Source organism: Sarcophilus harrisii, chromosome 1 (assembly GCF_902635505.1).
Source record: "Sarcophilus harrisii chromosome 1, mSarHar1.11, whole genome shotgun sequence".
NCBI classification, from domain to species: domain Eukaryota; kingdom Metazoa; phylum Chordata; class Mammalia; order Dasyuromorphia; family Dasyuridae; genus Sarcophilus; species Sarcophilus harrisii.
Genome location: NC_045426.1, coordinates 638278273 through 638422451, shown reverse-complemented (window position 1 = coordinate 638422451; position 144179 = coordinate 638278273). Strand labels below are relative to the sequence as shown.

Sequence of the window (144179 nt, the reverse complement as noted above, 5' to 3'; positions counted from 1 at the left end):
ATAATTTATATCAAATTGCTTATTATTTCAGAGAGGGTAGAAAGAGACTGAATTTTGAACTCTGTATGAAATTGGACAAATCACTTGATTATTCTAAGCTTCTGGAAGTAGGTTCAACAATGTCTAGACTACCTGACTCAGAGTTATAAAGAAAGCATCAGTGAAAAAGATCCAACCATTCTGTAGAGCAATTTGGAACTATAAAACTATAGCTATAAAACTATGTACCTCCTTTTGTCCAGCAACATCTCTACTAAGTCCGTATCCCAAAGAGATTTTTTTAAAAGGAAAAGGACCATTATGTACAGAAATATTTATAGCAGCCCTTTTTGTGGTGGCAAAGAATTGGAAATCGAGGACACTGCCATCACTTGGGAAATGGCTGAACAAGTTGTGGTTATATAAAAAAGACCTTGGATTGGGACTAGATTTATCTGAGGGTAGATTGTGTCTCCTCCATCAAACTGAGGGATCCTTGAGGACAAAGACTGCATCTTCTGTCTGGAAATAGGACAATGGGCTTTTTTTTTTTTCCAGAGAAGGAGGGAGGGAATAAGCTTTTATATAGAATTTATGTGCCAAGCACTTACAAGTATTTTTTTCATTTGCTCTTCATAACAATTCTGAGAGGAAAGTGCTATTATTAACCCTAGTATGGTTGGGGAAACTGAGGCAGGCAGAAGTTAAGTGATTTGCCCAAAAAGCGAGCTTTGAATTCTTACTCTTCCTGACCCCAGCTCCAGCACTCTATATCATGTTTCATTTAAGTGTCTCCAGCGAACAGTTCTATTCTACTCTGAGACTGAAGCCTGGTGTCTGGTGACCTGTCTCCCCAAACTCTCTGGAGAGGTGTCCAGGTGTTGGGGAGGAGGGGTAGGGAAGGGAGGAGATATCATGGCTGGGGTCCAAGTTCTACCCAGACAAAAATGTTTCTCTGCCAGTCCCTGTGGCCAAGCACACTGTAAGTGTTTACCTGTTGGCGGTTGCTAGAGAACTGATTAGGTCCCTAGAGCAACCCCTTCTGCCTCTGCAAGAGCTTGGCTGTCTCCTGGGTGGCTAGCCTCGCCTTCCTGCCCCATTACAGCATCTGAGGCCCTTTGGAACACAGCCCCTATTCAGCCACTGTATATATGATGTTGGGGGAAACCCATCACCTCTTCAGATTTTTCATTTCCTCTCCTGTAAAAAAAGAGGGCATTGGACTAGATGATTTTTAAAAACCTTTATTAATTCTGATGTTTTGTGAATTAAAGAACACAGAAACCTTTCGGGGGACCTCTGTGTAAGGAGAATAAGCATTAGAGAGTCAGGAGGTCTGCCTTATTAGCTGGATTTCTTCCAGTCCCCCAAGAAATCCACTGCTTACTAGTGACCAAACTGACCACATTGATCCCCCCTCTGTGGATCTCATGCACCTATGGTGTTGGATCTCTGGGCTCCCTTTGGTGCCCTTTTGCTGGCTGACCCTGTCCTGCACTGCCCTCCCTTATCTCCACCTCCTTACTTTCTTGGTCTCAGCTCAAATCCCACCCCCCAACACATTCCCAATCTGCATGCTATTCCCTTTTTCTCTGAGACTATCTCCACTTTATAATCTTGTTAATATACAGTTGTTTGCATGGTGGCTCCTCATTAGACTGCAAACTCCTTAGACAGTGACCATTTTTTTGCTTTTTTCATATTCCCAGCACTTAGCATAATATCTGGCACACAGTTAAGTACCTAATAAAGGCTTGTTGGGTTGATTTTTAGTTTTAAATCTTAGGATCCCATAATTTCTCAAACTACAGAGGAAGCTGAGACATGAAGTACCCAATAGATTAACAATCAAATGATATGAACAGTTATCAAAACAATAAGCCAAAACATTTCAAAACATGCTTCAAATCAATGAGATAGAGAAATGAGTATTTTATATTAGTGGGAATATATCCCTTCATTTCTTGTACATCAGCAAAATAACAAAAGCAGGAAGTCAGTGTTAGTGGGAACACATACTAATAATTCATTGATGGACCTGTGAACTGGGCCAACAATTCTAGATAGCAATTAGAATGATGCAAGAAAGGAGACAGAAACTGTATAGTTTTCCACCCTGAAATCCCATTATTGAAGATAGACTCCAAGGAAGACAGAGAGAAACCAAAATAGAACAAATTCCAAAATATCCATAGCAGCAATTTATGTGGTATCATAGAACTGAAATCTAAATGGTACCCATCCATTGAGGAATGGCTATGTAAACTTATATGTGAATGTTATAGAATGTTACTATGCAATAGAAATGACTGATATGAGAAATTCAGAGAAACACGGGGAATTTTGTATGAACTAACACAGAAGAAAAAAAGCAGAACCCAAAGAAATATATACACAATGACCAAAGCAGTAAATAAAAAGATGGTAATTTTAAACTCTGGAAAAACCAATACATGTGCTAGAGAAGAAAGAATGAAATGTGCCTCTTTGGGGCTTGAGAAGTCAGGGGGATTATGAGGGCTGAATAATGAAATTTGTTTTTGGCTTTGACTAATGTCTTGGGCAAGTTTTCCTTTGTTACAGAGAGGGTTCAGTGTGAAAAAGGGGACAATGAGGGAGATATTTCCAGAAATGAAGCAGCTAAATGCTACAGTAGATAGAATACTGGCCTTGAAGTCGGGAGGATCCAAAATAAAATCTGTTCTTAAGACACTTAAGTTACTCACACACACACACACACACACACAAAAAAAAACCAAACACAACCCCCCCCCAAAAAAAAAAAAACTCCCACAAAACCCTCCAAAACCCTCTGCCTTAGTTTACTCATTTGTATAATGAAAGTAATGATAGCACCTATCTCCCAGGATAGTTGTGAGAATAAAATGAAATATTATTTGTAAATTGTTTCACAAACCTTAAAGCAATATATAAATGCTAATTATTTCTATTGCTACTACCAAAGAAAAACAAAGGTCATCAATAAATCTTATTGAGGAAAAAAAATACTGCCAATTTTGAAATCAGTTTAAATCACAGCTCTGAAAATGACTTCCTATAGTAATAAATAATACTTATTTAACATTTATAACAATAGCTAACATTTACATTGCATTTACAATGATACAATATTTATTTAGCACTTACTCTTTGCCAGGAACTATGTTAAGCACTTTGCAATTATTATTTCTTTTAATCCTCATAGTAATCCTGGGGAATAAATGCTATTATTCACCCTATTTGACAGATGAAGAAACTGAAATAGAGATTAAATTACTTGCCCAGGGTCATACAACTATAAAAGTGTCTGAGGCTAGAGTTGAACTCAAGTTTTCCTAGCCTGTCTACTATGTCACTCTGGAGCCTTAGTTTCTTTCTTCATAAAACAGGAATAATGTTAGTGGGTAAGAGAGTCACACAGCAATTGCCCCATGTTCTGGGATGCCTGGCATGGGGCATCGTGCCCACCAGGTGGCACAGACTCTGGTTAGAGAGGGGTATCTTTGTGATGTCCCCAGAGAGAAGAGCTAGATGGAGTTTTTGGAAGAGAGACAAGACTTGGGAAAGTTTAGAGTATCTGGGGGAGAGCCAGAAGAGAAGAGAGACAGTGAGGAAGGAAAAAATTGATCCTTGGGTGGGACATGGGGAGACATTCCTTCGGCTGTGTCTATTTCTCTTCTGCTAGGCTCATCATCCCTTGGCTTCCCCCCAATCACATGATACACTTTTTGGCTTCTTCCATGGAAGAAGCTGCAACTCCAAGATGCACAGTCTTGACCAAAAGGGACCGACCGCCAGGAGTTTCTGCCCTTTCCTGATGGGGAGTGATGATTCTAAGTTCCATGCTGAAAGTCATGGCCATGCCAGGAATCCATAATGCAAGGCAGATCATGAACACCCTTCCTGGCTCTTACCTTTTAGTGCTGTGCCCATGCAAAGAGCCAGAACCCAAGACTTGGGATCTCCCCTTAGTTCCCAAACCTCCCAGATTCTCCAAAACCCAACTGAAGCACGGAATCTGTTAGCTTTTTCTGAGACCAGCAACCCCCATTCTCTAATTACTTTTCCCCTCTCTTGTCCCCAGTATCCAGAAGGATTTTACCAGCATCCCCTTTCTCTTTCTCTTATCACATTGTCGACCTGTTGGATCTAAGCCATGGTACTTACTGTGCCTACAGAGAAAAAGAGTCTATGTGAATTCTGATATAAGAAATTAGAGAAAGAGCATTAGAACTTTACAAAATAATTTATCCAGGGCAGACTTGGCCAGTCTGGAATTAATCTAATTTAGCAGGAGCAAGTTTCCTCAGCTTACATTGATCCCTATACATTTCTTATGTTACTTTGATTCTATGGGTACTATCTTATGGCCCCACCATAAATAATGTTATTTGCCCCATAATGTCCTTGCCTTCTCCATCCCTAACTCCAACATGGTAACAAATCTGACTTATCCATCTCCTCCTATACAAGACCCTTCAATCCTCTTGCATTAAAGATAAAATACAGACTCAGGGCTCCAGCCTATCTCCCCAAACTCATTTATATTATTTTCTTTCAGGCACCCTATAAGAAAGCCAAGCTTTCAGGCTGTCCCATGTTTCATGAATTCATCACTCTATCTCTCTTCCCCCACCTCAGCCTTTCTCTCACTCCCTCCTTTTTGTGTCTCAATCCCTGGCTTCCTTCAGTGCAAACTCATGCTCCATCTCCTATGGAGATCCTTTACAGCTACCCTAATGGTTAGTGTTCTCTCCCCTCCCTATCAAATTTTTGAGTATACACTTATTTGTTAACAAGATATCTCCTTCTAGAAGGACATAAGCTCTTTGAAGGTCTTTGAAGTTTCCTGTTTGTAGACTTAGTAAGATACCTTGCCCCTAGTAGACATTTAATAGATGCTTGTTGGATTGGATTGGGATTCCCTCAAACCATAACCTTGAAAGAGGGTTATTCATTAGATTATAATCTTCAACTTCTTCTTGACCATTAGGAAGTCAGGTCTGGTTGATGGCAGATTTTTTGTGTCCCACATAGATTTCTACATGTGATTGCTCATCTAACTAGCCACTTCCCTTTCCTCTGTCCAGAGTGGAGGTGGGGACAGGAAGGGAGATACTATCAAAAGATAAAGGGACATTTGAAGATTCAATACAATGCCTGTATGTTACAGTGAGGAAACTACAGCATAAAAAAAGGAGAATGATTTGCCTAATGTCACACAGAAGAACAGAAGGGATTTAAATCCAGTTTCTTTGATTGTAAATCTAATTTTACCATTATACAACACTGTCAATATTAAGAACAAAACAAAACATTTTTCTAGTCTTCATGTTAGTGAGAAAACTAATTTAACTGGAACCTATCCTCTCTACCCTTCCAAACTCCCACCTGCAAAATTGACTAGAAAAGATAATTTACATAATGATAACCTGATAATGATATAGGTCACTCCTTTTTTCTGAACTTCAATTTATGGAAACTCTCTATCCAGAGAATAAATAGTAAGTAGGTAGAGGTGGGGAGAATTCATAGCTGTCCAAGAGAGAAAGGCCCAAGCCTTGGGAGGGAAGACAAATATATGAAGGCCATCAGTTGGGCATCTTGTTACAAAGACTTAAGTCACTATATCCTATAGCATGAGGGAAAGGTATCAATTACTGTCTGTGGGTTTAGTGGAAAGGGCATTTGATGTAGATTCAAAAGACCCGAGTTAAAATAAAATTCCAGCTTTGCAACAAAGCAGCTGTGTTACCTAGGGCCTTGATTTCCTTCTTTAACAATAAAGGGATTGCTTTCCCATTGCCAGTCATATATTCCAAAAAATCAAAAGCAAAGGACTTATATGCACAAAACATTTATGGTGACATTCTTTGCTGTAAATAAAAAAATAGAAGCAAAGGAGGTACCCATCAATTTAGGAAAGGTTGAATAAATTGTGATACACTAATGTAATGGAATATTATTGTGAAATTAAAAATGACAAATAAGGATTCAGAGAAATTGGGGGAGTTTTTTTTTTACATGAACTGATGCAAAAGAAAACTGATATAACCAGGAGGAAGATCTTACAAGAAGATCATAATGACAAAGAAAACAACTTTCAAAAATTTAGATCACTGGTAAACTTAGTAACTAATGTAGCATTAGAAAAAATGCACAAAGTATGCTTCCGGACTGTTAAGGATCACAGATTGAAAGATAGGTCAGTCTTTTAAGTTATCTAATCATATTACAGATAATCAAAACAGCTAAGTGATTTGATAAAGTTAATGCTGGTAGTAAGTGGGAGAGAAGAAGAATTTTAAAAAATTCTTTTCAGGCATGGTAAATGCATTGTTGAGTTTTGGTTGACTAGACTTATTTGTTACTGGAAAGAACTTATATTTATGGGTGGGAAATGAATTACTAAATAGTGATCGAGGGTGGGAGAAAAAAGCATCAATGGAGCAATACCCAATTCTTTTTGACCCAGTGATACCACTATTAGCCCCATGTCCACAAAGATATCAAAGGATGGAAAAGATTTATGTGTACAAATTATAGTAGTTGTTTTTTATTCTTTTAGCAAAAAGCTAGAAATAAAGAGGGCATCCATTTAGAAATGGATGAATAAATCATGCTATTGAATGTAATTATTTCATCATAAGAAATGAGAGAAGGAATGAAGTCAGAGAAAAGTGAGACTTGGATCAGAACAATTTTTACAATAATACTATAAAGACAAGCAACTTTGAAAGATTTAAGAGCTCTGATTAATGTAATAATCAATCTTGATACCAGAGGACAAATAATGAAGCAGATATATTGCCCATCTCCTTACAGACAAGAAAGACTTGGTACAGAATGAGACATGCTTTTGTTACATGGCAAATCTATTTGTTTATCTTCTGCAAGAATTTTTCTTCTTTATTTGAAGGGAAAGAAGAGGGGAACTAACAGTTATGATGTTCAAAAAAATAGGAAGAAAAGAAAGAAAAGGTCATTGCAACATTTTTTTTTAAACATAAAAGAGAGCTAAAGGTTCAAAGTTAGACAAGACAGCAGGCAGGACAGCTTTGAAAGTGACACGATGGATCTGTTATATACTTAAAAAAAAAGCAAGTCATACACAGTGGAGACCTATGATTTCACCTAGAATATCCTTTTCCTCTTCTGCTTTGCATATGGAAATGCCCTTTTGAAGGTTTATTAAATTCAGAAAAAAGTAAACTATTTTTTTAAAAGAATAGTAATAAAACATTTATTACACATAGAAGAAAACCAACATGTTCAGAAATGGACAAACAGGGTGATTTTGTTATCTTGTTGCATTTAATATACATTTATAAAGCAATATGTTCCTATATTATGGAATTTTTCAAAACGAATTTCAAAAATGAAAATGTTTGTTGATGCTTAAATTCATAATTTAAAAAGAAAAAACAGGTTGGAATGAATTATTCTAAAGATCTCTTTTACTTCTAACAGCAACAACATTACAATAAGGCCTGGGAAACTTTAGAAAGGAGAGCTTTAAAAGCTTAGGGTGACCAAGAACACACAGGCAGCTTAGGGGCCGTTGGGAAATTTTAAGTTGTCATTTCTCTTGAGAAAAACACTCTTGAGGCCTGTAGCTCACAGGTAAAAGTTGCTGCAAGAGCAGCATTTTGTTTTATTTTATTTTTATTTTTATTTTTGCTGAGGTAATTGGGGTTAAGTGACTTGCTCAGGGTCACACAGAAGAGCAGCATTTTAGACTGGGGTACTCAGTTATGAATGGCAGCTGGGAAAGGGGATGGAGATAACAAGGATTGGAAAGGTGACTCATGTAGGCTCAAGGAATTTAGTCTACAAATCTTGGGTTTCAAGGATCTTGGAATTTTAGGTAGACCCTGATAAAAAGTGAAGGTCCTAGGAAGAAAGAAGAAAAGATCTCCTGGATTAATTAGCTCCTAGAAAAGGTTGGTATGCTGGTTGCAGATCACTAAAGTAAAAGGGACTTTCACAAATGTTGAACCTTTGAAGGATCTTTTTTTAACTGTAACTTCTCAAAATATTAATTCTTAGAACCTCAAGGAAGGAGTCCAGCCCTGAGGCTCTACAATCCTGGAAATCAAAGGCAAACTTTCCCAGAGTATAGATGAAATTAGGATCTCCAAACTGGAAGGGAGGTCCAATCCTGCTTGCAAGAGAGAACTTCCTTTGAAAACCCCTTGGGTGGCCATCCTGCCTAATCGGGAGCACCTGCCTCGCCAAGTCCTGAGGCAGTCCAGGGCTCACTTGAAGTAACTGAGCAATTAGGAAACTTGGCTTCCTGCACCTGCCCCCTGGAGTGTCCCAGTTCTTCCTTATTGGATCTGCCCTCAGGGACTAAGCAGAACACTTTAACTTCAGGTTCCCAGAATACTTTAAAAATACATCTATATTTGAAGAGTACAAACAAATGCCTAGCCTTCTGTCCTCCCGGCTAAATCCCTTCATTGTGTATTCCTAGGACTTGGCCTAGAATGGAGAAATAAAACACACAAAAGTCCCGGGCCCAGGGAATCTTAAGAAAACCAGATTTGGAAGAGACCTTATCTCACTGAGCCCTGACTCCAGGTCACTAGCCCAGTTTGTGACAGCAACTACACATGAAAATGGGGTTTCCAATTCCCAACCTAGGGTTCTTTCCTTAAATTGGGCTACAGTGCAACAAAACTATACCTAATGGTGTTTGGGGTAGGGTTCTGAGCTTTGGGCTCAGCCGATGGAGTGCTGGTTCTGGAATCAGTTCAAACCTGCCCCCCCCTCAGACACCTACTAGTTGTGTGACCCTGGTCAAGTCACTTAATTCTGCCTCCGTTTCCTCATCTGTAAAATGAGCTGGAGAAGGAAACAGCAAACCCCTCTAGTGTCTTTGCCAAGAAAACCCAATGGGGTCGCGATGGAGCAGACACACAACAGGAACTGAGCTTTAGAGGGTGCTATCAGCTTGTGGGCTGATGGGTAAGTGATGTCTGAGGGATCTCTTCCAGGCTGTCTTCTGGCCCACAGTGCTCACAGTAAGGTTACCCCCAAGGCCACCAGCTCTAATTATCCTGGAGTTTTTGCTGGAGCCTAGTGTTGCCTGTGTCCTTACAGAGGGGTTTGGAGGTCTAAAATCAGAGTCGAATATCCACCTGCCTGTCTCTGATTGTCACATCAAGAATACTGTGCCTTGGTTCTAAGTTGTGTTGATCATTTAAATTGTCTTAGATAAGCTCCCCAGCATCCCCCTTCTCGAGGAAGAAGTCGAGTCACTGTTGTAGCCTCAAGGCAGAACAAGAATTGCTTATAAGCCTGTCTCTTTTTGGGTCCAGGATGATATTCTACTGAGAGTCCCTGGCGGCTGGCAAATAAACAATAAATGATTTCTAAATTACAAACACCTTGGCTGTCCTGAATTTTATTGCCTGGGCTATTTCAAAGCCATTGAAATAAGTATTCTAAAACTAATGAATAACAGCAATAAACTAAGACAAATATATTTTTTGATTCCAAGATTTCAGCTTTAGGATTACTGTATTTTACCTTTAGGTTATTTTAGTTTATAACCAAACGGACTACAAAAGAATGCTGGTTTTATAGACTCAGTTTGTGATCCAGAGGGAGACTCGGGAAGGAAGGCGCCTAAGCCTAACTCCAATTTACCTCTAAGCCATAAAATTAGTATTAATAGTAGGCACCCAGGAATCTAATCGCATTATAGTAACTTCCACAAAATTTACATATCAAAGGTTTTCTTGAAACTTATGAGTTTAAGCTGAAATGGACAAGACTGGCCCCCTCATCCCTGGATCAAGGGGCCTCAGGCTTATAGGAAAATATCGCTTAAACTAAATTAAGGGAAGTGTTATGTTCAGACAGAATGCTTGCCTACAATCCCCCTTTTCCAGCGAAAAGTCGAGTCACTGTTGTAACCGCAAGGCAGAACAAGAATTGCTTATAACCCTGTCTCTATATGATATTCTACTGAGAGTCCCTGGCGGCTGGTAAATAAACAATAATTGATTTCTAAATTGCAAACACCTTGGCTGTCCTGAATTTTGTTGCCTGGGCTATTTCAAAGCCATTGAAATAAGTATTATAAAACTAATGAATAACAGCAATAAACAAAACATCCCACACTAGGAAAACCCCAAAACAAACTTTTACCTCTATAAATACACTGTTTCCCACTTCTTCATTAACTTCTCTGGGAATTTAGCCCATAAAAATAAAATCTTTTTCTTGGAGATGGTTTAAACCTACAAGTTTTGAGATACCCTGCGACACCAGCCAGGAATCCCAATATATTTTAGGGCTCAGTTTCTAAACCCCAGTACATGCAGGGTATGTAGCTTAGTCAGGCTCACAGATACACGTATGGTACAATGAAGATGCACCAAGGTGAGCTGCCAAGGCCTTCTGGCACTGCCAGGAACCAGGGGTGCTTGGTGAGGAGCCAAGGTAGCTGATCCCAGCTGGAATCATTGGGGCAAAAGGACAAGGGTGGGGGGGGTTGTCCAAGTGAAACTTCTGCCAAAGCTTCAGACCAATCCCATCTTAAGAACTTGCTTTAAAAACTGCAAAGAGTTTAAAAGAAACGTATTGGGTTTTTTGTTTTTTTCCCCAAAAGATCCTACTCTCATTTCAAGTTTACAATGTCCAGATTGGCCCTGATGGTCCCTCCTAGATCTAAAGATATGATGAGCCTAGGGTTTCCATTTGACAGATGTGATAATTGAGGGCCAAAGGTTAGAAGGAAACAAATCCCTCCCTGGGTTCCAAGGCTATAAGTAAGCAGCATAGTAAGGAGTCTGAGGTCCTCGACTTTCCAGCTGTCACAATCCCCAGAACCATGTGGCATTAAGGATCTCCACACCCCCATAGGATGAAGGTTAAGTAAAGCTTCCACTTTAGAGACTTTCTAGAGTCACACAGCCAATCAGTTCCAAAGCTGTGACCCAGGAAGGGAGATTGGTTGGGGAGGGGGAGGTCAGGAAGCTGGGGCCCCTCAATCAGGGTAATGCATGTCTCATCTGGGGTCAGGTCTGGGCCATGACACGAGGCCCATTTCTGTCTCCAGCACTCCTCAGACACAGCCTGCCCTTTCATGCCTCGGCACTTTTTATCAGACCATGCCTAGAATGACTTTGTCTTACCTCCTTTGTGCCCAGTTCCTTGATTCTGGTGGAGATATGTCATTGTCTGTTTGGGAAATGCCATGAGAAACCTCCTCTATAATGGAACTCATTTGTAACCTGCTGGAATAAGCTGGGGCTGTGACTTGATTTGCCCACCGGAGGCAGAATTTGAATCCTGCTCTCACAATCTGCCAAGTGGCTCACTATCCACACTGCCCGTTACTGCATTCCCTCACTCAAGTGTCGCCCCTTTCAGGAAGCCTCTCTGACCTCTGCCATTAATGACTCACTCAGCTGTCACACAGCACTTTGTCCCTCTGATACATTTATGTAATCCGATGCATCAAAGCGACCTATGGGGGATCACCTTCCTGGGGTTCCCAAGAGCCAAGGACAACCTCTGCAAATTTTGCATTTCTCCAGCCTCAAAGGCAGCCCGGTGCAGCCTGCCGGTAGCATACACATAGGCCTCTAGCTGAGGGTTCTTCTGAACTGAAAAAACTTGCCCCATTTAGCCCTCATTCCAACCACTTGACTCAAAGCCAGCCTGCCCAAAGCAGGTGATGCATTTGCCCCAAGATAATTTCTGAGAGGGATTTGCCAGATTCCCGGCCTTTCTCCCGCACCTCGAAGTTCACCTTCTCGCCTGAGGAAGTTCTCCTTCTCGCCTGAGGAACATTTTTTGCTTTCCTAAGGTAGAAGCCTTTCGGCACTGGTCTCTAAATGCTTTCTACCTGTGCACACACCAGCAGTAGGAGCTGGATATTCTCTGAATTGCCTCACCCTCTGAATGACCTTCAGAAGTCACTTCATGAACTTGTTCTTTCACCTCTGAAGTGAAAATATTTGTTACTTTATCACATGAGGGGCTTTGAGGAAAGGGTTTTGCAAACCTTCAAGCACTCCTGAAATGGGAGGGCCAAGGCTTGTCTAACTCCATATATGTGTTTTTTTTTTTAAGACCAGAAACAAAGAGATTCCAATAATGAAGAGACCATCAGTTCTTAGGAGTATTTTGTTTTAAAATCTTTTAATATCTCTCTCTCTTAAATAAAACAAAAAGATTGCAGCTTTTCTGAGATGGGGGATGAGAATGGCTGGGGAAACGGAAGAGAAAGAGAGCTATGGGACTTGCAGTCCCTGGGGCACTTGTTGGGCAGCCACAGGAGAGAGCTGGGGACTTGCAGTCCCTGGGGCACCTGTCGGGGCAGCCACAAGGCAAGCAGAGGTTGCAGTGTTGGAGGGTAGGCCTGAATAGCAGAGGCCCAGACAGTTCCTCTTGGGCCCTGAGGTCCCCTCTTTCTGCTGGAAAATCAAGACCCTGGCCCTGCTGACTTTCTGGCTGCAGGGGCTTCCCTCACCTGAGCCTGTCCTCTCCCATTTTAGCTGACCACATGCCAGCATCAGCTCCTTGGAAGGAAGAGGGGATATGCGTGGGACAGAAATGAGTCTTGACACAGATCTAGTATGGTGGATTAAATACAGTCTCATCCATAAAGTGCTTATTGGAGGGGAACCTGTGTGGGAGAGAGACCTGGTCACTACATTCAGGTGTCTGAGGGATGGAGAAGGAGAAAGCTGGGCAGGGCAGGGTGAGGTGGCTGGCCACCAGTCTCACTTCTTTCCCTGCTCCTCACAGGGAAGCCCACAGAGTTCTGGATTCCTGCTTAGGCTAGAATATAAAAAGACTCTTGTCTTGTTGGAAAAGTCAACTCGATGGGTGTTTGAGGTGGGAACTGGCCTTGGAGGTCCTTCCAACTTGACCCTCTCAGCATAGTGTAAACTGAAGGGGCACCAAGTCTTGCTCCATTACTCACTCCCTGCACAACCTTTATAGGAGTCATTTCCCTTCTCCGGTCTCTGTTTCCCCCTCTGTAAGGCCGGTTGAACTGGACTATCTCCAACGTCTGTTCCTGCCCCAAATTCTCTGAATCCTATGAAAAAGGAGACAGAGGCCAGGCAGAAGAAAGAACTTTCTTAGATCATACAGGGAGATCATGAAAGAGCTGGGATTCGAACCTGAGGCTCTTCCATCACCCCAAGTCAGTGAGAGGACTTTCCAGATAAGTTGTCACTTCAAGAATTAAGAGCCCCACAGGAGGCATCAATAGTGAAATCAAGAAAAGAGGGCATAGACAAGAGTAACAGAAAGAGCCCAGGGCTGGGAATTGAGAGGTGCAGGGGCCAGTGGCTTTGCTAGTGACTTGCTACGAAATTGTTCAAGTTGCTTCTGAGCCTTAGTTTCCATTTCTGTAAAATGGGAATGATAGCCCCTACCTGATCCTTTCTTTCTCCTCAGTTCACCCAAATCTGGTCCTGCCCAGGTAGGGGGTCTGACAGAAGTCTCCCTGCCCTCCCCCCATCCCTTCCCTGAGAATCCCCAGCCCCAGTGGACAAGTGCAAACATGTAGAAAATAAATTAATAAGTGATAGGGACCCAGGTATTCCTTCCTCAAGGAAAGGGACCAGGGGAGAGCAGGGGCCAGCCTGCTACTGATCCTTGGTGCTACTGAGGCCAGATTCTGCCCGGAGTTTCTGGCTGCTGGCTTCGTTGTAGTTAATCCAGTGCTGGAGATCCTCCGGGAGCTCAGGTGACTCCACCTGTGGGAGAGGAGAAGCAGAAAGGTAAGGGACAAAAATGGGTCCTGGCAGCGGGGCCCCCCAGGCCTGACTTCCGATTCATGAAAGTCCCTCAACTTCTAGATCTTCCTCTAGAAGTCCCTTATGGACTACATTGGCCCATCATCCATCTCAGGAAAGAGTCAGTGTCTTATCCCTAACTTGTGAGCGATAATAATTGCCTGGGCCCAACAGAACTGAATCTGACTGGGAACCTGCTTTTGAGTCTCAGAATGACTCACCACTTATCACTGGGTACACACAAGCCATATTACCCTAACACTGGGCAAATGACTTCTTTTAGGGCCACTTCTGTAAAATAAAGGGGGGGTTAGACTAGATTGGGGTGAATGGATAGAATTTTTGGGTTCCATGGACTTTAAAAAATTGATAACTATTTCAATATAAATGGTTTCCTTTGTAATTGTATGTATTTTATTTTATGCATTTTAAAGCAATAATCTGGAAAGTCCATAGGCTTTACCAGATTGCCAAAGGAATCCAGGACATTAAAAATAGGTTTAAAAAACTGGGTCTAGATCAGGGGTGGGGAATGTCCAGTCCAAGGGACCATATAAAGCCTGCAAAATCATTTGCTAAGGCAACTGCAGGCAATGATGAGCTGGAAAGCTAGGTTTAACAACCTTCCACTATTTGAGTTCTCTAAGTTGATAATTTTGTATGGCCTGTGAATTATGTTATAAATATCCAAATGGTCCTTGGCAGGAAAAAAGGTTCCCCACCCCTGATCTATATAACCTCTAAAAATTGCTTTCAGTTCTACAATCAATGAGCCAGTGGAGCACCTCCCTGCCTCCACACACAATTAGGACTGTTCTCTGCCTCTACCCAGAAAGATCTCCTCAAATTCCACCTTCCCTATATCTTCAGGGAATTCTTCCCTCCTCAGTCCTGTCCATAACCTTCCCTCTGCTCCAAATCAAAAAACATCTAGCTGCATTCATCTTATCAAGCTGTAGAGGTTGACTCATTACAGCTGGACAGCCTGGTCTGGTCCAGCTGAGGCTGTCAGTTCTTAGAGGTCAGCTCATCTAACTTCTTCCTTCCACACACAAGTGACTTAAGTGAGTATGCAGGAGAGCCAGCATTCAGGTGCAAGTACTCTGATTTTTAAATTCAATGCTTGAGATGCTGAGTTGCATAGATATTAAGAGAAGATCAACTATTGTACCTCTCTGTCAGGTTAGTGCCCATGTCCTTCTCTCTGTAGCTCAGGGAGATCAAAAGGAAGAAATCATAGCATCAGAGGATTAAGCATAGAAAGGGTCCTCAGAAGCCACCCAATCTAGTAGCCTCATCTTTTAGATAAGGAACTGAGGCTCAGATGGCTCAAGGACCCAACCCAAGACTGGGATTCCCACAGACTTTCTTTTCTTTTGTTCTTGACTCCCCATGAAGAACAGAAATAGCATAGAATTAAGAAAAGATCAGTTTCTTGAGGGTGGAAGGGAAACAAGCATTTATTATACACCTCTTATGTGGCTAGAGAGAACAGAGGCCTACCAGCAGGCTCTCTGTATCTTGTATAAAATGCCAGCTTTTGCTGTCCAAATCAATTTCACTGAGCTCCTTCCCCACTCTAAAACCTGGATACCCCTATAGTTACTGTTCCCAATACCCCATAACACTGAATGCCTTCAAGCTCGTGTTCCAGGACCCACACTCATGCTTGTGGAGGCGTACTCCTGACCCCAGCCAAACTCATCAATACACACCCATCAGCTTCCTTTTGCTGTAAACCTGAACACTTTCTGGAAATGCTGCTCACCCTTCTAGGACCAGTTCAAATGTTCCCGGGAGTCTTCTCCCTTGTCAGAACGCCAGAACTCAGGTCCTCCTGTATCTCCTATTAGAATTCTCTCCTCCCTCACCCTTTCCTAAGGTCACTAAGGAGCCTCATTTAGGTACTAGAGTAGACAGGAGATAAATAATGATAAAGCACAAGTCATACACTTATGGTATTTGAAGGTTTAGACCGATGTCATGGTAGGAGGGCTCACAGGCTGGATAACCCAGCCAGGTCTGAAAGCTAGGATTCCTTCAATTAGAATGGGATTCAAGAGGGATAAATAAAAATAGCCATACTCAGGTCCAAAAAATCAGGCAAAGAAGAGAATGGGAGAAGCATCCACATTTATATGAAAAAGAATTGGGATTTGCTGCGTGCAAAGTTAATATGAACCAGAAATGTGGTGTGGGAGCCAAAAAGGTTAATTGGGCAGCAGGTTACAGTGAGAGGTGCAGAAAGGCCACGAGAAGGGAGGTCACAGCCAAACTGTTTTTGAAAATCAGACCCCAGGTGGAGAACAGGATCAGTCTGAAGATGAAGGATCTTGTGAGGTGACCAGGAGACTGCAATAACACAAGATGGTGTCTCAGGAGGAATGATTGAACTGAGGCTTTTTAGCTCAGGAAGAAGGTTTGGGGGGAACATGATGGCTATCTTCAAATGGCTGAAGGGGTATCACATAGAAAAGGAGCAAGACCACAGAGAGAATTGAATCAGTGAGAATAAGGGGAAGAGGCCAGATTTCAACTTAAGGAAACACTTCCCAACAGTGAGAAGGATTTGAGAGAACCAAGAGCCAAATCTGATAGTAGACAGCCAGGTGGAACAGTGGGACTGGAGTCAGGAAGGCCTGAAGTTATATGCAGTTCAGATACTCGCTAGCTATGTGACTCTGGGCCGGTCACTCCATCTCTGCTGCCTCGGTTTCCTCATCTGTAAAATGGGGATAAAAATAACACATACCTCCCAAGATAGCTATGAGGATCAAATGAAATAATATTTGTCAAATGTTTTGCAAAACTTAAAGAATGAGATAATAGAGTGCTATTATTATTTAATCTAGCTTGGGACATTATAGAGGGAGTTGATGCCCAATTCTGGATTGGACTAAATAACTTCTAAGATCCCTCCTAATTTTGGCATCTTTAACCTTAAGCTCAGTTGGGTTCCCCACTCTCAGACCCTGAAGGTTAAGCTTAGAACTTCTCAAAATTACATATCTGGCTCAAATATTCTGAAATACTGTCATTACTTAAACATCAAGGAAGAATCTGGTCATATCATACCCATGATCTACTACTTACTATCTGGACTCATTAAATCTCTACTTTGCTTCTGGAGGGCTCAGTTTTCTCATCCATAAAGTGGCCCCAATCACTAATACATCTACCTCACCAGAATATTCAGAAAAGCATCTGAAATAATATGAACCAACATAGGCTTATGTGAAAGGATCCCTAGGGCTTCTTCCAGCTCTCTCACATTCTGCAATTACACAATCCAACTCCCTCCCTTGACAGTCTGCCCCAGCACTTTATCTGCCCTAGGTCATACTAGGAGTCCTTAGAAGGTTGAGGAATAGTGAGAAGAACTCTGGACCCTTCGGGAGTCAAATTATACAACTGCTAAAGCTAGTTGGTGCTGTCATGAATATTCTTTGTGACCCTGAACCTCTGGTTTTATCTTCTAAAGCAACATCCAGGCCTCACATCCTGTGTTCTAAGTTCCCTTCTAGCTCTAACTTTCTATATTCTATAGTAATAGCTGATAATTAGATTGCCCTTTAAGGTCTGAGAAAGACTTTATATGTCATCCTAAAAACTATGTAAAATACAAGAATTATATAAATGTAAATATATGTGTAAATTATATAATGCAAATCATTATAGATATATCATTATATATAGTATGTATTATAAATCATTATATATTATATATGTTATAATTATATTTATATTATAATTACATATGAAACTCTACATAGAAATGGGGCACAGAAGGGTCTGATAACCTGCCAATAGTCACAGAAGACTATAAATCTCCTAAGTGAGATGTAATAAATCATCAACATTTGAACCCCAGTCTCCTTTGACATCAAGTCCATGGCATTTGCCACTGTAACATCCTTTCAGGATTTCCCCAATCCCTTCAGTAGTCAGAGTCCCCTCCCTCCTCAAATTAACTTCCAGTCTCTTAGCCAAGAACACGCTGTCATCTCCCGGCTGAATATCCGTTCTTTGCGGGCTGAATCCTTTGCAATGGTCCTTTCTCACTAACTTAGCCTTAAACGCAGCCGGTGATCAATTGCAAGGATTCTGTATTCCAAGGCCACTCTGGAATCCTGTGTTCCAAAGTCTAGACTTTATTGCATTGCACTTAACAGGCATGGGCGGGACTCTAGAAACCTCAGGAAAGACTGAGCAGGCCGAGTCAAAAAGCTGCCAGAATGAATACAAAGTTGCATGCACAAGCGTTGCTCCCTGCCCCGGCAAGTTGCCTTGCGGATTTGCCATTCTACATTCCCAGAGCCCTCTTAGCCCCACTAATGCCCAAAGCCCCCCCTCACGTTGACATCCTGTGTTCTAAAGTCCCTTCCAGCTCGGACGTTGCACGTCAGATTCTGCATTTATATTCCAAAGGCGCACCCGGCCCTAACATTTTGGGGCTGCGTGAGGCAGGTACATCAAGACGAAGAGGAAAAGTAGACGGGTGGAGATACTGGGGGAACGAAGGGGTGGGGAGAGAGAGCGGGGGAGCGGAGGGCTGGGCACGGGGAGTAGCAGACTCCCGCGGGGGCAGCGGGCGTACGGGAGGGGAGACAGGACATCAGCGCGGCACCGCACCACCAGGCCCCCACTGAGGGGCTTTCTATTAGAGGCGGCAGGGGCGCTGGGAGGGACGCGAACCAGACGGCTGGCGGAGGAGGGACAGGAGGCCCAGCTTGGGATGGGGAGGACGGGGGCGCGCGGGACAGGGCGCCGGCACGTGCCGGGAAGCTCTCGGGCGCCCTGCCGGGGAAGGAATGGCTCATGCTTGCGGGATGAGGAGGGCGCCGGCGCAGGGGAGACGCCAGCCGGGGGAAGTCCTGGAGGGCGGGGGGAGGCGCCGGCACATGCAGAAGCAAGCGCTGCGCGGGAGAGGCCGCTCGGGGGAGCTCTCCCGGGAAGGGGGCACCCGGCGCGCCGGGGAGGAGGGGCTCGCTCACCCGCCTCTTGCACAGGTACTGCACCACCTGGTCGGGCGTGGTGCCCAGCACGTGCTGGCGGAAGAGCAGCAGCGCGCACACGAAGCCGTCCCGGCCGCTGAGGAAGCGGGACTCCAGGTAGAAGGCCCGGCCGTCCCAGCCCAGCAGGCGGGTGCGCACCTCGAAGGGCTCCAGCAGGCGCAGCGAGCGGCGGTAGCGCGCGCAGGAGGCGGCCAGCACCGCGTGCGCGCCGAGCGCGCGCAGGGCCCCGAGCACGCCGCAGCGGGCCAGGTGCGCGGCGCGCGCCACGTCCGCCTCGCGCAGGTAGCGCGCATTGTTCATGTGCAGCAGCAGGTCCAGGTCGGAGGGGAGCACGCGGCCCGCGTAGCTCTGTTCCGCCAGCAGGTCGCGCACGGGCGGCTGCAGCAGGCGGGCGCGCAGCACAGCCAACGGCACGCGCACCAGGTACCAGCCGTCCAGCAGGGAGAAGTAGGCGGCCGCCAGCCCCAGCGCCACCAGCAGCCACAGCATCCCGGCGGCGGCAGGCGGGGACGGATCGGAAGCCGGGCGGGCAGCGAGAGGGCGGGCAGCGAGAGGGCGGGCGCGCGCCGGCTGCGAGGGCCCCCCCGCGGCCTGGGGACCGGCGGAGAAACCGGCCGAGAGAGACAGCCTGAGCGAATGCGGCGCACGGGAGAAACCACCCGCGGAAGCCGGGCGAGGGGGGAGGCGCGAGGCACGTGGCTCCGCCCTTCCTCCGCTCTCCCCCCGCCCCTCCCAACCTTGGTTCGTTCCGCCTCCGGGCCCAGTCCGGCCGGCTTTCGCTTTCTTCCCAAGCTCTGGGGACGCCAGCTCCAGCCCCGCCGCTGCCGTGGCCCTCACAGCGCCGCCTGCCGGCCGAACTCCACCCCTTCCTAGGCCGGTGGTTCTCAGGGAGGCCTTTCTTGCAAGGATGCGCAAGCTGGGGCCCGGGCGCGCTGGTCCAGGCGCCCCGCCGCGAGCTCGCCCCACCCCCACCCCAGGAGGGCGCAGCATCCCGGAAGCCGGGCGCCTCCTCCACAACCTATGCTACGTCTCGTGCGGGGGAGGGGAGGTACACGGCGTGGGGCCGAGAGTCACGCCGGCTTTGCCCCAGGGAGGGTGGCTCATAGGCCGCGGGTGAAGCAGGTGAATAGAGAGAAGGGATCAGAAAGGCCTGAATTCGAATCCCGCCCCAGATACTGTGTGACTCTGGAACAATCTCAACCTCGCTTATTTTCTCTGCAAAAAAGAGAGAAATTGGAGGGAGGAGCACAATCTCAACACCTCACGGGATTGGTGTGAGGATGATTGTGTAAAATCTAGCTATTCTTCATCATCCTTCCTGACAGAAGATTTGGAGCTCATCTACCTTTGCTAATTAACGCCAAAACTGGGACCAGGACTTGGGGACTTCCTGAAAGGCCGTTCCCTTTCTTGGACCTCAGTTTTTGTTTGTAAAGTAACGGGCTAGAGTATCTTCTCTGCAAAACTGGAGTAGAGCAAAGATTTTTAGCCTGGGGCTCACAGATAGCATCTAAGGGATCCAGGGATAGATTTCAAGGAATCTGACAACAACTAGGATAGGAAAAATTACATCTTAATTTTTTATTACTTTTGATTTGAAATTTAGCATCTCCTTCAAATACGAATGTAAGCAGAAACCCAAAGCACTCTACCCCAGACTGCCAAAGAGGTACTTGGCACAAAAAAAGGTTAAGAACTGGGCTGCAGAATATTTTGATCCCACAATGTAGCTTCAAATCCTTTAAACCTTCCTTTTTCTTTATGGCAAGGAAGGAGACTTGGAGTGAGAAAGACCTGAATTTAAAATCTGGCCATAAATGCTTTCTGACCTTGTGATCTTGAGTAAATAACTCATCTAGCCTCTCAAAACCTCATTTACCTTATTTTAAAAATGGTTATGAAAACAGTGCTTACTACCCAGATTCTTTGGGAAGGACAGCTAAGGAGATATATGCAAATTGCTTTGTAAGTTTTAAAATCTAAATCTAAGTGTCAGCAATTTTTATCCTCTACTTGGCTTCTGGCCCAGCCTGCCTTGGTGCCTTAGGGTTTTCCCAAAGGATAGAGCTCATGGGTTAGTGTGATTCTCTCTTTTAAAATAAAAAAGTTTTTTATTTTCAAAATATTTACATAATTCCAAAACTTTGTGTTTCAAATTTTTTCTCTTTCCCTTTCCTTCTCCTCCCTTAGACAACAAGTATTCCAATTTAAACATGTTAAGCATGTGCAATTCTTCTATACATATTTCCAGTTATCATGCTGTGAAAAATCAGATCAAAAAGAAAACAAAATATAAACTAACAACAGCAAAAAAAAAGTGAAAATGTGATGATGTGATCTGTATTCAGTCTACTCTCTGGATGAAGATGGCTCTTTCCATCAGGAGACCATTGGAACTGGCTTGAATCACCTCATTGTTGAAAAGAGCCATCAGAACTGACAATCTCATAATCTTGTTGCTGTGTGGTTCTACTCACTTCACTTAGCATTAGTTCATGTAAGTCTCTCCAGGCCTCTCTGAAATCATCCTGCTGATTGTTTCTTATAGAACAATAATATTCCATTGCATTCATATCCCATAACTTATTCAGTCATTCTTCAACTGATGGGCATCCACTCAGTTTCCAGATCCTTGCCACTACAAAACGGACTGTTACAAACATTTTTGCACCTTTCCCTCCTTTAAGATCTCTTTGGGATTCAGACCCACAAAAAACACTGCTGGATCAATGGGTATGCAGTTTGATACCCTTTTGAACATAGCTCCATATTGCTCTCCAAAATGGTTGGATCAGTTCACAACTTAGTGGGATTCTCTTTAGTCTGATGTTTAAACACAGGCGTGATGACAGAACTATGTATTAAGAAGCATCTAGGATGGAATCAAGATGTTGAGTTATGTCCAACTAATTGTGACCCCATTTGGGATTTTCTTGGCAAAGGTACTAGGATGATTAGCCATTTCCTTCTCCAGCTCATTTTACAGAGAGGAAACTGAGGCAAATAGGGTGAAATGGCTTACCCAGAGTGGCACAGCTTGTAAGTGTCTGAGGCCAGATTAAATACAGGAACATGAGTCTTCTTGACTATGGAAACATAGATAAGACGGGAATAGGAATTTCCACATTCTCATAGCTAGGAGCAGTTAAAACCTATTTGAAAATTCCATAGGTTAACCAGGTTTTAGTTCAAGGTCATATCCACAGAAAAAAAATCCCTTGGGGAGAAGTGGTCAGAGAACTGTGTTAGAAGTCTATCAGCCTCCCTATTTTCTTAGGATTCTTAGACTTCCTGATTCTTGTCCTCTAAATCCAGCCCTCTGGAGGCAGGATCAAACTTTTGGAATAATAGGCAGTTGGAGCTGATGACTGAGTAAAATTCACCATGACCAAGCTCCCCAACAACCCTTTTCCTACTTCCAGAGCAGGTGATACCCTTTTCACCAGATCCCTCACTCTTAAGATTCCATCCCCAAGTTATCAGAGAAGGAATGGGCCACAAACCCCTTATTAACTTGTCATGGGTCATTTCTTTCTCATGTTTTGGGTCTTCTATACCCAAACAGGCCCCTTGTTTGGAAATAAAGAAATGGTGTGTGACCCTAGACAAGTCACTTAAGCCCAATTACCTCAAAAACAAACAAAAAAGAAAATATACAAATGGAAAAAGCCACATACAACCTTGAATTGGGGATATAGTGATCTAAATTCTAGCCCTAGCTTGCCACTATTTTTTTTTTTTTTGGTAACCTTGTGCAAATTCCATGGATTCAATTCAACTGAATCATTTGACTTTGCATCTCCAGCAATTAGCACAAAATCCTAAATAAAAAGGTACTCGGTAAATGTTTGCTAGATCAAAATCCTTTTTTTGGTGGCAGGTACCAATGTAGGGAATGGGCATACAAGGGTAACAATAAAATATTTCCTGCCTTCAGGGGATTTATAATTTAGGGGAGGCATGGAGGAAAGAATGGACTGCAACATGAATACACATAAGTAGATAATTTGTAGAAAGACAGAGTTTTAATAGCTGATGGGATGTGGAAAACGTTTTCTTTTAAGTTGGCACCTGAACTGAACTTTTCAGGAAGCTGGGCGTTTTAAGGGCTGGAAGAAAGGAGGGACTGTATTATAGCCCTGGAGGATAACCTGTGCCAAAACATGAAAGTGAGATAGAGTGTCAAGTTCAGGGAATAAAGTAGATCAGTGTGAATGGAATAGAAAGAACACAGAGGGAGGACTAATATAAAATATGTCTGGAAAGGTGACAGCAAATTCATGAAGGATTTTAAATGCAAGGCTGAGAATTGTATTTTATCTTAGAGAAGGTCCCCATAACCTAGAGCTTATGAACTTTTAAAAAAAATTAATAACTATTTCACAATAATTGGTTTTCTTTGCAATCCTGTGTATTTTGATTTAATCATTTAAAAAATCCTTTTCTGAGAAGGGATCCAGAGATTTCACCAGACTGCCAATAACACAGGGTACCTCGACACAAAAGGTACCTTATTTTAGGATCAGTAAGAAATGACTGAAAATCATGGAGCAGGGGAATGTAGAGAACTCTGTGTCTTGGAATATTGATTTGACAGTTGAGTGAAGGATGGATTAGAAAGGGGAATAGACTCAAGATCAGAAAGCCATTTAAGAGACTGTTCCAGTTGTTCAGGTGAGAGGTAATGAACTTGGATGGAGGTTGTATGCCAGGTGAAAGGTAATTAACTTGGATAGAGATAGTATTCCAGGTGAGAGGTGATGAACTTGGATGGAGGTTTATGTGAGCAGAGAAAAGCGGACAGAGGAGAGAAACAGGGAAACACTGGAGAATTTAAAACATTCAAGCCCTCTAAGGAAGGAGTCCAAAGAAGAGATCACGGCCCTGTTTATGAGAAGTCCCTGATCTGAGTTCTTATTGCCTGATTGTTTCAATAGTGAGACTTACAGATAATCTAAATAGTGTATTTTACAAACCTTAAAATCCCATATAAACATCAACTACTAAAGAAGGTAGGGAACAGAGAAAAAGATACTCCAAGCTGGGGAGAAAGACATAGAGAAGAAAGAGAAGAAGAAAGGGACGGGATAGGAGATGAGGGGAGTTGGCAAGAGAAATGCAGAGATGAGATTCTAGTTCAGTCTTTAAAAAAATCCCTTTTTATAATTTCCTGAAAGTGATTGCAAAAAAAACTGGAAGTTGAGTATATGCTCATCAGTTGGGGAATGGTATATAAATGTAATGGAATATTATGGTCTGTAAGAAATGATGAATAGGCTGATTTCAGAAAAGCCTGGAAGGACTTATGTGAACTGATGCTAAGTGAAGTACATTGTACATAGTAACAATAAGATTATATAATAATCAACTGTGATGACCTTGGCTCTTTTCAACAATGCAATGATTCAAGGTAATTTCAATAGACTTGTGATGGAAAGTGCCATCCAGAGAGAAAACTTTGGATTCTGAATATAGATCAAAGCATAGTATTTTCACCTTTTTTGTTCCTGTTGTTCGTTTGCTTTTTTCTTTCTTGTGTTTTTTTCCTTTTTAATGTGATTTTTATTGCACAGCATGATAAATATGGAAATATAGTTAGGAGAATTACACATGTTTAATCTCTACCAAATTGCTTGGAGAGAGAGGGGGGGGGAAGGGAGAAAAATTTGGAACACAAAGTTTTGCAAAAGTGAATTTTGAAAACCATTTTTGCATGTATTTGGAAAAAGAAAATATTATTAGAAAAAAAACAAAATTTTCAGTTAGTTTATTTTTTTAATTGGTTGCATAGAGTTCCTTCCCTCCATCCCTAGGTGGCCTTTTCAATTGTGGTATATTTTTTTAGCAAGGATGCATCCCTCTGGGACCATTTACCACCACCACCCTCTCCAATCATTCCTGCCTGTGGTTCATTGGGTGATTCTATGATTTCTCCCTCAAACTCTCTTTCTAGACTCAGAGTCTTAGGGAAGTCCCAACAAGAATACTCCCTTCTATGAAGGGAGTCTATGAAGACTTGACGTCTTCATTGATGCTTATTGATTTCTTCTGATGATGTTTCCCCAGACATCTCAGATTAGAGGAGGAGGAGGAAGAGAATGAGTCTTGCTGAGCAAACAGGTGGGCCAGAGGAGAATCTTGTGGCAGGATTAAGGCCCCACCTGGTTGAGTGCCTTTGAGTAGCAGCAGGTCTGGAGCCAAAGCTATCAGGGGTTGAAGTTTGACAGCTATCTTCACAGGCCATGGTACAGGCCAGTGATGTTGCCTGTAAAAGGGTATTTTGTGGGGAAGATGAGGGAATAAGGAGGGGGGTCCAAAGTCAGGATTGAGTAAGAAGATTTTCCCGATTTGTGGCCCTCTTTCTCCAGCTCTATTTTATTGTGGATGGCCCTACTACCCTCTGCAGTGACCCAAACTACCCTCACTGTCCCTCATCCCACATATCCAATATATTGCTACATTTTGTTGGTTTTCCCTTCACAACATTTCAGGTTCATGTCTTCTCTCCATTTACACAACCACCACCTTGACACCATGCCCTGATCACCTTTTGCCTGGACTATCTTAATAGCCTTCTGGTTGACCTCCTTGCGTCCAGGCTCTCCCCACTCCAGTCCATCCCACACTCAGCTACAAAAGGGATCTTCCTAAATCACAGCTCTGACTATGTCACCACCCTTTCCTTACTCAATTAACTTTAACAACTTTGTTATCTCCAGGATCAAATGTAAAACTCTTTGTTTGACATTTAAAGCTCTTCCTAACTGACCCTCTATATCTTTCCAGTCTTCTATAGTACTCCCTTCCACATATTCTATGATCCAGTCATATTGACTAATTCACTGTTCTTCATATACAGCTCTTTGTATCTTATGTCTGTACATTTGTACTCTCTGTCCCTCATGTCTGGAATGTGCTCCCTCCCTCTGCCTTGGAGAATCTTTGTCTTCCTTGGAGACTCATTAGTTGATCGCCTTTTACAGGAGGTCCCTTTCAGCTGCTAGAGTCTTCCCTTTTGAGGTTATATTCCTTCTATTCTATATGAAATTTTTACAACTTATTTCTTTACATTAGAATAAAGGCTTCTTGAGGGCAAGGACAATTTTTTTTTTTTTTGCTCTTTTTTGAATTACTAATACTTCTTGGCACAGAACACAAAGTAAATGCTTAATAAATGTTCATTTACTGACTGATTCTTCCAAGTTCTATGATTAGAAATGGCATGTGGTTTTTAAAGACCATCATACCCAAACTCATTATAATACAGAAGAGCTTAATGAGGGAAAATGACCTGCCAGATGTCACACAGCTAATAAGTGATGAGCCTGAGATTAGAACCAAGAGATTCTGACTTTTAAATCCATTTCTTTCTTCAATTGTTATCCTCCTTATCTTTCTTAAACCACATGATCTGTGGTTTTGGAGTCCTCCTGACTTTGCTATGCAATCCCCTTGCCTTGCTATCAGGGAGCATAGTCATATCCCAATCTATAGAGTGCTCTCTGGTGAGACAAGCTGTGTGTCCAGGAGGGCATGTGGTAATGCTCCTGTATTTGGCAATGTCCACAGGTAACTGCCAAGCATCTGAGCCAAACCTGGCATGGGGAGGAGGAGGAAGAAGTGAAGGATCACCTTAGAGATGGGGAGGGGGGGATCTGAGATAGCCTCTCCTTAGCCAGTCTTTGTGTCTCAGCAGCCTTTCCTTCTCACAGCTATTATCTTATTTAAACCCTTCTTTCTGGGTCTCTTCCTCAGAAAGTCTTCCTGGATAGACTCAGCATATCCTACTACCATGTCCTGTGTGTTCTCTTCCTGTACTCTGTGTGTATATGTATATGTATATGTATGTATGTACAGTATCTTAGTAGGTTTGATCATCACATATATACAAGTATATACAGTATCTTAGTATCTTTGATCCTCAGATATATACATGTATATACAGTATCTCAGTAGGTTTAATGCTCACGCATGCAGTTTCTCAGTAGGTTTGATCCCCACATATATACATGTATATACAGTATCTCAGTAGGTTTGATCCTCACATATACACATGTATATATATAGTATCTCAATTTGATCCTCACAACAAACCTGTGAGTTAATTCCCATTTACTATATTTAAATAAGGAAACTTGGGGCTCAGAGCGGTCAAGTAATTTACCTAGATTTATATATCTAGTAAGTATCTAGGAGGGGGGGGGGTTGAATCCAGATCTTTCTAACTCCAAATTCAGAACTTTATCTGCTATATTAGTGTCTACTCTTTGAAGATAGGAACAGTAAAATCTGGAGGCAGGAAGTTATCAAATGATCAGTTATCAAATATATTATAGAAGAGAGTCATGGTCCTTTGTTTAAGAAAACCTCTAAGGTTAATAAATCAAAGAGCATTTATTAAGTACCTAATATGTTTTTTTGTTTGTTTTTAAAATAAATACTATATATTATTAAGTATATACTGGAGATGCAAAGACAAGAGTAAAACAAAATAAAATAAAACCCCATCCCTTCCAAATCTGAGATTCTCTTGAGATCTATTCCAGATTACATAATCATAATTATCATTATGATTATCATAGCTAGTATTTATATATTATTACTATGTGCCAGGCACTAAGTGCTTTATAAATATTATCTCCTTTAGATCTTCACAACAGCCTTAGGAGGTAGATGTTATGATTATCCTCATTTGATAGATGAAGAAACTGAGGTAGACAAAGGTTAAATGGCTTGCCCAAGGTCCACAGATAGTAAATATCTGAGGCTGAATTTGAAGTGAGGTCTTCCTGATGCAGGCCCACCATTCTACCCACTGTACCACCAGCTTGCCTCTAGGATTCAGTGGGAGAGTCAGAGAGAAAACACAACTTACTTCCCTCCCAAGTCCAGAGCCTTTTGCATTGAACATAGATTTTTGGGGGTCTGCAGCTTCCTTGCTATGTGATCTTGGGCAAGTTAATGCCCATTTCTCCATATGCTTCATCTTCTGTTAAATAGGTATAACAATTCCTTACTTGCTTGCCTCCCAGTGTTTTCTCATGTAAAATTTCTTATGTAGAAGAGAAAGGAAAGATCATATGGAAATGTCATAGAGATATTGAAGGAGGTACTTGAAGAAGACATCTAGGTTGCATTGTAAATTAAATGCTGCAGAATCCACTTCAACAGAAACTTTAGTTTTTACCTACTGTGCACAAGTAGATATTTACCTACTTTGTGCAAGGCACTGGGGACAGGACCCAGTCCATTCTTCTTTCTTCCATGCATTTTGCAGCTGAGGAAACAGATTCAAAAAGATAAAATTATGTCCCTGACATTGCTTCTGCTTTCATTAGTACTGAGAGCTCTTTCTTTTGTGATTTAGAATCTGAGAAATGTGTCTATATGGCAAAGCTTCTTAAATTCTGGGTCATAACCCTACATGGTGTTTTGTAACTGAATGGGGAGGTTATGAAATTATGATTTATTATCAGTAAATATTTGATTTGTATACCTATTTTACATAACTACATACCCAGGTTTACAGTGAGGATGTATCAAAGGCAGAACTTGAACCTAGTTTGTTTGTGGCTTGGCTCAAGATAATTCTCCAACTGCTCTAACCTGCTGCCTTTCTATGAAAAGAAATACTGGCTCTATTTTCTTTCTACAATGCCTTATTGATATATTGTGTTCACATTATCTTCATTTCAAAATATATCTCTCCTCTTTCCCCTACTCAGAGAATTATCTATTGTGAGAACAAAAATAGAAAAAGGGGGAGACAAAATAGTTTAGGTTGGGAAGTTGATAGGTAACAAACATTTACTAACCTCTTATTGAACGCTAAGTGCTCTGGCACACAAAATTCCTTTCCTCAAGGAGTTACATTCTAATGGAAAATACACAAAAGGGAGCTGAAAAGCTTAAGCTAAGGGATGAAAGGTGGGAGATGAAGAGGAAAGAGAGAATGACACTATACCAAACTGTACAAGACTTTTGGGTCACTCTGTATGCATACTTAGCTCTCTTTTTTCCTGTAAATGACAATTCCATGAGAGTTGTCAAGAACGAGTGTCTGCCTGGCACATGATTTATAAAGTGATATTTGCTGATTGATGGAAGTCTTCCCAAGAGTTTTTCTGAATTCTTCACACTCATCTTTTCATAAAGTGCAGTAATATTCCATAATACTCATGTACCACAATTGGTTTAGCCATTCCCTAGTTGATGGAAATCTACCTTGCAGCTGGATCTTTGTACTTTAAAATATGCTGCTATAAATATTTTGGTGTAGGTGGGAACTTTTTTCTTTGGTTCTCATTTCTAAAGTGCTTTTTAGTTTGTTGTTGTTTAGTTGTTTCAATCACATCCAATACTTCATAACCTTCTTTGGAAGTCATGTTGGCAAACATGGTATCTTGGAGGTAACTTGGCAAAGATACTAAAATAGTTTGCCATTTTCTTCTCCAGCTCATTTTACAGATGAGGAAACTTGAGGCAACCTGGGTTAAGGGTCTTAGTGAACTCTACTTAGTGAACTAGTAATGTTCAAGGTCAGATTTAAACTCAGGAAGATGAGTCTTTCTGACTCCACGCTCAGCACTCTATTAATATCACCTAATTACTTGGTTATTGTTAGCCTAATTAGTATATTGATCATGCTCAGGGACTTTGACTTTTTGCGGATTCTAAACCTAGTGCTCTATCCATTGTACCACCTACATTCCTGCTTTATCATTTGCTTTCTTTTTATTTTTTTCTAGTTAAAAAGCATTTTCTCTTCACACTTTCTTCTCCTCCCCCACCCCATCACCCCAATGAGTAAAGGGGGGAAGAAAAAGAAAGCTCTTGTAAGAAATAGAAATATGCATAGCCAGGCAAACCAAATTCCCATAATAGCCACATACACAAAAATGGACAACTCATTCTCCATCTTGAGTTCATCATCTTTCTCTTTCTCAGGAGGTAGCAGCATGTTTCCTTATTAGTGCTGTGGAATTATGATCAGTTATTTCATGGATTGGTGTTCTAAAATCTTTCAAAGTTGTTTTTTCTATATAATGTTTCTGATATTATATATATTGCCCTACTATTTTTATTCTGCATCAGTTCCCATATGTATTCCTAATTTCTATTCTATTAAAATAAATCTGGTCTCCACTCCCTGATTACTCATTTTATTTATCTAGTAAAATATGGTATCTTTGAAGTCACACCCTATCTCAGTTTTGCATCTATATTCCCTCCACATAGTAAGTAACACAAGGCATAAAGCAGGAATTGGAATTAGAAATTCATCAGCATAAAAAAATCAGGTGAATAGTTAACCCTCACTTATCCTTTAAGAGATCTTTATGATCTTTTATAGATAACTGGCAATCATAGATGTCAATTCATTAACCCTAGGATGATAAAATCATCAAAGACAGTTATGATTTCTCGAAGAGTCATAGGATATTAGAGCTGGAAGAGACTTTAGATCATTGAACACAGGAGGTTAGAGCTAGAAGCCTTAGAACATAGGGGATTAGACCTGGAAGCCTTATAATATAAGACAGAATGTCAGAACTGGAACAGGTCTTAGAGCATAGCCCATGAATTGTAAATTAGTAGGATTCTTGGAACATAGATTATAAAATATCTGAACTGAATGGAAGCATGAAATATAGACCATAAGAATTTAAGATATCACCTAGTCCATAAGATGATAACATTTAGAATAGGGGTTCTTAACCTGGAGTCCATGTATCCCTTGATTTGGGGGTAGGAGGCCATCAGGATATATTGTCATGGAACGGGAAAAATTAAATCTTTATTTTCACTAACCTTTGATTTTCTTTGTAATTCTCTGGAATTTATTTTATGTATTTAAAAACATTCTAAGAAGGGATTTTATTTTATTTTTTTAAATTTGATAAGCATTTATTTATTTTTTTAAAATAATTATATATTGACAGAACCCATGCCTGGGTAATTTTTTTACAACATTATCCCTTGTACTCACTTCTGTTCCGACTTTTCCCCTCCTTCCCTCCATCTCCTCCCCCAGATGGCAAGCTGTCTTATACATGTTAAATAGGTTACAGTAGATCTTGGATACAATATATGTGTGCAGAACCGAACAGTTCTCTTGTTGTACAGGAAGAATTGGATTCAGAAGGTAAAAATAACCCGGGAAGAAAAACAAAAATACAAACAGTTTACACTCATTTCTTTGGGTGTACCTGCTTCTGTCCATCATTGGTCAATTGAAACTGTTAGATCTTTTCTTTGTCGAAGAAATCCACTTCCATCAGAATACATCCTCATGCAGTATCGTTGTTGAAGTATAAAATGATCTGGTTCTGCTCATTTCACTCAGCATCAGTTCATGTAAGTCTCTCCAAGCCTCTCTGTATCCATCCTGCTGGTCATTTCTTATAGAACAATAATATTCCATAACATTCATATATCACAATTTACCCAACCATTCTCCAATTGATGGGCATCCATTCATTTTCCAGTTTCTAGCCACTACAAACAGGGATGCCACAAACATTTTGGCATACACAGGTCCCTTTCCCTTAAAAAGGCATTTTAAAGACTGACCTATAAATTCATTTACCTGCCAAAAGGATACTTGATAAAAAAGGTTAAGAACCCCTGATTTAAAGTTACAAGTGACTTTAGAGATCATATGTTTCCCTTATTCTACAAAAAAGGAGAAACTGAGGCCCCAATAGGGGAGAAAATATTTCTGTTTACTTTCCATTCATTTTTTTAATCCCCCTTCAATCCCACCAGTCCACTAAAAATGCTCTCCTAAAGGTTGACAAGGATCTCTTTATTTCTAGTTCCAATGACCTTTTCTCAGTATTTATAGTTCTTGACTTTTCTCAAAAGGATGTTTTTCTCTTGAATGGTACTACTGAACATTACTTCCTTTTGGTTCCTATAGGTCTGACCCCTCCTCAGTCTTTATTGCTGTGTTACTCATATCTCCACCTCTTATATAGTAATATCCTCCTAAGGTTCTCCTCTTACTAAGCTGTCCCAGAGATCTAATCATCTTCAATGAATTCAGCTACCATCTTGATTCAAATGATATCCAATTCTACTATCTTGCCCCAAACTCTTTTCTAAGTTCTAATTCCCTATCACTACTAGAGATGCTGATTATCCCATGAACCTCTTAAAGTCAACACAGCCACAACAGAACTCATTGACTTTCCCTCTTCCTAACATTCTTATTTTTATTGAGAGCATCATTATTATTCTGGTCACCCAGGTTCATAATGTCAGTCATTCTTGACTATTCACCCTCTATCAATATTCATAGCCAATCATTTCTAAATTCTAACTCTGAATCATCTTTTACATCTGTATCTTTCTCACACAGTTTATTATGCTAATTCAGGTTGTTTTCATCTCCTATCTGGACTATTGTATAGTTTCCTAATTGAGCTCTCTACTTCTTATATCCCCATATACCAAATTGCTACCAAATTACTTTTCCTGAATAACAAGATTTGGCTATATTACTCCTCTGCTAAAGAAACTTCCATACCTCTCTATTTTCTTTGGGACAAAATCTCATCTCATCTTTTTGACATTTGAAGCGCTTTACAATTTGACTATAATTTGTCTTTCCAGATTTACCTAATTACTTTCCTTAAAACACAGAAATTTCTAGGTTTTCTTGCTATTCTTCATACATGATGATCCATTTCCCACCTACAATTAATTTTTTACCTTTTTAACTTGTTCCTCATGTCTGGAATATTTTCTACCTTGTGGAATCCTAAGCTTAATTCAGGCTTCTTCCTACACAAAAACTTTCCTGATCATCTCAGTTGTCTCCCATTGGTGTCTTTCATTTCTAATTATTTAGATTTAAGATCTAGAAAGAGACTTTAGAGATTATCTAATTCAACACTTTCATTTTAAAGATTAAGAAACTGAGGTCCAGAGTGTTGTGACATATCCAAATATTCATAGACTAGAAATGACAGAACCAGGATTTGAACATGGGCCCTCTAGCACCAAATTCAGAGCTCTTTCTGTGGCTCCATTTTGCAATTACTTAATTGTCTGCATATTATATTCTCCTTCCCCACCTTCTGATGGAAAGGGAGCTCCTTACATCCTTAACAGCAAAGGCTCACTCCTTCCTTCCTTCCTTTGTTCGTTCCTTCCTTTTTGTTCTGTTTTTTGATGTTATATCCCCAGTATCTAGCACAGTGTCAGGCACATAAGTCAGTAGGTGCTTCATTAATGCTTACTGATTGGTTCCTTTTTTCTGGTTCTAAGATTTCAAGGTTCTATGCATCATAGGATCATAGATCTAGATCTATAAGGGGGGCACCAGAAGTCATCTAGTCCAACCCTGCCATTTTACAGTTCGGGGAATTGAGGCTCAAGGAGGTTGTTTGATTGGCCCAAGCTCACAGATGTTCTAAGCATCAAAGGCAGGATTTGAACCCACACCCTGATTCTAAAACCAGTGCTATGTCCATTGTTCTGTTGTTCCAAGTTTGGTATTATGAATCTTCAGCTCTATGGTTTGGTTCTATGAACTTTCACTGGATGGTTCAGATTTGACTCTTGATTCAGGAGCCCCCTCCTTTATAGTATAGTGTAGTTTACTTCTCTGCAATAAACCAGTCCCTTCCAATCAGTTAGTTGGCATTATTAATTACTTATTATGTGCTGACACTGTGTTAAGGATGGGGGGCACAAAGAAAAGCAAAAAATAGTTGCTTGAAGGAGGCTTATGCGTGATTGTTATTTACATTCCTTATTGTTTGTTATACCACTACTTGCATGTACAATTCACATTTGTTGCACCACGTTGAGCCTGCACTGGCTGTGGGGAGAGTCATCAACTAATAGCCTATGCTTTATTGCTATGTGCTTGTGTAAATACCTCCCATGATGATGGGTTTGTGCATACCTGTTTCTAGTAAGACCCTTCAGCCCAGAAACCTGCTAACAATATCTGGCTTGACTCCCTACTTCCCTTTAGTGTTTTTCATCTCCCTTCCTGAGAAGTCAGGGAGGGCGTGATCACCTCCTATTTGTTGTTTTCACCTCCCTTCCTGAGAAGTTTGTGTGTGTGTGTGTGTGTGTGTGTGTGTGTGTGTTGTGATCATCTCCTTTTTGGTGTTTTCATCTCCTTTCCTGAGAAGTCAGGGGAGGGTGCGATCACCTCCTTTTGGGGGTTCTCACCTGCCTGAGAAGTCAGGGATGGTGTGACCACCTGTGTTCTAAAACAAAAGAAAGTGGGAGATGTAGAGGGCTGAAACTCTGAATAGGTGTATTTGAATCAGATAACCAAGTACTTAAGGTTAATTACCTATTTGATATGAGACAATGACTCTATTGGCATATGTTTGGATAAATGGCTCTTCTTACAATGTTTGCTGTTATGATAGTTGCAAACAAGGATTAGAGGGTGGGGTGAAAGAGGTGAGACCTTACTTGATGGCAGGACAAGGAGGAGAGAAGTTGGTGACTTTGGACTTGAGAATTGAAGATACATCTTTGGCAAACCTGTGGCAGTTTGTCTGCTTCTTTCACTTCTGCCCCTAAAGACCAAGGACTTTTACTTATCCTGACTCTGGCTGATCCTGAGGTATCCAGGGAGTTAGCCCAGACTTAACAGTCACTGTCCTCAAGGAGCTTATATTTTAATGGGACAAATAACATGCAAAAAAACTCTATGCAAACAGGAAAGGGAATTTCAGAGAAAAAAATATTAGTATGAAGGGGGACCAGGAAAGACTTTTTACAGAAAGAAGGATTTCATTTGGGACTTAAAGTAAGTCAGGAAAGCCAGGAGATAATGATAACGAAGAAGAGGGCATTTTAGGCATGGTAGACAACTATTGGGGATGCCCAATTTCTGGAAATGGAGTATTTAGTAAGGAGGCTTGTGTTCTTGGCTTCCAAAGTATATGGAAAGTAATCAAGTGTTTGAAGACTGGAAAAGTAGGAGGGGGCCAGGTTACAAAAGGCATTAAAAGCCAAACAGAGGGTTTTATATTTGATCGTGGAGGTAATAGGAAGCCACCAGAATTTATTGACTAGGAAGAGGATGACCCATGATGCGACCTGCACTTTGCAAAACCTCCCTCTCTTTTCCTGGGAACCTGGGGGGAGCCTCAGTACTCACCAGCCACCTTTAATTTACAGCTGACTTCCACCAAATTACATTTGTCATTGCTGAAGAACATATCACGTCTGCAGAAATTTTTGCTTTGTCTGTCAGTTGATGTTAGACTGAATATTCCTTAAGGTCTTTCTAACTCTGACATTTTATAATGTAAGACACTTCATCCTAAATTATGAAAGATTCTGGAATTAAGTGGATTGGGGGAGGGTGGGAGACAGGGAAAAGACACCTACATCCTGAATTAAACTCCCTTCCCTAATTCTTCCAATCTACTTTCCTCCTTCCCTTTGTCTCTCCCTCTGTCCCCATCTTTTCATCTTTTTCAGTGTCTGTGTTGATCTCTTTGTGTCTTTCCCTGTCTCTCTCCCTTTCTCTTTCCCTTTTCTTCAACCTATCTCTCTCCCTCTTTCTTCCTCCCTCCCTCCCTCTCTGTCTCTATCTTTGTCTCTTTTCTCTTTTTGTCTCTGTATAGATTTACCTGCTCTCTCTATTTCTATCTCTCCTTATCTTTCTGCTGAAATTGTCTGACTTCCAATTTCTCTTCTAGGCTCACAAAAAATCCGAACAAAAAAAGACTACAAGAGATCATTCTGTCCAATACTCTTATACAATAAGTGAAGAAGACAAGGCTTAGAATGAGAAGTGACCAATTTAAGGTTACAAAGCGTCTCTCTCCGAACTAGAATTCAGACCCTGATCTCTTGGTTCTCCTAATGATCCTCCTCACATTGTTCCAGTCTAATCTGTCCCATCCTCCCTATGCCCATCCCTATATTCTGATTTTTGTGACTTTGTCAATTTATTTTGCAGTTGAATTTCCCCTCCTTACCAGGCTAGCCACTAGCAGGATGAGGAGATGAATTGTCATGGCTTCAGGTAGGCAGCTTCAAGCTATGGGACTTTTAGACATCACCTATCCTTCTCAGGCTCAGTGCCAGTTCAAGGAAATCTCAGGGCCAGCTCTGATCTCTTATCAGAAGATTGTATAGGAGCAGCCCAAGGGGACTGAAGTCAACCTCTCACCCTGATTCTGTCTGGATTTTAGCAGAAACCCTCTCATGTGCTGCCCTCACATACTCCCTGAGCATGAGAACAGAATTTAAAGGGTCATAGATCCCAGTCTCCCTGTTTTGCAGGTGAGCAAACTGAGGCCTAGAGATATGAAATAATTTGTCTATTGTCGCAGAAAATAACACTTATTAGAACTAGGACTACCTTTCTACTCCACCAGTTGCAACAAGTAGTGAAAAAGGGATTGAATCTGCAATCAAAGAACCTGGATTCAAATCCCAACTGCATTATTTACTACTACTTACTAGCCTTTCATTGGCCAGTCTCTCCTAACCTTGTTCCACATACATATAAAATGAGGGAGTTGGTTGTACTGGATGGACTATAAGGTCCCAAGCAAATCTAGTATTCTTAGGGATCAGTAAATCTATTTCATCACCTATTTTTTAGGCAAACAGCTTTACCCTAAGGCTTTATTTAGTTTCTTTCTTTGTAAAATAAAGGGCTTGTGCTAAATCATCCCCAGGGGCCTTTCTAGTTCTAAATCCTGGCATCTTAGCATAGACATGGAACTGTCAAATTGGAAGGGACTTAAGATGGATGGTTCCTTGGGACTGGTGCTAAGTGAGGGTGGTGTGTGAGCAAAAACCGGTGAATAAAGGCAGTAGCTGGCTAAGGGAAAGGTTATCGTTTGTTTGCTGGCCTAAGAGAAAGAAGTCTTTTATATCAGCTCTGCCAATAAATTATGAGCCTGGGGAAGAGCCAAAAAGAGAACCAGCTTTAGAGTAGGAAAGAATCCTAGAATACAAGAGCATTAAAGATTCCTAGAACAAAGAATATCCAAACGGCCATCAATCCCAGACCAAGTCCCAAGGAATCCTGAGGTTCCCAAATGGCAAAACTGGGCTTCCATGAAACAATGTTGATAACAGTAGTATCTTCCCCTCTCAGATGTTAAATATAAACTGATGTAATTATGTATGCATCAACAATCTGATTACCTACAGAGAAAATATAATTGAAAATAAACTTCATTTCCTCCATTTTGTTTCAGAATTTCTCAGAACCCCTTTTATTCCAGGGATATTTCAGACTCCCAGACCTCCCCTGTTAGTAACCAGCCAAGAAGCATTCTGTGGTCCATTTATTCTGGAAAACATTAATTTAGAGCAAGGTTTGACAAATTATGACTCAAGGGCCAAATCTAGCCCTTCCCCCAGTTTTTGTAGAACTAAGAATGTTTTTTACATTTTTAAATACTAAAAAAACAAAAACAAATAAACTCTAACTTTTAAAATGTATGAGCCATTTTTAGCCCATTTGCCATGCAAAAATAAGTGGTGGGATGTTTTAACCCACACTGTAGTTTGCTGACTCCTAAGAATGTAAGATTTGCAGGGGACCTTGTAGCCCATTTTGTAGCCCTCCCTCCCCCACTCCCACCCCACTATTTTATATGTGTGTGGAATAGGGTGGGGTGAGGGGAGACTAGCCAGTGAGAAGCTAGTCTTTATGAATGCAGTGTCAGTGGACTTCTCTCCCATCCACCCATCCTGGAGTCTACATGATCTTGATGTTACTTTTGTCCCTTTTATATCTATTTTTTCTTGCTTTTACATGAAGCAGTATTGGAGACGGAATGATTTTATGAAACCTTATGAGGGTTATCAATAGAAATTAGCCTTCAAGGAAGACTTCTTGTAGTAGGCAGGATTAGGAGGTAGAGGGAACAGAGAAGTTAGGAGGAGCTGATATGGAAGAGGGCAAGCATTATGGAGGGCGCTGAATGCCAAACAGGCTTATTTCTGTCTCAAATCCTCTCCATCTCTCCCTTTGCTAGGGGGCTCCTCACCATTGCCAAGAGACCTCACTGGCTGTACCAGGCACTGGTAAATGGTAAAAGATTAAAAGCAAATGGTTTCTTTCCTATAGCTGACATTTTGGGTTGGTGAGAGCATCATAGGATTAAATCTCATCTCCTACACTCCTCTACTGGGAAAGACCTGAGTGCAGACTATGGGGTCTCTTCTTCCTCCTGTTTCTCTTCAGGTCTACTCCTCAAACCTGGGCTCTAACTCTGACCATAGTGCTGTTCTCTGGGTTCAAGGCAAGCCCTTAACTCAGTCCCAAACTATGGGCTTACTTTGGTCATAACCATAATTCAGATAGGGTCTTGACACCAATAGATATTTCACATCATATGATAAGCTGCCAGGATGAAAATGTGTTAATGGCCTTCTAGAACAGGTTGCTCTGGCTGGGGACAAAGCTCAGAGCTGAATAGAAGGGCTATGGCCCCTTCTGAAGGATGCTTTTTCCTTTTGTCCATTTTCTCTGCTCTCTCTATTCTCAGAGTCACCACCTATCTTCCTGGACATTGCATTTGTTTTGACCACAAAATATTTTAGTATCCCGTGGGCTGCGCCCAAATGAGTTTCCTCAGAAATCCTTCCCTCTTGTTTAGTCCAGTAAACAACTTTTCTTTTTCCTCAATAGTCATCCATCAAATAGGGATCAATCATTTTCTTTTTCCTCCCAGGACTGGATCAGGCTGGAACAGGGATCAGAAAACTAACAGGAGTGACCAGCTTTCCAAAATGAGAATTGGCTTTCATCCAGACCATCCCTATCCCACCACCTACGTCCCCATTCTCGATGCTCATCTGGATCTGGCTTTATTCTCAGCTGGCCTGATGAAGAGGCTAGCTGGTCAGTCAGCCTCTCATGCTCAGCTGCTCTGACAGGAGAGAAAAAAGAGCACATTGGTCCTTCCCTCAGCTCTGATGCTATCTCCATGAAGCCTTTGCTAATCGAATTTGTTAGAAGGGATTCCTCCACCCTCCTAGTTCCCATTGCTTTGTGATCCTACTTTTTTAAAGACCCTTGTTACCTTGTGCTTTATGCTAGAATTCTTTCCCTCCCTCCCTCTCTCTCCCTCTGTCTCTCTCTGTGTCTCTGTGTCTCTGTCTCTCTCTGTGTCTATGTCTCTGTGTCTGTGTCTGTGTGTGTCTCTCTCTCCCTCCCTCCCTTTGTCTCTTTTTCTTCCTCCTTCTTCCTTCCTTCCCTTTCTCCCTCCCTCCCTCCTTCCTTCCTTCCCTCTCTCCCTCTCCTCTCAACTCAACTTCCTCTTGATTGAACTCTGAACTCTGGAAATGAAGAAGCTAAGGCTTATTAATATTTTTGTCATCCTCACTACTGAACCCAGAGCCCTGCCAATAGTTACTGCTAAATAAGTTATTGAGTAGAATTGCTACTCTTAGGTCGGGCGCAACTCAAAGAAGCTATGATTTGATGATTATAAGATCCCATGGAGGATATTAGAAAGACAATTATTTCTATTTTGTACATAGGTCTTTATGTTCATAAATTATGTTCTAATTTTAAAAAATCCCATGACATTTAAGATTCCAATTTTTGTTTTTGAGGGTTTTAAAATATTTATTTCTCAAATTTAATTCTATTATTTTTTCAATTTACAAGCATTTATTTTCCCACTCTCCCACTTCTTCCTTCCTATTCAATTGAACAATAAAAAGAAAACAAAAACTCTCATAAAAATGCATAGTCAAACCTAACAAATTTGCATATTGGTCGTATCTCATTCTGCTTTTGGAGTCTATCACCTCTCTGGCAGGAGATGGGTAGAGTTCTCCATGTTCATAACTGGAATTATTGTTGGCCATAGTGTTAATCAGATTTAAATTTAATTTAAAGTTTTTTTTCTTTATCATGTTGTTACTATATAAATTGTTCTGTTTCTGCTCACTTAATTTCCATCAATTTATACAACTTTCTCCAGGTTTCTTTGAAATTATCACTTTTTTTTTCTTCTTAAAGGTACCTAGGTGTTGCAGTGGATGGAGCACTGGACCTAGAGTCAGAAACACTCTGACATCTCTTAACTAGCTATGTGACCCTATGCAAGTCACTTAATCTCCAGTATCAAATAGGGGAGATAACTCTCAGAGTTGTTGTGAGAATAGAATAAGATTTTTGCTAAGGGATTAGCACAATGCCAGACACTTAATAAATGCTAGTTCCTTTCTTCCTTATCATTTCCTATGGTGCAATAATATTTCATTACATCCACTCCCCAGCACACATGTACCTCTCTAGTTTCCAGGTTGGGTCTATAAATGGGTTCTATAAATTTTTTCTCTTTCTTTGATCTCTTTGGGTAATCGGTCTAGTAAAATTAGGGTCAGAGTTACACATAACTTAGTGGCTTTCTTTAAAAGCATAATTCCAAATGATTTTCCAGAATAGCAGGATCAAGTCATAGCTCCAACAAGAATGCATAGGAGTACCTGTTTTTCCACAAGGGGTAGCGAAATGGTGTAATGTTTCCTTCTTGACTTTGACCTTATGTGTATGTATTTTGTACATAGATAGATAGATGTAGATATATAGATTTCTCTCTTTCTCTCTGTATACATACATATGTATTTATTTATGTGTGTATATATCTGTGTATATATATGTACATATTAATTACATTATTAACAATTATATTATATTATATTAATATATTATATTATATAATATATATGTAAATAATGTTAATATGTACATATTAATATGTATGTTATATATTATATGCAAAAAAGTATGGACATCTTTCTCACTTTTAAAAGATAATTTGAAATCGTTTTCCAGAATCATTGAACCAATTCACAATCTTTTAAAGGATCCATACCTACTCCAATAATGGCTATTTCCATACTTTTCATCTTTGTCTACTTGCTGAGTATGGAATAAAAATCTCAGAGTTGTTTTAACTTGTATTTCTCTTGTTATTAGGAATTTGGAGAGTTATTTTCATATCATTGATGATTTGCTATTTTGAATACTACAATTATTCCTTTCACATTGAAGCTTTCTCCATCACAGTTTCAATATATTTTGAATTGACATAAGAAATTAATTGGGAATTTTGGGGGAGTTTTATGAAAGTCACAAATGACACGGGAGAGCTAGTAGATAACACAGTCTAGAACCAAAATCTTAACCCCAATTTTACAGTAAGAGATTGTAAACATTCCTTCCATAAAAGAAAAAGAAAAAAAAAATCAAACTTCTCTGATCCAGAAGGGGAGGGGCCAAAATTTTTTTCACAGATTTTCCAGATTGCAGGGTGGAGGACAAGGAAGGAGAGCATTGTGCCCTAAGCCCTGTGATGTGGAAGGGATAACTGTATTCTGTCATAACTTTTGAACATTCATTTATTGGGGAATGACCCTTAATCTTACATATACTTATATTAATTATTTATATATCTTTCTGACTCTTATTTTACAGGTGAAGATACTGAGACCCAGGGAGTTTATAATTTGCTCAATGATGAATAACTACCAAGTAAATGGCATATTTGAGCTCCAGTTCTCTGCCTCTGAATCCAGTAGACTTTCCACTGAACAATGCTGTTTTCCTCATGGAAGTTCCCTTCAGCCCAGTTCTCTCATTACCTTCTTCTGAATGAGCTCTGCCTTCTCAGTTCTCTTCCTAAAAGAACAGGAATTATAGCTCTCTCTCCCTTCTTCTACCCATTCAATGGGAGTTGCTCCTTCAAGGAGCAGGAGGAATTGGAGCAGATCGCTTTCTGGCCCCCTTTTGTAGATGTTTTCAGAAGCAACCCTTGAAAATTTTAATAGGCCAGCTACTGCAAAGATTTGTGGAGGTTGAAGGGTCATGCATTTAGTACTGAAAGGGATCACAAAGGCTACATCCAATTTGCTCATTTTTACAATTGAGGAGGTTCAATGACTTGCCTAGGGCTGCAGAAATAGAAAGTGTCTGATGAAAAAATTTGAAGGAAGGTCTGCCTCAGTTCAAGTTCAGTGCTCTATCCACAATGGCATGTACTAAAGTGAGTAGGCTACCATCTTTCTCCTAGGAGATATCTAGGTGCAGGAGGAGGGAAGATGCAAACAATACTGAGACATCATGAGCCTACAAATAATTGGGCAAAAGTGACTCATTTATAGGGTGCACTGGGAGCCCACATCTCTAGGGTCCGAGGAGACCTGTTGTATTTGAAGTCCATTGCTGTGGTATCCACAGTACAAAGTAATGACTCAAGGAAACAGAGGCACTCTAGTCCAGAGGAACATTTTTCCAACTAAAAGACACACTGACTAAAAGAAAAATTCCAGAGTTCTACAAGCTAATTAGCAAAATTGTTCTATGGGAAAGGGAATGAGTTCCATCTGCTGGGAGTTTAGGGGAACAGCAATTAAGAAAAAATGAATGACAAAAGGGAGCCAAAAGGGGGAATCCTATTGATTCGAATTGTGCTTGCAGGCGGTGAAAATCCCTAGATTATTTTTCACATGATCAGTTCATTATTGAATTCAAATCCCAATCTCAGACACATATTGGCGCTTGAGGAAGTCACGTACCTTTTATGCCTCCATTGTCTCAAGTTTTAAATGCGGATAATAATAGCCCTTATTTCTCAAGGATTTTTTCCCATATATCAAATGGGATCATATTTGCAAAGAACTCAGCACAGTGTTGTTGTTGAGTCATTTTAGTCATGTCTGACTCCTTGTGATCCCATATGAGGTTTTCTTGGCATAAATACTTAAATGATTTGCCATTTTCTTCTCCAGATCATTTTACAGATGAGGAAACTGAGGCAAGCAGGATGAAGTGACTTGTTCAGGGTTGAGCAGCTAGTAAGTGTCTGAGATTGGATTTGAACTCATAAAGATAAATCTTCCTGATTCTAATCCCAATGCTCTCAACAGTGTATTACCCAGCTACCCCAACTCAGCATACTGCCTAGCACATTATAAGCATTAAATAAGTGCCAGCTACGTTAGTTACTGGTCATCCAATATGGGATTTCTCCCACCTCAGCTATGTGTCATTTGAAAACCTGATCAGCAGTATATCTAAATTATTGATTAAAAAGTTATTGATAAATAGGATAACATAAGTCAGAAATGGATGGTCCCTACTACTACAGACCTCCCTCCAAGTTTGCATTAGGTGTGGGAAGGGAAGGTAATAAGCATTTATTAAGCACATACTATGCATCAAACAGTGCACTAAACACCTTATAAATTCAGTCTTATTTGATCCTTACAACAATTCTAGGAGATAGTATTATCCCCATTTTATAGTAAAAGAAATTGAGGCAGACGGCAATTAAATGTCTTGCCCAGGGTTATACAGCTAGTAAGTATCTGAGGTTGGATTTGAACTTAAGTGTTCCTAACTCCAGGCCCAGCATTATCCTATGTATCATCTTGTTCCTTCATTAATGATGAAAACTGCTTGAGTTTGTTTTTTGAGTTTAGAATATGCCTTGTTATATTATCACCTAGCATTCTCCTAATCAACTAGTTAATATCCCTGTTAAAAAAGGAAATGAAGTTAGTCTGCCATGATTTATTTTTTTAATGAAGTCATGCTCTTTTCAATCACCATATCCCTTTCTAAGTTCTCAAAAACCATTTCTTTTAAAATATGTTCTATGAACTGTTCTAGGAAGAGAAGTCAAGATAGCCAGCCTTTAGTTTAAGACTCTAATCCTTTGCTTTTTTATTAGTTGAAATATTTTTTCTTCTCCGGTTTTTTGGGGGGAACTCTCTCATGTTCCATGCTCTTTCAAGGATCATCAATGGTGGTTCAGCACTCAAACCTGATAAATGCTTCCAGTACCCTGAACTGAGACTTGGTTATTTGAATTCAGTGAGAGCATCTACCTGCTCATTCACTTTCTCATATATCTCAATTTCCAACTTCTTATGAACCATTTTCTGCCCTTCATAGTTCAGAAATCATTCTCCTTGGCAGAAAAAAAAAATAAAATCAAAAACAAGAGCTGAGTAATCCTTCCTTTTTTCTGTCATCTTTTATTATGCTACTTAGTCTGAGCCACAAGAATAAAATATCCCTATATAGTTCCCTTCTCTTTCTCTCAGGGCAGGAAGCAAACACAAAACACAATACTATTAAGTGGTTTCCAGTACTGAAAAAATTAGAATATTTTGAGCCAACACACATATAATTCTTAAGATTGACAGAAACCACCCTTTCTACAAAAAGCCAGCTATCTCTATAGAGGTATTATGTCTGTGAAAACACTGAAGTTAGGCTTTTGGGGACACCACAGGCTAGAAAGTGCTCTGGTCTAGGAATCAGAACACTTGGCTTCTAATTTAAACTTTGCCCCTTAATGTCATCATATGTAAAATGATAATTTTGAACCAAGTGATCTCCGAGCTCCTACATTTCTCCATCCTGTATATTAAATAAAGTCCCCTCAAACATCTTTTACTATATTTTGTGTTACCACAAGATGGCAGAAAAGTAACATGTCTATTTTTCAGAGTCCTGAAAGAAAATGGACAGAAAGCTAGGGGCAAGAGGAAAAATAGTAAAACCTGTAATGTCAACTTGCAAGAAACCACAGAATAGAGGATGTGAGAACTGGAAGTGATTTAAGAACTTGAGGTTTCAGAATTGGAAAAGACTTTGCAATACAGAGAATAAGGAAAAATAGGAAGAGGAGGAGGAAGAAGGGGAGGAGAGGAGAAGATGAAGAAGAAAAAGATTTATGTCGTGCTTATTATGTGCTAGGCACTGTGCTAAGCACTTTTCAATTATTATCTCATTTAATTCTCATAACAACCCTGGGGAGGCAGGTACCATTATTATCCCCATTTTACAGATGAGGAAACTGAGATTAAGTGAAGTTCTGAGCTAGTAAGAGCTGGGGCTGGATTCAAAATCATAGCACTCAATCCACTGTACCACCTCAGAACAGAATGTCAGTGACATAAAGGAATGTAGCATATAGAATATTGATTATTAGAATTGGAATGGATCTTGGGACATGGAAGAACTGGGAGTGCAATTCTGATAATATAATTTTTAAAATACTTCCTTTAATAAAATTTCTTCCCTTCATTTCTCTCAGTCCTACAAATTTGTGTGTGTGTGTGTGTGTGTGTGTGTGTGTGTAAATTCCTGCCTCTGGAGGATGAATAGTTTGACTATCTGCCCAATCTTCTGCTCTATCTAGCTCTTACTTTCCTGTTCTTTTTCTTATTCTTTCAAGACAAGGAAATAGCCTTGTCGAGTGGAAATTTTACCAGACTTAAAGTCAAGAGACCGTGTCTCTGCTTTTTCACTTAGTACCTATGTGGTCTTGGGCAAGCTAATCCACTTCTCTTATATCAGGGAACTGAGCAGGTTCAGGGAAGTTCATTGAGCTCAGTGCTTCAAGTTAAGGTCCCAGGATCAGAGAAAGTTTAGAAAGTGGTAAAAAGAATGATGAAAGAAAATGCATTGGATAAACGTGAGAAGCCTTGTATGACTTGATCAAAGTGAAGTAATCAGAATCAATAAAACAGTTTCTACAATAACATCAATATTGTAAAAATGAAAAATTTTGAAAGATAACTCATTGAAACTATGATCAACCATGATTCTAGAGGAGCAATGATGAAGAATGTTGCTCACTTGGAAGGATGGATTCAAACCTTCCTAACCCTATTTAATTGCCTGATTTAAAAAAATACTCATAATAACTTTCTTACTTTTTCCTTTTCAGATGCCTGAACCTTGCATTTGTATTCTTTTTAAAGTCTTCTCCTCTTCTCTACACCCTTCCCTTTCCCATAAGAATTCATTTTGTGGCATGGCTAATGGGAATTTCTTTCGCTTGGCTATGCTTATTTGTTGTAAAGATTCTTTTCTTTTCTTTTCTTTCCAGTGGGAGAAGGTAGCGGGGAAGATGATAAAAATAAATATTTGACAACTTAAAAGAGTTTAATTTTAAAAAGTGGTGAAAGGCATAGATGGCTTTTATATCAAAGCTGCAAATGACAATCACAAATCTTGGAGGGATAACAAATAGATTGGATGACAAAATCAGGATTCAGAGAGCTCTTGACAAGCTAGAATATTGGGGTAAATCTAATAAAATGGGATTTAAAAGGGGATGAATGTAAAGTCTTATACTTGGGTTCAGGATTTCCTCCTAATAAATATAAGACGAAGGTAGCATATGATTAGACAGCATTGTGTATGAAAAAAATTAGGTGTTTACAAGGTCAATATGCATCAATAGAATGATATATGGCATTCAAGAAAGTAATGTGGCAGTGGCCAATCTTGGGTGCCAGTTGGAAGAGACTGAGAGAACTATGACATAATTCTTGCCACTAGAAATAAGAACTCAAGGAGAGAAAAAAGAGTGAGAAAGGACATAGAGAAATGGAGGAGACAAGATGGCAAATGTCACAAAGAACAATTTTTGGATTCTGTGACCAGATTCATCTTTATGAGACATGGATGATCTTGAGCCAGAGCCAGTTTGGAGGGTAGACAGCAAGGTAGAAGAAGCTTGAGACACAGTCTAAACAGAGGAGCCAGCAAAGAAAAGTTGACCTCTAGCTTCTGTCTATTAAAGAGCCTATGGAATCCTTTTACCCTTGAGCACCAAAGAACTGCATTATAGATAGAGTTGCAAAGGTCATATTGTGTTCTGTCTTCTGAATGTTGAAATTCGAATGTCATTTGGGAATTAAGATGTATTCCCCTAAACTCATTTGCCTTCTTAGAGGAAAACTGACCCCTGAGTTAGCTAAATATAGTTACCTATATCTTCCTAAAGAACTTGAGCTTGGAATGTATTTATAATTGTTTGGAGGTGACTTGAGCATAAGAGAAGCTGAGGATGCAGAGTGTATGGTAGATGTTTTATTATGTACTGTCTTACTCCTTTTATTCATCTATTTAAAAACAAAAATACCAAATGCAGTTAAACATGTCTGCTTTTTACATGGGGGATATCAGAGTAGAAAAAATTGGGGAGGGAACAGGGAGAACAACTCTATTATGCCAGATCACAAAACTAAGGACCACTGAAATAATGATCAATCAACAGACACTTACTGAGCACCTACCACAAACCAAATAGTGAAATGGAATGTAGGTGTAATGGATAGAATTCTAGCCTCAGAACCAGGAAGTCCTGGGTTCAGATCCTACCTCTAAAACATCCTAGCTGTATCATCCTGGGCAAACCACTTAATCTCTCAATGCCCTCAGAAACTCTTAAAGGCTATAAGTTTCAGAAAAGACGCTGACCTATATTGGTAGAAGGAGTTTCTTCAAGTAGGATAGCAAGTCTTTATTCTTTTGGGGTCATGGACCCCTTTGGCAAGGTTGGGTGGTCTGTGGATCACTTCTCAGGACAATGTTTTTAAATGTATAAAACAAAAGATCTCGTGTTACAAAGAAAACAATTATATTGAAATAGAGTTTTATATGTATGTAAATAGAGAATATACATATATATATATATGTATATATATATATATGTATATATATATATATATATATAGAGAGAGAAAGAGAGAGAGAGAGAGAGAGAGAGAGAGATACCTAAATACACACACATATACATATCTGTATATAGATATCAGGTATGTACCACAGTATATAATCTGAGTTTGGAGTCAGAAAAGTTCAACTTCTTGAGTTCATATCTAACCTCAGACACTTATTAGCTTTGTGATCCTGGGCAAATCGATTAATCCTATTTAACCTCAGTTTCCTCATCTGTAAAATGAGCTGGAGAAAGGACAAAACAATCCAATATTTTCACCAAGAAAACCCTAAATGGGATCACAAAGAATTAAAAAGATTGAAATGACTGAATAACTATCGATTTATCTATGAGGATGGGTCTTAGCTTAAGAATTTTTGATCAAAATGTTGCTTATATTAATGAAATCATTGGTTTAGTCCTAATCCCTATGTACTAGGCACTGGGGGCACAAAGACAATAATGAAGCAAACAATCTCCATGATATCATGGGGCTTAAATTCTATTAGGGGAAACAGCATGCCTGTATCCAAAGAAGATACAAAGTGATGTTGTGAGTAGGACACTAGCCATTGGGGAAATTAAAAAGGCTCCATGTAGAAAATGACGCCTGAGAGTATTGAAGGAAATGTTGGATTGCAAGAGGAAAATTTGGGGAAAAAGTTGAATTTCTGGTGGGTAAGAGCTCATGAGCTAATTCTGATTAGTTATATCACATTAACCATCCTCTTAGACTAACAAAATGAGATCATTGAGGGTCCTCTGGGAGAATTTGAGGATAGATGTCATTCTCTTAGAGCAAAGTTTCTTAAACTGTGGGCCACGATCCCATATGGGATCATGTAATTGAATGGGGGTGGTCATGAAAAATTTGGCAACATTCAAAGGTTTCTAAACACTCTATGGCCTGTGATGTCAAATATTCCACCAAGATTTAATTCTTTATGTAAAAATAAACAAGCACATTCATCTTATTAGTATGCAAATTTGCTTTCATCATTAATAAATAGTAAAATATTTCTCCCAAAGAATTGTTTTAAAATAAATTTCTTTATGATTTATCATCAGTAAAAGTTTGATTTTTATACCTATTTTATATAACTATATACTTGAGGTTGCATAAAAATTTCTCAGGGGAAAAGGGGTCACTTGTGGAGGAAGTTTAAAAAGCCCTCTCTTAGAGAACCAGAAAGAGCTTGTCACTGATGTAAGAACTCTCAATATTTTTTTAGGATGAAGTGGAGAGTTTGGTCTTTTTGGTTAAAAGGATCAGGTTGACTTAGCCATCCCATATAGTAGTTCTTAGGCTGCTGTAGGAGAGGTATAATGCCCAGGAGAAGAAAATGCCCTATTTTATTATTAGTAGTAGTCAGACTCGAGGTGGAGTATTTTGTTCAGTTCTGAGCACCACATTGAAAGAAGGAATTTGATAAGTTGGAAGAACCTGAGTGAAGCAGCGAATAAAGTAAAGGTCTCAAATCTATGCTATATGCAGTCTGTTGAAGTAAATAAGGATGTGTAATGAGGAGGAGAGAGGACTTGGGGGCAGGGGAGAAGGGGAATAGTTGATAACTGTTTTTAAATATTTGAAGGAAAATCCCCTGGGGGAAAAAGGATTAATCTTATTCTGCTTGTTTCTGAAGGACAGAACTAGGCTAGTGGTTAGAAGTAGAAAAGTAGAAAAAGAAGTAGGGGAAAACTTGACTCAAACTGGAACTATCTAAAAGTAGAATAGGGACAGCTAAATGGCTCAGTGGATAGTGTCGCCTGGAGTCAGGAAGACTCTTCTTCCTGAGTTTAAATCCAGCCAGGGAAGACAGTAGGTAGAGTTGAGGTTGAATGTTCCAGGCATGGTGGATGGTCAGAGAAAATGCCCAGAACCAAGAAATATGAATATCTTGCATATGGAACAGCCAGAAGCTCAATGTTATTGGATCAAAGACTACATGAAGGGAGAGAAAGGTATAAGAAAACTGGAGGGGATGAAGCAACTAGGTTATGAAGGGCTTTGAATAATAAAGGATTTTTTTTTCCTTTTTGCAAAACAATTAGGATTAAGTGACTTTGACATAGCTAGTAAGTATCAAGGCCTAATTGGATTTGAACTCCTGACATTAGGGCTAGTACTCTGTCCACTGAACCACTTAGCTGTCCCTAACAGAGGATTTTGTATAAATAAAAGCAATAGAAAGCCTCTCGAATTTAATGACATAGTCCAAGGTTGGATCTGTGCTGTAGAAAAATCACTTTAGCTACTGAAAGATATCCAAAAGAAGAGGAAAGAACTCATTTATTCAAAAATATATATATAGCAGCTCCTTTTCTGGTGGCTAAGAACTGGAAATTAAAGTGTGCCCATCATTTGGGGAATGGTGAACAAATTATGATATATGATTGTAATGAAATATTGTATTATAAAAAATGGTAAGCCTGGAAAGACTTACACAAATTGATGTAATGGAGAACGGATTGGAGTGGGGAGAGATAAGGCAGGCAGATTTCCCATCAGCAGGAGGTGATGAAGATCTATTCCAGGGTGGTAGCAGTATCAGAGAAGAGGAAGAGACAGATTTAAGAGATATTGTAAAGGTAAAATCAATAGGTCTTGGCAACAGCTTGGATTTGGAGGTGGGAGAAGATAAGAAATTCAGAATGATTTTTCGGTTGGGAGCCTGAGACTGGGGAAAGGTGATGTCTTCTCTGGTAATAAGGAAAGTATTAGGGAGGAAGGATTAAGGGGAAAAGATAATGAGTTCCATTTTGGACCTATTGAGTTTAGGATGTCTACTGGGTATCCAGTCTGGAGGGCAGTTGGAGTAAGATTAGAAGTCAACAGAGAGGTTGGGGCAGGATCTTAGAATCATCAGCATAGAGGTGATAATTAAATCCATGGACGCTGATGAAGATAGACCAGGATAAAACCCTGAAGAACACTTATGGTTAGCAAGTGTGATCAGGAGGAGACAAAGGAGAAAAAGACCTAAATTTTGCTCTGAAGGAGTTCATAGCTTTTTGGGAAGAAGATAAAACTGACACATAAAGGAGAAGCAAGATCAGCATCAGGCAATCCACCCTGTGGTTCAGTGTGCTGGTAATAATAAATGTCCTAAATATTCAGAGGGGAAACAGACAGAGACACAGAGTGAGAGATAGAAACAGAGACACACAGAGACAAAGATAGAGGCAGAGAGAGACAGAGACAGAGAGAGACACAAAGAGAGACATAGAGACAGAGACAGAGAAAGAGTGTGAGAGAATCAGTGTGAGAGACAGAAAAAGACAGAGATAGAGGCAGAGAGACACACATGCCCACAGAATCACTGATTTTTTCCTTAAAAAGGAGTCCTACTACAACCACTACCGCTGAGTAAATTCTAGAAGCTTCCTGTTACTTCTAGAACCAAATACAAACTTCTTTGCTTGGCATTTACATCCTTTTCAACCTGGCTCATCCTATGTTTTTTTGAATTAAAGCTTTTTATTTTCAAAACCTATGCATAGATAATTTTCAGCATTTACCCTTGTAAAACCTTGTGTTCCAATTTTTTTCCTCTCTTCCCCCCCTCCCTCCCCCAGACAGCAAATAATCCAATATATGTTAAACATCATTCTGTACATATTTCCACAATTATCATGCTACACAAAAACAATCAGATCAAAAAGGGAAAAAAAATGAGAAAGAAAACAAAATGTGAGCAAACAACAACAAAAAAGTGAAAATACTATGTTGTGATCCATACTCAGCCCCCACAGTTCCTTCTCTGGGTGCACATGGCTCTCCCCATCCCAAGAGCACTCATCCTATCTTTTCAGCCCTATCACAAGCCTCTTCTTGCGCACTGTGGTCCAAGACAACTGCCCTCACTGCTGTTGCTCAAACACAACACTCTACCCATATGGTACTTCATTTGTATCCTCTTCACTGTGTCCCCCAAGTCTGTTCTTACCTCTTTCTCTTAAAGATAAGCTCCTTATACACAAAGTTTTGCTTGTTCCCCTGCTGCTGGTGCTCTCCCCCCAAATAAACTCCAGTATCTTCCCACCACCTTCAAAAGCATAAATACAGACTCCCCCTTTTGGCATTTAAAGTTCTTTTTTTTTTTTAACATTTCCCCCTTTTCCTATCGTCTAATAATCTTAAATTCTGTTCTCTTCTATGCTTTTTATGATCTATTCATATTGGCCTAATTGCTTTACCCCATCTCCTTTGTATTGATTGATCTCCTGCCTGAAATTCTATCCAATCCCCAACCTCTGAATCTTAGAATTCTTGGTTTCCTTTAAGACCCAAATAGAATGCGACTTTCTCCATGAGACCTTTCCTGATGCTACTAGTTCCCAGTGCTATCCCTCCGAAGGTTATTTTCCCATCATTCTATATCTTCTCTGTTCTGAGTTTTCCATCTCTCCCATTAAAATAAAAAATAAAAAAAATTTAAAAAAGCTCCTTGAGGACAAGGGCTATTCTCTAACCCTTAATGCAGTGTCTTGCACATAGTAAGCCTAAGTAAGTGCTTGTGGTTTGATTGATTTGTTACAAAAAAGGGGGTAGTATATTGGGAAATGCCTGTAATATAAAAACAAAAAAGGCATTAATAAAACATTTTCAAAAAAAGGAAAATAGACAAATGATACCCTTGATGATATCACAGTTTCACATCTGATGGTTTGGTAGCTAAATTGTCTGAGAACTGGGAACAATGATGTATGTAAAGTGTTTTTGTAAGCTTTTAATCACTCTATCAATGTCAAATACTATCATTATTGTTTTATTTATGTTTTCCTTTCCCTTGCTTGAAGAACTATTTCTGTAACTATTATTGTGGTGGAAGCTTTGGAGAGTCATGAAATGTTTGATAGATGCAGAGGATGGATTGCCCATTGACTGCTGCACAACATACTGAGGCTGCTAGATAATTGTACACTTGCTAATATTGACACAGGAAAGGGAACAGTTAACCAGCTGTATTAGGTTATTCAGATAGGTTGATATGTTCCACAATAAAAAAAAAAAGATGTCCAACAGAAGCTTTTGAGGCAGGATTAAAATACAGCAGAGACATTAGGGCTGGTTATGGATTTGAGAGTCATCAGTATAGAACACGTGGGAGTAGAAAGGATGAGTCAGAGAGTGTAGGAAGAGAGAAGGGGGTCCAGGACAGATTGGCTCCACAGCAGAACTATGCTTGGGATTCATACAAAACATCCCACCTGCTGACTCTGGGCATTTTCACTAGTTGTCCCCCAAGCCTGGAATGTTCTCCTTCTTCATCTCCAACTCTTGGATTTCTTGGCTTCTTTTAGCTAAAATTGTACTTTCTGCAAGAAACTTTTTCCAATTCTTTCTAATGCTTCTGCCTTCCCTCTGCTTATTATTTCCAATTAAACCTATAAATATCTCATTCGCACTTGGTTGCTGATACTCTCGTCTCCCTCAGTAGACTGAGAGTTCCTTGAAAATAAGGACTGGTTTTGCTTATCTCTTTTTTATTCCCAGGGCTTATCACAGTACGTGGCACATAACAGGTGCTTAAAAAAAAAAGGTCTGGATTTAGAGTGAGAGCATCTGAGTTAGCATCCTAACTACTCCTTATTAGATCTTGGACAAATTACATAAATTCTTATGGCCTATTTCTTTATCTATAAAAATGCTGATAATGCTGCCTATCTCAGAGAACTGTTGAAAATAAATTAATATTTTAAAAGTGTGTCATTATTCCTTGAAAAATGAAATCATAGATCTTATCCTGAGATCTTAGTTGATAAATAGTAGTTGGCTGACTGATTAGTATTATATGATAATAATATAAATAATCTAAGGCTGGGGGCTCCATATCTTAGGAAAAAAGCTAGATCATAGGGACTAAAAGAGGCATTGGGATTCCTGGGGTCTAATAAGGTCATTAGATAAGGGTAATAATAGATAGAAGGAAACAGAAGGTGAAAGGAATATTTTTTTTGTTTGTTTAACAGCTATCGTGCTAAATGTTTTACAAATATCATCTCATTTGCTTCTCACAACAATCCTTTGGAGTAAATTCTATTATTATTTCCAATTTTATAGTTGAGGAGACTGAGATAGAGATTAAATGACTTGCCCAGGATAACTAGTGTCATGGTTAGTGTTTAAGATCAGATTTGAACTTAGATCTTCTTGATTTGAGATCCAATATTCTATTTTGCCACCTAGGGCAACTGGTTTCTTCCAAAGAATCAGCAGTTGGAAAACCTCAGGTTATAGACTACAATAAATAGAGAGAAAAAGATGTCCATCAGATAACTGGTGATAACAGGAAAGATGATATTTCCAGTTATACAGATTATAACCTATCCATTTCTTCTTCTTCTCCATGACTCCTATTTATGTCCCCATATTTGCTGCAGGGATGACCAAACATGGTTTCTAATGGTTGAAGGATCCCAGTAGAATGAATTTCTTGTATGCCTTCTCTTCTCTCCACTAACTCAGCCATACATTCTAATTCAAGTTTTTATCATTTCACATTTAGACTACTGAAATAGACTGGTAATTGTTCTTCTTGCCTTAGGTTTCTCCCCACTCCAATCCACTCTCAACTCAGGTACCAAAGTATTTTTCTTTTCTTTTTTCTTGTTTTCTGATAATATATGTAAAGTTTTTAAATATACATTTATGAATCATGTTGGGGGAGAAAAATAAGAACAAAAGGGAAAAATCATAAAAGAAAAAAAGAGAAGAAAAAGGAAAAAAAAAGTGAACATCGTATGTGTTGATTTATATTCAGTCTCCATAGTTTTCTCTCTTGATGCAATTGGCATTTTCTAGATAAAGTTTATCGAGATTGCCTTGGGTCACTGAACTGCTGAGAAGAACCAAGTCTTTTCATGGTTGCACAATCTTGCTGTTACTGTGTACAGTATATTTCTGGTTCTGTTTGTTTTGCTCAGCATCACTTCATGTAAATCAAAGTGTTTTTCTTAAAGCTCAGATCTGAAAATGTTAGGAAAGGGTGGAAAAATGGATGGGTAGCAGAGAAGAGCCCAGCATTATCTACCTTGCTTAACTCCATGTTCTAAGTTTCTGGGGCCATAAGAAAACCACAGGCTGGCTAGTGGGAGATGTCTAGATCTTGTAGAATTTTAAGAGTAGAAAGCATCTCAGAGAATCTCTACCTGAATAGAAAGCATCTCAGAGAATCTCTATCTGAATAGAAAGCATCTCAGAGAATCTCTACCCTAATAGAAAGCATCTCAGAGAATCTCTACCTAAACTCTCACTGAAACATGAATCATTCTCCTTAGCAATTCATGCAATTGATTGTTAAGGCAAAAAAGAAGAAGCAATCACACTTATGAAATCACAGTTTCCCAGTCCTAGGAACTATGATTATATCTATTTTCTTTCAAAGAGTAGTGATATCAATATCAAGCTTTATGGTCATCAGTGGTAACAACGTATACATCAATCATTACAGGCATTTTGTATACCACTATACATACCTGATAACTTCCTACTAAAAGAATATTTTTGTGACCAATGAGGACACTTTATCTTTTCTTTCACCACCTCCTTTTGGTTTCCTTGAATTTCTTCAGGACTTTGTGCTAATCCCTACCTTCTTCAAGAGTACTTTTGTTCTCTCCCCACCTCTGCCAGATCAACTGTCATTTACATTATATGTATTTTGTATAGTCAATCAATAATCAGCAAACATTAAAGGCCAACTGTGTGTCAGACACTGTATTAAGGGGTAAGATGTATATAATTATTTCTATATTTTTTCCCCATTAGAATGTGAACTTCTTGAGGGCAGAGAACATATTTTTTCCCAGTGCTGGCCCACAGTAATTCCTTAATAAATACTTGTTGAAGGACTGAGTTCACTTTTTGACACCATGAACTACCTAAGTTTGAGCCCTCTATCCCCAAGGACCTTGTATTTACAGGATGTTGGCAGGGTGTAGGGGAAGCTAGGAAAAGGGGAAGATGTTTGTCTAACAACTGTTATTTTTATACCCACAGAATAAAGATCTGGTTTTCATAGTCAATTAACATTGGCTAATTGATAATCAATTGGGACTATACCAATTGATTCTCATAAGGAATAATACAAGAAAAGTTCCTTTTCTTCAGGTTGTGCCCAAAAACTACTCTTTGCATATCCACCCTGCCAAAAATAGTGGAAGCTGGGCAAATAGGCCTGGAAGTGGTGCTGTATTGCTTTGAATGATTTGAAAATACTCATATAAAGGCAGAGCCCTAATTGCTCGCCACTAGCACCTCAATGAAGGCAGATTCTAGTGAAGAACAAAAGATAGCCACCAGTAACAGGTGCATGGTCTGCATAATGATAAATGTATATAATCTGATCCATTCTATATAATGGTTAGGGGTCAGTCTGGAGATGAGGCTATGAATCAATCTGAGTCAGGGATGAGGATTCAATCTATGTACAGGTTTGCTCAATCTGGAGCAATGATTAGGACTTCACCTGTGACTAGGGTTTAAGTTGAATCTGGACCATGGGATAGGATTTAGAGTTTGGATTAGGATTCAACCAATGGTCAGGGCTAGGATCCACTCTATTATCAGAATTAGGGCTCAGTCAGTCTATGAACAGGATCTGGGTTTAATCTGAGATTTGAATTAGCATTCATTCTTTCACCAGATTCTGTTCTATCATCAGTGATAGGGCTCAGATCTAGATTAGAAATCTGGGGATAGAATTAGGGGTTAATATATCACCAGATTTAACACTCAGCTTGGGTCGAATAATAGGGCTTGGTTTTTGGTTAAGATTACAGTTATCCCTACCACATCCTGGGAGTTAAGAGTGTGGCACCCTTGCAATCTGGAAAATGACAACATTTTTTGGCCCTCTTTACAGAAGAGGTCTGATTTCCCCCCTATTTTGTAGTATTTACAATACCCTATTGTAAAATGTGGGGTATTTGGTCATAGACTATATTATACAAAATGATACATATAATTTATACATTTCTGACTTTCTAAACTTTTTCTAGATCATCTGCTGGACTTTGTTATCATCTGTAGCTTCTGCAAACTCCCCCCAAATTCCCATTTAGTTTCTTATGTCAACCTGTGATATATCAAAACTGATGGGGAAAATTGTGATGTGGAAGAGATAACTATAGTTCTTTTTTTGTTTTTACTTTTTTATTATAGCTTTTTATTTACAAAATATATGCATGGATAATTTTTCAGCACTGACCCTTGCAAAACCTTCTGTTCCAACTTTTCCCCTCCTTCCCTCCACTCCCTCCCTTAGATGGCAGGTTGACCAATACATGTTAAATATGTAAAAATACATGTTAAACACAATATATGTATACATATCCATACTTTTTCTTTCTTTCTTTCTTTTTTTGATAACTATAGTTCTTATAGCACTGCAGAATTTAAGAATTAGCAGGGTCCTTAGTGACTATTTAATCAAACCCACACATAAAGAATAATCCAGCCAACAAGTGGTCATCCAGCCTTTGAAGTCCTCTTCATTTGTCACCTGCCTATACTACTGTGAAACGGATTTCTCCATGAAGTCCCAAGAAGTTCAATACTGTGAAAATGTCTTCAAACTGTAATTCCCATCAACCTTGGTGATCCATCCTATCACCTCCTGACCCTCTTGAAACCATGAGTTCCAAAACCTCCATTTAATGCTGGAACTCAACTTGAACATCTTATTTCTCACCTGTCTGCATTTCTCTGATTTCTCCACCATGTCTGTGTCTATCTGTATCTGTCTCTCTCTCTGTCTCTCTGTCTCTCTCTCTCTCTCTCCTTCTTTTCAGTTTCCTTTTATGTTTTGTCTTCTCCCTTTAGACTCTTATTGCTGTTTTTGTTTTGTGATTGTATCTCCAGCACATAACACACTGCCAAGTACCTTTTATAGGCACTTAATAAAGGTTCTTTGACTATGACAATGATCACAATTAAGGGATCCCATTTCACTATAATTTTTCTAGGCCTAATTGTTAGGAAGTTTTTTTTTTCTTTCTTCTATCAAGCCTAATTTGATTTCTTTGTAACTTCCAGTTATTTTGCCTATTTTTGTCCTTTGTTCCTCTTCTTTGTGACCCTACACTTCAAATACTAGAAGAAAGTTATGTTCTTTCACGTTTTCTTCCCCAATCTAAACTTCCTTAGTTCTTCCAGCCAGACTCATATGACATAAACTAAAGACCTTGTTGCTTTTCTTTGAATATCCTTCCCACAATGGGGCTCCAGAACTGAACCGAGTACTCTAGTCATGGTGACATGGGCAGAGTAGATCGAACACGTTGGTCACCTCCTTATTCCTTGTACTTTGGGTTTTCTATACACTATCCAGGGATGGGCAGGATTCTGGGAAGATCAGGGAGTAGGATGATAAATTTCAAGCTTTCCAGATTTCTCCCACAAGTAGAACAAATCTGTGCATCAGGGCGAACATAGACAGGTGAAAAGTCAAAAAGACTTGGGCTAGAACTGGAGTCCTCCAGATACAATCTGAGAAGATCTGAAGAAAGACCCTGGGCTGGGGATTAGTTCAGATATCTCTGGCTAACTCCTCAGAATTAAGTGGGGACCCTTCAGATTAGCTGGGTGTGGCTGAAGCCTCAGTAGGAACCATAGAGACTTTCACCTCCCAGATTGTAGGAGTCGGGGTTTGAGTCCAGGAAGATCAAGTGAACCTGATTGGGAACACCAGGCCCAGCGGAGCTGCTGAGACAGGCCCTGGGCAGGAAGGAGCCATCACCTGATGAGTGCAGAAGCAGCAGGGCAGGGCCTGCTGTCTGTAGACACTTTCAGGAGAGGAAAGCTCTTGGTTTGGGGTTCCTGGTCAGAGTGGAGAGCTGAAGGAAGCTTAAGGAATCATCCCCCTATTCCATGATTAGAGGTGCTTACATTAATACCTCTTATTTAAAAAAAAATAAACTGGCAAAGAAGAAAGAACCCACCACTGAAACATTATGAGAACAGGGAACACTGGGATTCACCTTCAGAGGACAGTAAAGTAAAAAAAAAAAAAAAAAAAAAAAGCTTCTACCTCAAAGAGTAGCATGGAATGGCTCCCTGGCCAGAGATAATTTATAGAACTCAAAAAAGAATTTAAAAATCAAATGAGAGACATTGAGAAAAAACTAAAAATAAAAATAAAAACCATCCAAAACAAGAAGTTTATGAGAAAAAAAGTTAACTTGAAAAGGAAGTACAGAGTCTTAAATATGAAAATAATTCTTTGAAAATTAGAATTGGGCAAGGGGAAGTCAGTAAAGTTATGAGAAATAACAAAACAGATTATAAAGAATGAAAAAATAGAACAGAATTTGAAACATAAGAAAAACCACAGATTTGGAGAATAGATCAAAAAGAAAAAACAAGAATCATTGGATTGCCAAAAAGTTGTGACCAAAAAGAGAACTTTGATACGATAATGCAGGAAATAATCCAAAAAAATTGTCCTGGAATGATCAAACATGAGAGAAAACTAGAAATAGGAAAAAAAAATCACTAATCACCACCTCAAAGAGATCCTTTGTGGAAAACACACAGGAATATATTTTGTCAAATTTTGAAACCTCCATATATCAAAGAGAAAATTTTGCAAGAAACAAGAAAAAAAAAAAAACAATTCAAATATGCTGGAACTAGAATTAGAATTGTATAAGACTTACCAGTAGCTATAATAAAAGACTTCAGGTCCTGGAATCATATCTATTGAAAATCAAAAGAACTAGGCCTGTGGTAAAAGATATTTTATCCAGCAAAGTTATCTATAATTTTGAATGAGAAAAAATGGATATTCAATGAACTTGTAGCTCTTTAGGACTTTGTATCAACCAAACCCGAACTTAACAGAAAATTTAACATATAAGAATCATTATGAAAGGTCGTTTTAAGAACTTAACATGGACAAACTGTTTAAACATGGACAAATTATTTTTTTTTAACATGGGAAAATATATACTATATGTTTAAAATTCACATCAACAATAATGCAGCTCAAAATAAAGATTGGCAAAGTTAAAAGTAAAGAAAGTAATCATGTAATACAAATGAGGTACAGAGGAAGAATAGACACAGAAGCATTAGAGGGGGGAGGAGGGCTCCTAGTTCTGAAAGCCTACAGTCACATCGGGAATGAGTTCAATAAGCAACCATATATACCATGAAGGGTATAACACCTTCCAAATCTATAAAGAAATAAGGGGGGAGGGATGGGCAGATGATGAAGCAAAGGATGAAGGAAGAAGACAAGGGAATGATCCTTGGGTGCGGGAGGTTAAGTAATACAAGTCAAGTTATAAAGCAGAATTTAATTAAATTGAATGTAATAAAACAAAATTTAATTAAAGAGACAGGAGGAATAGGAAAGATATGTCTGTGTGTATGGGGTTATGTGAGTGTGAGTATGTATATATATGTATATGTCTACATAAATATATCTTTATATTTAACTGTAGCTTGCTTGGAGGTTGAGGAGGGAATGAAAGAGAGAAAAAAGAATAAAGTAAATAAGGTATGCAGCAGAGAACCAAAGAATAATTTACAAGGAAGTCAAGAAAGAAATAGACATATATGAATACATTTTTTTCTATAATATATATATTTTGATCTCGTAATTTGTTGTTATATATTTTGAATCCTCCCTGATGTTCTACTGGGCACATGACAATGTTCTCTTTTGTTTTGCATTTCTTTTCCGTTTTTCTTTTTTTTTTTTTTTTTTTTTCTTACTCTGTTTTTTCAAATAACAAATTTTAAAAGAAAAAAAAATACTGTTCAGGATCACATTAGTCTATAGACAGCTTCCTTTTCCCTTTTTATTTGAATCATGGTTAGAGTTTCATTCTTGAGTTTCCACTTCTTTCAAACTAACTTTTGTAGAATTTTATTGCACATTTCATCCTCAGAACTCTTTGAAATCTGCTCTTCAAAATCCCAAGGTGCATATCAGATTATTCATGGATTTTTTTTTATCATAAATAGTAAGATAGATTGGCCATTTCCCTCCAGAAGGTTCCTATCATTTCCTTTCTGACAATCAGTTCCTTCCTATTTCTAAGAATGAGATCCAGAATTAAATTTTCCATTATTGATTTGTCCAAATTTTGAAGAATGGAATTATTTTTAAGGCAAGCCAAAATATTATTATTTGATATACTTTTGTTAGACAGCTGCAGCAGACATTTGGATAATTGAAGTTGCTCATCACCAGTAGATAATAGACCAGTAATTTGGAATAGTTTTTGTGTTCTCTATCTAGTTTTGTCCAATGACTATCACTTGCATTTGGGCCTCCATTGATTTTTACTCAAATGCTCTTTCCCCTTCTACCTAGTTCCTGGATTTCTTCAAATTTTTTTATTTTTATTAATATTTATTTATTTATTAATTATTAAATATTAAATTATTAATAAATTATAAATTATATATAATATATAAATAAATTAAATTAATAAATAATTAATAAATTAAAATATTAATATTTATTAATAAACGAATACCATAATAACATGTTAATACAGACATTAGCAGTTGTTGAATTGGCCAACTTTACTCTATTTTTTCTTTTGTTTGTTTTTGCTGAGGCAATTGGGGTTAAGTGACCAGGGTCACACAACTAGGAAGCATTAAATGTCTGAGGTCAAATTTGAACTCAGAGTCTCCTAACTTCAGGGCTGGTGCTCCATCCACTGCACCAACTACCCCAGTTTTACTTTACTTTTTTATAGAAGGTATGGTGGAGAAGAATATTACTGTGATATAAAAAACAAAGATATTAAGGAAATAAAAATACACATTTAATGCTACCCTCCACACTTTCACCTACATTGTTCTCTTTTGGTAAGGAATATAGTTGAGGGAAGACAAGGGGATAATAGGCAAAATTTAGGTGATAATAAAAAAGGAAGCCACAAAAGATATCAATACCAAATTATTTTTTAAAAAATTAAAAGAAAAAAATGGTATATAGACTTTTATAGCCATACTCCAATCATGAGTTTCATCCCATCTAATCTTGGTTCTATTTAATGAAATTAAAATTGCCTTCTTGTGTAAAGATCTATAATAATAATGATAATAATGAGCATTTATGTAGTATCTACTATGTCCCAGGTATTAAGTGCTTTACAAATATTATCTCATTTGATCCTTACAACAATCCTGGGAATTAGATATTGCAATTATTATTTTACAGTTGAGGAAACAGAGGCAAATGGCAGTTAAGTGACTTTCTTAGGGTCACACAACTAGTAAATGTCTAAGGCTGGATTTGAATTCATGTCTTCCTGATTCTAAACCCAGAACTCTGTCCATTATGCCACCTAGTTGTCTCTATGGTTCTCTTTCTTTGTTAGTTATACCTTTTGCATTTATATATAGATAACTTGATACCATAACTTTTTTTATTGCTTTCTTGGATTTTGTCTCTTTTGAACTTTTGGGTATTTAAACTTCTACTTTTCTGCTTTTAATTGAAGCCCTTCATCGATGGTTTTTAGCTTGGTGGTATACATACATAGGTTTTGTTTTTAGTTTTTACTCATCTCCTATCCTTTTCAGTTTAAAGATCTTTCGAATCTTTCGAATTCGAAAAAAAATATTCTTACTAGTTCATGTTAGGTGCATCTCAGCCTTGACTAGGAGACTATCGTTCCCAATCTCATTCATTTACCAAAATGATTATAATGAGGGCCAAGTCTGTGAGCAAGAGGTAAAAAAATCACTCTGGAGATGAGTTTGGGATTCGGATTGTAATCTGGGTTAGGGACAAAGTTTAACTTTATTCCAAAATCAGTTTTTGAACAAGTTTTAGGTCTTAACCTTTGACAGGTATTATTGTAACCAAAATTAAGGTGAATGGCCTCAATTTTTCCCCCAATGTATGAGTAGCCATTTCATAAGAGTGGGAGAGGTTAGGAGGTTTGAAGAGAGGTTTGTTAATTAGACAATCAATTAGGGAGGCGTATAGGAATTGCCTTGCTTCAGTGAGTGCCCAATTGAAATGAAACAACTTGCATTTATAATAGACTCAGTCATCTCACTTATTATCATCTTCAAGATGTGTCCAACAACAAAGCTTGGGAGAAGGCCCTTCTTTATTGGGGAGCTGGATGGCACAGAAAGGATGAAAATCCTTATTGTTTCAACTATCTTTCTCTTTTTCCTTTTCCTCTTCCTTTCATCCCCCTTCATTCTCCTCTCCTATTCCATTTCCCCTTCTCTTTTTCCCCTCTCTCTTTTCCTTCCTCTCCTTCTTTCTTCTCCTTTTGCTTCCTTCCTCAAGACTGAACTTGTCTTTCTGAGTTCCCATATTTTCCAGAAATATTAAAGCCAGAGTATGTGAGAGACCTTAAACTTAAATTGAAGGACGAAGCTCACCACACCCTCCAGTTCCCCAGCTGACATAATTCGTGGCTAACATCCCAACTGGGTTTCCTGGGTATCCTTGGGCGTCAATCACTGGGGATTACTGTTTAGGCAGCTGGGATCCTTGTAGATAAACGGACCCTCCCATCTTCACAGCCTAGCAGTTCCAGAGGGGAAAGAATATTGCTTTAGTCAACTTAATTATTCATGAGTTCTCCTCCCCTTTAGGAGGAGATTTCTGTTTCCTCCTCCTTTCTTTGTTGTAATCTCATAAATATGCAAGTTTTTGTTTAGGTTGGGAACTCTGCCGTGGTTTAGACTCCCACATGCATGTTTATTTCTCTTGTAATAAAATAAATATCATTGTAATAAATTGCAATGCAATGTCTCATAGACTTGTGGTATTTTTTAATTAATTTAAATTAATTAAAATTTATTTATTTTTTAATTAATTTAAATTAATTAAAATTTATTTAAATTTAAATTAATTTAAAAATTAATTTAATTAATTTGTCTTCTTCTCCTTCGCATTCCCCCAGTTTCTCTTCTCCTATCTCTTTCCCCTTTTCCCTTTTTCCCTCCTCCACTTTTTCTCTCCTCCCTCTTTCCCCTCCTTCTGTCCCCACTCCCTCCTCTTTTCCCTCTCTTCTTCCTCCTCCTTTCCCTCCTCTTTCCTAATTTTTCCTCTTTGCCTTTTTTTCTTTCTCTTCTCCCTTTTCCTTCATCTTTCTCCCTTTCCCTTTGCCACCCTTCTCCTTTCTCCCTCCTCCCCAAGGCCGCGGAGAGCACCGAGATGCCCAGTCCTCCTGACTTCCTAGAGCGTTCCCGGAAGTAGCCCGGAGGGGGGCCCGGCTGCAGCAACTCCGCTAGGGAGGAGGGGCGGGGTCGAGCGGGTGTGGGGTCCACTTCCGGCCGGGGGCGCGGCTCAGGCTCGGGGCCTGAGGATACGGGGTCGGTGTGTGCGGGCCCGCGGGGTGCCCCGTCCCTGCCCCCCAGCACGTCCGGTTCCGCGCGTCGGAGCCCCCCCCCCCCCCCTCGGGCCAGCGCGTCCCGGGGCTTCTGCGCTCGGGCCTGTGTCCCAGGGGCCGCCGGGGCCGGGGCCGCCCGAGGAGCCTGCCCGGAGCCTCGCTAGTGAGCGGCCGGCGGTGAGTCGGACCGGGACTCGGGGCCCCTGCGCGGAGCCGGGACTGGGGGGGATGGAGATCAGGGAAGTGAGGTGGGGAGGGGTTGCCCTGCAGGGCCCGTCTACAGCCTTTCCCCTAACTAAGAACCTGTTCTCCGGGAGCCCACCCCGCCCACCCGAGGAAGCAGAACTCCCGTAAATGCAGATCTCATCATCGCCCCCTTTTCCGACTCCCCCCCCCCCAAAAAAAAAAAAAAAAAAAGAGCGGGCCGTCTCTGCTTCCCCTTCCGTCCCCGCTGCTCGCCCCAAACGTCCGATTCCCGGAGAAGAGCCGGGAGGCGGCGCTCCCAGAGCCGGCTCTCCCGCCGCGACTCCGAGCGGGGGGCCTCAGCCTCTCAAGTTCGGGGCTCCAGCCCTTGTGTGTCAGACGCCGATGGCTTTGGGGCCCGTCTCCGAATGAGGGTGTCACGTGCCCAGAACTAGACACCGGGGAGCCCGGAACAAACTGCGGTGCTTGAGCTTGTTAGAGAAGCAAGTTGGGGACCTGCTCTGGGCCGCTGTTTCACACACCGTTTCCTCCTCCTCCACCACCTGGCGGGATAACGGTCTCTTAGGCCAGGTGTCGGTGTTAATGAGGCTTCCAAAGAAAAGCCTAGATTCTGCCTTAATTATCGGGATGGGCTCCTCCACCGGGCGGAAATACAATAGAATACTGACTTTTTTTTTTTTTTTTTTTCTGACGGAAGTATCTATAGCAGTTAAATTTGAACTTTCTTTCTAGAGTCAATTCAAAGAGAAATGTGGTTAGAAAACCGCAAATTAGCATTATCTACGTTGTAGTCTTACGCATTTTGTTCAACATTTCCCCATGGCGTGTTTGATCCACAATCCAGGAGCCCTGAGTTTTACACCTCTGCCTTAAAGGACTTTTGCTTAATATCAGCTGCTTCCCCCAAGGCACAATATTTCTTTGATCTACATTAAAGTAAGATTTTTCTTTTTCCTACGCTACCTCCCTCAACCAAATAAAATAAAAACTTGTCGGCTGTTTTTGGGACATTTGGTGCTTTTGAAGAATATCTTTGCTATGGAAATGATTTTTCTCAATCCTGGTGTCTTATAGTTCACTTAATGTGCCATTCATACTTGTGTCAGTCTTAGCCAGAGCCAGAACCCCAAATCTGGAGATAAAAAGAATCTCTGAACATTTAGAAGAAAAGCCATTATAAAACCTAGAGACTTGGCTCTGTAGGAGAGATTTCTTATCATCATCTGCCAAACTGGGTAGTGACACTCAAAATCACATGCAAGGTAGAGCCAGAGGTCTTTGTATTACTTAATTCAATGCCCTCATTTTGCAGTTGCAGAGGCTGAGACCCAAAAACTTGCCCAGAGTCATATAGTTAATTGATGGTATATCTAGAATTAAAGTTCCCTTCTGATTTTCACAGATTGAATAGTGCTGTTCTTCCGATGAGGCATTTGAGATGCTGTGTCACAGCAGGAAGTGCATTGGGCATGGAGTCGGGTCTGCACTCAGACCTGGTTCTTCTTTCCTGTGTGATGTTGGACAGAATCTCTCAAAGTCTTAGTTTTCTTATTTGCAAAGCGGTCATAATAATTCTATTTGCTTTCTGTCGTAAGGGAAATATATTGAAAATTCTGTAACATAAAAATGAGCATTATAGTAGTTTAATGTGCTTCCTACAAACACAGTTGCATCTTGAGTCAAACTGCAGAATTACAAAGTTGAGGGCTGTGGTATCATAGAACAGAACAATAAATTTAACATGCTTACTAAGCATTACTGTGTACGGAGCATTGTGTTCAAGGCAAAAGGTTGAAATTAAAATTTATCCTATTTTCCTTCCAAGAACTTATAATAAAAAATAGGGTATAGCAAGCATCCACAAATAAATATAATAAATGGTAAAATGTGATTGGAATAAGAAAGAATTATAGGCAGAGAAAGTTTGATGAGAGAGACAGACAGAGAGAGACACAGAGACAGAGAGACAGAGACAGAGCCACAGCCACAGAGAGACACATCAGGGTAAATCGCATGGAAGAAGGCCTTGGAAGAAGAAAAGGATTTTTGTAGGTAGACATGAAGGAGGGTGTGATAATTCAGTTTTTTTTTTTTTCCTATTGCATCACAGCTTAATTAATTAGGTTGTGGAATCATGAAGTCTCAAAGGTCATCCATTTCCACTTGAATGTGTGCAGAAATCCATTTTATAACATGTTTTCTAGGTAGTCATCTAGCCTCTGCTTGAAGACATCTTGTGATGATGAATTCTTGTGGATTGTTGGATGGCCTGCCTGAAAACATGGAGGCATGAGAGGGCATGATGAGTTTGGGGCATATTGAATAGTACATTTTAGGTATGACCTAGTACATGTGAGGGAAGAGTATGAAATAAACTTGGGATGATGGAACAGAATTTTGGGTTAGGAAGTGCCTTAGAGGCCATCTAGTGCAGCCTTTGCCTAAAGGAGGAATCCCTTCAGAGGTATCCCTAGCAAATAATTGGTTGTCATGCAGCCTCTTCTTGAATTCAAGAGTTAGAACCCACCTTTAAATTTCTCCAATTATTAGATATTTCCTTCAGTTTAGCCTAAATCTACCTTTGTAACTTTTCCTCCTTTGGTCCCACTACTGGCTCCTGAGTTCAAGCAGGGAAAGTCCAATCTACATTCCTTATGACCTCTCTTTTGATATTTGAAGATGTGTCTCTGTCTCTATTAAGTTATCTTTTCTCCAGGGTAAATACCTTTATGTGGCCTTAGAGCCCCTTGATGTTCCCCATTTTACAGATAAGGAAACTGAGGACCAAAGTGTTTAAGTGACTTGTCCAGGCAATTGCGATTATGTTTGTAATTGGTAGATTTAGGGTTTGAACTGAATATGCTTCCTTATCTCCTTCTAAAACAGTGTTCCTAGACAGAACACAATAAATGTTCTCTGACCTCTCAATGTGTTCTCTGACCTAAAGCAAGATTCACACAGCTGGATATTCATGTCTATAATTTTTGAAAAGGGGACCTCCTTTCTTTATAGCCTAAGATTACATTAGCTATTTTTGGCTATCATATATCATATTGTTCACTTATATTGAATTTATAATCCACTAAAATCCTTGAATCATTTTCAGATAAATTGTTTAGTCAAACCTTTTTCTTTTATATTTGAGATGTTGACTTTTTGAACCCCAGAATAAGCGTTTATATTTATCTGTGTCAAGATTCCTCCCCTGGAGATGGGAATCAGGTAGTTTGGAGGGTCCTGAGCACTAGGCTCAGTTGTTTCTTTTCCATCCTATTTGAGCAGAGGAGTGACATAGTTCTGTATTTTGAAAATATTTGGTCATCTTTATAAAAGATTACTTAGAGAGGAAAGAGTCTGAATGTTATCATAATCGTTTAGGTGAAAACTGATAAAGGCTAAACAGGACAGACAATCGCCATTCAAAATGATAACTGGATCATTAAACAATTCTTGTCAATAAACATTAAATTCCAAACATTCAGTAAACATTTATCAAGTGCTTACTCTGTACCAAGCTCTGTGCTAAGTGGTAGGGATACAAAAAGAGGTGAAAGACAGTTCCTGCCCTCAAGGAGCTTATGTACTGTGCTTAGCAAGTTACTGTGTTAAGTTGGAGACAAAAATAATTGCAACTCCTGTAACCAAGGAATTTGCGTTCTACTAATGAGATATTATACACATTCAAAGTATTATAGAGAAATCAGTCATAAAACATAGGGTGTTAGGTCATTTCTGAATGCAGGAATAAGGAAAGAAATTCTAGAAGTAACCACCTCTGAATTGGGTTTTGAATAAAAAGGAGGATTTCAATAGACAGAATTGTGAGGAAGTTTTCTTCCTACTGTCACATTCCTCTATCATTAGCTGTCTACTTCCCTCAGATAATTTATTCCTTCCCTTTCACATGAGAATAGTACCTGCCCTTCTTTCCTCCCAGGGTTGTAATGAAAACGAAATATAATTGTAAATGTACTTAGTCACTATAAACGTGCTATATTCTTATTAGGAGTTATCCCATAGGCTGGTTAAATTGAGAATCCTCAGTGTGTGAAGCTGCTGCAGGGAGTGAGATGACTTTATGCTGTCAAATCCTTAGCTTCAGAACAGTTTGAAGAGGAAGGGTGGCTGAACTGTTTAGGATTGGCTTCTTAGGCCTTCATCAAGACCTTAAAGTGGGTATGATTTGTTCCTTAATGCTCCTTTAAAGTTGGCTTCATTCTTCATTGATACAATGAAGATGGTTTGTGTTTTTGAGGGAACACTAGGGTAAATGGGGAGCCCTGTAGATTCTTTGTCTGCCAGGACTGTTTCCGGAAGAGGAAGGCTCAGTGATGGAGCCCCTAGAATGGACCTGTGTCCCTAGGAAGGACTCTGAACAATTAGTAAATTGCATAAAATCCCTTTTCTACAAGGCCAAGTTGGACATGGGAAAGATTAGCATTAAAAACTAAACAACAGTTCAAAAAGGTGAGAACTTTGTGCTTAGATGAAAGCATAATAGTCCAGACCTCCTTTTCCCATTTACTTTATACTCTCACAGGTTTACCATGGAGGGGTTAATACCCAAATAAACATTTAGAACCTCTTGCCATTTAGAATTTGATTCACTGGGGAGGCAGCCTGGTGTGTGTATGGGGGGGAAAAAAACACAAAACACTGGACTCTGGGGAGTCAGGAATCCTGAGTTCTTGTCCTAGCTATGCCAATTACTGGGGGATCTTAGCAACCTCAACTGGGCCTCAGTTTCCTTCTCTGCAAAATATGAGCTGCATGAATGTCCAATTTCTATAGAGCTTGCTATAGACAACCTAGTTTTCTTTACCACGATATTCCTTAATTTGTCACATTTCTTGTAGACTGTATTAGTTCTCCATTAGAGCTGCAATCCTTTGTCTTTTAACCTGTTATTTTCAGGTAATCCATTCTAGTTTATAAAAATAGAGGGTGGATATGTATTTAAATAATAATGGTAATAGTTGATATTTCTAAATAATCACAGTTTTCTATTTCAATTTTCAAAGAATTTTACAAACTACCTCATTTGATCCTTGCAGTAGTCTGTTCAGTTGCTTTTGCAACAAATGTTATTATCTTTACAGATGAGGAAACTGAGGCTTAAGGAAAGTATGAATTGTCCTAGGTCTTATATGACCTCCATTTTATTTCCATGGCTAGCGAATGGCAAGCTCAGGATTAGAACCCAGGTCTACTGATTCTAATTCCAGTGCTCAAATATTCTGGACAAACTTTCCATAACATTATTTTTTTCTTTTTTTTCCCCCCCTCTGCTTTCTAGTTCATAACGTTCTGTGCTTGTAAAACAGCATTGTGGATACTGGAGAAAGCCACCCACAACTTAGACAGTAAAACCTTGATTAACCGGAACTCAGCTAACCGGTATTTTTGTGAGGGTGGAAGGAAGCTACAGGCGGAAGGCAGGGAGAGCTGCCCCCCCCCACCACCAAGAAGCCTTGAAGTTCAAAGCAAAGTTCTGTGATTGGTTCCTTCATCGCCCTGAGAAGATCTGCCTCCCCAAGTCAGAGAAGCTCTGAATGTGGTCTGGGAACTGAACAAGTTGCTAAAAAAGTGGATTTCTGTGAGCACCAGAGTGAAGAAGACGGGGAAGGCTGAGGCAAACGGGTTGGGGGCAGTGGGAGGAGAAGGAAGGAAGACGTGGTGGGGAATGAGAATGAGGAGAGGGCAAGAAGGGAAGACCAAATATTGATGAAGTAGCAAGGTGGCCAGGAACCTTGGGAGAAAGCTGTGAGAGGAAAATTAAAAGGAAACCTCAAGCAAATTGAAAGGGAAAGGGGAATAGTGAGGTGAAAGCAGAAAAGCCAGTAGTACTCTGAAAAAGTATAGCATACATCTGTATTCCTCTTTAAGTCACAGTGCACATAAGCCATCCAATCCCATGGCTTCCAAACAGCCCGTAGTGAAGAACAAAGGAGAGAAGCGTAAGAGAGTTGTGCTGACCTTAAAGGAGAAAATTGATATCTGTACCCGTCTTGAGAAAGGTGAAAACAGGAAAGCTTTGATGCAAGAGTACAATGTTGGCATGTCTACCTTATATGACATCAAGGCCCACAAGGGACAGCTACTTCGGTTTTTTGCTAATTCGGATTCCAACAAAGCCCTCGAACACCGGCGCACTTTGCACACCCCTAAGCTAGAGCATCTCGATCGGGTTTTGTATGAGTGGTTCTTGGTGAAGCGGTCAGAGGGAGTCCCTGTTTCTGGCCCGATGCTCATTGAGAAGGCTAAAGACTTTTATGAGCAGATGCAGTTGACTGAGCCATGTGTTTTTTCTGGAGGATGGCTTTGGAGATTTAAGGCCCGGCACGGCATCAAAAAGCTAGATGTTTCCAACGAAAGACAGTCAGCAGACCACCAGGCTGCAGAGCAGTTTTGTGGGTTTTTCCGAAGTTTAATTGCAGAGCATGGTTTGTCCCCTGAGCAGTTTTACAATGCTGATGAAACTGGTCTGTTCTGGCGTTGCCTGCCAAATTCAACTCCCGAAGGGGCCAGTGCCTCAGGTTTGAAACAGACTAAGGACAGATTGACGGTCCTCATGTGTGCTAATGCTGCAGGCTCCCACAAAATCAAACCTTTGGTGATTGGAAAGTGTAATGGCCCCAGGACTTTTAAAGGAATTCAGCATTTACCTGTTGCTTACAAGGCACAGGGTAATGCATGGATGGACAAAGAAATTTTTTCTGATTGGTTTCATCATATTTTTGTACCTTCAGTCAAAGATCATTTTAGAAATATAGGCTTACCTGATGACAGTAAAGCCATTCTTCTGCTAGACAATTCTCGAGCCCATCCTCAGGAAGCAGAGCTAGTTTCTGATAACATTTTTACCATCTTCCTGCCAGCTAGTGTTACCTCATTGATTCAGCCTATGGACCAGGGCATTAGAAGAGATTTTATGAGAAATTTCATCAATCCTCCAGTTACTGTACAAGATTTTCAAACTCGTTACAATATAAGTGATGCCATTTTTAATGTTGCTTGTGCCTGGAATTCTGTTTCTAGTGAAATACTAAGACGGGCATGGAGAAAATTATGGCCTAGTGTTATGTTTGCAGAAGTATCTTCTGATGAAGAAGAATTTGACCGATTTAGAGTAAGACCTCCAAATAACACTCTGGTGCAAATTCTTGAAATGGTGAAGGATGGTCCTTCACCCCCAGTCAACAGACTGAATAAAAGTGAGGGAGTTGAGTGGGCTGATGCCGACCAAGAAGGTGAAGTGTCACAGGGTGTTAGTGACACAGAAATAATAGAAACTGTTTGGAATCCTGACAGTGGAACTGATTCTGAAAAAGACAGTGATGGAGAATATTTTAGGGAAGGGGAGAAAACATCTTGGGAAAAAGCTGCTTCATCCTTTGATTCAATTATTAGTTTTGCAGAAAAACAGCCATGTTTTACAAACCAGGAGATTATGCAGTTGCATATGCTGCATGCAATTTTTATGCGACAAAGGCAGATGGCAAACAAACAAATTGAGATCAGAGATATAGTCAAGATAGAAAATCCCAGGGGATATCCTGGAGTTTGCACTGATTCAGCCCAATCTCCTATACCATCTACATCTACAGCATTCTATAGTAATAACTGATAGGCATTTTGGTTTCCCTGAGGCCCTGTGAGATCTTAGCTCATCAGAGTAGGAGACATGTATCCAGCAGGTTATATTTTTACTGAGGCAAAAAAGTGGATTGAAACTTTTAGAGAGATTTTCTGTAGGGGTTGGTTAATCTGGAAATCCATTTAATTAGGACAATTCAAACTCCATGTGCATTCCGGTTAATCGAGGTTTTACTCTGTCACTCTTTACGTAGTTTGAGGAATCCCTAAAGGAAGATTTTCCTTTGTAGCACAGAATTGAGTATAGTGCAAACCTATATTTTAACTTTCAGAAAGCACTCCCCGTGCAGAATCTTTCTAGTAGTAATAGGATCCAGAGACTTAGAGCTTAGTGTAGAGGAGGGGAAGTGTAAATTATTCAGATTACTACAACTCAGTGTCTACAGACCTTTTTCTTGCGGGGATTTAATGAGTCTTAGGGGCTTGTTGTTTCTCCGGGTTTTTAACTGGAGAAGGGTTTGGAATGTCTGATTTTGACAGGTTTATTAGGTAGCATAAATCCTTCAGATGAACTTAAGTGAGATTTTGAATGGGTCTCTGGAGGGCTTGGAGTTATCACATTCCCACTGGAAAAAAATGATAATCTTTCAGTTTTTGATATAATATTTCTAAGAACTCAGAACTAATAATATTCCCAATTTAGTATAATTACATTCTGGTAGTAAGAAGGAAATTGCTATGTGACCTGGGAAAGTCAGTCTCCACCCTCACTCCCAATACCTATTCTTCCTCTCATTAAAATTGGGAATTAGATTAGATGACTTCTAAAGCCCTTCTAGTTTTCCACAATTCTATGGAAATACATTTTTGACAATTTATATCTGAAACAAGGCGCTGGCAGCAAGGTATATAGCCACTCAATGTTAAAATGATTTCCTTCTCAAGGATATCAGAAATGCCATCCTAAATTGGACTGCTCCTCTGTTCAGCCCCATGTGGGGACCACAATGGGCATTTTGATGATATTTGCCTTCTTTTGAGTAACTTGGGTCAAGTTACTTCTCTGGAGTATTTCCTTGCCATTAAAAGAAGGGGTTTGGATGAGGCAGTCATGAAGTGCCCTTCTGTCTTTAACTTTCTGTAATTAATTATGTATGTAGATTATGTACTCCAAAGTCTTCTATATTACATTCCCAGAAATTTCAGTTGATCCCATATCTTTTATTTTTAAAATGTCCTTAAATCAAGACCAAGACTTAACAAGTTTCTTCAGTATCTGTTCTATGTGAATTGCTGAATTTCTATGCCAAGAGATATACAGTGGTTATTTGAACTTGACTTTGTAGCCTTGAACATTCTTATCTCATTGTTAAAAAGTCTGGCTGCTTTTTTCCCTTTTTTATTTAGGTCAATTTTGTCAAAAAAGTTAATTTTTTTCCCCATTTATACCATGGTAATCTTTCCATTCTTTTTTCATTCTTGGGGCTCTAACTTTCATTTAACTTTGGATTAATGTTGCAGCAATGGAATCAGCACATATTTTTCATTCCAGGGTTTCCTATCTCTTCCACCAAGAGGCATTTAAGACCTGGTGGATAGAATTTTGTCCACAGCTTGTTAAATAGCTATTTTTTCATGTTTCTTGTTTTAAATGAAATAACCCTACAAAATATAAATGCATTGTGTATTTCTTGCTTTATATGCATGTGTATAGATTATGCAATATTTCAAATAGCTTTTAAAAATCATTATTGCTACATAAAGTCAAATTGACTTTGTATCCTCATTACTGTTATGTCACTTGCTGTTGAGTCCCATTGTGTCTTTGAGATGTTGTTTGTATATCTGTGTATTTTTGTGCCGTTTCTGTGATCTTTTCACTGTTGATCCTTTTACAAAAGACTTAGATTCACCTCTGCTTAGGGGAATGACATGCAAGATGCTGGAGTGACTTAAAGACACTGCTCTCCTCTTTCCCTTTTATTGCTCGTAACTGAATAAAGGGCAGCTCATTCAAAAGACCATTTTCTGATGCGATTACCCTCTGTTCAAACCTCAAAGTCTTTAAAAAGGAAAAAAAAGTGAGCTTTGTAATTGTTTGTGAAAATTTTGGTAAGCAGAAGGACATAGGATGAGTGCTGCCTTAATTAGATACCGAATTCCTAACTCCAACTGGAGGTGTTCAAACTTGTAGTAAAGTGCTTTGCTATATTTATTGAGCTGAATGGAACGCAAGGCCCACTGTGGTCAGGGATATTGTAGGGGAGATTCATTTATAGATGCCCCTTCTGACTCAGACTCTATGATTCTGTAAGTTCTTGTTTTGGTCTTATATTGTTTCCTATATGTGTCCTGTCTCCAGCTAGATTGTAAGCTCTTGGTGAGCAGGAATTATGTCTTAATTTCAGCACTTTTCACAGTTTTCAAACACTGAGCATATAGTCAATGATCAATAAATACTAGATGGATTGAGGGGATGTATCTTTGAGATACTCTCATCTTAATAGTCCTATTCTATATTCCGAAAGAAAGATGGGGAGACTACATTTTGTAGTAACTTAATGAACATCATTACCTCTATTTTGGTTAAGTTACCCTCATGAGGTACCCTCATGATGAAATACCGGGATATTATGACAACTTGTTTCTCTTTTTCCATTGGTCTGTTATGGTACTCTGGCCCAAAAGGTTAGTCCTTTTTGGCCTGAACTTTTGAGCGCCAGCTTTGCCCTTTTCTTTATACCTTACTTTGACTGGAGGTTCCCAGCAGCTTTTTTCTTTGGCAAATTGATTCTAGTGCATGATATGTGTGCATTCTGTGAGGAGGATTAGGGTAAATTGATAAGCGGATTATAAATACAAAATAGAATAATACTTTTTTTGCCCAATTTAAGAGAGTCTTATGTTTGAATTGGTCTACTCAGTTCAACTCTTGGCCTTGGCTTTTATTTCCTTAGCTCCCTGAAAAGCCAAGTTTCGTTTTGTCTCAGAAAGCTTGCCTAGCTACCCAAAATGCTAGATCTTTATTCTCTGGTTGTTCAATCTAAACCCTCAATGGCCCCAAATTGATAATAACCCTCAATTCCTTTCAAGTCTTCTTTCTGGAGCAAATGCCTACTTTTTTTAGCTTTAATCAAATTTCCCTTCTTTTCCATTCACTGACACTTTTTATGACTAATCCAGTAGCTAGTTGTTGTCCAGGAATATGCCTACATAACTTATTTTTCATCCTTCTCTCCCCCCTCTCCCTGCCAGGAGGAAATGTGATGTGAGGGGGAAAAATACTGAGAACCTGATGACCTGGGTTCCAATCTCAGCTTGTGTCTATTTTTTTGTTTTGTAACTTTTTCAAGTCATTTCTCCATATGTAAAATGGGTTAGAGATAGAGGAAGAAAAGGGGTATTAGAAGATTATTAGGGACTTTTCCTGATGGTTCCTCATACCATTTCTCCCGATTTTCTTTAGCCTTAGATAATGAATTCTGGAAATTCCAGTGGAGGTCTTTACTTATTATTGAAGTGTGCTTTTTCCTTCACCTTTTATCCTTTTTATGCTTTCTTCAGTTATCAGACTCTCAAACAGTCAACTTCCAAGTACATTAAAAGGATAAGATGAATTTTGAAAGGTGATTACCAGGTTAATGACCCTCCTTTCCATTGTGAAGATGGATTGAGTGATGGGTTATGGATCACTTGTAGAGTCTTCATGTTGCTCAAAAAATGACCCAATCAAAACTTTACTGATCAAATATATTTGGGTTAATATATTCATCATTTTGTATGAATTTATTTACTCAGTGTTTTGCCCCTAATCTTTATTTAAAGGCAGTAACTGGCAATGAAAATCTGGATTAGGGTTGTGAGAGAAATGATGTCATGAGGAGGTCCACAGACCCATGTGGAATGAATGTAGGGTGATAGGTGATCCCTGCCAGGTCAAAAGGAGACTCTAGAAACCTGGTGGATTTATTGTAAGATAGTTTCTGGAAGTTGGGTTAAAGTTAGAAAGGATAATTTCCAAACCTTTCATTTTATAGTTTGTGAGTAGACAAAAATCTTGCCTTTATATAATTCACTGTTGTTTCTACTGCTCCAATGAATAATGCCTACTAGTTTTATCTGAGTTTTGGAATGGTATGGAAAACAAATGCTGTGGGGAAGGGGCCATTTAAACTTAGAGCCAATAGGAGGTTAGTAGATATTAATATATCAAAAGTATAAATTAGGGCTATGATATTGGCTTGGTAGTATAGGGGAAACCTGGGATCTGGTCTTAGCTTTGACCGTAAACAATCAAATCATTCCCTTGCATTTCTAAATTTTTTCCTCTGAAAGGTGAGAACTAGAAGAGGCTTTGGAGATCCTATTATCTGAAGCATTTTTTATAGTTGAGCAAATTTTTATAGGTATAGAGAGAAGACTTGCCTAAAGGCATACTGTTTAATGAGTTGATCTCAAGACTTCTAATTAATTCTCAAGTCTAGGTTCTTTTTCAATAATATAAGGCTCTCCAGGTTCCTTCCAGTCTGATGTATGATTCTATAATAAAGTAGATAATTGGGAAAAAAACAGAAATTAACAAAATCTTTTGAGAGAAGGCACTTCATGTGGAAATGAATGATCTTTAATAGCAACTTCAAAGCAAAACATCCTAGTTTTCCCTAGGAAAGATTTATGTTTCTGTTATCATGAATTGGTACCAAAAACATTTCTCTTACCTTTATCTAGTGAAATAGTTTCCCTAAGTTTTCTCCCTCTATGGGAGCTCACTATTTGAGAATTTCTGAGACTTCATGACTAATTACATACATTTTATTGAGTTTATAGGTTTTGATCAGATCCTAGGATTTCCAGACTAAAGAATTATAATTGATCCTTTTAATCTGTATTTAAAGAGCAGCCTTTTCCTTGATTTCTTTAATTCATTTAAGTTACCTTATTTGGATATTCAGCTCCATTTTAGGAGTCAGCCTGTGAATACTTGCAAGATGGCTTGGTTTCTGGGCCTTTACAAGAGAAAAAGAAAATATGATAGCCACTTTCATAGCTCTAACATGATTATAAGCATAGTTGAATGAAATAAGCATCATATTTGGAGTTAGGAGGCTTGGGTTCTAATGCTATCTTTGTTAGTGACTCGGTCACACCAGTTCATATTTCTGAATGAGGGTTTTTTTTTTTTTTTTGTTAAGTGAGGGGGCATGAAAATCTCTTAGGAGCCCTTCCAGTTTTAACATTCTATAATGAAATCATACTTAGAAACTCAGTTGCCCACTCATCATAGCATTTGGTGTTTCACTGAGCTTGCACATTAAAGAGCTTATTCTGCCTTCCAGATGATTTATAAAATGATTGAGGACTCTACCACTTAAACTTGGGAGTCTCTGTCTCCCTCCCCTCCCTCTCCCTCCACTCCCTTCTCTGTGTATATATATATTTCCTCCCAGAGAAATGGCCATTGAACTCTTCCTGACATTTAAAGTATAAAAGGCACCTGTGATTTAATGGGAAACAACACTGGATTTTGAGTGTTAAAAGACTTTGGCTTGAGATCTGACTGTCACTAGCTATGTGACTTTGGATAAACCATTTGTTTTTATTTGAACCTTAGTTTCCTCATTTATAAATTGGGAATAATAATGCACTAATCTCAGGACTGACTGTATGGATCAAATGCAATAATATGTGCAAAGGACTATATAAGTGCTATCTTATAAGCCAACTCCTATCCATGATAGAGCGTCCTTCCTTGCCTTCCCTTTTATGGTAACTCAATTTTTTTTAGTCTTTGGTGTGGAACAGTTCAAGTCATTTTGAAATATTTCACTGTTTTTACTATATCAGTTTGTTTACTTGCTCAGAAAAATCTGAAATTAATAAGACCAGATTTATCCTAGCAGAAAATGGATGGTCTTTCTTCCAGTAGGTTGGCCTTTTTTCACTATGGTGACCCAGCTCTTTATTATAAGCTTATTATAAGAAAAAAGTTTCACTAGTTTGTTGCTGAAGGGAATTCTTTTTAGGACCCTGTTTTAGATAGAACCTACACTTGCATTTCTCTAGCCCATCCAGTTCTCTGGCCTATAACCTCATGGTTTCCCTGTGGGTCACCATATTATAGAACCAAGTCCTTTGTGGACACCATTTCTAATATTGTATTCTCTTGACTCATGCATTCCAGTATAGCAGAACTCCTAGTTTTCCTTCCTCCCTTCCTCTTCCCCCACCCCTCTCCATTCCCCCTTCCATTTTATCCTTTGATTCATATCAAAGTTGATTTTGGACCCAAAGGCAGATCTTACCATATGTTCTTTCTAAATTTTGTCTTGTTAGGTTTGGTTCCTTTAAAACATCTAGGTGAAAGCCTTTTGAGCTTCAGAACATCTGCACACAGATTTTGCATACTGCTAATCAGTTTCTACAGAGAGGTGAGCAGGAAGTACTTGGATTCGATAGCAGAGAATTCATGCTAGGGTTGCTTATTTCATCCCCAACTTAAAAACTTGTGCTGTAATCATAAAGTCATTTCATGGATTCATTACTGACTTTATTATTCAAATGTATTTTACCAACCTCTTAATATTTTTTGGAGAAACTTGCAGAATGTTTGTTAAATACCATTTGGATTATTTAATTTCTAGTCTTCATGTAACTTATCACAGTTTCCTCTTCTCCTTGTCTAGATTATTTTTTTTTGAAAAATATATTTTTCATAGATAATAAAATCTCTCTGAACAGGAAGCTCATCACTAGAAGGGGAACAAGCATTTATTAAGAATCTACTATATGTCAGTCACTGTGCTAAGTGCTTTACAAGCATCTCCTTTGATAAAAGACTGGCTACTTGGTGATGCTTTAAAAAATTATTTTTTAAACCATATCAACTGAAATAGGATTTCTACTTGCTGTGATGCACATATTCTCTACAAGAGTGAAGTTACTGATTCTTGAAGCCAGTAGGAAAACCTCAAGTGGCAGGGCTTTTAATGATTATTCCAGCTCCCGCCTGAGCATGAATCTCTCTTGTTGCTCTGCCTGACAGGAAAGGAGCACACTACTTACTAAAGGAGTCAACCTATCTCTCTGTAGCTTAGCTCTGATTATTGAAACTTGCTTATGTTGAGTCCAAATCTGCTTCTTTTTAGCCTTCCATTGGTCCTAGTTCTATCTTCTGGGGTTATGTAGAACCAACCTGCTGCTGCTTGTCTTTGATATCTTTTATTCTAAAAGTAATCTAAAAAAGGCATAATACAACAGGACTGTCATCCTTCTACCTCTGGACCCTGATGAGCCCAATCAATGTAGCTTCAAATCAAATAAGTTCTTTTGGTGCTGACTCTTATTAACTCAGGGGCAGTTAGATGCTGCAGTGGATAGTGTGCCAGGCATGGAGTCAGAAAAATTCATCTTCCTGAGCTCATATCAAGCCTCATCACTAGCTGTGTGACCCTGGACAAGTCACTTTACCCTGCCTCAGTTTCCTCATCTGTAAATTAACTGGAGAAAGAAGTGATAAACCACTCCAGTACCTTTGCCAAGAAAATCCTGAGCGCGGAGTCATAAAAGGTCAATCTGACTGAAGAAGGATCGAAGAACCACCCATTGGTCCAGTACGTTCTTAACTAAGCTTCCTTTCTTCCCCATCCTGGTTGGTTTTCGTATGAAACTGTCCCATACCTCCTGCATCTCATAATTGTGCAGCTGACTTTTTGAACCCAAGAGCAACCTAACTTTACTATTAGGACTACAGTTTCTTATTAGATTTAGCCCAGCCAATAACAGTCTTATTGTATGATCTGAGATGCTTTTGATTCTTGATTCTGTCATTTAGATCAGTGGTGCCAAACTCAGAAAGAAAGAGAGGCTACTAAAATGTGCATAAGGATTTTCTTGCAGGCCATGTATTGGCCTTAGGAAACCACGTAGTAACACCTGTCTTCCATTATATTTTCATTTATTCTGTTTTTCACAATTACATTTTATCTGGTTTGGGCTGGGCTGTTGGAATACTTAGAATCCATTATGTCAGCTGTTCTTTCCAGCTTTTAAGGGATCTATGATGATAGATTGAAAACTAGAAGGGACTTGAAAACCAGCCACATATAACCTCAACTTACAGATGGAGGAAGCTAAGGCTAAGACATTTCCATGACCGTACAAACTACAAGTGCCCTTCATTTGGGCTTCCTGCCTTTTTTTCTCTTACTTGACAAAAATGTGTAGGTTTTATCCCTTTTTGTTGTTGTTGTTGTTGTTGTTGAAACTGAGATCAGAGAAGTCAAGTGACTCACATTCAAGAACTCACTAAGTGGAAGGGCCTGGGGCTGAAATCCTGGGCTTCTGATTCCAGCTTCTCTTCCCCAGCCTGTGACTGGATGAGGACTAGGGGAATCTGGTTGAGCAGAGGGTGCCTGCTACAAGTCCTTAAACTCAGAGAGCCAATAATTTTTGTATATTTTCCCATTTCCCTGTCTGCCCTTCCTCAGATTGGCCCCTGCTCTATCTTCATTAAAACTTTTTTTTAAATAGGACTCTGAATTTTCCTCTTTTTCATTGCAAGTATTCTACACTTTCAGTATCCCCTTTCACTTCCATCTGTTGAAATCCCTGGTTTCCTTCAAGGCCCAACTCGGATGCTACCTCCTTCATAGGCCTTCCCTGATATCTACTCTTAAGGAAAGATTACACTCCTGGAAGTTTTCATTTTAGTGTGTTTGCATCTCTTCTTTATGCTTGCTCACTTTGCTTCTTTCCTAATATATATTTTCCTTTCCTTATGGGATTATGAGCACCTTAGTCAGGATTGGTCTCGTGTCAATCTTTGACATAACTGTGTGTTCTCAGATAGCAAATACAATCACATGAACATGATAAGCACTTAAATGTTTACTTGAATTGAAGTAAATGGTGTTGGAAAAGTAAAGGCCTAAAAAATGGTCTCAATTGATCTTTCCAGCATTTTATTCTTTCTTGTTCCTCTATGTGGACACTGTCTCATCCAGACTGTTTTATTACTATTCCTTGCTGTATGTATGCCCATTTCATCTGCCATACATTTATTTGTACAGACTCCTCTTATCCTCTCTTTCCATCCTTCAAAGCCTTGTTTAGATCTTACTTCCTAAGAGATGTTTTCCTGAATCACTTTACAATAATTTGTCCTTTAGAACAATTATTGTCCATGACACATACCTGACATTTCTGCCTTACTTATGTCGTGAATTAACCTTTTTTTTTTCTCAATTAGATTGTAAGCTCTTTGAGGTTATGGATTGTGCTTATTGTATCCTCCACAGTGCCTGTCTCAGGGTCTTATGCATAGTGCCGGCTAATATGTAGTTGATTAATTTATGCAACTTTTTCCTTGAGAGGCAGTTTGGGTTGGCAAAAAACACTGGTCTTGTGTTCAGAAGACCTAAGTTCAGGTCTCACCAATACTTCTGTGTGTAAGTCTTTTTATTTTGCTTCAATTTTGTCATTTATAAAGTGAGAAAAAATATTTTATTATGTTTTAGAGGGTTGTCACAAAATAAATGCATTTAAAATTTTAAAGTACTATAGAAGTGAGGTTAAGTATCATTTCTTACTTGAAAGAATGAGTTCTCCATTCTATTCTGGGAAGCCAGTCACTCCCCCCAAACTACCATTTCTTGAGTGCTCTTAAATCTATTTCTGTCATCTTCCTTTCCCTCCCCACTGGCCCCTTTAGATTGCAGAAATCATTATGACTTAATCTAGCCCAAATTCCTCCTTTCAGCATTACTCTCAAATATATAATATTTTCATTTGCTCTCTACCAGTAGACGTAGACCTTCAGTAGTCTTTCCTTCCTCAGAAGCTGTTCTCTGAGTGTACAGTTAATGGCTTTTTTCTGGCCAAATTTGGCTGTTTTTTTTTTTTTTTTTTTTAATTCTCTACCCCTTCCAGTACTGAAGGCGTGATCTTGTTTTTGGGCAAAGGCCAATGGAATGCTTACAGAGCAGAGTGAGATCAATGAGATCAGTAAATGAGAAAGCTCTAAACAATCAAGTTAGTGTGAGTTGAACATAAGAGTGAGGTAAAATAAAAGTAATCATCACTGTATCAACCTATTCAATCCAGTAACTCCTTATTGAGTACCTTCTATATGTAGGCACTATAGAAGTGAGGTTTTAATAAGTATCATTTCTTACTTGAAAGAATTTTTGGTATAGCATTGTTTTGATTTTGGAAGCAGTTGGTATGAATAGATTCTAGTATTTATGTATGTTTTTGGTAAAGCAGTAAACAACTTACCTTTTACAGTATTGTTCTAGAGTGGTTACAGTTACTCCCATCACTGTCAAGGAGACAACCCAACTGAGCTGTGAATAGTAAGGTACTAGCTGCCTTCAGTAACATGGACAAGGGCACTAGTCTCCCCTATTCTAAGGTTAGCTATAGATAACAAAATCAGGGAGAGTTTGGACCTCTGGACCGATTCCCTTAAACTGTACGCTGAAGACAGGAGAAATAGAAAACAAATCAGAGGAGACTTCTTTTGGGCAAGGCATTGTGACTGTACCTGGGTGATTTTCCCTATGTGTCTACGCACCCCTATCTTGTGTATGTATGCCCCTGAGTAAAATTTCATTCATTGGGCTATACGCATTAGCTGCCTAGTCTTAGATTTAGTGTATGTGTCAACACTGAGTCGTAAAGGCCTTGGCAGTATCTTTTGGGTCCTTCCCTATTTGTTTGGAAGTGCCTATGTCACAGCTGAGACTGTGGTAAATAGTTATTGAAACCTGATCGATTTTTGCTGTAGTTCTACGTATATAGGGCAGATAAGGTATTCCTCTGACACTCAGCAGTCCCTTCTTGACATTTTTCCTAGGTTTATGTTAACAACAGTTATATCTGACATTAGGCAGAAATTTAAGCTCAGAAATAGATTCAATAAGGGGCAGTTGTTTGCATTGCATAACCATTCCTTGCTTGGCAAAATAATTTTTCTACTATAACGTTCCTTTATATAACAAAACCCTCTTCTTCCCTGAACAGTTTCAGAATATAACTTGGATTTATACAAATTAAATCTATACCTAGCTTTCCACAATTATGTATTACAGAAAACATTGTATTTTCTCATATTTTCTGTGCACAGGTATTATCTGTTTCAAGCTTTTCTGAAAAATTTGAACTAATCAGTATCATTACAGTGGATATTGAAATTAATTTTGGGGACAGTTTGATGGCTGAACCTGGCTTTTTGAAAAGAATTGGGGTTTCCATGATTCACCAGGAGCTTGAAATTGGTCAGCCTTGCTATATAATTGGAAGGAGTCACTCCCATCCCTAGCACTGGAACTGTGAGTGTTGACCAACATTCCAAAGAGGATTGGACTTTAATGATGGATGGATTATACTTGGATAGTCACCAATGGACTCTGATGGACTTTGTGATTTATTTCTCAGAGGGTCAGAGAGTAGTGTGGAGAATAGATGAAGTTATAGTGCATGTTTGAAGCCACCTGCTTGGATGTGGATGATCTTATCTCTCCAACTGATATAGAAGTTATCTCTGTATCTTATTCTTTTATTAGACTGTGAGCTCCATGAGGGCAGGAATTATTTTATGTAAACATAGCTGCTTCAGTGCCAAGTGCAGTAGATCCTTAATAAATGCTTTTTGAATGAATGTTTGTGATAGGAGAGATTTGTCATTTTAATTTGATTATGCTCTTTGTTTTTTGGATTCACTATAATTGGTTTTCCATCATTGCTTCCTAGTAAGTGTTCTTAGTGTTTGCTCAACACTTCCAGGATTAGTATTTATATAGCTAGATTAGTACTTTGAAGCAGGGGTGAAAAGCAGATATCAGTAAATGAAGGTACATTGTATGGGATATTAGCCCCCAAATTTCAGAAACCAGTTGCTTCCATTTTTCAAAATGTGAAATTTTGCTCATCTTTACCATACCAGATCATTTGGTTCCTGGTCCTCCTGGAACTTTGGAGCTCCCTTTTGTCCTGCTTTGTTTGGTAGACAGTCTCCAGTTGGGGCTCTCAAAAACTGGGCTGCTAATACCAGCCTATGAGAAGATCTAAGCCTTTAAAGGAAAGAAGAAAGGAATAGAAAGTGACCAAAAATTGCTTCTCACACAGGAAACAAAGGAGGGTCATTTGCCAGTTCTTCCCAAGCTCACTTCTTAATATATCATATACCATCTAAAAGGGTGAATATTACTATTCAAACTTCCAAAGGAGATGTTAAGGGGAGGATATATGCTAAGTAGAGTAAATAGACAATAGATAAAGTAATCAATGCTTGATTAGCAAAATTTATTGTTTAATATTGGGAGATGGGATGGAATGGGATCAGGTGGGTTATGTGCAAGGATTTAACACAAACCTGGAAATTAAAGTATGACTTGTATTTCTATGGCAACAATTAATCTGACATCCCTGAGGATTCCTGTCACCTCAGCCAAACCTTTCCCTACATCCTCTGATATTTCTTACACAAACTTAGGTCTTTTCTATCTTGAGAAATCTGCAAAGCTTAACAGTCTAGCATTCATTAATGTTTCTACACCCACACACCCCTTTTGAGAACTGAGATGGGGGCTGATATATTTTTTTAATAATTACCCCCCCTCCCCTTAGAGTTTTAAGACATGAGAAAAGTATGGGGGGGAAGGAAAGGGAGGGGGTTGTTTTTGTTATCTCCTAATCCTCTAAAGGGAATGGAGATGTTAGCATGAGTTAATGGAGGAATATCTGATTTTACTCATGGTAACTTTCTCCTCCTTCAGCTTCTGCTTTTCATGGGCCTATCCTTTTCCTAGTGGGAAGTTTAAGAGACCAGGTGATGGCAGCTGCTACAATCTTCCCTATAGCCAGGCCCCAGGTGAGACCTGTCCTCCAAGATCCGTGGCTGTTTGCTGAGTGTGGTCCTAGCCTTGTCAGCTTAGAGCTTCTCTGCTCGACAAGCTTAAATCATATTTTATGTAAATGCTAGCAGATAGATCTATATGGTACTGTTCTACTGTTGCTACCATTACCACCACCACCATCACTGCTACTGATGAGACTGGAACTGTCATGGTAGAGTTCCAGCTCTGCTACCTGTGTGTTCTATGACATTTTAGTTTTCTCCTTTGTGAAATAAGGCTAGATTAGAAGATCTCCTAAAGTCTTAGAAGATAAAAGGCCCCATCTAATACTAAAACTTTTGAATCCAGCAGGAACTTCATAGGGATTATTGCTTTGTGTCTTGGTGACTTCCTTACCTGCCCCATGATTCTATACTGAAATATCTTCCTCCAGGCTTCCTTTGCATAGTTATATACCTTATTATCTCATTTCAGAATGATAGCTGAGATTTTAATAACCTATCATTTGGGAGTAGGTTAAACACAAGTTAAGTATATTAGGGATAAATTGAGATCATTGGGTTGTACCAAGTCAAACTTAAAGCCATTTAACACATTTATATAGTACTTTCTAATCACAAAATATACATATGCATATATGTATTTATGTATATATTTATATACACACAATATGCTATAAATAAAATGTATCTAAAATATATTTAGTAACTATGTTGTCATTATATATTATATATAAACACAAATATATATACATATTTTATGTGTAAATATATGTAAAAGGTATAGGAGAAACATGGGGCTATATATATATATATATATATATATATATGAAATGTATGTATATGTATACATATCCACATATTGTGCATTTGTTATGTATACATGTACATGTGTGTTTCCCCCCCTTGGTTCTCCTATAGTTATTTTTTTTTTTTTAATAGATTAATGGTTTTGTCTGGTAAATGACTTCCCTTACCCAGAACAATGCTACTTGGTAGTTGATTTCTTTGAGTTGCTGCTGTAGAAAAAATTGAGATTCTGGTGGCTAGACTTCTCATGAAGAACTTTTTTAGATTTAGCTAAATTGGTCATTATATGGCAGACATGCAATGCAGACATTGTTAAGCCTATTCTGAACCCTTGTCATCTTGGTATGAGTTGCTATAATTTAACTCTACTGGAATATCCTCTGAGAACGCAGGGTCCCTTCCAACCTCTGATCAACTATCAGAGTGGACATTTGGTTTAGCTAAAGTGACATACGTAGTATAGTTATTGCCATTATGGGACTGAGGCCCATGTTAAATAACTTGCCCCAAATCATATGGCCAGTAAGTAGAAGCAAAACTCAAACCTGACTCCGCCTGGTGCTCTCTTTCCCTCGATAGCCTGTTGCCTCTTTAGTTCAACAGGAAACTAGAAGTAGTCATGGTTTTTCTACTGTACTGTTAACTGAATTTCAGATATTGGCTATTCCTTCCAAAGAATTGTGTACAGCAGATTCTATAATAATTCATTACAATTTTCAAACACATTAACTCATTCCTTCATAAAGAATATATTCCTGTCTTCAAATAGGCCACTTTTAAAGTGGTCAAGTTGATAAGGAGAGGAGGGATTGTCTACAGTAACACAGTGAATGGCATTTCCCCGTGTAGGAGCTTCAGTTCTCAGTGCTTTCTGGGATCTGGAGCATTGGGGGAAAGGGAAGTGGGATCTTTCTGCTGGGCTCTTCAGTGCTGCTTCTTCTTGGGCTCAGTAACTGGGAGGTGCTCAGAATGAGTTTCAATCTCATATCATCCATGCAGCTCTTTGCACCACACAGACAAACACACAGGGAAGCTTTTACACCCTCAGATTCCTCCTTTGTCCTTTCTCTCTGAGGCTGTCACTATGGTGTATGGAAGATTTCTGGATTTGGCGCCAAACTAGCTGAGTTCAGATCCTAGCTCTTCCACAGATTAGGGTTTCACCCTTTCTGGGCCAGAATGTCCTCTTCTGTGAAAGGAAGAAAACCAGATTAGAAGAACTCTGAGGTCCGTTCTGACTCAGTCGTGGGGTCCATTGAACTTTGTTCTGCCCTTTCCTTTCTCCCCCAGCCTTTCCTCATACAGTGTCCCAGCGGGAACATGTTGTTTCAGGGTTTGCTGAACTTCGAGGATGTGGCAGTGTCCTTCAGTCAGGAGGAATGGGGGCACCTGAGCCCTGCCCAGAGGAGCCTGTACAGGGATGTGATGCTGGAGAATTTTGGGAACATGCTCTTGTTGGGTAAGGATTCTCCCACCTTACTGACTCAGGTTCTGCTTGTGGTGGCCCACTCTACAACGATGGATGTGGAAACTTCACAAGCCTCCATTGAGTTTTGTCAAGAATGGAAAATCCTCACCTTTTTTTTTTTTTTAATCACAGACATAAGTGTGTTTCCAGGGGACAAATCTCTATTGAGTGGGAATTACTGATTGAGTTCCTTAATACTTGAAACTAGAGATCAAGGGTTCTTAACCTGAGGTCTGTGATTTTGTAATTTAAAATACATTGATAACTGTATTTCAAAAGAATGGGTCTCCTTTGTATTTTGTTTTATGTATTTATAAAATTCTGAGAAGGGATCCATAGACCACAGTGCCCAAAGGGTCCACAAGACATGAAAGGTTGAGAAACCCTTGCTCTAGAGGTAACATGTTATGTAGGTTATTGGACTTGGGACTAACTGAAGGTTTGGATTTGAATTTTGGCCCTCCTATTTACTTATTATTTGATCTGGAGCAAGTCATTTAACTTTAACAATGAACCTTCATTTCTTCATCTGTAAAACAGGAATAATAATTTTTGAACTATAAGTTGCTCAAGATTATTGTGAGGCTCCTATGAGGTAAAGCTCTGTAGGAATGGAATCCTGCTTTTTTGCCTTCACATCTAAAACCCTTTCTTCTAAATCATATGAACCAAGTGTTCCTGGCTCTTTTGAAAGAACATACCTCTGAGGGCTAAGGGTTTTGTTCACCCTTGTTATTACTAAATACATAGCATTAAAAGAAGAAAGAACCCAGGTTAGACATTTTATAATAATAATGATAATAATCTCCCATTTTTATAATGCATTAAGGTATAGAAAACATTCTCTCCTCCCTCCCCGCCAGCAATCCTTTGAAATAAGCAGAGTACAATTATTATCCTCATTTATAGATAGGGAACTTGAAATTCAAGAGAAGTGACTTGCTCCAGGTCCTGTAGCTGGGAAGTATCCTCTCTAGGCTTCAAACCCAGGCCCATGGGCTCTAGGTCCGGTGTTTGCTCCACTCCACTCTACATAAAAGTAGAACCCTCCAGGTGTGGCCAAGGGGGACTCTCAGCACTGGAAGTGGGGAGTTAAGAGCTCTCGGCTTTGGACTGGTAAGGGTCCTCAAAGACCCCTTAGTCCAGCCCTGCAGGCAGTGGCAGAGTCTGAAAGTCAGCGTGCTTTGTGCTGTGCTGCCTCTTGGTTACCTACTCTCAGGCCTCTGCTGGTCCACACATACAGAGTTGCCAGAACTCTCCACTTTGGTCCTTGGCGTGACTGGTTATCTTTTTCAGGATTCTCTTGCTCTGTTTATCTTTCCTTACAGACAGGGGGATGACTGGGGATTACAACGAGGGGAGGCCTGAGTTCCCCATACACACTTCCCCTTCCCATTTCCTTCCTATGACCAGGGCTCCCCATCTCCAAACCTGACCTGATCTGCATGCTGGAGCGAGGGGAAGAGCCCTGGGCCCCAGATCCTCGAGCAACTGAAGACGGAGACGTCCAGAGAGGTGAGAGAAGTTTCTGATCAGGGTGAAGGGACAACCCCGCTCTGGGGGTCGTGGGCTCCCATAGCCTGCTCTGGACAGCTGTCCGAGGCTGGTCTGATGAAGAACAGCAGTGGGCACTTGTCTGGCACTTAGGCTTGGCGGCATATGCATTGTTTCATTGGGCCTCATGGTCACGAGACAAAGTCATGTCTGTAGGAGGAGTTATCCCCATTTTATAGATAATAAAACTGAAGACAAGGGTAGTGATCTGACTGGGCCAGGGTTTCTGAGAAAGGATTTAGGACTCGGGGCTCAGGAATAAAGAAGGGGAAGCTCCTAGTAGAGGGAATGTCGTTTATTTTGTGCTTTGTTTGAAGACCTCCAGGGAGGGGAAACCCACTGCCTTCTGAATCCGTCTCCCAGTTTTAGAAAACTTTAATTGTTTGGAAGTTTTTCTTCGTTCAGCCTAACACTACAACTACTACAACTCCTACATATGGTTCCTTGGTCTGCCCTTGATGAACAGAACAGTTGTGATTCCTTTTCCACATCCTTCCTATCCCCTCCCTCCCCCAACACACATATTAAGTTCTCTCTTCTCTAGACCAAACATCTCTAACATCTTCAGACGATCCTTATATGGCATGAACTCAAGACCCTTCACTACCCTGGTCTCTTCTAGAAACTGGGTAGCTCATCCATGGTCCAGCTGAACCTGATCTCACTGTTGTGCTGTGATTGGGACAGAAAATAACACAGGTGTTGTCTCCCTAGTCTTTGTTGCCATCCTTTTCTTACTGCTGCCTACAATCCTGTTAGCTTTTATCATCTTGTCCTTCTCTTTAGGTCCTGTTTGATGCTGCCTTCTGACATGGAGGTCATGAGCTAGGGGATGAATAGTCAGTCACTTATCTATAACACCTTAAGGTTTACAAAGTACTTTCCCCCCCACAACCATCCTATAAGGCTTCAAATGCATAATTAATGAGACCCCCATCTTATATAGATGGTGAATCTGAGTGTCAGAGATATTAAGTCAGCCAAGTTGGAGAGTTGGGATTCAGATTCAGGTCCTCTTGAATCCCTCACATCCAGAGCTATTTCTACTATCCAAATTTCCCTCTTTGATGCAGGATGATTTTTTTTGTCTTTAAAAAATGCAGAGTCCTTTCAAATAGCAGTACTTAAAATATAATTTTTTTTAAAGGTAGTATAGGCAGAGTGGTGCATTTCTGTAATTCCTAGCTTCAAGAACGCCATGATATATGCTTTAGAGTGTTGGAAAATCAACTACTTATTTTTCAATTACCTTTGGGGAGAAGATGAAAGACACAATGTAGGAGGTGGTATATAAGTTATACTTTAAAGACTGAGTAGCATTCATTCAACAAATAAGGAAGGTAAGTGAGGCTATCCTGAGCATAGGAAATAACTTGAGCAAAAACATCAAGGAAGGAGAATTTAGCATCTGTTCTAGAAGCAAAAGATAATCTAGTGGGATTGTAGGAATAGGAGTGTAGATTACATGGAGAGGAGTCCTCTAAAGATAAATGTGGAAAGATTGGATTATCTAAGAATGTAAATATCTTTAATATTAGATGAAGTTTGAATTTAATAGCAGTCCAGAACTAGTGAAGAATTTTAAATAGAGAATTTTCTGCATATGAAATATTATGGGTAAATTGTATGTATGTATGGATTGAAAAAGAGAAGAGAATAGAAGACTTGCTTGCTGGCTTTTCTAATAGCTTGAATATACAGTAATCAGGCCCTGAATTTGAATTGTGAAAATGGGTCTACAGAAGGGAGAGTATGTTTGCAAGAGAGATTGTGTAGGTAAAATGTTTAACTTATGGCTACTAACAGGTAAGGGAGGAAGAAACATTTAAAAAATCAAGTTTTGAATGTGAGGAGAAGGTGATGATTCAACAAACAGAAATAATTATGTTATAATGAATTTCATGTTTAGGGAAAATATATAATTAGTATAGATTGGACAATACTGATTTTGAATTGCATGGTGGAGATGGGCATGTATGGCTGGAGCTCTGGAGAGAGGACAGGTGAATATATATACAACAGTTCTCTGTTTACAAGTGGTATTTGTTTTGTTGGAATGAATAGGATGGCCAAGGAAGGGAGCATAAAAGAGGATGAAAGACAACAATGAGGAATATACATATTAAGGAGTAAGGAAGAAGAGGAAAAAATCACTTGAACTGAGAAGAGAAGTAATCTGTTAGAGAAGAAAAAGGAGAACTAGGAGCATCTGGTATTTTTGAGATTAGTGGAGGATAAAAGGTGATAGTTAACAGTATCAAAAACCTCAGAGAAATGAAGGAGGATGAGAATGGAAAACTGAATTTAACAGTGAAAAAGTCACTAGGAACCATTAAGAGCAGTTTCAGTTGATGGTTGGAGGGACATCACGTTGCAAGAGTTTGAGGAAGGAGATGATAAAGAAATTGAGACACTGTTGAGACAACTACTTCAAGATTAATAGTAAAGGATAGGAGAGAGAGAGGTTGGTAGCTTTATGGGACAGGAAAGTTAAAGGAAAACTTTGTTAGAACTTAAGGAAATCGAGACCAAAAATGGAAGCTAGAATAGGAAGGAGAACTCTCCCTGCTCAGTTCTTTCCCTCTTCACTTCCCTTCCACCATTTGGCTCCCTGATTAGCCCTTCTTTTCCTTAGTTTTCCATCCTCTTCTCAGATTGCAAAGTCTTTTTTGAGAACTATTGATATGCAAATTATTATTAACATGATATTTCCCTTGTGATGATCTTAGCCCTGCTTGAGCAGTTTCCTCACCCCAGAACAGGTCACAGCTGACATCTGTGTATTGTGTTTATATTTTCAGATTCTGAAGCCGGGACTGAGAATAAGAAGTTGATCTTAAAACAGGAAATTTCTGATGAAATTAACTCAAAGGGAGAAATATTAGAAATACTTTTAGGTGAGGTTCCTCAGGATCTGCTGCTTGAAGAATCCTGTGAACTTGAAGACCATTTAGAAAGGCAAATGGAAAATTTGCTAGGAGAGAGAGAGGGCCCTTTTCTGTCACAGCCGAGAATTTCAGAACAAATGACATTTACTTACCAGGAAACTCCAAGAGAAGACCGTGACTGTGTAGTGACATATCACAGCCCTCCTATAGGAGTGAGACCTTACAAATGTGGCACATGTGGCCAAGGCTTCAAACGCAGCTCTGATCTCATTAAACACGAGAAGATGCATAGTGGGGAAAAGCCTTATGAATGTAGTGAATGTGGGAAAGCCTTTAGTTGGAGCTCAGCCCTTATTCAGCATCAGAGAACTCACACTGGGGAGAAACCTTATGAGTGTAAGGAATGTGGGAAAGCCTTTGGGTGGAGCTCAGAGCTTATTCGACACCAGAGAATCCATACTGGAGAGCGGCCCTATGAGTGTCTTGAGTGTGGGAAAGCCTTTGTCAGGAGCTCCGCCCTCATTCAGCACCAGCGGATACACACTGGGGAGAAGCCCTACGTGTGTAACGTTTGTGGGAAAACCTTCCGTCACAGGCCCACACTCGTTTACCATCAGGGAATTCATACTGGGGAAAAGCCCTATGGGTGCAGTGTGTGTGGGAAAGCCTTTACCCAGAGCACTACTCTTATTGAGCATAGAAGAATTCACACTGGAGAGAAGCCATATGAATGTAATGAGTGTGGAAAAGCTTTCAGTCGGAACTCGGCTCTTATTCAGCACCAGCTAATTCATACTGGAGAAAAACCTCATAAGTGTAATGACTGTGGCAAAGCTTTCCGTCATAGGTCAGCTCTTATTTATCATCAGAATTCATACTGGCGGGGAACTCTTTGGATGTAATGGAAATTTGAAAGCCGTCAGCTTATTTCTTGTATATTATCACCACTTATCTCATATTTAACCGTGGAAAATTCACACTACAGGGAAATCCAATGGATGGCTGCATGTAGGAATGCTTTTCAACACAGGTCAATGGCTGTCATTGAAATTCAGCATTTAAATTAGATGTTTCCATCACAGTGAAGGGATTTGGGGATTAGAGTATGTGCTAAACATACTTTAGTTTTCCAATAAGCAGTGCCTCTTTTAGGTTAGCTACTAGGCTCACCAGTTCCTTTTTCATGTTTTTTTCTTGGTCTCAGCTGCTAAGTAGTTAAAGGGTTATGTTGTTAACAACCTCATTCACTCTTTTTAAAAATATTTGCTAAGAACAACTCTCTTAACCATTCACCAACTTTATCTGGCCTGATGCATTTCATATCCCTTCCAGAGTGATGAGATCTTGTGCAGAATTTAATTCTCTTCCTGTTTTTTTGTTTTTGTTTTTGTTTTTGTTTTTCAACAAAAACAAACACAGTTTAAACAAAATTAAACCATCAGATACCCTAAATATATTAGAAAAATAAAACAGATGTTGTCTTCTTATTAGTTAATAAGGGAGATCCTTACTAAAAGCACAGCTCTTGACCAACATCTGAAAAGTCACACCACACAAATATGTGAATAGAATTAATTTGTGAGCCTTGTAGATCTAAGAATTCATATTGAACAAGCACCATTAACATAGGAAGTAAGAGAAAATAAAACCTGCTATCACTGTTACTGTTTGATTTATTATTACCAATAAAATGTCTTGTGATATGTGTGATGTGATGTAGTGTGCATCAGTATTGTGATTTTGTTCTTAACTCTGAGGATGAACTGGTGAATCAATAGGGTAGATATCTAATAAAGCAGCAAACTCAATGGAGGAAAGAGTATTTGTTAATCACTCCAGAAATACAGCATGCTATGTTAGAGCTTGAATTGGGAACTAGGGAACCCAAAATCTTGTCCTTGTTCTGCCACTCATTATATGATCTTGAGCAAGTCACAACTTCCTGGCCTGCGTTTCCTGATTTGTAAAATGAGAATAGATTTGACTAGGTGATCTTTTTTTTTTTATTATAGTAACTTTTTATTGACAGAATCCATGCCAGGGTAATTTTTTTTTACAACATTATCCCTTGCACTCACTTCTGTTCCGATTTTTCCCTCCCACCCTCCACCCCCTCCCCTAGATGGCAAGCAGTCCTATATATGTTGAATATGTCCTAGTATATCCTAGATACAATGTATGTGTGCAGATCCAAACAGTTTTCTTGTTGCACAGGGAGAATTGGATTCAGAAGGTAAAAATAACCTGGGAAGAAAAACAAAAATGCAAACAGTTTACATTCATTTCCCAGTGTTTTTTCTTTGGGTGTAGCTGCTTCTGTCCATCATTGATCAATTGAAACTGAATTAGGTCTCTTTTTCAAAGAAATCCACTTCCATCAGAATACATCTTCATACAGTATTGTTGTTGACATATATAATGATCTCTTGGTTCTGCTCATTTCACTTAGCATCAGTTCATGTAATTCTCTCCAAGCCTCTCTGTATTCATCCTGCTGGTCATTTCTTACAGAACAATAATATTCCATAACCTTCATATACCACAATTTATCCAACCATTCTCTAATTGATGGTCATCCACTCAGTTTCCAGCTTCTAGCCACTACAAACAGGGCTGCCACAAACATTTTGGCACATATTGGTCCCTTTCCCTTCTTTAGTATCTCCTTGGGGTATAAGCCCAGTAGAAAGACTGCTGGATCAAAAGGTATGCACAGTTTATGATAACTTTTTGGGCATAATTCCAGATTGCTCTCCAGAATGGTTGGATTCGTTCACAGCTTCACCAAAAATGTATCAGTGACTAGGTGATCTTTAAGGCCTCTTAAAATATTAAAAACATTTATGATGGATTGCTTTTGCATCAGGCTTACTATGTGTGACTGAACTGAGTTCATGTTGGTTAGACTGGGAAAGAACATTTATTTTCCTCCTTTCCGCTTCCCACCTCCTTGATCAGCTTCATTGCTCTTGTAAAGAATGCAGAGATGCCTACAGGGGAATTTTGTTCCTTCCCTTTTTTATAACTGCAATGTCACCATCTTAGGGAAAATCACTTATTACTAGTACCTGTTTCCATGTTCCCATCGGGCCATGTTCCCATTGGGCCGAAGAGTTGGAAGAGATATGAGACTAGTCCCATTCATCCATGAACTAGTGCACCCTCTTAAAATATCCCTAATAAGTGATTTTTCCATTTCTGCCCAAGTCATCATTGAAGGCAACCAATTCTTTGAGTTAGTTTTTTCTTATATGGAGCCTAAGTATTTCTCTGGAAATGTAATCATATTCATAGTTCTGCCTTCTGGGACTTAGCCCATGATATCCTGGTACTTGATATATGGTACTTAAGGGGAATTCACTTCTCAAAGCTAATGATCTCCAATTCCTTCCACTGTACTCTTGAGCCATGATCTCCCATCCTCTCAATACCATGGTTACCCTCTCCAGACCGGCATCATTCCTAAAACATGGTGCTTATAGCCAAACAATATTTAAGATTTGATCTAAGGGTAAAGAACAATAGGTCTTTTATTTTGAATAAAACCAAGGTCCTCTGACTCTGAATCCAATGTGCTTTCTACATTTTCACCCTGTTTCTTCATCCAAACTAACATAGACCTGTTAATGATTATATTCTGTATCTGGTCATGGAATCATAGCATTGAACAGGACCGCAGAATTCAACTAGTCCAGCTCAGCATAAAGATGGTCATCTAGACTTTAAAAATTCCAATTAGGTAAGCTTGAGGTTAGCCAAATGTCTTTCAAAGCATTTTTTAATAGTTCTAATCACTAGGAGGGTTTCCCTTACATCAAGCTTCATCTGTCTCTGCAATTTCCCACTCGTTCTTCCTCATTCAATCCTCTGACATGAAGTAGAGTGAACAATCCTGATCCTTTTTCTAGATGATAATTCTTAAGAAATGATATAATGCTGGGAGGAGTAACTTATTCTAGTTACTATTTCCCTCTTGAATTTTCTCCATTCTAAATATCTGGTTTCTTCGCCAACTCTTGGATAGAAGGGTCTCATCCCAGTTGGTTTCACAACAGCCCTTCCTTTTCACTTTCCTTCCTATTATGTGCAGAATGGGACACAATATTCCAGATTTGGTTATACCAAAGCAAAACATAGCCGAACTATCACAACTCTCATAATGAAAACTATTTCTTAATGTAGTCCAAGCTCAGTTCAGTTTTTCTTTCTTTTTTTTGACTGCAAAATTCAAATTGTGCTTGAAATTCACTAGAAAATGCTTTCCCTTTCCCTACACTGAAATATGGCTGTCAGTCCACTCTTGGCGGCACATCTGGATCCATATTATCATTGTGTGGGGCAGAAGAATGAGCTGCAGCCTTGTGGGGTTAAACTCCATCTTTTATGAGAAGAGCCTCACACTTCTGATTTAGCTCTAGTTGTATGTTAATGGTATTAATTACTACTAATGTACTAATCTCATATTCTTCAAACCTCCTGAGATCTACTTCAATTTGGTAACCAAGTACAGGTTGCTTTGGTGGGGAAAGAGCCTGAATGTATGGAAACCATTTCTAAACTGGTAGGCAAGTAAATGGAGAGAAAGGGATAGATGTGGAAGTAAAATCAGCAAAATAAAAATTAGAAAAGAATAACAATGAAGAGGACTTTTGGGCTATGAACTGGGTGAGTAGAAATAGGAATGATGATAGCCTCCACAGAAATAGGAAGTTGGGAAGAGGGGATGATTTTAAGAGGAAAGAAAATGAATTATATTATGGACATGTGTTTAAGATACCTACAAAACGTCTAATTGGAAATGTCATTAGGCGGTTGATGTGGATTTGTATTCAAGAGAGATGAGCTGGCTTTATAGATCTAGGAGTCATCTTATTTTTTTTTAAAGCTTTTTGTTTTCAAAACATGCACAGATAATTTGTCAACACTGATCTTTGCATAGCCTTGTGTTTCAGATTTTCTCCTCTTTCCTCCCACCCCTCCCCTAGATGACAAGCAATCCAATATGTGTTATACATGTTAAAATATATGTTAAATACAATATGTGCAAACATTTATACAATTCTCTTGTTGGATAAGAAAAATCAGATCAAAAAGGAAAGAAAATGAGTAAACAAAATGCAAACAACAAAAAGAATGAGAATACTATGATCCACCCTCAGTTCCCACAGTCCTCTTTCTGCATATAGATGACTCTCTTCATCACGAGATCATTGTAAATGATCTCAATCATCCTATTGTTGAAAAGAGCCATGTCCATCAGAATTGATCGTCCTATAATATTGATGTTGCTGTGTACAATGATCTAGGAGTCATCTTTATATAGGTGAGCTTTGAACAAGTAGGAAATGATTAGAGAGAACACAGAGGGAGAAAGTCCAGGAAAGAAGGTCTATGCCATATCCCAACATACACTTAAGCATGGCAGAGAGGGAGAGTGGGACCTCAGTGACAGTTCAGAAAAGGAAACTAAGAGAAAGTTTTTTTAAAAAGAGCACTAGTGTGAAAGTCCAGAAAAGAGATTATTTAGAAGGAGGGGCATAGTCAACAGTGTTAAGTGCTTCAGAGAGATCAAGAAACATGAGAACTGGCTATTAAAAGACCACTGGTAATCTTGGAGGGGGCACTTTCACTTGAACAATGAGGTTGGAAGACAGAGGGAATAAAAATAACAAATACTAATTACTACTTTTTGTAGGAGTTTTGTTGTAAAAGGAAAGAGCATTATTTGATGATGCTTTTGAAGGGATAGTTATGTCAAGTAATTTTTTTAAGATTTGGGGAGATTTTAGCCTATTTGAAGGCAGTAGGGAAGGTGTCAGTAGAAAAGTAGAGGTTAAAGATCAGGGAGAGTGGGAACAATCTATTAGAGAAGACATGATCAAGGACACAAATAGAAGAGTTTTCCTTGGCAAGAAGGACCACCTCTTCATTCAGAGACTGAAGTGAAAGAGATGTTAGGGGACATGTCTGAGTGATGTGAGATAAGAAGATGGGGAGAAGGAAGGTCTCAGAGAAAATGGCCCGAGTTTGGGAGGAAGGGTCAAGTCAGAGACAGAGACCTCAGCTGAGAGGGAAGAGAGAATGAGTACAGTTGGAGGCCTTTGTAGCACTTGTTAATATGTCAGGGGGAATTCTTGGTCAGGTATGGGTTGGAATAGATGATTTATTGAGTTTCCTCCAACTCTGAGAATACATGCTTCTGTGTAATTTTTTTTGACATTATATAAAGTTCAGAAGCGTTCTCCTAGTCCTTTGGTAGTACACCCATCCTAGTTCATGTCCTCTATAACCTGCCTCTTTCACCATGCCCTTTAGTACCATCTTATGATATTAAATACTCCTTTATACTTTTTACTCAATTGATTAACATCCCCTTAGTTTCTAGGGGGGTTTGCCTCTACAGAAAGGGATGTATTAAGCACTTGGGGGGTACAAATGTGTCATTTTCTTCTTTCTTTGATTTTTTGAGGCATATAGGATTAGCAGTGCTATCACAGGGTCAAATGCAGTTTGGTACCTTTTGGGGTATTGTTATAAGTTGCTTTCCAGAATAATTGTACCAATTCATAACTACCCCCAAATAGTGAATTTTCCCACAACCCCTCCAACATTTGTCAGGTTCCTTTATCAATATTTCCAGTTGGAATGGGTGTGAAATAGAACCTGAGTTCTACTTTCTATATTACTGAGTTGAAACATTTTTTCGTACAGTGTTTTGATAGTTTGAATTTATTCCTTTGAAAACTATCTGTTCATATCATTTGACCATATGTCAATGGAGAAAATCCTTTCATTTTTAATCTCTTCTTAAATTTTTTGGTGCTAAGACCCCATTGTTAATACTGAGACACACACTTTCTCTCTCTCTCTCTCCCTCCCTCCCTCCCTCTTCTCTCTCTCTCTTTCTCCCTCCTTCCCTCCCTTCCTCCCTCCTTCTTTCTCTCTCTCCTATCATCACTGAATGACCTCTCCTCCTACTGTAGGTCATACTACCTCATATGAGTCTTTTCTAAATCCTAATGGTTGTTACCAACCAACCTCTATGTTATTTTCTCTTTTTTCTCAATGTACTTTAGCACTAGGTTCATGGTCTTTCTTTTTACACCTGTCTCCTACATAGTGACTTCTGACTTCAGTATTCATGATAATGACCATCTTAACACACTTCTCTTTTATCAGCCTTCCCAACCCTTGGGGCTTCTTTGTCCATTCTGCCCAGAGGGGCAGTCACAGGAACCTTAAAAGGATCTTAGAGGACATCTAGTCCAACATAGACCTGAGCAGGATCTCCTCTATAACACCCCCTTCAAGAGACCATCCTAAACCCTCTTTCCTTGAGCATAGAAAGTCTCTGGGGCCAGTGGGTTCAAACTTAAAACACAATAATAATAAGACATATGTGTAAAAGAAAGAGTCCAAAGCTGGCACTTCTCTCTATAACAAAGGGTCCTCATCTCTGAACTCATTCAGTGAGCATTTATTAAGAATTGATTATGTGTTTGTTAGTACTGAGCACTGAGAATATTCAGAAAGAATACAGGATACAGAAAGACTACACAGATGTGAGTGGGGGAGGAGACAATTGCAAACTAAATACTAACTGTATTCTCCCCACTATTCACTACTAGCAATTAGTGCCAATTTCATTTAACTAATTAATATCAATTAATTTTTTACAAAGGGATATCTACAATGAAAATAAAGAAAAAGCAGAAGGTAGAAGCATTTTCTCCAACACACTGGGTCACACTCTTCCCTATACTCCTTCAGACCCTGGGGACAGTGAGCTCAGACTTGACACAGTTTTACACAACATTTGTCACTTCCAAATTCAGCATGGCTCTATTCATGGATGGATCCAAATCCACTAACTTTGCAGGTCTCTTGACACCTTTGTCCCATTCCATTTAACTTTTGGAAAATCCTGCCATGGATTTCAGCAGCTGGAATTCTCTTGGCTTTCTCTCCTTACCTTTTGAAGCTTAGAAGGTCATCACTGTCTTAAGGCTCCTTTACTTAAAATCAAGAAAGAATACAGAAGCAATAGAAGGACCACAAGACTCTAATGGGGAGAGAAAGGCCTGAAGGCTCTCTTCCCACTGAGAGCTTAGTGCTCACCTCCTCACTTGAACAAGACCAGCCCGCTGTAGCCAGTAAATGTCTTATGAATGCATCCCAGTTCAGGATACCCAGAATCGAGAAGCTGACTCTTCATCTTGTGGTTGTGAATACTCCAGATCAAAGAGTAGGGCATGTGCCTTGTGCTTCTTCATCTTACCTGTGCATTGCCTCCAGTTGTACACAAAAGAAGGCACCATGGGCTCAGTTTTGCAAGAGTTCCCAGGTGGAAGCTAAAGCAGCCCCCCTTCCTTCACCGGCAGATCACAGGAGTATTTGCTCTACTCCTTTGCTGTGTATATTCAGTTCTGGCTCATCAGTTCCTCCACAACCAGTTCGACGAATTTTCCTCATCACATAACATCAACCCTGAGTCACAGTGACCAGAAACCAGCTCCCTAAAATTTTCCCATTGGCAGGAATGTCTTTCGTGCTTCAAGGACAAGGCCCTGATCTTGTATTATATTCTCCCTAATATGTGGACCCAGATCTGAACACAGTGCCCCAGATGTTTTCTAACCAGGGCAGACTAGTGGGACTAACATGTCCTTAGTCCTTGACCTGATGCTTTTTTTAAAGCAACCTCAGATTTTCTGGCTGTGTTACATCTTGAAGTATTGATTGATATTAAATTTATAGTTCAAGCAGTGTGGAATGATGTACAGAGAGCAGTTATAGAGTCAGATTGAGCTGGGTCTCTTCACCCCTTAGTGTCCAGGCAACTCTTTAAGACTATATATATTGAAAAGCACTTACTGATCTACAGTGATGGAGGGAATTTCCTCTCCGGGAGCTCCCTGAATCACAGGACTGGACCACTACTGAGCTGCACAAAGGCTAGAGACATGAGTTCAAATCCAACTATTTAAGGTTTTCTAGACAAAGATATTAGAATTAGTTGTAATTTCCTTCTCCAGTTCATTTTATAGAACAGGAAACTGAGGCAAACAGGGCTAAGTGACTTTCCTGGGATCATACAGCTAGTGTCCATATAAATATTAATTACTGTTATTATTTAAATTGAAGTTATTACTACCATCAAGCTACTACTGTCATTACTGTTGTTGCAACTGCTGCTGCTGCTACTACTACTACTGCTACTGCTACTGTTGCTGCTTCTACCACTGTTACTACTACTATATCCTATTAAATTAATAGCATTTAGTAGATTCAGTCCAATGTTTTTACTTAAGAGCTTTTTGACTCTTTAACTCTGTCATCCAACATGCTAGTTATCTCTTCCTATAATTTACCCTCGTGTCTTCCAAATTTCAGACCTCCATTCTCAACCTTCTGAACCTTCTCTTGGTCCTTTCTGTGGCCTCCCTATTCTCTTGGCCATAGTTCCTTTCTTTCACAGGCTTGATCCTGTAGTTAGCTCTTTCAAAGAGGCCCTGTCAATGTCTAATTTGTTTTTACTTGCTAGTTCATTTGCTGATCTTTTACTATTAATCCTCAATCTTGGAGTGTCCCCACCATCTGCCCCTTCTGCTTCTATGCCTGCAACACCAAATGGTACTGGAAGAACTCAGATTCATGCTATATCATCACCGCTGGATTCTCACTGACGCACAGTTATTTTTAATTAACTTCCTTTGTGACAATGGCTGTTCCAGACTTCTCTTTCCTCAAGCCTCTAAATCTACCCTATAATTTCCCAAGAAGATTAAGCTTCTTTCCTTATTTTTCATTCTCCAAATCAAAACCTGTGGCTGTCTATATTATGAGGCAACAAAGAGATGGAAAAATGGGATTGAGTAAGCCAGAGGAAGTTATAGTAAAGAGATAATAGGATTCACATAAACAGTCTCTCTCTACTCTCCACTGTTTCATCCTCTCTCCTTTTCTTTCCCCTATCCTTTTTCCCTTCCAACCTGCCCTCTTCATTCCCTTTCTTTTCCCCCCTCCTCCTTTTCTCTCTTGTCTCCTATCTGTTTTCCCCACCCCCAATGTGAGCAATTATTCCTGCTTTGATTAGAGCTTCATCTTCTCCTCGATTGCTGGAAGAGAAAAAAACAAGCATTTATTAAGTGCCTACTATGTCTTAAGTCCTCTACACATATTATATTTTTTGATCCCCCAGCAACTCTGTACAGTAGGTGCTATTATTATTTCCATTTAGTTGAGTTTCCAAGGCAGGCAGAGGTGAAATGACATGCCTGGGGTAACACAACTAATATCTGTCAAGACAAATTTGACTCCATTGACTCCAAATCCACCAGGAAAGGTATAACAGGCTGAAGGAATTATGATTTGACTGATCCACAGAGTAATAGGGATGCATCATGGACTTGGAGAGTCACCTGGTGGCTTGAGCAGGTATTGCATTTTGAGTAGCAACTTCAAGCAGAAAGGAGGTCCAGGTCTCCTTGTGTGTGGACATGTATGCTTTACATTTGGATTGGCTCCCTTCTTATCTTGGCTTATTTAAATCCTTCTTTTCCTTTAAGATTTAGAAAAAAAATTCTACTTCTATAGAGCCTTCCCCAAGTGAGAGGGGGAGCCTTCCCCAAGGTGAAGATGTTTCCCTTAAATTTTTCAAGAATATACCATAGCTCCTTTGGCTTTACAAAATTCTGCCTTATATTCATTTGGATGTCGAATGTATATTCATGTATATAATATAATATAATATAATATAATATAATATAATATAATATAATATAATATAATGTAATATAATATAATGTAATATAATATACATAATATATATAATGAGGGGGAACAGCCAATGAGACCTCAGTTATCGCCAGAAGGTCCCTGGAGATGCATATGGAGGGGTCCAGCCAGCAGGCATTCTGTTTCCTAACTGCCTGCTACATAGTAAATAAACGAAAGGCCATTTGTTTGCTGGTGTGCATCCAGAAATAAGCACTGTTCTCCCTCCCAGCCTCCAAGCAGAGGCAGAGGAATCAGCCTTTATTTTCCCTCCCAGGCCACTGGCCCACGAGTACACAGGCTATGCTCTTGCTTTTTCTCTCTGCCATGTCCCTTCTTTCCTGCCCAAAATGTAAAGTATTGGAGAAGGAACCATCTTGTGAGATTCAGAAGGACTCTAGAGGTCCAGGGCTAGGAGTTCTAGGGCAGAGGTTTCCATAGCAACCACGACCAATCTGACTGAGGCAGCCGGTGGAGCTACCTGTGAGATCCAGAAGATCAGGGAATCAGCCAGGTGGCCAAGATGTGTCATGCCCAAAAGGAACCGAGTGACTCTATCAGCAAGGATGAATGCAGTGGTAGGCACAGGAAGTGGACATGTTTAGCTGCTGTTTTAAGTTTGAGGCTACTCTCCCCAGGGACCAGGGCAGTAGAAAAGAGAATAAATCTCCTAGTTTGGGGAAATGTTTTTATATTTCTCTAAATACAGCTCCAGGCTTTCTTTTCAACTCCACTCATGCGTCACCAATTGCTACTTTTATATCTTGAATCGGATGTTCCAGTGGTATTTCAAACCCATCACGTCCAAAACAGGATTCCTGTCTTTCTCCCAAAAAACCTTCCCTTCTTCTCACTTTTACTGTGACTGTAGAGGACACCATCTTCCTTCCAGTAACGCAGGGCCACAACCTTGACTCCTCACCTTCCCTCACACCCACAGTTCCCAACTATTGCCGCGTCTTGTTGTTTCTACCCTTGTGAAATCTCTTGTTCCTTTCTCTCTCTCTATATTGCTACAAGCTTAGTTCATCACCTCATGCCTTGTATACTGAAATAGCCTCCTAAGTTGTCTCCCCTTTGTCCAATATCTTCCCATTTCCATTTCCATCCATCATGCACTCAATTGCCAAGATGATCTTCCTTAATGATGGACCATGCTGTCTGCTAAAGGAGCTCTAGTGGCTTCCTTTCACATCCAGAATCAAATGCTCTCTCTCCCTATGTTGTCTTAATGTATCCAACAATAGCACAATGCCCATATGTGGCACAATGGCTAGCTTTTTAGTTACCTCCATCAAATATCTTATTGGGAAGCAAGATAGAATAGTTGATAGAGGCAGAAATAAGAACAGCTAATATCTAAATAGCACTTTAAATTTTGTGTAACTTTGTCATGTATATCATCTCATACAAAGTATGATATTCCAGCCCATCTGGGTGGCAGGCAGGAGGACTACTTCCCCCTCACCCAGGCTGCCCCAGATCTATCCAGGTGCTTGAGAGTCTGAGGAAATAAGTGCCATGGGATGACCTCCTTCCTCCTTCCTGGCTGACCACTTAGCCTCTCCATCCCCACCTCTATAGGAGGGCTATTTCGCTCAGATTCCCAGTCCTAGTTACCCTTCCTAATAGCGACTGGTAAAGTTTCTCTATATTTCTCCACCCTAGAGAATGGATGTAACTGCTTATGCCATTTACCCAAGCAGAGTATCATCAATTTTAATCCTTCTAATAAGATAGACTAGACCTTGTTATCTTCCCACCCACTGCATTGCAAGGTCCTACAGGCTTTAACCATCTGTTCTATTGCTATATCCTTCAGACAACCTCTCCACCCTCACCCCAAAAGTATCTAATAACACAGACTAACAACCCCTGGATCTTGTTATCTACTTCACTGCTGGAGTATTGGGGTTTCCAGGTCTTTCTGTTCTCCATTGAGCTAAACTCTTATATATATGTTAATTCTTCAATTAGAATGTGAACTCCCAGACAGCAGGGGCTGTCTAAATTGTCTATTTTTATCCCCAAAATATAGGATAGTAGTTTGTATATTTGTGATGGTTGTTTGATTATTTAGTCATGTCCAACTCTTCATGGCCCAATTTGGGGTTTTCTCAGCAAAGATCCTAGAATGGTTTTGTCATCTCCTTCTCTAGCTCATTTTACAATAAAGAAACTGAGGCAGACAGGATTAAGTGACTTGCCCAGGGTCACACAACTAGTAAGTAACTGAAGCTGGATTTGAACTCAGGAAGATAAGTTTTTTTGTTCAGTGGTCCAGTGCTCTATCCCTTGTTCCACTTAGTTGCCCCCATTTTATACTTAATAAATACTTTTCCTCTCTGTTTTTTTGTGTTTTTCATATTCATTGAAGAAAGTCAATTTTCATTTAAGGCTCCTTCCATAGGTATCCCATCCTATAATTTCTATTTCATAAATAAAATCCTTCTCTTTGAAGAGAGATGAGGACAGTTTTTGGGGAGAAATCAGAATAAAAGACAATATCATTAAGTTCACTTTACCCTTATCACAGGACCTCCCTTCTAGAAGCAGCCCTCCAGCCTAAAAGTTGAAGGAAATGTAGCCCTGACCTCTAGAACCCCTGGAGTGAGGGGATTCTCAGCTCTTGCTCTCAGGGAGCCTCTGTTTTAAGGGAGTCTTTGTTTTTTGGGGAGCCTCCAGTTTAAGAAGAAGTCAGGAAAAGACATCAGGGTGAGGATTAGGGTCTAGCACAAATCAATAGAATATTAGCTTCTAAATTTGGAGGAGATACACATCAGAGATCCAATATGGTGCAGAGAAAAGAGTGGAATATTTTAGCTCTGCCACTCACTTCTTAAGGCTAATCCTGATTTAACCTCCGGGAGCCTTAGTTTTCTCATCTATAAAATGAGGGAGCCCCTTCTAGCTGAGATCGATGAGCCTGGAGAAGGGGAGAATGTATGATGCCAGAGCCATCATTGAGTCTAACTCCATCATTTTCCAGGAAGCTAGGTCCAAGACCACACGGTTTGGGGGAGTCAGTGATGGAGGCTGACCTCCTCCCTTCCCCTACAGGGCTTTTTTCTGAGATGCCCTTGGCTTCTGTCCCTGTCTCCCATCCAAACCCCAGGCCTCGGCAGCAAGGTTTTGATTTATCATCAGGAGATCAGTTTATTTATAATGCCTTCCCAACCTAGTTGCTAGCACAGCACCTCCCGACCCAGCAGTCCCTTGAGTTCTTTCTTCCCCCCTTTTGAATAAGTCATTTTCTCTTTTTTATGGGGCAATAAATTTTCATAAAGGATTTTCCCTGCAAGGCCCAAAGTGAAGGGCCTCCCTCCCCCTGCAGCATTTTGGGAATAATTCTTAACCCTGCCCACATCTCATTAAAACAACCACAAATCCACCTCTTTGTTTCATGTGCTTGAAAAAAGAAACTAGGCCATGATTTTATTTCATTATTTAATAAAGTAGCAAGTATTATTTAATTTTAATTTAAACCCCCAAGAAGAAAATGTCAGGGAACTTAATAATAACAGCTAGCGTTTATATAAGGCTTTGAGGATTGCAAAGAGCTTTACATTAATCATCCCATTTGATCTTCACAACAACCCTCTGAAGTGGGTGCTATTATTATTCTCATTCGATAAATAAAGAAACTGAGGCTGAGAGATTATATGATTGCCCAGGGGAGAGGTTAATCAGGGGTTTCAAATTCAAATAGAAATGGATTCCTGCTGCCTTCCTATTGACTTAGAAAATCATAAATTTACATTATGTTTTATTGTATTTTTATTTATTTTTAAAAACAATTTCCAGTTATCTGTTAATCCATTTTGGGACCACTAGGGAGTTTTATGGGGCCACAGCCAGTTTAGGCCTTGAGACTGACACCTCTGTATTAAATGACCCACCCAGAATCTGAGGTAAGATTTGAGGTTTTCTTCATTTCCAACTCCAGCATTCTATTCAGCTATCTTGATTAGAATGGATTAAGAAGACTGATGGTACAGTGGAAAGGATCTTGTACCTGGGAATTGAGAGGCTTGGGTTGGAATCCTGGCTGTGCTGCTGATGCGACGTGTGAGCTTAGAGAAGCCCCTGTATGTGCCTTAGTTTTCCCCTAAATATGATGGGGTTGGACAGGATCAGCATTTTCAAAACACATTTGGTCAAAGCACATCTTTGGGCTTGAAATAACTGACTAAAAGGGGTGTGTTGGAGATAGCTCGCTGATTCTTATATTTTTCAGTTTGAGCATTCACATCTCAGAAATGTACAAACTATAGATCGAGGCTTGCTTTGTTGTTTTATTGATGGTCTAGACTTAAGAAAGTGATGGAGAAAATGTGGATAATGCAGATTCAATTTTAATGTGCATTTATCCTATGTGACTGATTAATTTCCAACCTGCCCAAACTGGTTGTTAAACATTTTACAAGCACACCACTAGATATTTCAAAATGTATACATTTGATGGCCTCTTGAAGTCCTAATATTTTGTGTTCTGTGTTTTAAGGTCCTTTCTGTTGTATTCAAAGACCCTTGGAGCTCTGATGTTCTAGATTCTAGATGCCTTCTAGGTCTAATGTTATGTTCTATGTTCTAAGGCCTCTCTCAGTGCTCTCATTCCTTCCAGCTCTGAGAGTCTGTCTTGGAAGATTAATCATTCAATGTGAGAGAAGTACTTAGACAATTCTAAAGAAAGGTGAGCCAGAGCAAGATATACAAAAGGCTTTCAAAATTTCCTTAGTTTCTCATTTGATTCTTGGACTAATTCTATGAACAAGGACATAGCATGACTATGTTTATTTTCAGCTTAATGATAAAAAATTGAGTCATAAGGAGAATTAAGGGCAGAACAGGGGCTAGCATCCAGGTGTTTTGGTTCCAAATAGAGGGATTATTCTATTAACACCCCATTGTGCTAGGGCACATTTCAGATAATGGTCTATTCAGTCTTCCACAGGCAGGAAGATAGCCATGGGTTTAAGTGAACATATTGGCCTCTGGGACAGAAATTTACCATTAGCAAGCTACCAGAAATAGAGGAGTGTTTGACTCAAGAGCTTAAAACCCAATGATGTTAATAAAAAATAAAATTATTTAATTGCTGAAAAAGTGATTACGTTAATAAAACCATTCTCTCTAGTGAACTCAGTGAAAATGTCCAATTAATTTAACTGTTTTGTGTGTGTTTTAAATTGAGACTATTAACTTATGAAGGCTTGGGGGTCTTTAGTAAATTATTTTTCTTTCCCATTCTAATCATTTGTTTTTTTTTTTTCCCCCAAGAAGAATCATGGAAGTAGCTTACAGTTCACTGTGATGAATAGACCTGAGAGTCAAAAGACCCAAGTTTCTGGTCCCAGCTCAACTACTCTCATGCTGCATCTTCTTGGTTTAATTTATTCCTCTCTCTGGGGCTCTGTTTCTCTATCTGTAAAATGATCTCTGAGGTCCCTTCCAATTCTGATATTCTACTGCAGTTCTGTATTTAAGGCTGATGACTAGGTATTCCATGGTCCCCTGGGGCTTTTGTTTGCTTAGGCCTTTAGAGAGTGGCAGTCTGAGTGTCCTTGGTCCACTGTTCCCCGGACTAATCCAAAGCTACAGCCCAGGGAGGCTCCAGGCTTCTTCCTTCTTTTTCTCCCTCTTCTTTTGAACATGTGGATACCATGAATTGATCCCTTTCTTCAGGCCTTCCTCTTGGCGATCGCCTGGTATCATGAGCAGGGTCCGACAGTGAGAGTGCTGCTAGGGTACCACCTGGGACCCAGGTCTCTGACTGGGCAGTGGGAAAGAGGCAGCTCATCTTTCTCCCTCCTTGGTGGTCTCATGAATCAGCTTGAGAATAGTTTGAAGAGATCTTAGAACTTCAAAAGGCTGGACCTTAGAGGGACCTAGAATATAGAACACTGACTGCCAGAAACTGTACTAGAAGGAACCTCATAACTCAGAGTCAGACAGTACCTTAGTGGAAACAACACTAGGGTCAAATCTTGGTTTGGTTCCTTTTGGGGAAGTCACATCACTTCCCTAGTCTCAGTTTCCTCATCTATAAAATGGTAATTATAATAGCACTTTTCACAGGATCATTGTGAGGATTAAATAAGATAATGAATGTATATAACATAGCTTTATTATACACTGATTGGCATGTAGTAGGTGCTTAATAATAATATGCTTGTTCCCCCACCCTGCTTTCTTGCACTGTTCCCAGTTGCTATTGTCCTGCACCCATTGAAATTTCTTTTTATTTACTTATATGTCTGTTCTTTGTCCTGGGAAGAATGTGGTGAATGGGAAAGAGCTCTGTTCAAATCCTGCTTCAGATACTAACTAGATGACATTATCCAAATCATTTTATGTTCCTCAATCTGAATTTTTTCATCTGTAAAATGCTAATAATAACAGCACCCCCGACAACAGAGTGTTGTGATCAAATGAAGCGAGGTTCAAGGGGCTAATTATTATCATTATTATTATTGATTATCTTTCTTGTTTTTGTATTCCCCACACATAGTGTGGTGTCTTGCCCATAGTAGGCACTTAAAAATAGTTGGTGGATTGAATTAAAACCAGTCTTACCATTTTATTTTACTAAGAAGAAAACTAAAGCCCAGAAATGGTTTGGTCAGGGCTAAACAGAGAAGTCAGTGGCAGACGTCCCCTGATTGACACTTACCCTGGGACTCAATATTTGAGCTTTGGATCAAGCAGGGGCCAGCAGACAAGAGGCCGAATGATGGACATCTGGAGAGAGCCACAGCTCATACTCCAGAATTCACATCCAGGTCACGATGATGGGACTGGACCTTTCACAGCATCCCTCTGGCTCTGCTTTTCCTATTCCCTCAAAGAGGGGACATGGGGTACAAGTGAGGACAGGGAAGGCAGAAGGCTATGTGGGTCCCTTCCAAGAAAAACCTGACTCCTGAATCTGACACTATCACGATCGCAGGGGGTGGCTGAATCCCTCAAACCCCCTTCTTTCTAGATTCATGCCTTAGTCTCCCACATACCCTTGCAGCCCCCTTTCAGGGGGCTGCTGGAGAAAGCTGCTGGTTTAAATATAGAAGCCGAGACCAGCTGTAGTGTGGCTCACTCTCCCTCCCCTGACAAATGATGCTGCTCACTCCTCGCTGGTTATTTTAAGCCAAGAAGACCTCTTCCCATTTTGTCTAACCCTCTGTCTCTGGGCAGAGCCAAATTTAGAGCAACTCTAGACCAAGAAGACACACTTTTCTGAGGCAGAGATATGGACCCTGCCTCCAGAGATCTTCTGGTCTAAAGGGGAGACACAGACTTTGCCTTCAGGAGTCTCTGGTCTGAGAGGGAGACAACTTCTGCTAGGATATAAACCTAGTTTCTCTGATTTCAAATCCAAAATTTGTTCTTGGACCCCTTATTTTTGAGGTCATTATAAAAGGAAGAAGGAAAATCTTCCTATCTCCTTTCTCTCCATGCCTTATTTCTTTCTCAACAATAGGCACCTGTGGTTTGGCTCTTGCTGGCAGATTTACACAGATGGGAGTTTCTTAAAAAGCCCATTATAATCCCAGACTGTCAGATCTGGAAGAGATCTTAGAACATAGAATAAAAACTATCAGCCCCAGAAGGGACTCCACAAATCACCTTGTCCAATCCCTACATTTTAAAAATGGACCAACGGGATTTCTTCAAGGTCAGCCAGTGAGACATTGATTAGCAACAGGACACAAACCCAGGAGTTTCAAAGCTCCTATCCAGGCATTATACTATGATGCTGCTTGCCAGTATTGTTGAAGAAACAGGCTAATGGTAACTGGAGTCTGGAAGGATGGAGGAGGAGGTCTGTGAATAGGGCAAGGAGGAAGAGGATGCTGAGAAGTTTCCCTTCCTAGGCTGCCTTGTTGGTAAACTGACAGGGTCAAAGAGTTTTTAAAATTCCCTATGGGCTTGGCCCCTTTAAAAAGGTGCCTAGATCTGTGGTTTTCTGTCTACCCTCAAGAATGGCCGATTATACTTTCCTATAACAGCAATATTATGTTTTTAATTACAAAGGACAATTGGATTGGGGACTTCCTAATGAAGCTGAGCTCCCAGTTCTGGGACAGGGCAATCCTAGCTATTGTTCAAGGTTATGAGGGAACTTCCAAGCCCACAAGTTAATATGGTGAGGACAGATGACTCCTGAAGACAATTCCCAGCTGTGTGATCCTGGGCTTAACCCCACTCAGTCTCAGTTTTTTGAAGAGATAAGAATCCTTATACTTCTTCCCTCACTGGTTTGCTCCTGAGAAAAATGTTTTGTAAATCTTGAAATAGTGAAGAAATGGAACTGTTATTTTCCTTCAACACCTCAAAGATCTCTCCTTGCTACTGCCCAACACATGTTCGAATTAAATTGGGTAAGAGATATTGCTAAGTGGTTTGGAAGATACCTTGAGATTATTTAGGAGACCAGAAAACATGAGACAATTAGAGAAAAGCACAAAATGATTTATAATTTCTGGGTCATGTGCTACTTTATTTACTGTTAAAAGAGTTCAGAATAGTGAGAAATCATTGTAGGTGGGAGTATTTGAGGAAATCTTCAAGGAAGATAGAGGATGGAAGCTAAGTCTCAAAGAAGGGATAGAATTGGGACAAGTGGAAAAGAAAATGGAGGTCATTCCAGGTAGGTAAGCAGTATAAATAAGCCATGGAATTAAAAACTAGAAAGCTATGGTTATTTGCATGCAGAGGGGACTGTAACTAAAGAGAGTGGTTTGGCTATATGGATTTGAACAATAAAATGAGAAAGCTTCCCCTTCCACCCTAATATCTCTGGGTTGTCCTTAGAGGTTTGAGGAGGGCAGTAACACACAAACTCTAGGAATCCAACCTGCCATTGTTAGTGGACTTTGGGTAAGTCCATTTATTTATTAAACTTAAGTTTTATAATAATAATTATTATTATTAAATCATATTGTTAAAATTTATTAAAGTTACCATATGCCAGAAATTCTGCTAAGTACCAGGGATACAAAGAAAGATGAAAATGTGAGTCCCAACTCTCGAGGAAAGTTAAAATGTGAAAATAGTCTTACATCTAAGAAATATATGTTATAAAGAAAAAGTAATCTCAGAGAAGTGACTAGAGGGAGAAGAGAGGTGAGGTGGGGGTACTGGGAGAGGCTTCCTGAAGGTTCTGATTCTCGAGGGAGACCAAGGAAGCTAGGAAACTGAGGCGAGGAAGTATAACAATGCAAATATGGAGGGAAGAACGATTATAAATGCCCCCTTAGGAAGTAGAGAGTCATATTCAAGGAAAATAGCAAAAAGGCCAATATAGTTGTATCTCAGAGTATGTGAAGGGAAGCCAAGTGTAAGAAAATTGGAAAGGTAGGAAAGAAGCAGGTACATGTGCTAGGCTTTAAATGTCAAGCAGAGGATTTTATGTTTTTGTTGTTCACTCATTTCAGTCACGTCTGACTCCACTCCATTTAGGGTTTTTGGGAAAGATGCTAGAGTGGTTTGCCATTTGCTTCTCTAATCATTTTTACAGGTGAGAAAACAGAGGCAAATAGAGATAACTGATTAGCCCAACAATATTAGTAAGTTTTTCAGACTGGATTTGAACTCAGGTTCTCCTGACTCCAGGGCAGCATTGTGCTTATTGTTTCACTTAGCTTCCTGAAGAGAATTTTAATTTGATCTTAAAGGAAATAGGGAAGTGTTGGAGTGTGTGTGTGTGTGTGTGTGTGTGTGTGTGTGTGTAAGAGAAAGAGACACACACAGAGAGACAGAGACAGAGTCAGACAGAGAGAGACAATGAGAGAGAGTATCCTACCCTTTTGGAATGGATTGTAATGGAAAGAGAGAGGAGGCAGGTAGACTATCCAACAGGTGGTTGAATACTCTAGGTGTAAGGTGATAAGCTGTACAGAGGTGGTCCAGGACTCTGTGAGAAGAGAGAAGGGGATATATACAAGAGATGTTGTGAAGGTTAAATTGATGATATTTGACAACCTACTGGACAAGTGTAGTGAATGTGAGTGAAGAGCTGAGAATGATACAGTCTGAAAGACTGAGAGCCTAGTGTTGTCTTTGACAATAACCAAGATGGGAGGAGGAGGATGTTCAGAGGAACAAGTTCAATTTGGAACATGGTGAGTTAGAAGTGCCTGTGGAACAAATAATTGGAGATTAGATTAGAGCTCAGCCAAGAAACTGAAGACTGAATACATAGAGCTGTGAATCCACAAGGAGATGTTGAACCCATGGGAGATGATGAGCTTGCCAAGAAAGAAAGTATAGAGGCAAAAGGGAAGGGAGCTCAGGAATAAGATCTGGTTGGTTGATGAGTTAATGAGTATGATCTGGATCATGGTTCAATAAAGGAGACTGAGGAATATCCAGGCAGGTAGGAGGAGAACCAGGAGAGAGAAAGAATATCCGGGGTGAGAGAGTGATTGTTACTATCAAATGCTAGAGAATCAGCTGCTACTATATGTGGCCTCTGTTACTTATCGGTTTAGGAGTTTTCTAAGAAAATGACAAGGTTTTATTAATCATTTCTGCATATTTAAGGGATCAATAGATAGGGAATTGAACTTGATGGTTAAATCAATAAACTATCATTTGAAGTAAGTGTGGCTCATGCTGGCTTTGTCCACCCATCTCCTCCACCCTGGATGTAAGTTGAATAAGTTGTGATAGGAAACTGAATACTTTTGGAATGAGAGCGAGATAGAGAGAGAGAGGGAGGGAGACAGAGAGACAGAGAGACAAGAGAGACAGAGAGAGAGAGAGAGACACAGAGAGAGACACAGAGACAGAGACACAGATAAAGACAGACAGACAGCCATAGACACAGAGATACAGACATAGATAAAGAGATAGAGATAGAGAAACAGACAAAGAGAGATACACAAAAAAAATATTGTCTGTGTAGCAACTCAATTCTGAGGGTAGCAACAAAGAAATTTTGACCTTTTTATGCTTTTAAATGAATTTGGGGGGCAGTTAGATGGCACAATGGATAGAGTGCCAGCTCTGAAGTCAGGAGGATCTGAGTTCAAATCCAGCCTCAAACCCTGAGCAAGTTACTTAACCCCAATTGCCTCAACAAAAAAAAAATAAAATAAAAAATGAATTTGTATTTTGTCAGAGTATATACTTTGAAATATGTCATATATTATTTTTTAAGGCTACAGATCTTGTTTTCTTATTGATTATATTGAGTTACTTAGTGAGGATGGCCACTGTTTTTCTTCCACTTGAGACATTAACAGTCTGGTTGAAGTCATAAAAGTTCTTGAAATGAGAGGGAATGTACAAACAGTTCCTAAAAGAAAAGTCATAAATGATTCACCATTTGTCAAATCACTGGCAAATTGAAATAACCCTGAGGTTTCAAATCTCATCTAGCAAACTGGCAAATTTGACAAAAGATGGAAACGCTCAACACTGGCAACAGAAGGACAGGCACAGTGTTTTTATTTTGTTTTGTTTTGTTTTGTGAGGCAATTTAGATTGAGTGACTTGTACAGATTCATACAGGTAAGTATCCTAGGCTTTTCTTTGAACTCTGGTCTCTACTTCAGGGCTGTTATTCTATTCACTACATCACCTATTTGCCCCCATAGTGATATATTGTTGGTGGACTTGGGAATTGCTTCAACAATCTTAGAAAATAATTTGGAATTATGTTGGGAGAAAAGGGACTAAAATGTCCAGGGATTGCATTGCTAGGTCAAGCATAGTAGCTAACTGGACACTTATTCTAATGAGAACGTAGGGACTGGCAACCCAAGTCAATCCCAGAAAAAGCTTTATCTACAATGGAGTTGTAGAGTTGCTTGACTCCACAAGCATTCTCATATTCATAAATTTTTTTTCACTCCAGATTTAACTCCTTAGGGAAAACTGAATAGCTAAGTACAGAGCTTAGTTAGTTATGGACTCAAAGTCTGTATTTTTTTCCTCCCTGGAGGGAATGTAAGAAAAGTACTCAATTTACAAACATGAATCAGATACAGAACAGGTAGTTTGTTAAGAATCACAGAATCATTAGAATAGAATATAACAACTTATTACTATTAGTATAATCAGTAGGAAAGATAATGTTCTAGCCCCACTGGGATAGAAACCTTTTTGCATTTCTTTTGCAAGTCTGCTAATTACCCCTTTAATATTTCATCTTTGCTAAGAAAAGTGGCCCCTCTCTATTGAATTATCTCTTTGGCTAACCCAATTTTGCTGTTCTTTGGCCCATATTAAATACTAAATGATTGTTATTTATTCTATTATTATTATTAGATAAATAAATGAATGGAAAGACTTGGAACATTTATTAAGTATTTATCATGTGCCAGGTACTGTTCTACATGTTTTTGAAATGGAATATACAGTATATTAAAAGCCCTAGATCCTTTTCAGATAGCTGTCCAACTACACCTCTCCCTTCTTATGCTTATAAAGATGATGTTAATGTGTTTTTCCTTATTAAATTTCATAAGATTCAGCACAGCTTTCTAGTTTAGGCTATTAGGATATTTCTGGATTCTGTCTCGATCACACCATATGTTAACAATCCTTCCCAGCTTTGTGTTATTGGTAAATTGGATAAACATGCCATTGAGGCTTTGTCCCAGTAGTTGATTAAAAAATATTGAAAAGCACGGGGCCAAAGATGCTGATGCACTCTTCTAAAGGTCTCCTTCTAAGGTAATATGGAACATTCAGGACTACCATTTAAGTCTGGGCTTTCAAATTGTTCTGAAGCCACTTTGCTTAACACTTATAACTTACATCTCTCTCTATTGTCCCTCAGGAAAGAATCAAGATGCTCTGTTGAAAACCAGGTATATTGTATCTACCTATGACTATATCTAAATGGATCTACCAGTCTAGGAAGCTATTCAAACAGGAAATGAGGCTAGCTTTTGATAACCTGCTTCTAATGAAGCTATGGGGCACTTAGTAATTATGTAATCTCTTTCCTTTCTTTCCAGCCAGTTCTTTAATAATACATTAGAGAATTTTCCTAAGAGTCTGAGTCAAATTCATGGCTTAAAGTTTGAAGATACTACCCTTTTTTGAAAGTTGGCTTATTTACCCTTCTCTAGCTGTGGTATTTAGGATATTTGAGGGTTTTCCAAAATAACTGCCAAGGACTCTGCAATGATATGCAAATTCTTTCATAATAAGATAACATCATGTATTTCTATAGAACTTCAGGGTTTGCAAAGGGTTTTGTAAATATCTCATCTGATTGTCAACAACAACCCTGGGAGATAATAATTTGTTATTATTATCCCTATTTTACAGATGGGAAAACTGAGGCTGAGAGGTTAAGTGACTTGCCTATCTAGTAGGTGTCTAAAGCCAGATTTGAACTCAGGTGTCCCTGAATCCAGGACTTGCATTCTATCCATCATACCACCTAGCTGCTTCATTACCCTAGGATATAGTTTATATGAGCCCGGGGACTTGAAGTCAAGCAGTTGAGCTAACTCACCTTCCTTGCATTTCCTCTCCTAGTTCAATTCCTAGGAATAATTTTCCTTAGAAAAGAAACCAGAAGCAAAATCAAATTTGAGCAGTCCATTTTCTTTCAATTGTACAATTCATCTGCCTCAAGGAGCAGTTCATAACATCATTTAGATTTAGATTTGAAAGCACCTTAGAGGTCATCTAACTCAACTGTCTCATTTTACAGAGAAGGAAATTGAGGCTGAGAAAGATTAAATCACTTGCCAAGGATCACAGAGATAACGTGTCAGAATTAAGATCCATACTCAGATTTTCTGACCTGAAATATTGTACTTTATCTACTCGGCCACACTGAATAGTCTTCCCTCCTTTTTTTCCTCTTGCCTCAAATTTTGCTCAAAACTTGTTTGTTCATGGATAACCTTATATTAGTCTGGACTGGATCCTGACCCTCTTTGCACAGGATTGCTACAATTCTTACATTCACCCTCCATTATTTGCTTTTCCTTGTATTCTGCATTAATGTGGAAGACAATGTTTCTCAAAGTGGCACAATTTGATTTTTTAAAAAGTTTTATTCTTTAAATTTGCAGTAAGGATCAGCACAGTTTTGGGGTTAAGCAAACTAAGGACTCTCAGCGCCAGTTAATCCTCAGTAATGTTTTTCTTTGAAAGGATAGGCACTCAGAAGTTATAGGGGATAATTATATCCCCTATATACCTATATCTGACTTAGGCTTGGGATGTGGCTAATTGTAGGCTATGATATTCATGGATTAAATCAAAACCATTTCTAAGAGGCTGACTCCTCTGTGTTCCAATAGATCAGGACCTCTGAAGATGAAGACTCCCTTCTGGAGAGAAAAAGCTTACCAAAGCAAAGCCTCTTGGAACTGATAGATCCAAGATCCAAGATCTTTTTTTTATGGAGAGATAGGCAGGTGAGGGTTTTTCCTGAATCTGATACTGGTTATGTGAAATGTTTACCTTCAAAAGGGACCTGTATGTGCACGAATGTTTGTGGCAGCCCTTTTTGTAGTGGCTAGAAACTGGAAACTGAGTGGATGCCCATCAGTTGGAGAATGGCTGAATAAATTGTGGTATATGAATGTTATGGAATATTACTGTTCTGTAAGAAATGACCAACAGGATGATTTCAGAAAGGCCTGGAGAGACTTACACGAACTGATGCTGAGTGAAATGAGCAGGACCAGGAGATCATTATATACTTCAACAACAATACTATATGATGACCAGTTCTGATGGACCTGGCCATCCTCAGCAACAAGATCAACCAAATCATTTCCAATGGAGCAGTAATGAACTGAACCAGCTATGCCCAGAGAAAGAACTCTGGGAGATGACTAAAAACCATTACATTGAATTCCCAATCCCTATATTTATGCACACCTGCATTTTTGATTTCCTTCACAAGCTAATTGTACAATATTTCAGAGTCTGATTCTTTTTGTACAGCAAAATAACGGTTTGGTCATGTATACTTATTGTGTATCTAATTTATATTTTAATATATTTAACATCTACTGGTCATCCTGCCATCTGGGGGAGGGGGTGGGGGGTAAGAGATGAGAAATTGGAACAAGAGGTTTGGCAATTGTTAATGCTGTAAAGTTACCCATGCATATAACCTGTAAATAAAAGGCTATTAAATAAAAAAAAGAAAGAGAAATCATAAAAAAAAGAAATGTTTACCTTCCCAGGAAACTAAGCCTTGGGGCTCTAAATTAAAAGCATTTTTCTTCTAATTGGAAATGAAGCAGTAGCTTAGCTAAGGTCTCCCAGTGTGTTCAGAAGCTTGAGGCAGAAGTTCCACAAGAACATACCCAGAAGAGCAACAACAAGCAGTGATTATGAGATCTATACCTAGCAATGATTATAAGACCATCAGAATACCACCAGCAAAGACTACCTGCCCTTAAGACATAGAATGCAGACCCAGGGAGAGCATGAAGACATTCCCAGAGGATTCAGTGGCCCTTCAGTGCTGGAGATATGAATTGACACATTCTATCTGCATATTCTTTCATGTACTTCTATGTAGGTTATTTTGTTTATATTATTTAGAGTTATCTAATCTTCCCCACTGATAGGTTATATAATTATGGAGAGTTTGCCCCACGATTTATGGATAGAAAATGTTTTACTCTTAGTTTTCTTATTATACTATTTAATTAAATGACCTTATTTTGAACTAGATAATCTGTTTTCTGGCTTAGCAAAAGCAAACATAGTGAAGGCTGGTGGGCTATAGTTTTTGAATGAATATGGACCCCTCAAACCATCTTAAATTGGGCGTAACTTTCTGGATGATCCATGTGAGAGATAGCCATGTGGATATCCAAGTATGCCATTTACATTTATTTCTTTTTAAGTACAGCTGGTCAATTTCCTATGCCTCCATTTTAATATCTTAAGGCATTTTCTCCCTTTCCTTTTCATTGGGATTATTTGTCTTTGTGTCTCCATAATTCCACTCCTTGGTATTTCCTATTCTTTCTGGACTGCCTCATTTTGTAAAATTTTTAGTCCATAAGATTATACCTATCCTTTCTCTAAACACTGAAGTATGCTCTCCTAAATCTAGGCTGCATAACTGACTTTATCCATATTTCTTTGTTTTCTTTATCATATTTCTAAGATGGCAAAGTCATTTCCCCCAAAGCTATGAATCATTTTTATTTTAGCAACTAGCCCCTCCTTGATGGCTAGAGTAGGGTCCAGAATAGCAGTTCCCCTTATCCCTTTCTCCACATTTTGAAAGATGAAATTATCATAAAGGCAAGTCAAGAAATTATTAGCTATTCTGCTTTTGGCAGAGAGAACACCAGCACATGTCCAGATAATTGAAGTCCCCCATCACCACTTTATCATGCATCTGTGCCAGGCTTGTGATCTGTTTCCTGAATTCCTCATTTGTTTCCTTTTTTTTTTCTTCTTCTGTCCAAGTGATGATAATATATTCTGATGACAACGTTGATTTTGTTCTTGCTTCCATTCATCTTTGCCCAAATGCTGTCCACCATGTATTCTACTCTCTAGTTCCTAGATTTCCTTACATAAATATATTTTCTTAATATACTCATATTCTCTGTGCACTTCTTACTTATGCTTTTTCTTTTGGATAATATATATCTTTATAGAGCCATTTTCCAGTTTTGGGTTTCATTTCACCAAGATTCAGAGATACTTACAGGGTAGGATTTTAGCTCTTGACATTAGGATTTCTAGTTTGTCTTACTTATAACTCATACTTTCTGTATTCTGCACAGAGATATCTTAAGTCACAGGGTCCTTTCCTGGATCTTGTCTGCTATCAACTTCTTGGTGTTTCTGAGGCCATTATTGCTCTATTATAGCTTGTGTTCCAAGGTAGCTATCTTGGTAAATATATGTATATTCTTTTCTCTCTTCTTCTTCCTTTTAAAAATATAAATATTTTTCTTTTTATGTCATTTTCATTTTCTCCCCTTCTCCACTCAGATAACCTTATAGCAAAGCATAAAATGATGACAAAGGAAAAAGAAGTAATTCAGCAAAACTAAGCATATCAACTATTAACTAAGCAAGGTCCCCCATGTTAACCAAACATGGTCCCCCATCTGGCTTTGGCTACACAACCTCTACATTATCTTTTCTACAGGGCTAAGTTTGGTCATTATAATTACACAGGACTCAATTTCTCTTTTTGTTGTTTCTATTCTTTTCATTTGCCTCACTGTAGTCATTGTTTTCTGCTTCTGTTTGGTTTATGCAAGTCTTCCTATGCTTCTCTATAGTCTTCACAGTTAAAATTCTTCCTCAGACATTTCCTGGTGATGTGATCCTGAGCAAGTCATTAAATTTGTCCTAATTTCAGTTTCTTCATCTGTAAAATAGGAATAATAACAATAACATCTGGGGTAGCTGGATGGTGCAGTGAATAGTGTGCTGGCCCTGAAGCCAGGAAGACCTAAGTTCAAATCCACCTGAGACACTTAATATTTCCTAGCTGTGTGACCCTAGGCAAGTCACTTAACCCCAATTGCTTCAGCCAAAAAAAAAATAACATCTATCTCCCAGAGTTTGAGGATGAAATATTTGTAAAGCACTTTGTAAACATATATCAATGCTAGCTATTATGGTTTTTGTAGCACAGTAATATGCCATCATATTAATGTGCCATGGCTTATTAGACACCCCCTTCATAGAAGGACATCTGTTTTTTCTAATTCTTTATGCTACGAAAAGCATTACTAAAATCATTTTTATAGGAAACTTTTCTTTCTCTCTTTGACCTCTTTGATATACCTATCTAGCAGTGGGATGTCTGAATCAAAGGATATGGAGATTTTTGTAATTTTGCAACATAATTTCGAATTGTTTTTCAGAATAGTTGGATGACTCCACGGTTCCACCACCAGTGTATTAGTACACTTATCTTTCAGCATTGATTATTTCCATATGTCACCTTTGCCAATGTTCCCTTCCAATTTAAAGTCTTTTAAATTAGATTTGAAGGATTCAAGGCAAAATTGGTTCTTCTCATTCTTTTGTAGATGCCTTCCATTCCTAGTCTCAAGGCCTTAATTCCTATATTCTAAATTGTCCCAAAATCTATTCTGAGATATTGCCCTTTTAGCCACTTGGTCACTTCACAAACAACTTCAGTTTCTAAAGTCTCCTTCAATCAGCAGATATGATTAAAAAATATGTGTTTTTAAAGTCTTATCCAAGATTTCTTACATAAAGTCTCATAATCCTTTGTAGTGCTTTTTAGATTTCCTCTAGATACAATTAGCATCATACATTCCCACATAGATTCCAAAAATGAGTAGTAGTCATAGGATTTTTTTTTGGTGGGGGGGAGGATTGGTTCTCCTTCATATCCTGGATACATGCTCTGAGAAGACAGCTGACCTCTCTATTGTTAATATATTAGTTCTTGGCTGAGTGTGACCAAAAACTACCCCTTTTTTCTTTGTTATTGCTATTTGATCATTTTAGTAATGTCTGACTTTCCTTGACCCCATTTGGGGTTTTCATGGCAAAGATACTGGAATGGGTTTTCCATTTCTTTCTCAAGCTCATTTTATAGACAAAGACACTGAGGCAATTAGGGTTAGGTGACTTGTCTGGGTCAATGATGCTCTATCCATTGTGCATCTAACTGACCCAAATATCTGTAATAGCAAGGGAGCAAATGATGTAATAGTTGTAAATTCTGAAGCATGGTATAAATGCCAGTTACTATTGTAATTATTGCAATAGCAGATAGCTTACATGTTTCACTAATAACTACATGTATCAAAAGATCCAGAAGAAGACCCTAGAATATGGAAGATTCTTTCTGGAGGATTTATAGGACATTGTAAATAAGAATCACATAGGAATAGAAAGAAGAGACAGGTTGCAATCTGCAATAAGGGAGGGACTATGCCCATTAATGAAATTGTACATACATCTACAAATGAGTGGTCATGTTTCTCTGACCAGGGAATATGCCTTTGAAAATTGCATTTGACTTCCTAGGGAAGTTTAAAAAGAAAAAAGTAATAGAAGAGATAATATAGTTACTGCCTTTCAGGAATTTTGTTCTTTGTTATAATACACTATCATTCTGTGTAGTTTGAGACATTGTTTTCATTTTCTCTTGTTATTCAGTTTTTTTGATTGTGAGGGTTGTTCAGGGAACCTCTGATTCACTGAATTCTTACCTGACTCACTTAAAGATTGCATATTGGGCAAGCAATAGACATGTGGCAGTATCAAGGTTTTGCCCCTTGTAGATTTAAAGTAATTTTATTCATACCTTAAAAAGGAAATGGCTCACATCTATCCAGAATGGACAATATTCACAGATTACAAAGAGGAAAAAGCTGGGAAAGGGCCATTCACAACTTGTAAAGGAAATATAAATAAGTGTGAATGGTTCATTGTTCTTAGAGATATGAAGAGTTTTCTCATCTAAAGGAGCTAACCATTGGCTGGCTCAAAGTTTGTCCGTATTCTTCCTGGCCATTAAAAAGCAAGCTAAATGACTCAGTGAATAGACCATTAACTCTGGGGTCAGGAGGACCTGAGTTCAAATCTATCCTCAAACACTTGACACTAGCTGTGGCAACTCACTTAACCTTGACTGCCTTGCCATAAAAAAGGCAAGTTAGCTCTCTAGACAGACTTTTGAAGGAAGATGCCTTTGGCAGTGGAAATGAGAGCCAGTTATGGAGGAAGATCCCAGCCCTTGAAAGAATCCCTTTTCATCTTTTCCCTATTTCTCTCCTTGTACGGTTAATAGAAAGTAGATTTTTCTCTCTTCCCTAACACATAGCTTTAGAATTTCGTGGTGGAAATTCTCACCTCGCTCAGTAGGAGATCTAAGAAGACCCAGCTATTGAATAAGGTTGAGCTTAGGGGAAGAACAGTAGCAGGTATCCATCAGAGATAGGTAGTCTTTAAAGATGGCACAAAGAAAGGGGGATAACATCATTTTATCACCAGAAGAGAAAAGACACAGTGGCCCTATATATAATACTACTACTGGAGGCTTGAGTTGCCTTGGCCAGTATAAGTGCCTTTCTACTTGTGTCTATCCACTCTTCCAACTGATACTGAGTATTTGTGAAATGATACACCTCAAGTTAATGAGGAAAATGTATCTAACTATACCATTTCAATAAATGCCTCTCCTCTGAGTTAATTGTGTCATCTGGCTAGCTACTGGAGATAAATGCATTTGTAGGGGCTTGCAAGCTTTAATTTTAGTAGTTCAGACCCACAGAATGCCTTGAACCTGGGGGGTTCATCTCAAGTATAATTTGTAGGTGATAGCCCAGAATGGAGTGCTACATCACCATAGAGGTATCAATAATTTTGTTACTGTGACTGACTTGGGACTTAATGAAATTTCAGTCTTCTAGACGCTGGGCTAACTTTGCTTTATCTGTTATAAGAGCTAGCCATGGTTGTCAATTCCTGAATTCTTAGCAATATTTAAGTTGAATAGTAATATAGACCCAGACACCAAGAAAAATCACTTTCTGGGGGTAACTGTGAGACAAATGATTAATTCCTGGTGTCCTCCTCCTACTCTATAAAGGGCTAGGCCAAGCACTAGGTTAATGGCTAGATTTATAACCTTTCATCAAGGGGTGCTTCTTAACAAACACTAGCTTGAACGGACTCAAAAATAGCTGATTGTTAAATTTTCAGTGTGAGCATTTACACCACAGAAATCAGCATAAATCAGGGCTTGAATTATCGTTTTATTGACTGTGTAGGCTTAAGGAAGTAATGGGGGAAATGTTACTAACTTATATTAAACTTAAAAGTCTCTCATGCATACTTCAGAGACCTAGATGTTAAACATTTACCAGCAGACTGCTGATTCCATCCCTGGGGAAGGGAGAAATTGTTGAGAAGTGAAGTTGTTTTCTTGGAGCCACAGGCACAGGAATTATTTGCTAGTGATCTATTCTCCCAGTGCTTTCTATTTTATCTAAATTGTTCTTATTCATACTATATGAGGATGTAGGATAAATATTAATATAATTGTTTTAAAAGAGAGGAGATGCAGTGGATGGGGGCTCATGAACATTATTGTAAGTAGCTTTGAACACAAAGCTGGGAAGATTCTTGGGATTAGCAATCACGAGCACAGTGACATTGAATTATCAAAATATTGAAGTATTAGAGCTGGAAAGGATTTTAGATATTAGCTTATCTTATTCCTACTCTATACTCATTTTACAAATGGGCTAACTAGGGCCTTAACTATTGGGAAAATTCAAGGATTGAACATAAGTATGTGGCTGTGGGGGTAGGGGAAAGAAGGAAGCTTGGACAGAGACTGCCAGGAAAATGCCGTTTTCAGCCTTCTACGGTTCACAGTGGTGTAGTTCATTAGGCCAATTTCATTTGCTTGGTAATTATGCAACCCAATTAACTTGGTTTCATTCTGCCAGCCCTGAGTGCCCCTCTTCCCTCCAATAGGAGTCTACCTTTGCCGTGGGCAAAAACAAAACAAGACAAAAAAAAGCTCTCGACATGCACTCCCTCCCTTTGGGTGATGGATCAATAACGTCTCCCTGTATTTATCATGGGACTCTGGTAAGATCTTTAGGGCTCTTTAAATTAGATCATATATTACATCTCATCCTTTCTTTTTTGACCAAGATCACACTGAGGGTTAGAAACAGAGAAGGGGCTAAAACCAGATTTCCTAATTTTGTTCCAATATACTGATTTAGAAAAATAGGATGTGAAAAGAGATGTTTAGAACATGTTTTGTTCAGAGATCACAAACTATGTCACCGAAGGGGGCCTTAGAGACTATGCATTCCAACAATTTCATTATTATTCTATTAAGTGATGCTAGATAGAGTGATTGATTCAGGACTATCAGAGTTTAAATCCTACTAACACTGTGATTTCAGTTTCCTCATCTACAAAAGGGGGATAAGAATAGCACCATCAAAATAGAATTGTTGTGAGGATCATATGAGATAGCATTTGTAAGCCAATTTTTAAACCTTAAAAGTGTTATGTAAGTGCTATTTAGAATAATAATTATTATTAAGAAAACTGAGGCTGGAGAAGAAAAAATAATTGACTTGATGAAGGTCACTTATCATCAGTGGCAGTCATATTTGAAGCCGAGTTTTCAAAATTCCTAGGTTTGGACCCTTTCCTATTCAACCAACTTTAAGAATGGCTCAGTATTATGGGGCCAGCCTGACAGCTTTTGAACACATTAATAATTTTTATTTTGTTTTTATTGCTACTGTAGATTGGTTATTTTTTTTAAAAAAATAATTAATTATGCCTTACCCACTCAGAAGCCTGAAGGCTTGCTAAGGATACAATTTTTTTTTAATTAAAAAAGTCCATCATCAGTGAATTAACATATTGTTAATTCACAAGTTCCTGACTCCAGGGTTTATTTCCTATCAGCAAAGGGCTTGCGGCCCCTGATGAATCCTCCTAGAGTTATCAGCTTGAAAACAGCTTAGGTTTCCATTGCCTCTCATATATTTCATGTAAGTGGGAAGTACAGAAATTGCCAAGCTTGGCAGAACCAGATCCAGCTATTGACTAACCCCATGGCTAGGGTTTGTAGAATATTAAACCTCAGAACAGAGCGTCCAGTGCCCAGAATTGTTTCTGACATTCTTTAGCCTTCTGATTTCTTTTTATTTTTGTCTCCTGATTTCTAAGGAAAATTTTCCTGGGATTTGAGTTGGAAGACCTCAGTTTGAGTATCTGCCAATTATTAGCTGTGTGGCCTTCCAGCTATAATATCACTATGATTTGGGAAGGACTGGAGTGGAGTCCACCTCATTGTAACTGAGGGAAGCTAAAAGTCAGCCTTTCACCTGAAACCCAGTCCCTGGTGATGCAGAAACCAGGTGGCTCCCACCTTCATTCTGGCTTTGGGAGTCCTGCTATGTTTCACTCATGTCTGTTAGATAAGGCCCCATAATTGGGAAGGATCCAGAGACTGGGGGATACATCCCAGGCTTTTCCCGATGGTTCTGGGGAGATCAAACCACTACTGACTCCCACCCATTCCCCCCCCCCAATTATTTTCTTTAATATAGGCATTATAGAAACTGTAGACAGAGCTGGGTTACTGAAGCACAGAATCTTATACATATTATCAGAAAGGGGTGGAATGTCAATGGCCATTTAACCCAACTCACATCTGAACAAGAGTACCTGCTATACTGGGGCTTAGCACTTTATTTTTGCATACTGGACATACTGAGCAGTTTGGTGAAGGCTCTTAATCCAGTCTCTAAATAATGCTTCGAAACTCATAAAATAAAACACATAAGATTACAGATGAAACCAATTATACAGGAATAATTATCAAAATTTTAAAAAGAAAAAGAATAACTCATGGATCTCAAGTCCTGCTGCAGAACAGTTTGGTAGCCTACATCTGAAAGCTTTTAGTGAGGAAGAACCTCCAAAGGTAGCATATTTCACTATTTAAATACCACAACTCTGATTTGGGTGAGATTTTCCTTAAATCAACTTTAAATCTAAACATTTGATAATTCTATTATGAGACAGAGACAGCATGTTGCAGTAGACAGAACACTAGGACTTGGAACCACGAAGATCTGGATTTGAATCTTGACCTATACATTTATTAGCAGTGTGTCCTTGTGCCAGGGTTTTAATCTCTCTGGGTCTCAGTTTCCTCATCTATGAAATGGGAGGGTTAGACTCAATAATTTCTAAGGTGTCTTTAAATCTGTGGTCCTATAACTTGGATTTGTGTCCCAGCTCAGCCATTTCTTGGTAATGCTGTAGAAAAAATAAGACAACATTATTATTCATGTTATCATAGAATCTTGAAACCTCAAGGATAAAAGGCATGTCAGGTGGTACCTAGTCCAGTGTATTAGTATCTGTACAAGAATTCCCACTACATTATGCCTGACTAGTGATCATCCAATTCGAAGGCTTGTAGAGAAAAGAACCTATTACCTCTCTGGGGCTCACTACTTCAAAGCAACTTTGATTCTTAATATTTGTTGTTGTTCAGTCATTTTGATTGGTCTGACTCTTTAGGACCCCATGTGGAATTTTGTCACTAAAAAGAGTTGGCCATTTTCTTCTCCAGCTCATTTTATAGATGAGGAAACTGAGGCAGATGAGATTAAGTGGATTGTTTAAGGTTGCTTAGTCAGTGTCTGGGGCCATATTTGAACTTAGGAAGATGAGTTTTCTTGGTTCTATCTATTGCAACACTTAACTGTCCTATTAATCAGAAATCTCCCTTTCTGATACTTGTTCCTCCCTTTGGGATTGATCAGGACAAGTACAACTATCATGACTACTTTTTAACTGAAAGACAGTTATCTTATCCTCCCTTAGTCTTCTCTCCACTAGGCAAAATCTTCCCAGGTCCTTTAGCCCCTCCTCTGACCTGGCCAGGTCTCGAGCCCATCAGCAAAGTACTCATTTTTTCTGGAGATGTAACTTGGTTGGGATAACTTCTGGTACAATGCATAAAGTGGTGAGCCTAGAATCAGGAAGACTTAATTCATGAGTTTAAGTCTGTACAAGTCACTTGACCTTGTTTATGTTAGTTTACTCATCTGTAAAATGAGTTGAAGAAAGAAATGACAAAATTCTTCAGTATTTTTATTAAGAAAACCTCAAATTGTCTTGATCCAAGTCCAGGCTCCTTAGTGGGACTGTCCATCAAGTCCTGAGCTTTTACTTAGATAGGCCACAGACTGGTCTGGTGGAAAGAGCATTGGGTTTCATACTTACATGTCCTATGGTTAAACCCCCTCTCTGTTACTTACTTACTCCTTGGGTAACCTTGAACAAGTCATTTAGCAGCTAACATTTATATAATACTTTGTGGTTTGATCATTTGATCCTCATAACAACCGTGGGAGGTGAGTAGTATTTTTATCCTCACTTTACAGTTATAGAAACTGAGGCTGACAATGAGATGAAGCGATTTGAACAGGATCTCACAACTAGCAAGTGTAAAAGGCAGAATATGAAGGTGGATCTCCCTGCTCCAAGTGTCACTTAACTGCCTCAGTTTATCCATCTGTAAAACAAGGCACAGGCCTCTATACCCCATTTCCATTTCATTGCTTTAGGAATTTATTGTGTATGAGGTTCTTTGGAAGAGAAATTGCTTTGGAAAGAAAGTCTCTGCTCCTTTACCTCCCAACTCTGAGTCTTCTTTGTAGGAGAAAACGTGATGACCCCAGTCAGGGAGGCAGCCTTTGTTCTTTGGATGGAGGTGTGTGTGGGGTGGTCTCTCCAGCTCTTCAAGGCTGCTGCTGAACAAGTGGGTGAATCAGATCCTGACTACATTCCACCCACTACACAGAGAAAGGGAGAGAGAGCCAGCCTACAAGATTTTTTTTTCCTTTTTCTGAGATCATTTGATCTTAAAATCACATATCACCTCCCCATATTATACTCATAGAATCACACAATCACAGATCACCAGAGTGGGGCAGAATCTAACCCCATTTACCTCTTCTTGGTTTGTTTCTAGGCCTCGATGAAATGATAATGATATTAATCATAATATTAGCTAACACTTTTATAGTGCTTACTAAGTGTCAAGCATTGTGCTAAATGGTTTATAATTATCTCTTTTGATCTGCCCAACTCTGAGAAGTTGGTGCTATTATTGTCCCCATTTTACAGATGAGGAGACTGAGGCAGATCTAGGCTAAGTGATCTGCCCAGAGTCATATAGCCAGTCACTGTCTGAGGCTGGATTTGAATTCAGGCCCTTCTTACCTTAGGCCAAGTGATATAGCCATTGTACCACCTAGCCACTTCAAGTTGTAGATATAGAGTCGCGGCATCTGGATGATTGTTGTTACTAGTCATCACTCTGCTATTCGCCATCTAGATGACCTTGGATCAAACACTCTTTTTGGAACTCTTAAATATTCATGAAAGAAATGAGGAATTTGGTCATAATGATTTCTAAAGTCCTTTCTAACTCTAAATCCTATGGTCTCCTCTTTCCAGAAAGGAAGTTACAACATGTGGAAAAATAAATTGGTGACTCAAAGAAGGATTGGGAAGGGAGTGGGGTCCCTTCCCCTCTCATCATCTCAAATGATATAAAATTAATAAAGCACTTAGCACAACATCTGGCACATAGTAGGTGCTTAATAAATGCTTGTTCCTTTCTCTTTCTCCTTCTCATTTGCCTGAGTCTACTTTCTTTGACATGTATCCAGTTTTCTTTGGTCTAGTCCCCCAGACTTTCTCTCTTTCATCTACTCATACCCAGCCCTCTCTATTCAGGTTGCTAAATTTCTCCACTTTGCCATCCATGCATGCCGATTTTGTTCCCTGCCCTCTCTAACTTCATTAATCTTTACCCCATTTCTTCAAAAGGCTTGGAATCATTGAATGGAAAAGTTTAGAGCTTGAGGGAAACTCAGAGTCATGGATAGAAGGAGCCTTAGGTCATCTGGTTCAATTTCCTTGTTTTACAAATAGGAAGATAGGAAGAGACTAAGCCCAAACTGAGTCTAGACTAAGCCCAAGCTGAGTCTAGAGTAAGTAAGTGGCAGAGTTGGACCTAGAATTAAAAGTCTCCCTGAGTCATCTGATCTCTCTCTTTCCTCTCCCCATTCCAAATGCCCATCGCTGCCCAGTAAATTCTTTATCTACTCTTCAAATCCCAGACCATTGCCACTTCCTCTGGGAAGCTTTCCTTGATTTATTCCTCTACTTGGAAGTCATCTCTCCCTCATCTGATTTCATAGTTCTTTTATTCTCTCTTCTATATCGCAACCTTTGTGAAATGTGAACTATTACAAAAAACAAAAACAAAAACCATTGTTCCCCCAGGGAGGTGGTGATGAGGTGAAAACTTGGCCAAGAAATATGTTTGAAGTGAGCCATAGTTTGTCCATGTCCCTCACCCATTTCTGTTTGAGCTTCACCTCTCTATAACTATGCTGAACTCTGTACTCTTCCGAGTGCTACTTTGGAAGTTGCTGCTTTATGTTTCTCTTCCTTCTTCTCTGTGCCTCACTTTTCAAACTCTTTTTCAGGAATAAATAATTTTTCTTCAAGATTCAGCTCAAGTAATATTTTCTACATAAAGTATTCTCTATTTCCTTAATTGCTGGAGCCTTCCTTTTCAAAATAACTTGTATCTAACTACTCTATATTCATTTGCATTTATTTGTATCATATACTTATGCACATAAATTAATATATGCATATTGTTACCCAATTGTTTCTGAGTCTTCATGACCCCATTTGGGGGTTTTCTTGACAAAGATACTGGAGTGGTTTGCTGTTTTCTGCTTCAGTGAATCATTTTTTGGTCAGTGATCAATGGGGCAAATAGAGGTTAAGTGCTCTGTCACATACTTAGGAAGTGTCTGAGTTGGATTCTCAGTCAGGTCTTCCTGGCTCCAAACTCAGTGCTCTATACATAGTGTCACCTAGATGACCTTATATATTATATATGGGTACACACTGATACACATACATATGCATATGTATGAATGGATGTATACACATGGAGATATGTGTATATATTCACATATAAACGTGTGTATATTAATATTTTCTCTTCTATTAGAATGTAAGCTCCTCATAAGTAAGAATTCTTTCATTCATTGTATTTATATATTTATATCCCCATAACTTAGCACAGTGCCTAACACATGGTAGGTGCTCAATAAATACTTGTTTGTGTGTATATATATATATATATTTACATACAAAAATATGTACATTTACACATACATATAAACACACATATATACTATTTATTTCTTTGAACACTTGTTTTCCCTCCTCAAATTAGAATGTAAACTGAAGTCAGGGATTGTTTAATTTTGTCTTGTTACCCCCAATGCTAAGGAAACTGCCTGGAATACAGTAGTACTTAATAAATGTTTGTTTAATTGAATCTAATTGAATTCAGTTGTTTCTGGTACTTTGGACTCTGGGTCTCCAGAGATTTGGACAGATGGAAGCGAATGGTGTGGGACCTAGGGAATAATGTGAGCAAAGAAACAGAAGAGAGACAATATAAGATGTGTACAAGCGTAGTAATCCATCCACATGAACTAATTATCTAAGTGTAAACTTCAAAGTTATTTTTAATTATTTCTAAAAGTTATATTTAGTTAGTTATTTCTATTACTCTCACTTACTTATCACATCCACTCAGTTACAAAGTCCTATTATTTCTAGCTCCTAAATATCCATAATCATAGGGTGTTAATAGTAGGAAAGCCCTTAAAGATATTCTGGTTTAAGCCCCTCATTTTAGAGATGAGAAGATAAGGCTCCTAAAGGACTATCGTCTTCTCTCTCAAGGTCGCACAGAAAGTCAGGACTGAGACTCAACCTGAGATTTCATGACTTCTAATCCAGGGGTCATCCCCTGCCCCCATTTTATCATGCTGGTCTCTCCCCTCCTTTTTTCCCCTCTCCTCTCTTACAATCCCTAGTCTAGACCCTCATGATGTTTTGCCCGAATTGGGGTTTGAACCCCCTAACTGGACTCCTTTTTTCTAGTCATTCCCCATCCATTCCATCAGTCATCTTCTAAATACAAAATTCTGGTCGCACTCCTTTGAATGAATTCCTATTACCTGCAGGAAAAAAGGCCATCAAAACTCTTCTCTAATGTTTACTAGCACCTACCAGATTCCAGGCACTATGCAAATCATTTTACATTATCATCTCATTTGGTGCTTACAACACACTAGGAAACAGATGAGGGTGGATGACAAGAGATGCTCTGGGATTGATGACCTGGATAGAATGCAGAGTTTGAGATATCTGATGAGTTAGATGAGTTTCCATCCACAGTAAGGTTGGCTCAGCTTCAGTGCCTTCCAAGTTCTACTTCTCCAGCAAGAAGAGCATCTCCTATGGTTGGGAGGGTACTCTTCCAGGTGAGGAAAAGTGGAAGTAGTAAGGCAATAATCAATAAGCAAACATTAAGCACCGACTATATGCAAGGTGCTGTACTAATCTCCGGGGATACACATAAGAATAAAAAAAAATAATCTCTACCTTTAAGGAGATTACAAACTAATGGAGGAAGACAATATACAAGGAAGCTAAAAAGCTGAGTGGGGATCAGGCTGCCTGGAGTATGATGTTCATGGAGTTCATGGAGTTGAAACTATGCAGAGTAGCTGATGGAAAATGGGCAGTCAATCAACAAGCATTTATTAAATACATACTATATGCTAAGGCAAATGATGTGACATCTAAAGTAGATGGTTAGTTGAAACAGATTACTCTTCTGTAAATTATACCCTAGAAAATTACCCAGAGGCACAGAGAGATTATGGCTTGCCTAGTGTCACACAGCCAGGATGTGTCTGAGGTGAGACTCAAACCCAGACTTTTGGCTGCTGAGGCTGTTTTTTAAAATTGATTATTCCACTATCTTTCACTAAAATTTTGACATATTTAAGAAATACACCAAACTATAAATAATTTTGGGAGTTGCTGGCTTTATGTATAATTTTTTGCTGTTATTTTTATTCTTGACAGTATTTGGATATCTGTGTTTATTGATGCTAAGTTTATTTTTTTTTCAAATGTCTTTCACAGTCTCCCTCCCCCACCTCTCATCCCACCATCACCGAAACACTTGGAGAAGGAGAGCTCCACCTCTACTTCAGGGAGGGAGGAAGAAAGGGAGGGAGTTAATCAGGCTTGGCAGCTGGTTCTGAGAGGGGGCCAGCCCCTGCAATATGCAAATGTGAACTATTTCCAGCAGATGTATAATCTCAGCCTGGCGCCCACGACCACTACCACTGTCACCCAAAAATCTGGTTTTTTCTAACCCACCTATACTTGGTGGGCCCCAGAAACTTTTCTTAGCACAGTTGGCAGGGATCAGTCTCATAGTCTGAAGGGGCTAAATTGGAGCCTCAGACAGGGTCTCCTGCATGAGAGATGAGTGATACAATGGAAAGAACACTAGCTTTGGCTCTGAGCCCCTCAGCCTTGAAACATGCTGCTTGACAACGACTAGTAGAGACCAGGGGCGAGTTGGGTAACCTGTCCAAGCCTCAGTTCCCTCATCTGTAAAATTGTCCTAACAAGACCTGAGATACTTCTTTTTTTTTTTTTTCTATGATTGTGAGGATTTAATTTCTAGACCAGATCTATGATTTCACTGATGTTAGGAAGCTCCCAAAATGGTAGCATTCTCTTACCAATGAAAATTAGCCCTTCCTCTGAACCTTAAAACCTTATAGGGTCGCCTAGGGGCACTGAGCTGACCAGTAACTTGCCCAGAATAACCCAGCAGGTACCAGTCAAAGGTATGACATGGTCCCAGGTCGGTTGGACTCTGAGGCAAATTCTCTAGCCTTCCTGCCTCTAACTTACTCTTTCTCTATATACATACATACATACATATACATTATATCCTATACATATAAAGTAACTATTATATATAGTCAAAGTTTATAGAACACTATGTATATAATGTAAATAGGTTTTACAGAACCACATAAATATAAAACCACGTAAATATACATGTGCATATACAAACATAGCTATATGTATTATATTTACATACATATTATATATGCATGTAAAGCAATTTTATATTTTTATATAGTCAAAGTTTATAGAATTCTCTATGTATGTATAAATAGGATTATAGAACATGTATATACTCATCTATGTATATACACATGTATATATACAAACATAGCTATATATATATTATAAACCTATATATTGTATACACATATATACATGCAAAGCAATTTTATATATAATCAAGGTTTACAGAACACTATGTATACACATACACCTACAGATTTATCCATCTATACACAGGTATAGATAGAATGCATTTAAATATGTAATAATTATATATTATATATTATATATAATCAAGGTTTACAAAATACTATATATGTTGTATAAATCGGTTTATAAAACCTACATTATATATGATAGAACTAGGAACAAAGAGGTAATTTTTTGTTTGGTGAAAGAAAATATTCCCCAATGATTAGAGCTATTCCAAAGTAGAAATAGGGTGACTTGGGAGGGAACAGTCAGTCAGTCAACAAACAATCTGCATATTATTGTGTTTTGGCTCATACCAAGGGAAGATCCAACTGGAAACACACAGAGGTGGAGGAATGAGAGAATAACTAGTAAGGGGAAGTGGGTCAGGGGCAAGAGGATGACTATATGTCAGGAACAAAGAAGTTCTGACCTGAAGATCTTTGGCCACAGGAGGAGGCAGAAAGGACTCAACAAGCTAAGAGACTCTGCCCTTGAACTTGGTGATCTAGTTTATGCAGACTTCTAATCAGTCCCCCTACTCATGGGAATGTGGGGCTTTGGAAATCATTTTATTCTACAAAAGAGGAAACTGAAGTCCACAAGGCATTGTGGCTTTCCCAAAATCACACAGAGGGCCAAGTATTTGAGTCTGAATCTCCAAATACAGGATTCTTTCCATTGACGTATAAGGCTCTTCCATTTTTAAGATCATACACTGAATTACAAGGTCCTCTTGTGTTTGTTGTTTGCAGGCTACAAAAATCATTTGGTGTGATGGAACAAAAATCCATCTTAAAGATTTTCCAGAAGTGAGGTGTCTCCCATGCTAATGTGAACCGGTTCAAGATTCCTTGATGTATATGATGGCAAAAATGACTTTGTTCAATGACCCATCTGATTATTAACATCAAGAGAGGAATAAAACAGGGTGAAACATGATTGCCAAAGGTGTTTGTCTCCATTGAGGAGGATGTCCTGCATGGCTGCCAAATAAAAGAACATTTTGCAATTGATGGTAGGTCCTGCAGATGCTCCTATGCATAGATGACATTGTCTGATTGCACCAAGTCCCAGAACATTATAGGGCTTCCTAAATGAGATCCATAATCACCTGAATTCAGCCAAGGCTGATCTTTGCTTTATAGAACACTATATATGTAACCATACATATACAGATTTATCCACATATCCACAGGTATACATAGAATGCATTTAAATATGTAATAATTATATATTATCTATAATCAAGGTTTACAAAATACTGTATATATTGTATAAATAGGTTTATAAAACCTACATTATATATACAAACATAGTATTATACATACACATACATACATATGTATTTATATACATTTATAGGTACACATATGCATGTAAAGTATAATTAGGGCCGCTCAAATGCTTTGGGTGAGGACCATGGGCTTCATAGAGATGAAAAAACTATCCCTATCCTCTTTTTTTTTTTTGGCATCTTATAACATGCCAGGTACTAGTTAAGGTCTGGTTCTTATTTCTACCCTCAAAAGTGGGGAATGGATTCTAAGAAGTCAATATAAATAGCTGATGGGTATGTTTCCTTTTATTTGCTTGTTTGTTCTATTTTGTTTTTTAGTGATAGGAAGTAATAATTTTATTTTTTTAACTTTGCTTAGTTTCTTTTTATTAAAGCTTTTATTTTCAAAACATATACATAGATAATTTTCAACACTCACCCTTGAAAAACCTTGTGTTCCAATTTTTCCCTCCTTGCCCCAACCCTAGAAGGCAAGTAATCCAATATATGCTAAATGTGCAATTCTTTCATACGTATTTCCACAATTATCATGCTGCACAAGAAAAATCAAATCAAAAAAGAAAAACATGAGAAAGAAAACAAAATACAAGCAAACAACATCAAAAAAGTGAATCCACACTCAGTTCCCACAGTCCTCTCTGGGTGTAGATGGCTCTCCTCATCACTGAACAACTGGAACTGGTTTGAATCATCTCATTGTTGAAGAGAGCCACGTCCATCAGAATTGATCATCGTATAATGATCTCCTGGTTCTGCTCACTTCACTCAGCATCAGTTCATGTAAGTCTCTCCAGGCCTCTCTGAAATCTTCCTACTGGTCATTTCTTATACAACATTAATGTTCCACAACATTCATTTATTCAGCCATTCCCCAACTGATGGGAATTCACTCAGTTTCCAGGATAGGTATGTTAACATATGGACCTAACTTGTGAAGCAGTTTTGTATAAGGACACAAGGCTCCAGGAATGTGAATTTTCTTTCAACATTCTATTATGAGATAATTTAGAATGATTTCACTGAAGGTTGTGACTCCCAGTCTAGAATACTCTACCGAGAAATTAGGAGACAATATATGAATCCTTCATGGCCAGAATGTTCTTCCTTCTCTTCTCCATCTCTTTAAGACTGAGCTCAAATCTCATCTGCTACAGAAAGTTTTTCCTATCTTATTTCTCCCCCATTCCTCATCTGCTAGCATCTTCCCTCTGAAATTACCTCCTTTTTTGTTGTTGTTGTTTTTGATTAGTCACGTCTGACTCTTTGTGACCCTATTTGAAGTTTGTTTGTTTTTTTGGCAAAGGTACTGGAGTGGTTTGCCATTTCCTTGTCTAGCTCATTTTTACAGATGAGGAAACTGAGGCAAACAGTGAAGGGACTTGCCCAGGTTTGCACAGTTATTAAGTATCTGAGGCAAGATTTGGATCCAAGTCCTCCTGACTCTAAGGCTGGCACTCTAACCATTATGCTGTCTAGTTGCCCTCCCTCCCCATCCTGCATCATCCTCTAAGGCCTTTACAAACTTCTCCAATATCTAGGCTTGTGCTGGGTACTACTTGTTGAGGGTAAGGACTGAATTATAAAAAGAGATAAAGAAAACATTGTTTGAGATCCCCAGGAACTCACAGCTTCCCTGAGGGAGGGGAGGCCGGACACAACCAAATGAACACATAGAAAGTGAATATTTACCAGTTGAACAATAAAAGCTGTGGGAAGTCAGAGTGCAGAGAAACTGGGAAGGTCAGGGAAGCCTTCCTGGAGGAAGCTTGCTGAGGAGAGGAGGGGGGGCAGAGCTCTATGACTGGGAGGAATGTCCTTGAACAAGGGCATTGAAGTGGGACTCAGCCTGGTGTGCCAGGGAGGCAGATTATGGATAATAAATCTTCTTCAGCAAAGGGGTGATCATTTATTAAATGCTTTATGCATTTCAAAGCTCTTTCAAATCCATTATCTCTCTTGATCCCTGCAGCAGTTCCAGGCGAGAGGCAGTGCAAGGATGAGGCTTCCTGTTTTTTAAGACTAACTATCAACAAGAGAGCAATTGAATAAGATTAAGTGTTCTCTGGTACTGGGGGAAGAGCCCAGCTCTGGGAGTTCTAGGCACAGAATGACAGGTTCAAAGCTGGAAGAGCCTTTGATGATTATTTGGTCCTAGTCATTCATTTTACAGATGAGGAAACTGAGACCTAAGGAAGGAAAATGATTAGGCCAATGTTGTACAGGTACCAGGTGGGAGAGGTGAGATTTGAACCCCAGTACTTTGAATACAAATTCAGCTCTCAGGGGAGTTAGTTGGTGCAGTGGATAGAGCATCAGCTCTGAAATCAGTAGGGCCTGAATTCAAATTTGACCCCAGACACTTGACACTTCCTAGTTGTATGACCCTGGGCAAGTCACTTAACCCCACCTGTCTCAGCAAAAAAAAAATCAGCTCTCAATTCTGATGCACCATGTTCCCCTGCTATGACACTCATTTGCTCTGAAGGTTTGAATAAGTGACCTTCCCTTTCTGGTTTTCCGTTTCTCTATCTTTTTAGGGGGAGAGAGAAATTCTTACCCGATTACCTTCCTGGAGCCATTGTGGCTTCCTGGAGCCTGTTTGCCTTAGTTCCCTCATGTATAAAATAAGATGGAGAAGGAAATGGCAAACCACCCTAGTATCTCTGGCAGGGAAACTCCAAACCGGGTCTCTAAAAATTGGACCAGTTAGGAATGACTGAACAAAAACTAGCCTGCTAAGTGACTGTGGGAGGATCACTTGTTCAGTTTCAATACAGAATTGGCATTGAGCTTTACATGGATCAGTCGATTTCTTCCAAGACTCCCATTATTGGGGTGGCTGGATGTGTAGAACACTGATCCCAGAGTCAGGAAAATCAGAATTCAAATCCAGGCCCAGGCACTGACTAGCAGTTTAACTCTGAGCAAGTTCTATTTACTCATCTATAAAATGGGAAATAATAAGAACACCTCCCAGGGTTATTGTAAGGATCAAAGGAGATAATATTCTTATAAAGCACTTAGCACAGCTCCTGACACATAGTGTTAGCTCAATAAATACTCATTTCCTTCCCTCCTTTTGAATCTAAGCCTTGCTTTTCCTACTATCCAACTCAATTCAATTTGATAAACATTTATTAAGCTTTATTGTACTGCTTCCCTACCTACCTTAGTTCCGATAGGTAGAGTAAGCCCAGATTGTGGAGGGCTTAGAATGAAAAGGCAGAAGGGGGTGGCTGCCATCAGAGATGACGTTTGTTCTGGGCCTGAATACCCCATCTTTGACAATCAAAAGAGAACTGTTTATGTAGACAAGGAGAGTAAGAGGAAATGATCCTTCCTGTGCCCAGAGAATGAAAAGGTTTTGCCAGCGATCACACTCCTCCCTCTCTCTTCTTCAGTTTCTTTTCTGCTGGGATTAATAGTTCCTCACAAGCCAGTCTCCCATGGCACAGGTACCTGTCAGCAAACTCAGCCGTGTTGACGTCAGGGCTTCTGGGATGCTCAAAATCCCCAGACTACGTTACAGGATGCTGAAGGAGCTGTCACTAAGCCCTAGTTCTTAATGTCTGGAGTTGCCATATATGGAGTCTTATAAGGCTGGGGGTACAGATCCTGTTTTCTTTCTCAGTGTTTTAGAAGCTATTGATTTAATTCCATCTAGGTCTTTACTTGATACCATTGAGCTGTGGACAGAGGACTTGGAGAAGACATAAGAGAGAAGAAGAAATGGGACAATGGACATTGCCCTGGAGGAGAGAGTCCCTGGTATAGATGACCATGGCCAGCATGGGAAGAAGGTGAAAAACCAGGACCTGGGAGAATGGAACTTGAAAATGTTTAGTGTAGAGACTAGAAGGCTGTTCTGGATAGGACTCCAGGTATAGTGGGGAAGCAAGCTATTAAATTTAATTTAAAGGTGATAGGAACCTTTCAGGTTAACCTTCTCAGGTTTCTGGCCATTTTACAAATGAGGAAGCTGAAACACAGCACATAGGCTTTGAGTCTGTACTTAGGACTTCCTGACACTAAGTCCACTGCTCCATTTGCTTACAATGCAGTTTCCTAATGTGATCTTTTATATATATATATATATATATATATATATATATATATATCTTGATAATGATTTCAAAATAGTAGGAAGGAATGGAGCCTGTGAGGTGGGGATTGTTGTCTTCTTGGAGAAGGCAGCTTCATAGCTGACACAGTGGATAAAAAGTTCAGGAAGGCCCGAGTTAAAATCCAGCCTTAGATATTTACTAGCTCTGTGACCCTAGACACCTCTTTCTGCTTTAGTTTTCTCCTTTGTAAAATGGGGGTAATAATAGCATCCATTTCCCAGGGTTGTTGTCACAAAGAACCAATGAGACAATATTAATAAAATGCTTTGTATGCCTTAAGAGGCTATAAAATGCTAGTTATTATTATTATTATTATTATACAAAGGACAATTATGGTTCATCGATATTGTGGTCAGTCAACAATTTGGGAGTATAGAACAAGTCTGTGTTTAGAGATCATATGAGGTGTTTTCATAGGCAGAATGATGGGGGCTCCATTTTCAGCGGTGACTGGGGTGAGTGGCCCCAAACCGTTTCAGAACAGAACCTATTTATGAAATGACTGGATTCAATCCTAACCAAGTCATACACTGAGCCTTGGTTGAAGATCCTTAATCCTGAAGCTGGGAAGGGTTAGGAAATACACTGCATGAGAGAGTCAGATCTGAAAATACCTTGAGGGATTAGAACATGGGAATACATCTAATGGGATTTTGATTCTGGTCATCTGCATCTTGATCACAGATTGGGCCTTGACCCCAAACATATTTAATTGGTCAAAAAAGGGACAGAGCCCACTGGATCTGTGGTGAATCATTTTTATTTAAAAAAAAATAGAGTCTAGAGTAGAGTATTCTTAACTTGGGGATCATGAATTCAAATATAAATATATATATATATATATATATATATAGATATATATGTATATTATATATGTTATACCTATTACATATATCTTGATAACTATATATATATATACATATATGTATATGTATATATATATATATATATATATTTATATTTATATATACTATTTTAAAATAGTAGGAAGGAAACAAGTATTTATTAAGCACACATTCTGTGCCACACACTTTACAAATCAGATCATTGGATTCTCTGAACAATGTTGGGAAATGTACCAGTCCTGTTATTTCTATCTTACAGATGAAGAAACTGAGACAAAAGGAGGTCAAATGACTTTCTCAAGATCACACAATTAGCAAATGACTGAGGTTTTTTGTGAATGCAGATCTTTCTGACTCTAAGCATGGCTCTTTCCACTGATCAACTTAAATGCCTCTTTGGGATTCTATGTATTTATCATACCCTTATCTACAGATGCTCTTAAAAGTGTTTTTTCCCTTCTTTTGCACCTCTGAATTCTCCCAAGATATCTTGGGGTTTATTAACTACATTTCTTTTTTAAGGACCAATATGATTTTATTTAGCCACTAATAGGTCCTAAACCAAGCCCAGTTTGATCACTGTTTGGGTCCACATTGACTCAGATTGAATGTAAATAGCAGTCATTTCTGCTTTGACTAGAAGCTCTGAGGGTCTTCCCCTCCCAGATTCATTTACTCATTCATTTATTTATTTAATTTTTTTTTGGGGGGTACCTAGGTAAAAGAGATTTTTTGCCTCAATTGCTATCTAGTCTTCCAGGGTCATCTCCAGTAATCTTGAGCTTTATCTTGCCAGTGGACCCAGATGTCTCTGGAGGGTAAAGTGAGGCTGGTGGCCTTCCCAATCCTCCCTTACTTAAATCCAATTCACTTTCTTGTCCTAGGATCACCTCCCTGATATGTTTCTCTTTGAGAATGGACAAACAACAATTTTATTTTATTCATTTAAAAATATTAGATATCCATAGACTGCACCAGACTGCCAAGGAGGCAAAAAAAAGATTGAGAATCTCTGGTCCAAAGGGGATAACTGTATCTTTGTATTTTAGCTCAGAAAGAAGAGATGAATTTGTCTCCCAGAGAAGTGATTCACTAGACCTCTTCTGCCTTCCACTTAGCTCCCTCTTTCCATTTCTCCCACCCTCTCTACCCTTGACTCCATTGTCCCACTCTCCCTTCTACCACCTGGGTTCCATGATTCTACTATGACAGTGGGAGAGAAAAATTGCTTTGTTTGGGAGTGGAGGCTAGTTATATATAATGCAACAGAGGCTCCTTCATCTTTGGTGACTCAAAGCTGCTGCTGCTGTGCCTCCATGTGGGAAATAGGGCATGAGTATCACTTAGTAATAGAAGCTGCTGTCTCTTCACTAATTCCCCTCTTCCCCACTCCTTTGGGGCATTCCACAGACACTGACATTGTAAAGAGAAGTTAAAAAAACTTCACTCTGATCTCCAAAGCAATTAGTATGTACTGACAATGACCCTTGAGTGACCAGGTTTGTGCTCAGCCAGGAAGGGGCAGCGGTGTCAGGTTGGGATGAGGAAGGAAAGGGAATGGAAAGGGGAGAAAACCAAAGCCCTCTTCTCTTGGAGATTTGGGGCTGCCTGAAGAGATTAAACTCACATAGAGGTAGCAGAATCAGAGGGTTACAAAATCTCAGTCACAGCATGTCAGAGCTAGAAGACCATGGAACATAGATTTGTAGATCAAAGGATGTCAGAACAGCAGGACAGAAGACAGAATAACTGAGATGAAAGGTACCTCAGAACAAAGTTCATAGATTGTCATCATCCAATGGGTCCTGAAACCATAGGATGTAACATTGCAGTCCCAGAAGGCACCTCAAAGAGTATCTGACCAATTCTCCCTTGCAATGCAGGATCCCTTTTCAGACTCTGACAACATATCATTCAGTCTCCTCTGGAACAATATGAGAATAACACGAAACATAATCAGCAAATCTTCCAATAAAAATCCATCCATGTCTATTGACCCTGAGCTTGGAACTGTGAGGAAAACAGAAATATAGGGGACCCAGTATAATCCTGGATTCACAATCTGATAAGCAATACACAAATGCTTAAATGATGATACAAAAGTCAGATTATACCAAAGAACTATAGGACCCAAATCCCTTGTATATGTGCAGAGCCTTCTAGTTCACATATTGTCTCCTTCAGAACCCCAGCTCCAAGGTCATTTTCTCCGGTGGTTAGTCAGTCAGTCAACTAGCATTAAGTAAATGCTTACTATGTGTCAGCCATTGTGCTAAATTTTAGGAGATATGAAGAGATACAAAAACAACACAGCACAAAACAAAAACCAGCCTGTGCTAATGGGTAAGACAATTTATAAACAACTATTTAAAAAGACATATAGGGGATAAACTGGGATAATCTCTGAAGGAAGGTACCCTCTTGTTGGAAACAACCATCTTCTCTGGAGCTCATATGATACTTATCTATGTCTCCCTCTTAAGTGCTTATGTACTATATATATATATATATATATATATATATATATATATTACAAATATCTGTGAGTATGTTATGCACAGTTCAGTGACTTTGGGAGATCAAAGGCTATGCTTTATCTCTCTCAATGTTGATCATATGGTTCAACATACAGTAAATTAATAGATTTTTTAAAAATTGTATTTTATTGAAATGGAATCACAGAGCAACTCTAGGATAAGGTAAGATAGGATAGGATCATTGTCCTCATTTTACATATGGAGAAACTATGGAACAGAGAGAAGTGATTTGATCCAAGTTACACAGCAGGGCTTTTTCTACTCCTTAGTACTTTATTATAGGAAGCAAAAGGCAAACCATAGTTCATTGCAATTTGAATGGTATGGGCCGAAAGTCAGAGAAGGATGAGGGCCTTGAATGGGTATGAGAGGATTCCTTTGGGAGGCAGAAGTTTATGTGGATCTTGAATGGAGAGAAGGGACAGAGGAAGGCACCAAAGTCCTAGGGAATGGAAAGAGTAGGGATTCTGTGAATAAAGGTAGGAGTAGGGAAACCCAAAGTATGATATGGAGAATAAACAAACTGGTCTGGATAGAAGTTTATAGAAATGGAGATATAGGAAATTAGTGAAAGGTAAGGCTAGAGAGATTAGGAAATAAAGCAAATGTGAGCACAAAGAAGTGAGAGGAGGAATTAAAAGGAAGCATAGACCAATGTGTGTTGAAATACCTGGAGAGGATCTTCTTGTAAAATGGGCTTGATGGATGGTCATGAGTTGAAGGAGAAGAGAAAGAATTATATGTAGGGAGGGAAGTGGGATAGAAGCATAGTATATGTGAAGGCAGTGGAAGAAATTTGATTGCACTATGTGAGAGAGAAAGAAGTCATGTGTTTATTTCTTCAGCATTTTGTGCAAAACAGCATGTTAAACCCTAGGGAAATATGAAGGTCAAATAAGACATAGACCTCACTCTGTAGGATTTAGAGTCTAGAAAGCACATAAATCCTAAACAACTATAACATGCAACATTGCATGGCAAGTGTCTGAAAATAATTAATGGGAAGATCAAAAAAGGCTTTATCAAGAAACATTTGAGTTGAGCTTTAAAAATGAATAAAATTTTTTCTTATTTAATTATTTTATTTTATTTTTTCTCAGTTATATGTAAACAAAGATTTTAACATTCATTTAAAAAATTTATGTTCCATATTCTCTTTTCCCATCTTCCTTCCTCATCCTTGAGAAGATAAGCAATTTGATATAGATTATATCTGTGCAGTCATGCAAAATATTTCCATATTAACCAGATTAAAAAAAGATCAATAAAGGAAAAAAATAAAAATATGCTTCAATCTACATTCAGACTCCATAAGTTCTTTCTCTGTAAGTAAGTAGCATTTTTCATGATAAGTCCTTTAGAATTGTCTTGGATCATTGTATTGCAGAAAACAGTTAAATCATTCACACTTAATTTTTGTATACTATTGCTGTTACTGTGTAGAATATTTCTGTTTCTGGTCATTTCACATGAGTAAAGATGCTTATTGGGAAAAAGAAGTTAGAAAGGTGGGGAAAGAGTCACATTGATGTCAAACCATTCAGATATATTTCAATGTCTATATATTTTGAACTATATATAGTCAGTCACATACTCAGAGAATTGATTGAGTTTTTTCCTTTACCTGCTCAATGTTTGAGCAAAGTGAAGAGTTCATCTTCTTGGGCTTCTGCTTAGTGCTTTAATGAACTGAGCATTGGACAAGATATCAAGAGATCATCTAGTTGTCCTGTTCTGGAGCATAATCTCAACTAAACAAGTCATGAGTATCCTGAAAGTTCCCTAATTAACCTTATCTCTTAACTCCCCTATACTGAGTTCCTCAGTATTTAAGTGATTTTAAGTTTAGTTTAGGCACCATCCTTCTCAGACTGGGGACTTCCTGAATAGGGGAAATAAGACCTCTTCCAGTTCTGATATTTTGTTAAAACTTTCCTTTTTCTTATGTGAACATTCCAGGTTCTAAGAGTCATTTCAGGCTCAATATCATGCAATTTATTTTCTAATGCCCTTTTTGTCCACTCTAGAATTCTGTATATCAGACTACCCAGATATATTCAAATATCTAGGTATTTGGAACTTCGTAGTCAGTCATATACTTAGTTGATCAAATATCCTCCTTTCCCCCTCAATGTTCTCATTTTCCTTTCATCTCCGAGACCCTGATAATGTGAAATAGTCTTAATATTTTAGAATTATATTATTTGGGGGAGGAGAAAGATATTTGCTGCTGCCTAAATAAGGCTGAAATCCCTGGAGTGGATGTCATCTATGTTCTCATGAGGAAAGTTGGGTCATGGAAGCATTGCTCCAGGGGCCTATCTTGTTCTTTAGGGCTCTCAATTCAGCATGAAATTGGATGACTCACCACAAGGCATAGCGAAAAGTGAACTCAGAAGTCAGTATGGAGACAGCAGGCAGGTGAATGAATCACTGAGTATTCATTGCCTGTAATATGATTCATCCTGCACTTGCCTCCACCCCCTACAAAGAAACAAATCTCTCTCTTAACCTCCACCTGATGACTTTCCCCACTCTGAATTAGTGTCAGAGCTGGGTCCAGCATTCAGATCTCCTGAATCCTTTGAGTTATAACATCACAGGCTGCCAAAGACCTCAGAGATCATATAGTTAAACCCTTTCATCTCACAGATAAAAACACTGAGACCCTGAGAGATTAAATAGCATGCCTCAGGTCAGAAATAGCAAGTGGCAGGGCTTTCACTTGAACCAGGTCTAGGATTTGAACAAAGTTCTTTTGGCTTCCAATCCAATGTTCTTTTTCCTGCACCATCCTGGATCTTAGAGCCCAAACTTCCTAATTTCCAAGCCGGCTCACTTCCCACTATTCCAAATCTCTTTTTTTGATTGATTCAATAT

The 144179-nt window shown here is 39.2% G+C and overlaps 3 protein-coding genes and 1 long non-coding RNA gene across 4 annotated transcripts; 3 read left to right on the top strand and 1 right to left on the bottom strand.

The window, feature by feature from the left end:
- Window positions 1-12119: 12119 nt before the first annotated feature.
- THEM6 (thioesterase superfamily member 6) lies at window positions 12120-19461 on the bottom strand. Its single transcript, XM_031947295.1, has 2 exons — window positions 18743-19461; window positions 12120-13709 (listed from the first exon to the last, which is right to left on the bottom strand). The coding sequence occupies exons 1-2, from the start codon at window positions 19250-19252 to the stop codon at window positions 13599-13601; spliced, it is 621 nt and encodes a 206-aa protein (XP_031803155.1). The 5' UTR covers window positions 19253-19461; the 3' UTR covers window positions 12120-13598.
- A 44033-nt stretch (window positions 19462-63494) lies between these two features.
- Window positions 63495-81538, top strand: JRK (Jrk helix-turn-helix protein). Its single transcript, XM_031947293.1, has 2 exons — window positions 63495-63765; window positions 69089-81538. The coding sequence occupies exon 2, from the start codon at window positions 69707-69709 to the stop codon at window positions 71417-71419; it is 1713 nt and encodes a 570-aa protein (XP_031803153.1). The 5' UTR covers window positions 63495-63765; window positions 69089-69706; the 3' UTR covers window positions 71420-81538.
- A 1588-nt stretch (window positions 81539-83126) lies between these two features.
- On the top strand, window positions 83127-92679 carry LOC100917225 (zinc finger protein 501). Its single transcript, XM_023496534.2, has 4 exons — window positions 83127-84259; window positions 86345-86513; window positions 87936-88037; window positions 90878-92679. The coding sequence occupies exons 1-4, from the start codon at window positions 84221-84223 to the stop codon at window positions 91864-91866; spliced, it is 1299 nt and encodes a 432-aa protein (XP_023352302.1). The 5' UTR covers window positions 83127-84220; the 3' UTR covers window positions 91867-92679.
- A 9080-nt stretch (window positions 92680-101759) lies between these two features.
- Window positions 101760-137545, top strand: LOC116420708. Its single transcript, XR_004231117.1, has 3 exons — window positions 101760-102318; window positions 133249-133511; window positions 137458-137545. It is a non-coding gene; the product is annotated as an uncharacterized LOC116420708 (long non-coding RNA).
- Window positions 137546-144179: the final 6634 nt, after the last annotated feature.

Coding starts and splice junctions, on each gene's coding strand:
- LOC100917225 (XM_023496534.2), top strand. CDS start 84,221: ATGGCAGCTGCTACAATCTTCCCTATAGCCAGGCCCCAG. Junction 84,260..86,344: donor TCCCTATAGCCAGGCCCCAG/GTGAGACCTGTC, acceptor TTTCTCCCCCAG/CCTTTCCTCATACAGTGTCC. Junction 88,038..90,877: donor AGACGGAGACGTCCAGAGAG/GTGAGAGAAGTT, acceptor TTATATTTTCAG/ATTCTGAAGCCGGGACTGAG.
- THEM6 (XM_031947295.1), bottom strand. CDS start 19,252: ATGCTGTGGCTGCTGGTGGCGCTGGGGCTGGCGGCCGCCTACTTCTCC. Junction 13,710..18,742: donor AGTACCTGTGCAAGAGGCGG/GTGAGCGAGCCC, acceptor CCTCTCCCACAG/GTGGAGTCACCTGAGCTCCC.
- JRK (XM_031947293.1), top strand. CDS start 69,707: ATGGCTTCCAAACAGCCCGTAGTGAAGAACAAAGGAGAGAAGCGTAAG.